Below are 121,896 nucleotides of genomic sequence, written 5' to 3'. Positions count from 1 at the left end.
CCTCTCTGCCCAGAGGTAGACAAAGATCTTCCTGGGAGCAGTGGAAGGCAGGCAGCTATTTTCAGGACCTAGCCTTCTTGTTCCAGCTTCCAGTGTTCAAGCTGCTGAAGATGTTTAAGATGGATTTTTATGTGACCATCAGGTTTCTATGAGGAAAACTGCTCTGAGGATCTGCATTGATGTATTTTAAGAGATTGTACATTCTACACCTACTTCTTATTTCTCTTCATGGTGTTTTCCACAAAAGTATTTTCTTTCTTCCTTGTGTCTGTAAGCAAAGGAAACTATTAATAGAGTTCAATCGCATCTTTAATGTTGGCCAGAAGTGTGTTAGATGGCCAAGTAAACAAAGTAGGAATGAAGAAAGATACTGATGCCCAGTAAAAGGTACCATACAAATTTGCTTTATGAGAACCAAGTCTCTAGGAATGTTTTAGGTGACAAACACTTCTGTTGACTCCACTACTATATTTTACGATGAAAACCTACCCGATTATACCAGATAATTCATGATCTGTAAATGACATCTGTACATTTAATTTCAGGGGCAAAAAAATGCCTTTTGAGAAGGTAGTTTGTTCATGTGAACTCCAGTCATGCCATATAGAAAACTCTAAAACAAAGTTCTCTGCAGATAATTCAAAGAATTTCACCCAGAGTTGTGATACAATATAACTAAGCCAAGGATTCTACCTTAAACAAGTTTTGGCTCTCCAGAAAATGCCTATTCAATTATGTTCCACTTTTAGGATTTTTGTTCGTAATACCCAGGCTAGCTGAGCTTCTCTGGACCTGAATACCTGCCAAATTTGATTCTCCAGCACAGGTTGGCAACTGTCTACATCTCTGATCTAATAGTTTAGCTAGTCACTGCATCTTGCAGTTTCTAGCCTTTTCACTGAACAGAAAAAGTCCATTACAGTTGATACTGGCTTGGAGTAAGGAAACTTTAAGAGTCAACAGTCAAAAAAGTCTTGATTTTTCACACACTGTCCTGCTGTGAAAAAGGTATCCCTTTTCTCATTTTCACCAATATCCTAAGATGCTGAAGGCTCCCTTTGTACACACAGCTGATCACAACTTGTTTTGACAGGTGTCAGATGTTAAATTTTCCAAGGAATCCCGCAGTTGTTGATGAAGCATTCCCAGACGTGAAGGGAGAAAAATCACCAGTAAAAAAATAGCTTGCTTTTAAAATAGATCAATTTATTAATGGAATACAGTTACACTCTGGAATCGCAGCACGTTATCCACGTTAAAACTCTTACTGGAGCTAAATATAAAACAAGGCAACTCGCGGAGGGGAAAAAAAAAAAAGCTATACAGAGCTATTAAGATTAAAATATTACCTCCAGATGGAGAGTCCCTGAACCGAGAACCAGGACGGCGCTAGCGCGTGTTCCCTCTGTGGCTGCGCTCCCCTCGGCCGCCGCCGCCACCAGCAGCAGCGACACCCCGGGCTGAGGGCGCGTTCGGCCAACCGGAGACGGGGACGGTGTCCTAGGTGGGGATCGCCAGAGGACCGCGGCGGAGGCGGCGGAGGAAGGGGCGGCTCAAGGCCAGGTGAGTCGCGGCGCCCTGCCCGTTGCCCCGCGGACCCTCCCGCCCTTCCCCCCCCGCTCCCGTCGCGCCCGGTGCCCAGGGCGCCGCGGGGCCGGGCCGGGCCGCTTCCTGTGCGAGTCACTCCCTCGGCGGGGGGAGGGCAGCGCGCGGGCGGCGGCTGCTCCGCGCGCGGGGCCGTTTGGGCCGCTCCCGGACACCCGCCCCCCCCCCCCTCCGACACACACCCGCGCGCACGAGGAGGCGCGCGCGGCGGAGCGGAGCGTCCCGAGGCCTCGGCGCCCCGCGGGAGGGCCGCCATGTCTACCGGCGAGGTGGAGCGGCTGTCGGCAGACGTCGGCGGGGCCGCGGCGGACGAGGAGGAGGAGGAGGAGTGGCTCTATGGCGGTACGGACCTTCCCCGACCCCCCGCCCCGGCCGGAGGTGGGGTGTGCAGGCCGCGCTCCGCCGGGCCGGGCCAGGCCAGGCCGCGCTGCCTGGCGGCGGCCGGTTAAAAGCTTCTCCCCCCTCGTCCCGCCACCCCCGCGGCCACCGAGTCCCCTCCCTCCCGCCGGCCCGGGCCCGTGCGCGGCCCCCCTCCCCCCCGGGGCCCCGAGCCCCGGCCGGGCCGCGGGAGGCCCGCATGGCGCTGCTGCCCCGCGCCGGGCCTCTCCCCGCAGCCCTCGTCTTTTAGGTGTAAACTTTCTTTACAACTTCAGGGACTTTCTTTACGTTGGAATCGTAGCGAACCTGTAAACTAAACCCTGCGGTCGACCTGTCAGCGTGCAGCACCGCGAGGGGGCGGGGGGCTTCTCGCCTGATTTCATGTTTGAAACGTTGTGAAAGCGTCTCAAGGGTCACCAGATAGGAAAGTGAAGAGCTGCCTGTTAACCTGTATGGCAAGATGTCTGTCACAGTTGGTATTCAGGGGATTTTGTTCTTAACTGCTGTGTTTCTTTTCACTTATGGTAGATGAAAATGAAACAGAGAGACCGGAGGAAGAAAAAACTAGGTGAGTATCTTGACAGCTGGAACTCCTGTAGTGTGGCTGCACAAAAATTGTATTCATTACATTTTTCTTAACCAGCTGCTCTCATATTGCCTGAACACACTCCCCTTGCCCTGAAAATCCCCTTAAGATGGTACTTTTGGCCTACTAGAATGACTTGGCTTTTTTGTGAGGTGGTTTTAGCTGTGAAACTGGGACGCTCTAGTATGAATTTTTTTTTTAAGTTTTATCTGTGTGGGCAGCATTAGCCCTTCACAAAATCCCAACGGGTCTTTTTATTTTGTTTGATTACTGTGCTTAGCAGTCTTAGTAATGGATCAGGCCTTCATTTGTTCTAGATAGCTTAGAAATTAAAAGATAGACTGTGTCCCAAAGATTTTTCCTCTTTTTGGACTTGAAAAAAGAGGAAGACAAGGAAGCAGATTACCGACTAGTTTGGTGTGCAGGTCCCGTAATACAACTGCTTATGGTTTGGGGGTTCTTTTTTATTAATAAGAGAGTATTTGAAAAAAAGTTAAAAAAAGCCTTTGAAGTATTTGGAAGAATCTGCTTGAATTATAAGGAACCACAAGAGAGGAAGCACAGAAATACTTTTCTGAAAATCTAGCTGTCTTTAAAATGGAGCTTGATAGCACAGACTGACTGGAAATGGGAATCAGTGTCTTGTACTGAATGAAAAAAATAATGAAATACTGGTGTTGTTGATTGTCGAGATAAACAAATAGAAGGAAAGGCAATGCTAGAAAACATTTATTATTATTTTCTGTAAGAGCTTCCAATCAACAGAGATTTTTTTTCAGTAAGAATTTTCATACCATTGGTGGATTTCTGGTGTGTAACCTTGCTCAGCTTCTTTTTTTGAACTGATGTTAACTTTTGGCGAGCACAGTGTGATGCTGCAGTAATGTCCTCTACCGTTTGACTACATAGGTAACATTTTGAGGTAGCTACTAGTTGCGTTGATTTGTTTCCCATTAGTTACTGTAGTATAAGAGAGTTGTTTTGTGTCACTTTTTGCATGTCACAACAGTTTTCTATACCTCTGTTGCATTTGTCTTGAATCCTATCTTTTTCAGGACAAAGAATTCTTATGTTTTTATGTGGAAGCTATTCCAAAACAATTGATACCTTGTGTTCAGTTACCCTTTCTTGACCTGACACTTTTTGACAGTATTATTGTTGTTTGGGGGAATTATTTGCAGGACAACCAAGGTGACCTTTAGAAACACTGGTGTTTTACTCCAGTATCTGGTTAGTAGCATCTAGCTTGGTGTTTGGCTGCCTTAGTACATAGTTATGGACTAAAAAGCATAATAAATGGTAGCCCATGCATCTTATGAGTTGTTGTGTTTGGAACTCTGAAAGCATGGTTACAGTTTACCTCTTCCAAGTTTAGGTCTCTGGTGTCTCAGTTCTGACTTTCTCCATACATAATAATCTTGAGTTTTTATTCTGGTTCTGTAGCAAGTCTGTGTTTTTGCTGGGTTCCAACGTGAAATGGTCAATCTTGAATTCTGGGCTGTGTTGGGTTTTAGCGCAACACTCCTCAGTGGGTATTTTGCCAACAGAAGAAGGGATCAAAATAATTTTAGTCAATAAAAATTGGCGGTTGCTCACTCCATTTCAGGAATATCTTTTAAGTGAAATAATATTGTTTCTAAATGGCTCCCTGCTTCCTTTGCCACTCCTGGTGCAACATCCTAGTAGTTAATGGTACTGTGGAAGTTACAATACTGCTGTACAAGAAACAGTGGTAGATATGAGCTCAGTGAGAGCATTGAATCCATTTGCATGAATTCAGTAGTGCTGATCACTTTCGATGGACCAGTTTTAAAATGTTTACAGTTCTAACATATAATTGAATTAATTATTGAATTGTAGCTATTCCATGAGGTGGAAGAAAATTTCACAATGTTGATATGGGAATTTCGATGCAGTGCAACATTACCTATGGGTATTTAAATGTTTTTTCCATTATGTCTTTGAAAATTGTCAGTCTGCAGGAAAAGAAAAGCTGCCATTCTGCCTTCAGATATTATGAAATAATTCACTTTTGAAATTAAAGAGGACGCAGATGTAGTGTTTTGCTACTTGCAAGTATTCTACAATCATGCTGTTAGTATGATTTGTGATAGCTACTGTTCTGCTAATTTAAACTTACATTCTTCTAGAATTTTTTAATAAATTAAATTTTTTAAAATTAATGTAGACTATGTAGCAAAGCTTTTTTTTTTGTCATTAGCCAATATATGTGAAAGAATATGTGCATGAATACCTAGTTTCATCTTTTCCTATTTGTTTTTGTTTAAGTGTTCCACCCCCACCTGGAAATGAAGAGGAGGCTGCAGAAAATGGCGTTGTGAAAACGGTGGTTTTAAATGTGTTTTTGCAATACTGCTTTAATGTGTTTTGATTTATGGGGTACTTTTAATTTGGCTAGGATTTATAATTAAATGAATTTATTGCATGACTTTTTTTTTTTAACTGAGAGGTGTTTGAGGCTATAAGTGGAAACTGTAGAAATTGCTAAATTAGGAAATTCAATTTCCAGCTGCAATCCACTTTTTAAATCTAACTTACAGAAAATAAATGAATGGTACTTCCATTTTTTTGGAGGGATGTTTTGTTTGATGCATTTGTAATGGCTCTCTACTGTCTGGGGTGCATGGTGTGTGGGAGAGTGGTGAACTTGTACTTTTCAGCAGTGGGGCATTGAAAAATTGTTTTCTGTCTCCAGCTGTCTTTTACAGAGTATCTATACCAATCTAGATCTCCCTCCCCCTTTATTAGACTCAATTGTTATGTAAATTATATTCATATTGTATAGCGAGGATGAACTGCACTCCAACATCTTATCATCTGTGCAGTGGCTTATTTTTTGTCTAATTTATGTACCAGGCAAGTTAATAGGTGATATATTGGATAATGGCTAGTAAATCAGCTGCACTTGAATAAACGCAGGCTACCTGGGCAGAGTCAACTTGGCTTTGGTATGTTCGGCCTCTTACTGAAGGATCCAACAAATATGTGGATAAGGGTGATCTGTTTCACTTGGTTTTCGCAAAGTTTTTGAAGGAGTTTCTCACCAAGGATTTTGAGAAAACTAAGCAGCTATAGGATGAGTCCCACATGGATAATTGATATGTAAAATATAAAAAAACAGAGGGTGGAAGTAAAGGTTCGGTTTTCACAGTGAAGGAAGGTTACCTCCAGTGGGGATTCTCTGTTGGAATGTTGTGCATGACCTATGCTGTTTACTGTGTTTATAAACTACTTGGAAAAGGAGTATGTTGTGGGATCACAAGTTTTATGATGTTACAGAGTTACTCAAGATAGTAAAAGCAAGTAATATCTGGAAAGAACTGACTGGTTAGTAAATGGTTATTGAACTTCTGTATAGAAAAAGAAGAGTCATGTTCATGGGAGGAGAAACAGGTTTACAAAGAAAATTATGGTCTCTGAGCTGATCATTACCACTTAGGAAGGCTGTACTAAGATGTGTAGAAAGACCCATGAGAATTACAGTTAAGTGCTTGTTTGGAGTCTAAAAAGCAGTTAAACCTTGGGATGTAGCAGAAAATGAACGGAAAACAAAATGGAAGATATCCTTTTACCATAATTCTTGGTTCATTTGCATGCTGAATTCTATGTGCTGTTCTGTTCCCCTCATGCCATAAAGGTTTTAGTTCAACTGAAAAGCTGAGAAGAGCAGCAAAGGTAATTGAGGTAGCTTTCGTACACGGAATGGCTGAGTAGGCTATGACTTAACCTGGAAGACAGGCAAATGTAGGATGTGATGGAGACTAAAAAAATCATGTGTAGAGACTAAATAAGGATTGACTTCTAGCAATTCAAACCATATGAGACTGTTAAATGAAAGTCGTAGGAACCAGGATGAAAATAAATAAAAGGTTGGATCTTCATGCAGTAGACACTGCTATGGAACTCCTTGCCAAAGAGAGGGTTGAGGCCAGGAGTTTATGTAAGTCCAGAGGAGGTCTGGGCAAGTACTTGAATGAAAGATCCATTGGGGGTTGCTAGACAGACAAACCATGGCTGGCTTAGGAAATGAATGCCCTCAGCTGATAGTAATTAGCAGCTGAAGGAGTGTTAGGGAGGAGCATAATATCTATGTGCCCTGTTTTTGTCTCCCCTGTGGTCTCTGGGAAGGGAAAACCAAAACAAAACCCCGGACAAACACGAAACACTGGACTAGATGAACTCAGTATTGACTGGCATGACTTCTGTTTACCAGCAAGCTTGAATGCTGTGGGGCACAACAGCATGGAGTGTACTTTTCTGTCTGTCTTTTCACCCTGTTCACGGAAAGATCTCAAGTATTTTATATAGTTTACTGATGCTTAGAACTGAACAGATTTCTCTAAAGGGCAGTGTTCATCTACTACTGGAAAAATGTTTGAGTTGCACTCTAGATATGTAATTGAGAATGGCAAGAAGCTAGTCTTGCATACCTTAAAGTTCTTTCATGAGTGACAAGAGTAGAACTGGTGTGTATGAGCTAGGTAGAATAGAGGAAAGAATATTATATCAGTGAAAAACATTTTATACTTACTTAGGAAATATTTCAGAAGCAGAGACTTAGTATTAAAGACACTTCCCTATTTTGATCCAGATGTTTAAGATCCTTGTAGCATTTCAGCAGATGAGCCTCCTAAATTTACTCTTAATGCTAGTCAGTTCTGAAGTCTAGGAAAATGAAAATTTTCTTCTTTCAAAGATTTCTAGAATGGATAGTTTTGTCTGGATTATTAATTCACTGTAAAGGTAGATGACTGCTTTTTGTCTAAGCAATGACTTTTTCTTTTGTAGAAGGTGGCAGAGGCCGAGGATGACAGTGATAGTGATAGTGATGATGATGAAGATGATGTTCAAGTCACCATAGGGGATATTAAAACAGGAGCTTCACAGTATGGGTAAGTTATTTGCAAACAGTAACTGAGGATAGCTTCAGGATTAAACTTAATTATTCATTCAGAGTCTTTAATACTTGTCAAATTGTATGCATGGTTGGTCTTAATTTAGGTTCTTTCCAGCTCTTTAACAACATTTTTAACGATACAGTGACTTGAAAACAAATGTGAAAGGAAATTGATGACATTTCTTAAAGAAAAGCTGTTGTATGAGTTAAATTTTGGGTTTGGAGTTTAAAAATGAATTGCATTAAGTTTGTAAAGTTATTGTTTTATGGAATGGCTATGTTACATAGCATTTTTATGATTTTTATTGTGAGGGTAACATTTTGTTGCAAATGGTAGAGGGGTGAGCACAGAGAACATTACAAATATTTGTCCTTGTTCATGTTGTTAGTAGATATAGTTCTAATTGGACCCCTATAGTTTCAATTCCTATCAGTGTTCTCAAATAAAAATTTAATGTACTTCTGGATGGAGCTGCCAGTCTCTGGAGGTAATTTCTCAAGATCGTGGTTTAGATGTTTTTACCATTCCAGAAATTTGTTGCCGCTATTACTTCCCCATATCCCTTCTTCTCTTGATAAAGGGCTTGTTTTTCACTGAACAATATTGAAGAGTTAGTTTTTCTTTACATAGAAGTTTTCAGAGGGAAGTGATTTGCTTGTTTGTCTTGGCAATCCTGGTTTTACGCTTATTAAAACTGGAGTTACTAGGACATCATTCCTTAATAGAATTATGACAGGTCTGCAGGTAGGTATGACTCATGTATTATTATGTCCTTAACTTCACAATGCAGGTGATCTATTCACTTCTGAAACATAGTAGTTTAAAGTTTTCAGTATTTTATATCCTAAACTAACTGTGCAAATAAGTGGAATGAAAAAAATAGCAATTCTTTCAGTTCTTTATCTGTTTGCTTTCAATAACTTTCAATATGGTTGTGGTGATGTCAGTAACCTCAAATATCATGAAACTAAAGCAAAACTATGTTCGTATTCTCAGTGGATTTGCTGGTGCTCTCTCCATGAATACAGAAAATAATGAGCAGGTGATCCTAAATCTAATTAGGATTAAATCATTTTTCATATAGTAGTCAAATAGTGTTTTAGGAAAGCATAAGATTTGTTCTACAAAGTCACGTGCAAATACAGCGCGGCAGATCAGAAGAATAAATGTTTTGTGTCGATTTTGTACTGTTGTAGCACTTGAATGAAATTAAAACTACATGGAGGTGGTACTGTGAACTATGCACTGTCTTCTAATTGTATGCTAATCTTGTTATGTTTATGGGTTGATACCACTTGTGAGGATAAGTTACCTCACATGCTAAAGGTAGTGAAAGCTAGCTCTTAATGTTCCAAATGAACAAAACTGTAATTCCTGAGGTAGTTAAATCAGTTCAATAACTAGATTTCTGAGTGTATTTTTATGAAGAAAGCTCTCAAATATTTTAGGAAGTGAAATAGTACATACTTTTCTGTTGGTCATAAGGATAGGTGATTGCTAGAAGTACATTGAAACAGGCAGCCTTTCAGTCACTTAAGAGAGAAGCCAGTGTTTTCCACTTCTCTGCAAGTTAAATGGAATAATTATGAAAAGAGAAAAGGATCTGTCTAAGCCCTTTCTTTATTTTTTTTAATTTTGTTTTTACTCTAATCCCCAAAGTCTCACCTGTTTCCCTAAATGAACTGCGTTTTTCCTTTCTCTCTTCTTCTGGTTCTGTCCATTCGTGTTTCTATCAAGGTCTTTGTCCTTGCAACTCAGGAAGAGTGACTGGGACTTGCTTCACAACTGTTTATTAGTTGGAGAACTTGCTACTGAGCATAGAAAGGTACACTCTCTTCCTCCTAGGCTGATCTCTTTTACTTTTACAGTGTTACCAGCTTGGAAAGCTAGAGATTCAGGACAGTGACTGAGCCTTGGTCCAGTTTGTTTCTGGATCTAGCTAACTCTTGTTTTGTGTTTTCTTCTGTTTTAGTTTTCTTTATCTAATACAGTTTTGTTGATTCCTTTAAGCTATGGAGCAGCACCTGTGAATCTCAACATTAAGACAGGAGGACGAGCTTATGCATCTTCTGGTAAGAAAAGTTGCACAGTAATATTAGTAAAAATGCAAAAAAAGTTTGGTTGTTTTGGATGAAGGAAAGAATTTTCACTTCCAAAACCTCTTGATAAATTTAAATCTGGCATTTTATTTCTATTTCTAGTGTTTTCCAACTGTTAAAACTCTTTTGGTAGTGACAAAGGCTGTAACTTTCTAACTTTTCTTCACAGGTACAAAAGTTAAAGGGGTGGATCTAGAGGCACCAGGGAGTGTTAATGGTGTGCCACTTCTGGAAGTAGATTTAGATTCTTTTGAAGATAAACCTTGGAGAAAGCCAGGTAATGCTCTGGTTTACATTAACTGATATGTAGGTATTTAGTAGGTTCTTTTAATAATGATTCTTGTTTACTGCATGTATATGCTATCTACCCTATAGCTCTATGATACTATATGATGTAACTTTGAAAGTTACATGCTGCCTTTGTGCTATGCCTGTGATGTTTCTTAGTATGCATCCCACGCATATGTCAGTAAAAAGAGACTATAGGACATGCCATTTACTTTCTTTTTTAGTATACATTCATGTCCTGAACTTCCTTTGGAAATCTATATTTCTTTGGAGATTACTGCCATTAGTCTGTGCCATAGGGCAGAAGATAAAGCAGAATGAAAAATAGCTCTAGCAGGTTTGAGCATGAAGAATGGTGAAACGTAGCTGCTTGTGCTTCTTTGTGTTCACACATAATCATCCATAAGCTTTGAAGAAGAAGCTGGTACCACATGGTTCTGTAAGTCTCCTGTGTGTATTGTCTAGTTGGCTCAAGTGATTTGGCCAGACTTGTCTAACACTGGCCTGGACGAGCACGCCCTCTGCCAGGTTAAAAGATTGCCAGGCCCTAAGAGTGGTGGTAAATGGAGTTAAATCCAGCTGGAGGCCGGTTACAAGTGGTGTTACTCGGGGCTTGGTGCTGAGTCCAGTCCTGTCCAATGTCTTTATCAATGACCTGGATGAGGGGATCAAGTGGATGACACTAAACTGGGAGAAAGCGTCGATCTGTTGCGGGTAGGGAGGCTCTCCAGAGGGATCTGAACAGGTTGGATTGATGGGCTGAGGCCAATAAGATGAGGTTTCACAAGGCCAAATGCAGAGTCCTGCACTTGGGACACAAAAGCCTGTGCAGTGTTGCTACAGGCTTGGCAAAGAACTTCGCTTGAAAGCTGCCTGGCAGAGAAGGACCTGGGGGTGCTAGTTGACAGCTGACTGAACGTGAGTCAGCAGTGTGCCCAGGTGGCCAAGAAGGCCAGCAGCATCTTGGGTTGCATCAGAGACAATGTGACCAGCAGGACCAGGGAAGTGATTCTTCCCCTGAACTCTGCACTGGTGAGACTGCACCTTGAATACTGTGTTCAGTTTTGGGCCCCTCACTACAAGAAAGATATTGAAGTCCTGGAGTGTGTCCAGAGAAGAGCAACATAACTGGTGCAGGGGCTGGAGAACAAGTCTTACGAGGAGTGGCTGAGGGAGCTGGGGTTGTTTAGCCTGGAGAAGAGGAGGCTGAGGGGAGACCTTTTTTGCTCTCTACAACTACCTAAAGGGAGGTTGTAGAGAAGTGGGTGTTGGTCTCTTCTCCTAAGCAGTAGGTGATAGGACAAAGGGAATGGTGTCAGGCTGCATCAGAGGAAGTTTAGATTGGACAGGAGGAAAAATTTCTTCACGGGAAGGGTTATCAAGCTCTGGAATGGGCTGCCCAGGGCAGTGGGTGTATCACCATCCCTGGAGGTGTTTAAAAGGTGGGTAGATGAGGTGCTTAGGGACATGGTTTAGTGTTTGATAGGAATGGTTGGACTCGATGATCCGGTGGGTCTCTTCCAACCTGGTTATTCTATGATTCTATGTTTTAATAGTAGACAGATCTAAAGGGTCTTTTCCAACCTAATGATTCTATGATTCTATACCAGCATTAGAATCACAGAATCATAGAATGGTTAGGATTGGAAGGGACCTCAAAGATCATCTAGTTCCAACCCCCCTGCCATGAGCAGGGCCATTCCCACTAGATCAGGTTAGCTGGGTTTTCTTAGTGGCAGTACATCTTGCTGCTGTGTATAGTTTTTTTTCTAGGGTTTATATGTTTCTTTGCCAGTGCAAATAGTGTCTACAAAATGGAAAAAAGACACCTTTGATAATATACTGATGTTTGAACTGTTTGCTATTTGAAATATATTCTGTGCATTTGAGTTATCTGTGATCTGTTGATACCAACAATGCTGATGCCAGCAAAGTGCTGATGCTGACTCCAAAGAGAGTCTTAGAGAGTCTTAGAAAGCAAGCATCCTTTATCAGGCCTGTGCAACATGAGGGAGTGAGCTCCATCAATCATGTGCAACAAGACAAAAGCTGGTTACAGAATATTTATGTGCATATGTATACATTTTCCAAGAAATCTTATGCGTATTCTATTACTTTCTGAAGTCTAATTTTAATGTTACTGTAAACTTTGCAACAGTCAAAACCTTGCTAATTTGGAGGTGGCTCCAGCTTTCTGTCTGACCTTGTGTTTGAGATAGGGAAACACTGCAAACAGAGGTGATTACAGAAGAGGAGACATCTGTTCTGCATGTATGGTACTTCACACAAGATGTTATCATCTCCAAAGCATGAACAGTGTCTGGAAAAAACACTGCTTGAAAGAAAACATGCTATCAGAGGGACATTCTGTTTAACTTTCAAAAAATACAATTACTTAAATGAAACTTAACTCTAATTTAGCTTAAATCAGAAACATTCCACTTTTTCTAGTAGTAACTACCTCTTGTATCACTGTCTCTTACAATAAAAATACTTCATGGTGTTAAATTAAACTTCGTGTCAAAATAAAACGAAGAGTCAAATACAGAACAAGCAAAATGGAGTTGTTCTTCACTGAATATGCAGCAAACATAGGTCTTAGTTTTATCCCATTTTAAAGATAAAGGGATTATAATATCCTGTGATATTCTCTGAAGTATCTACTCTTGATCCCTGAGACAGGATGTTAGATGACATACTCCTTCTGACTAAATGTTATTGTTCTTCTAGTCTTAGCCATGTGTTTACTGACATAAGACTGTACTGTACATTTATGTAGTATGTTTTTAGATCAATACCTAGTATGTTTTGATGTTACGAACAGAAGTGTATGTATGTTTGCTGAAGAAAAGATGAACTTTGTAATATCCTAAAATCCTACACTTTTCTGTTTAAAGGGGCTGATCTTTCTGATTATTTCAACTATGGGTTCAATGAAGATACCTGGAAAGCTTACTGTGAAAAACAAAAGAGAATACGAATGGGTCTTGAAATTTTACCAGTTACCTCAACCACAAATAAAATTATGGTAATTAGTACAACTTTTGTGGTGTTCTATATGCTTTTTTTCCCTGTAAAGATGCTTGTTGTATGTCATAAGTTTGTTCTGCCCTGTTCAGTGTGTGTGTGCGTATGTTAGAGTTTACACCTGAGTTCACACCCCGAGCCTAGAGCATTCCTGTGTTGCTTCACTGGCAGTTTGTGTGGATAGTGTGACAGACTAGCTACAACTAGATCACATCTTCACCATAATTGAGATTGTGGCCCATCACTTAAGAGTTGTATGGTATCTTAATGGGCAATGTGTTATTTAACTTAGGCTGAAGACAATGCTATGGAAGTAAGACCAAGTGCAGAGATTCTCGATGGCAGATACCATCTTTTTAAGGTGAATTTTAGTAAACATTTGTTGGTTGCTCTCATTTTTGTTGAATATTTCTTCCCATGCCACCGCAGACTGACAGAAGAACAACTGAGATGGACATAGCCATTGTCTCAGAGTCTCATCTTACATCAGTGACTTTCTGCGTATGTTACAAAATACCAATTCAAAAGCGTTGCTTTGTTCATCACACTTGTGAGCTAGTGGCTTGATGAACTAACATATTTCCCAGTGAAACTAATTTTTCTTTGTGATAGTTTATTTTTAGTTGTAGTGCATTTGTTTGTGCAAGTGAAAGAATTTCTGCAGATGTACTGGGGAAGCTTTTGTAGATTATGGCATGTTTATTTTTTCTGTGACCTTGTAGCTCTTTTGTAACACTTACCCTTGGCAACTCTGAGATGTGAAAATCAATCATCCATATTTGACAGGAATGGTTGGACTTTTGATAGGAATGGTTGGACTCGATGATCCGGTGGGTCTCTTCCAACCTGGTGATTCTATGATTCTATGATATTTTTCTGTTGTCCTTTTGGAACTGAATGGCAATAGATCAAGCTATATATAATATTCTTCTGCTTGGAAATGCTGGTTTTCAGAAAGCAGAAAAATCTATATGACAGGATTTATCTTAAGGGTTGAACATTTTTTCCACTTCTTGTTTTCATACTTACTCTTTAGCAGTAGGACTAGATGACCTTTAAGGGTCCCTTCCATTCCAAGCTGTTCTATGATTCTATGGTTACTCTTGTTTGATACTGAAGCCAAAATTAAAATACAAAGGTTGTTTTGTTTATTTTCAATAGGCAGTCTTTTTTTTGTTTGTTTTGAACTGTCATTAAAGTATCCTGGAACTGTTTATTGCTTTCTTTTGTATACTTATGTGACAGAAGTGTCAACTGCAGACAGGTATTTTTGGTTCCCCTCAGATGTTACTTGAGGGTGATGAGTCACTATGACTTTATGTTAGCATGAACAGATCAGAAGCTCTCCGGGGCTTTTTGTCTTCCTCATTTGTCATTATAATAGTGTCATGCAATGATTATGGGGGTCAGTGGGGGTTATGATCTTCCGTTGTAGCTAATTACTACAGTCAAACTACTCTGACCTGTTACCTGGAAGGAAGAAAGCTAAATATTCCAAAATAAAGCTTCCCTTATTTCTCAATATTGACTCTCTGGGGGTCCAAAGACAGACAATAAGGGACAGTATAATATAATTGCATTTTAAGAGTCTGAAGTAAGACAGAGTTTGTAATGTCCTTCACGAGAAGTGTACATAAAATTGTTACTTTTTTTTGTTCATTTTTTTCCACTCTTCTGAAATGGTCTCATATAATTTACTTAGATTAATCTTGCAACTGGCAAGACTCTTGTCTCCTACATTTTCCAGTTACTCATCAGTTAATAGAAGTCTTACAGATTTTTTCATCTAAATACTTAAACCAAGCCACCTCTTTTTAGTATTTTTTATACATATTTGTGGATACTAAAGTTAATGCAACTTTTAAGGAATCTTAACTATTTACATGCATTTTTGTGGAGTAGGGAAAGAGGCACATGTGTGTAGAAGTTGGATTCTACAAAAGCTTAGTAGTTCACTTGCCTACAGGAAGCTGTGACATCAGAGCCTGTATGAAGTTATACCATGAGTGAACTAGCTGGATTCCCATACAGTAAACTAGCATGTATTGCAAGTTAAATAAATGGAAAATACTTTATGGTTTTAGGAATTCTTTTTTTGTATTTTTAAAAGACAGTTTGCTGTCAATTTTAATTTTGAGCTTTAAGCTTAATGATTAATGCCTTTTTGGCTAATTACCTCTGTAGAGCGATGTAGCTATGTGGCTGATACAGTGAGAATGTCTTTAAAAACTGAGTCAGTACGGGTTTGTCTTTAACGCTAACACATGCAGGTTTTTCTTTCATATATAATGTGCTGCTGCATTGAAACAATGCTTGAAGTACTTGCACAAAACGTCTGGTGTAGCTTTAATAATGTCTCTGGAATTTTGCAGTACTTTAGAATTGAAGTATTTAATTTGAACTAAAGAAAAATCTGTTAAAGTTGATATAAGCCAAAGTATGAGGTGACTTCCTGATATGACTCAGAAATTAAGTAGTTAGTAGATCTCATCATCAGTAAGGTAGATGGAGAGCAGACTGTTTCTTGTGTCATGGTTTGTTATTGGGTAGCAGCCTTGTTAGATATGCCTGTTAAGATTGTAAAGGCCATTTTTTAAAATAATAATTTTACTTTTTAAAATTAAGATGTTATTTTATGCATACAGAAAATAAGAAAATCAGTTTTGTCTGTTGTTCATATTCAAATCAAATGCTTGGGAAATAAATAGTAAAACTCTAATCTGTAAATTTTTTCTCTGGCATATTGCTTCTTGTATAAATGTTAAATAGTACTTAAGTAATATCCTTATAAAATATGGAAATTTATTAGCTATGCAAAGGTGACAGTTCTTTTTAAAGCTTAATTAAAGTTGGACTTACTTTCTTTTTGTTTTGGCTATGTGCTGTGGTGGGCCTTACTACACTTCTGAGGTTAAACTAATAATAAAACATTATTTTGAAGGTACAGCAGGGCAGAACTGGAAATTTGGAGAAAGAGTTGGCAGTACAGTCGACCAAAGCTGATTTCACATCTCCTCCTGCCTTATTCAAATCAGGAATCCCAACAAACAGGTTGGTCAGATAGTTGTAACTCAAGACCAAAAAACTTTTTATACTGTTTCCTCTATGTATTTGAAGTTCATGATTTTTGTAGGAAGAAAGCAGAATGTATTTCTCTAGAGGGTAGAAATTAGGGGGAAAGTGATCCTAATCACTTTTAGCCTTCAGTCACTGTTATACGTGAATGCTGTACTACATTCTTGGCTTTTCAGGAAGGAGAAAGTAGGAGGAAAGGGAGAAAAAAGCAGCAGTACCAAATAACCAGGCAGCTATACAAATCCAGGTGTTGATGGGTGACACCATGTTTTTTAATGTGTAGAATAGATTGGCCAATGAAATGCCTAGCTAGTGTATTTAGTTCTGTAGGTGTGGGTATTAGCTAACACACATTTTCCTTTAAACAAAACTGAATTAGACAGCTATGAATTAAACAACTGGAGGATTCCTGGAACCCAGTCTCTTTCCTGCAAGGTAGTTTTACCTTCTCCATATTTTAATATTTCACTATCGTTTCTCTGAAATGAGAGAAATTGTTTCTTTACTAGTGTTTCTTCTCCTCCTTCTCCCTGCTCCAGGCTTTAATAAGTTCTGTCTTTTCTATTCTAAGCTACTTTAGTTTGATACCTGGTACTTCGCTTACGATGAATCCACTCTTCAGCATTGCTTTAGTGAGCAAGTGATCTTGTACAGTGCTTTTGGTTTTGCATAAATTGAAAGCCATTGTCTTATCAATGATTGCAAGGAAGTAGAGCACATTGTACACTTTTATCGAGAGTTAAGGATTAGCATCTATGACTTGTCTTTAGTGCTATGTCTTAAGTACCTTGAGTAATTCGGAGGCTGCCATGGTCATTTATTGCATCCTTTTAGAGTCAGTTGAAGATCCAAATGTATTTCTCTTGGGTTGGAAAAAAAATGTTCTGCTTGGTACTTCCGCCTATATTTTTCTTTCACTCCTGGAATCTTGAATATTCCCTCTGGTAGGTTACTTCTTTACTGAGCTATCAGATTATATTGCTCTGGTTTAAATAGATTTTAGTTTGAGGGCTTTTTTTCCATTTTCATTTGTCTAAGTAGCAGTAAAAGTCTTCCAGGCTTTGTACCAACCCCGTAACGATTTTGGTTTTCACTTTTCTTTTTTGAATAGCTTCTTATGTGTGGTGTTTTTTGTAAAACATTTCTCAAGACTGCATGACTGTTCACTGGGGTAAGGATTCCAAATCTGTATCTAGTACAGATTTTGTTACAGAATTTCAGTTCTTCGTGTGTCTCATTAGTTGACAGAAAATCTCCAAAATACTTTAGAAAGTAGTTAGTGACTAGGATATTAAAAAGTGGTTCATCTTAAAATTGTAGGAAAAACATATTGCGTAAATTCTGTGTTTCTGTGAAATTCGCATTTATTTTGAGAAACCTGTGTATCTTTAGGGATGGGAACCAGTAAATTAATTTGGCCTGTTGTATAGATAAAGAGAAGACAAAATGGTACATTTCTAGTTGTATCACTTGTGCATTCTGATTAGAATGGGTAGTTTTATATACATTTAGTATGACTGCTGTAATTGTAAGTAGTCACAATGGTAAAGCTCACTTCTTTCCATATTTAATATACATTTGCTTTAAAACAATTCTTACGTGAAGAAGAAGGTATTTCTTCCTAGAGTTCAGAAGAAGTCTGAGATTAGCTCGGTGAATATGTCTTGTCTGTGTGGATTATAGACTATTACTTGAATGACTGTTTCAGAATGCAGCTATTTTCTGCCTAACTAGGCAGTGTGTCATGGGATTGAACTTTATTTTTCTTTAATTAAAGAGCTTGGTTTAGGTAGGCAGATTCTTTTTTCAGCAGTGCAGCTCTTTGATAATTTAAAATAATTATCTGTATGTCATGAGCATTTGCAGGAACTTTGTTATAAAATTACTGGAAACATTTCTCTTGTAGCAGTAAAACCTCTCAGCTTCTAGCAGTAGTTGGTATATTTGGTGAAAGGAAGGGAAGACTGATGTGACTGAGTATAGCAGCATTGGTGTAGGGATCAGTAAGGAGCTGGGCATAAGGAAAACAGGAAATCCAAGAGCAGAAGAGAGAGACACGCAATGCTAATTTAGCATTTTAATTCTCCATTTATTAGTGAGGACTGCAACATCACTTTGTGGATGATTTTACACATAGGTATCACAGCATATGTTCCTCTTTAATGGGAAGTCTGAGAACAGGTAGTGTGGTTTTGCTTTTGTGCATTTGCTTGTAAACAAACATTAAAATGATTTTGTTCCTATTGTTTGTACCTTTTTAGTTTGAATACAACGGATGTTCACATATGATTACAGTTGAAATTCTCAAAAAAAGCCATTCTCTGGGGTTCAGAAAGAATATTACTTATTACCAACAAGAAGGCTGTAGTTTGAAAAATAGAAACAGAATTATTGCTCACCAGCAAATGGAAGTTACTACTTCACTAGAATTGGATACTGGCATTTAAATCAAAGGAAAGTTCAGTGCTTGTTCATACAATATGGCTGCGTGAGAAATTTTACTTGAATTTATAAGCAATGGCTGTCTTAGTCATAGCTGTGCTATTAGTTGCTTAGAAGTTACACCAGAAATTCTCGTCTTGATTCTTTGATATTTAGGGCTATTGAATATCAAAAAGTGTTCTGCAAGCCTGACGGAGGAGTTCAAACATAGAAACAGTTTTGTAAATGCACATCATATACAAACGATATGGTATAAACCAGAATGTTTATTCTCCAGAGGTAGTTAATTGAAGATTTATTGCGTACATATTCACAATTAAGGTAGAAAACCTGAAGGAACCTCTTTTGAGTGTAGTGCTTTCTAGAACATATAGGGGATTTAACATGTTGTGAAGTACTTCTAGCCAGCCAGGTTATAGAGGTATCTTGCTGGTTTTTAGACTGGTACTTTTCCTTATTTTTAAAGGACTGTGCGATAGTATCTCATTAGTAGCAGAGGAATAAGCTTTACAAGCTGGATGCAGAAATGGTATTTTCTCATTCCAGTAAAATCTTGACTAGCTCTTTATCTCAGAACTTTGTCCTGTCAGAAGTTCATGGGTTTTTTTTAACCTCCCTTTATGTTTTTTGGGTTATTACTAAGGAGTAATAAATCCATTTTAAATGGATTTTGCCTTCAGAGAAATTAGCCTGTCAGTTGGATGGGCTGTTTTTCAGCTTTGTCTGTGTTTGGGTCTTTCCGTAAACAGAATTTTTGTAGAAAATGGACTTGTGATATGTCATTGCTATGTAAAAATACAAGTTTCTCTTGTTCTGTGAACTAGACAAAAAAGACTAAACAATGACACTTAGATGTTATCTTGAAAACATGTATATTTCATATGTCAGTGATGGCTTTATTAAGTCTGTCCACTTCTTAATTATATCCATCAGTGAGCTCAGAAAAGTTGAGGCTTTCATCAAGAGGAGAATCACAGAATCATAGAATGGTTTGGGTTGGAAGGGACCTTAAAGATCATCTCATTCCATTTTGAGCTTCTCATTAACCATCATCCCCAAGTCGTTCTCTGCAGGGCTGCTCTCAATCACATTGTCCCCCCTCGTGTTATTGAAACTGCGGATTGCCTCAACCTGCAGAATGTAGGACTGTGCATTTGGCCTTGTTGAACCTCAAGAAATTCACATAAGCCAATTTCTCTAGCTTGCCCAGGTCCCTGTTAAAGCATAAAACAGATAGGAAGACAAGAAGGAACACAAGAACATATACAGTACAGTTTTTAAACTATGGTATCATTCTGTAATTTTTTTAGTCAGCTATGTCTAGTGAATAAATGTGACATCCAGTAGTTAGACCATTTCTGAATTACGAGAAGTCTGGTTTTTTTCAAAATGCAATTAATTACTTGTGTTGGTGATAAGAGGTGGTATCTGAAACTGTGTACTTGGAAAATAATTGTGTTTGTCTTTTATTTTCTTGTGTTCTCTTCCCCCTTTCTCTTTGCTGTGTAGAACCTAAATAAGCTCAACTTGCCAAAAGAGATTGAGGTATCTTTCTGAATTAAATCTCCATGGAGGGTGGTACTCATCATGCAAATAGCTCGTAAATAATCATTCTCTAATGAGAGTGAAATCGCTCACTGAGTTGCTGAAATGTTCCTTTCAAGCTACACTTTGTATGAACTCTGCTGTGGGTTCATATGCATCCCACACGTGTGGATTGCCTTTTTATGTTTGGGTGTGTCTGTTGGGAATGCATCTGTATCCCAGGTGCCCAGATGGTGTGAGGGACAAATCTAAGCTCACTCTTTTCTTTGCAGGCAGCGCTGAGACAGAAACCTAGTAACGCCTGCTTAACATCTTACCACTAAGCTAGATAATGGCTGCAGAATCTTTGCAATTTCCCCATGTGCCAGCTTGCTGTGACTTAAGATCCAAGACTTTAGATTTGCCACTTTTACAAACTGCTGAACTGTTAAATACTGGAAAATTAGACATCTCTCTTACCTTTGTGAAGATTACCCTTATGACAGTGGTGTCATCTGCTGCTCCATTTGCAAGTGAACGTATGCCATCTCGTTCAGTCTCAGACTCTTCTGATGGAATACTTCATGAAATTATTATTGCAGTCTTGGGAATAAATAATTTTTCAATTTTAAGGTATGATGGCACATTCCTGAACTCTTTCATCGTTACAAAAATTACATCTCTTAGCAGCTGTTGGGCAAGAACAATAGATGTACCGCTATAAAATATTAATTAAAAAAATTACAAAGCACCAACTCCGTAAGAATGAGTAAGGCATAGGCATAGTCTTCAGACTCTAGAAAAATTAAATGAAAGCCCTATTTATTTCAGTAAAACTTATGTCTAGCAACCAATTGATAATCTAGATTTGCTTCCTTTGATAATGCAGTGTTGTATTTGGGTTGCTTCCCAAGCAAAAATTGGTATTATTGTGGTATGATCAATGCATATACCACTTTGATGTCCAGTACTCATGCATGTACATAGCACATGTTTTCAACACTGATTTCAAGGCTTGCTGGCAGTGTGCAAACAGTGCAGGAGAAGAGTCTTGATTTGAAGTACATCACTTCCAAGTGGAAGCCCTGCAAAATTGGAGCGAGACAAGCAGGGGATCACCCGAGGAAGGATTTATTTCTGTAGAAGAGTCATCTATCACAAACAAGGTCTAAATGGTAAAATGTGTTTTCTAGGGTACGAGGTTTCATAATTAGAGAAGATACCAGTGACAGAGGGGAACCAGTATCTTAGAACTATGAAGCCAAATGAGTTGTCAGATAATTTTAGAGGCTGAGGCAAAGTTTTGTTGTTTTAAAAAATATATTTGTCCTTTCATTTCTTTCATTGCTAGCGAAACACACATGGTTTACCAGTTGTTTTATGATACCCATGTATCCTCATTAGGTACTGAAAGCAAAATAATAATAATTAAGAAAAAGTGTGGCAGTACTGGAATATGTTTCTGCAAGATCACTGGGGAGGGTTAGGAAAGCAGTTCTTGATTATTTCAAGACTTAGGCTGAAATAATCTGACTTTTAGAATGGAATGTTAGAAGATCAGAGAATGTCTTAAACTTGTGTTATCCTTGGAGAGGCTGCTATATAATATATACCATTTCAGTTTGCAGATGTGTTTTTAGAGACTCCTGTACCATTGGGCTTTTTTTTCTTCCAAGTTGCTGTGCTTAATGAACTTGCTTTAAAATCCAGGAAGAAGCTCTAAACCCAGATATTGAAAAGCTCAAAGGAAGGGCATTTGGATCATCCTCAGTATGCAGTCTGCCAAGGAACTTTTAGATTATGTCTGGGAGATCTAACTGATCATACTATGGTGTCTGCTGTATCTTTTTCGGCTCCATTGGAATCCAGGTATTTGAGCAGTTGGGGTTAGAGCCATCAGTCTGGCAGAACTTGGAGCCTCTATTCCAACTTCCAGCTCTTCTTACTGTTATTTGTATTAATGTTGTTAGCAGTTCACTAGTTAGAAAAACATTCAGGAGCTTCTCTTCTAAAACTAGAAGTTTTGGTATTTTTTTTCTTTCTTTCTTTGAATTTCTTTTCTGAAATTTCCTGAAGGTTTTTCCCGGTCTTTCTTTGATTTTGTTATGTATCTTGCTATTGATACCTATTGCCAGTTTTCTTTCCTATGGCTTCTATTACAGGTGTGACACAGGTATAACTTATTTTCCCTCAACCGTTAGCAACGTAGTTTTATACCCCATTTTCTAATGGAGTTGACCTAAATGAATGATGATTTTTAATCTTTCTTAGAAGTCAACCATGGGCTGCAGGGCAGGTAGGTTTTGTTCTGTCTGCATAAGAATAGTAAAGTTATAAATTCTCTATAATCTGGGTTTCATTTGTTCTGGGGCTGCAAGCTGGGAAGTTCACTAAACTTTAGATTCTTCCTGTCCTCAAAATAGTGGTTTCCCATTGTCATGGATACTAGATTTTAGTAATGACATTCAGATCCTTGTCATATAATTTTCTAGTCTGGCGCCTGGAATCCTTCTTTACTTCCAGTATGTTCCCCTGTGGTTGACTTATTGAGGATTTTCAGAGCTTGATTATGCTTTAAATTTTAGTGTTTCTATCCAATGGAGTACAATCACATCTTTGCTCTCAGTGTATCCTTTTTATTCTGCTTTGCCAAGTTTAAAAATATAAAGTTGCAATTGACAGCTACATGGCCACAATTTCAGATGCTCTTTGGGTCTTAAAGATACCTCTTGTAACTGTATAAGTACACACATGGGAATTAGGAGTTTTATGGTAGGAGCAACTTCTAATAGGCATAAGCTTAATGGATTGGAAACTTTGGTGTGTTACATTTGCACATTATCTCCAGTATGGACTGGAATAACTTGCTAGGCATTGTGAACTGAAATCACTGGAAACCACTGAAAGTTGAAATGCAGCGTTAAGGCTTTTTCTAAATAAAATGCACCTTTTCGAAAAAATTTAAGAGAGATAGCTAAGTCTTACTGAGTTTTTCTGTAGCTTTATCACTTTGTGAAAGTATGGAAAGGACAAGAAAATAATTGATCTGGGCCAGAAATTGGGCGCAAGGTCTTTGAACTCTTTTGGTGAGGATGCAGGTGGCATCCTGTGTGAAGGCTTTTTGACATGTTTGTCAGCATCCCTAAGAAAGTGAGATTGCAGCCTTGCTGTATTTGGCTCTTAATGTGCCCATAGAAAAATCTCACCTTTTTCCTACTTCAGATTAGTATTAATTTCTTTTAGAATGTGGCACCAAGACATGGATTCTCTGAAATAATTAGAAATAAGGGGCCCACGTGAAGCTTATCTTTACTTTACAAGAGCACTCTGTTTTCCTGTAAGTACGTGTGAAGGCAGTCTATCCTGAGAGTGAAACACGAGGTTAGAAAGAAATACGCATATTGCCCAGTATTAAAGCTGTTCTGAAAGTGGGCTAAATAATTTCCTGAATAGGTGAAGAAAGGTCTGACACAGCTAGCTTATTCTAATTAATTTGAGTCACGAATTGTGAGGTTTTAATCATTGCAAAAAAATCATCATGAACCTTGTTAAGCAGATACAGAGGATGGGTGAGGGAGAGTTGAAATAAAATCATAGGATCACATGGTTGGAAAAGACTTCTGAGATCGAGTCCAACCGTATCTGTCCACTACTAAACCATACCCCTGAGCACTTCATCTACCCGTCTTTTAAATAACTCCAGGGATGGTGACTTAACCACCTCCCTGGGCAGCCTGTTCCAGTGCCTGATAACCCCTCCTGTGAAGAAATTTTTCCTGATACCTAATCTTAACCTCCCTTGGTGCAACTTCAGGCCATTTCCTCTTGTCCTATTGCCTGTCACTTGGGAGAAGAGACCAACATCCACCTTTCTACAACCTTCTTTCAGGTAGTTGTAGACAGCTCCTTCACTAGCTTTGTTGCCCTTCTCTGGACATGCTCCAGGACCTCAATTTCCTTCTTGTAGTGAGGGGCCCAGAACTGGACACAGTATTAGAGGTGTGTACAGGGGTACAGTCACATCCCTGGTCCTGCTAGCCACATTGTTTCTGATACAGGCCAAAATGCCATTTGCCTTTTTGGCCACCTGAGCACATTGCTGGCTCATGTTCATCCAGCTGTCAACCAACACCCAGGTCCTTTTATGCCAGGCAGCTTTCTGGCTACTCTTCCCCAAGCCTATATGAGGTGGTTGTGTCCCAAGTGCAGGACTCAGCAGTTGGCTTTGTTGAATCTCATACTGTTGGTCTCAGCCCATCGATCCAGCATGTCCAGATCCCTCTGTAGAGCCTCTCTACCGCTGAGCAGGTCAACACTTCTTCCCAGCTTAGTGTTATCTGCAAACTTACTAAGGGTACTTTCAATCTTCTCATCTGGATCATCAATAAAGATATTGAACAGAACTGGACCCAACACTGATACCTGGGGAACATCATCTGTGACCAGCCTCCAGCTGGATTTAACTCCATTCACCACCACTCTTTGGTCCTTGCCATCCAGCCAGTTTTTTACCCAGCAGAGGGTATGCCTGTCCAGACCAGTGGCAGCCAGTTTCTCAAACAGAACACTGAGAAAATTATGTCAAAGGCTTTACTGAAGTCCAGGTATCCTATATCCACAGCCATTCCCTTGTCCACTAAGTGGGAAACCTTTTCATAAAATGGGATCAGGTTTGTTTGGCAGGACCTACCTTTGATAAACCCATGTTGACTGGGCCTAATCACCTGATTGCCTTGCGTGCTGTGATAGTACTCAAGATGACCTACTCCATGATCTTTCCTGACACCAGGGTCAGACTGGCAGACAGGCCAGTCCTTTCCCTGGATCTTCCCTCCCACCCTTCTTGTAGATGGGTGTAACATTTGCCTCAATCAAATGGAACTTCCCCAGTTATCCAGGACTGATTGTAGGTGATGGGAAGGGTTTTGGTGAGCACCTCTGCTGGCTCCCTTTGTACCCTCAGGTGGATCCCATCCAGTCCCATAGACTTGTGAATGTCTAACTGGCCCAGCAGGTCTCTTAACCATTTCCTCTTGGATAATTGAAGCTTTGTTCTGCTCTCTCTCCCTGTCTTCTTGTCTTCTGGCTCAGGAGGCTGAGTATCCATAAAACATCTGACCTTACTATTAAAGAGTGAGACAAATGGCACTGACTAATAATTGTCCCTGTAGTGACTCTGAGAAATATGATTATAGGTAGGAACAATATATTTTCTACTTCCTATCTGACTTGCATCTCGGAATTTTAAAATACATTTGAAGAAAAAATTTAAATTGAGGGAGAAGTTTAGATGTGTGTGGTTATTAGTGCTGTATTTTTTTCAGCAGACCGAGGCTAACATCCACCTTGTTTGCAGAAATACAGCAGCTTGCTGTTACACAACTTAATAAGTGAAAAACTTGAGGAGAAAAAAGATTTATTAATGGAACTTTGGGGTAATGTTATTTAAGATTAATTACTTTTTTATTATTAAGAATCACAATTACTTATTTTTTGTTTCTGTTCTTTTATGCCAGTTTAAGCTCAAAGACCAGTTCTCAATCTTTTTTCCAATCCCTATCTGTTTAAAGGAGGCAGCAGTTTTTCTCCGGAGTTATAAGGAAAATATACTCTGTTATTCAAGTGTGAAAATTTGAAAAAATAGCCTTCAGACACTGAAGAGAGATCTCTCTAGCATAACAAACATTTTGTTTAGGGTTGCAGTTTCATTTATGGAATGAATAATAGATTTCATAATTCACATTGACCCTTTATCCAGGACTTAATGAGGACAAGTAAATAGAAATAGAAAATTTTTTATCTCACTGCTGATATTGCTCCTATATTTGCTTATGCCTTTAATTGTGGGCAATAATACTGAAGTCAGTTTGACAGGGACTTGGAAATCTGCCTTCATGCCAAACTCATGGAGGAAAGGAGAGAAGAGCTGTCCAAACTGCTGGCTAGGACATTAGCCACCTTATCCAAAGATGATTATGAAGTTTTCCTCTGATAGTTCTTTGGTATGGAGACCTCAACAGCTTGCTTCTGTAGCCTGAAGGAAGAAGAATAAGGATTTGTATACAGAATTAAAAGGAAAGATGATTAATTCATAGTATTATAGAATTCATAGTATTATAGAATGATACAGATTTGTTGTATGCATCTTTAATGTATTTATATTTAACAAAATATTTTTCACAATGGTTAACAGACATGTCTCTAAGGAAGCCTCTGTAGCCCTTTCTAGCAGAATCAACTGCTGTACTTCTGTCTTAATAGTACAGGTGATTCAAAGTCAATTTAGCTTTATTACTGAAAATTGTTAATCTATATAGAATTGTAAATATATGAGGAAAATGTTGGCAGGGGTTGTGGGGTGGTGTGGAAAAAAAAAAACCCAGTTGTCTGTGTTCGTAGTGATAGGCTGTAATTTGTCTGTTACCCATTGAGAAAGAGACTCTGGAATTATTATTGCTACTTCCCAAAATGTCAGTTCCATTTCATCAGCAAAAATTAAAAAATGCAGTTGTAGTTGTTGTTAGCAGTGGGGAACAAAATGGGAGAAGTCACTATCATAGTATATGTAACGGTGATGCACTTAGAGCTCAATAGTATCTGTGGTTCTGTTTAAGTCATTCAAAGAAGGATATATTAAAAATAGGAGGAGTCCTCAAAAAGGTAAAAATAAATAATGAAAGTTACAGAGTCATTTCTGTGTAAGAGGAGATATGGGCTAGTTCAAGTTGGGAAAGAGACAACTGAAAAGAGATATAAGAGAGGTACCAAGAGTGCTATGCTGCCAGAGAACAGGGAATTCATGTATTTTTTTTTTAACGAAAGCACTGTAGGCACCAAATGCAGTTCCTAGACAGAAAGTAGGTGAAACGATCTCATCACTGGAGACAAAATGTACAAGAATGTTCAGAAGAGATATGCAAATTCGAGTTAGTCAAGGGTTATTTAACACAATGGCAAAGTTACTTGAGAGGTCCTAAATTTTTAACTTGGGAGAAACTGGGAAAGAAAAAAAAATACATGTATATGTCGCTTTTCTTGTCAACTTTCTCTAAAAATCCGTTACTAACTACTTTGAAGGTAGGTGTGCTTAATTTACATTATGTTCTTGTTACCTGTTTGGGTTGTAAGGGAGACTGAGATGAGTCTTGTGCTGCTGTATTGCCCTTTTTTTTAATTGAGGTGAACACAGCGTTTACCTATGTAAATGTTTTAGAGTAGTTTGAGAGAAATGGCTTGCATTTGGAAAACTGAGGAACAGAGGTATGAACGTCTGGTCTAAGATTCCTTTGAGTTTAACGCAAGGTTTAATTTAAGAGGCAATGCTTACTAGTTTCATATGCTTTCTGTTTGATATTAAAACTGTGTAGTTGGAAACAAGAGGGATGGTGGCTGATTTTATTCAGTATCTATAGTGTGCGTGGTAGGGTTGACTTGCATTTATTTCTACCTTCTAACTTACCTTTATTTGATCTTCCGTGGAGTCCTCCAGTACTGTTTCTTGCGGTTTAGAATTTTTTCTAGTTATTAGTTATAACTATTTTCCTTTAGATTGTTGTAGAAGATGTTTAATATACTTCCTTCTTACGGGGATTTTTTTGTGATCTCACTGTAATATTGCTTTTTGTTTTTCCATTTATCAGCATCAGAAGTGTAGATTTATTATCTTGTAGCAGATGGAAGGAGAATGGGGAGACAGTCATCTTTCATCTCACAGGAGTCTTTACCATTGTATTGTTTAGTTTTACACACATATTTCAGCAAATCTGTCACATTAAATGCTATTCAGAAACAATCTGTTATGTTTTATACAGGAGAAGGAACTTGAGGTTTTTGGAATGAGAGAAGTCCGTAAGACTGCATTCTCTTATTTTTCTGGTTTGTTTTCTTTTCTTTTCTTTTTCTAGTTTTGCTTGTTGATTCTGGTTTGTCTTCTGTTGCAGGCGCTTAACTGGCACAATAGATGTAATTGGACAGACCATCACTATCAGCAGGGTGGAAGGACGACGGCGTGCTAATGAAAACAGCAACATACAGGTTTTATACTGCAGATTTACACACTATCTTTGACTAATAGACATTTTTCCTTTCCCTGTCAGTTGTCATTAAAACACTTCAATCTGTGTGAATTGAGTAATACAGAAGAAGCTTTAAGTTCAGGAAGAAAGTTAGGGCAGTTAATTGAAGTATATTAAGATGAAATATTAGATATATTTTAAAAGGTACATGTTTTGGTATGCTTACTGAAAGGAAATAAGCAATATTGCAGACTTGCCATCCAGCAGACAGCACTGGCTCTACTTGATCTGCATGGGATAGCACTTTGTTTACTAAGTGACAAAGATAAATATTTAGACTGCCTATCCAGTTCTCCCCTATTCCTGCCGGACACTAATGCTGAAAGTGAAAGCCTCTTCAAATGCAGTTTGAGAAGCGCAGTCTTCTAAAATAATTTGTGACAGAATAAGTAGTTGACAGTGTTCTTTTTTAATTATTATTTTATTGTGTTATTTTACCATAAATTATGAGATCAGTCTTCATGATTTTAATCTTTATGAGCTCGGATTATCTTAAGAAAGTGACTAAATACACTTTTTCTCTCCTGACTTACCTGTGGAGAAGAATCAAGGTGGCTTGGTGCTCTAGCTGCATCACCATGCTGACTTACTAATTATTTTTATATCATCATTATTAGGAAGATAATAGTGGACTGTAATGCTTATATGAAAAACACCGCCATATGTTTTTCAGCTGATTTTCTGGCAGTGTTTAAGTAATTAGATGTCTTGGGATTTTTTGTGGTTTTCATATTGATATTTGCAATATTTTCCTCTACATGTAAATCTGAGAATTTGGAGAGGAGCGTGTTCATATGGCTTATATTCCTTCTCAGATGTTATGTTTATTGTTCCCTCTTGGCTACTCTTAGACCCTCAGAGATATTTAGCAAGTATGGGACACTGAACTATACATAGGGATGCAGACAGAGCTTAAGCTGTCTGACTGTGACTCTTTAGGTGCATAAGTAATACTTTCCTGTTGTAACTGGAGAGTGAGGAAACATATCTTCTACCCTTTGACATAGCAATTGTAACTGTAGTTTGATATTTTACAGGTTCTTTCAGAACGATCTAATCCTGAAGTAGACAATTTTACCAAGCCACCTCCATTTTTCCCTCCAGGAGCTCCACCTACCCACCTTCCACCACCTCCTTTCCTCCCACCCCCTCCAACTGTCAGTACTGCTCCACCTCTAATTCCCCCACCAGGTAAATATCCTGAACTACATAGGATGTGAAATCCAAGAGATGCATTACCATCAAATGCTTGGTGATAATTAATTAAAGGCAGTGCATTCCATGCATGTTTGGCTGTGTGCATAAAATTTCAGAATTTTGTGTTATACTTCTTTTCATAAACATATCAGCAAGACAGAAACTTTTGCCTTTACTTTCTCAGTAAGAGTAGTCCCAAGTAGTAGATAATTATGTAAAGACTAAATGTTGGATCTTGTGTCCTTGAAAATGTGTGACGTGAGAAGCTATTTTCTATGATTCAAGTACTGTTAATGCTGTTGAAAGGTGCACTTTAACAAATCATTGTACAAACTTTGGGACTAAAACCATGGTATACCATGAGTTTATGTTAAAAGGTGGATTCTCTGATGTCTAAGGTCAAAGCAGCAATGGAAACTGTAATTCCCCTTTCACCTCACAGTGTGTATGAATTCCCAAAGGTCTGGTAAGAATTGCATTTGTGCCATATCCTTTCTTTCAGCCAGAGGTCTTATTAACACCCGATGTTTTTATCCAGCATCCTGTGCCTGTGAATCTCAGAGAAATCAAAGTACTTTGAGAGCTCTTCTCATTGTTAATTCTGGTTTGAAATCTACTGATATTTACTGACTATTCACTGAGACCTGATACTTACGGAAATTTACTGGGGGAAGCATCATGGGCATTTGCACAAATAGTTACTCAAATGTTGTCGTTTAAGGAATTAAGTTCATAAGGATTTAGTAAGGTCAGTGAGAAATGAAAATAGATGGAGAAACTTCAAGGAGTGTTGGAGTAGGAAAGTAAAGGACTTCTATAAAAAAGGGATTGATTTAAGATAGAGCCCATTTCCTTATTTTTTCCTTTGGTTCGTTACATTCTTTTGCTTGACTTCTTCTGAAATCTAGCTGAGCAGTTTCTTTGTTATTCTGCTATTCCATAGTGAATCTTTCAAAAGTTCCTCTATTAATACTCGTACATATAAGCAAAGGCATAACATTATTTCTGTGTAACGGCTTTGTGTAGGGCTTTATAGGGTTTAAATCCTCATAGAAGAGGATGCTTTCTTCAATTGCTGCTGATTGTCATCCAGAGGGACGTGGGCAAGCTGGAGAAGTGGGCTTGTGGTGAACCTAATGATGTTGTAGCAAGGCCAAGTGCAAGGTCCTACACCTAGGTTGGGGCAATCTGCAGTTTCAATAAAGCCTGGGGGACGATTTGATTGAGAGCAGCGCTGCAAAGAAGGACTTGGGGGTTCTGGTTGATGAGAAGCTTGACATGAGCTGTCAATGCATGCTTGCAATCCAGAAAACCAACCGTGTCCTGAGCTGCATCAAAAGAAGCATGGCCAATGGCTTGAGGGAGGTGATTGTCCACCTCTACTTTGGTCTCGTGAGACCCCCCCGCCCCCGGAGTATTGTGTCCAGTTCTGGAATCCCCAACATAAGGAGGATATGGAGCTGTTGGAACAGGTCTAGAGGAGGGCAGTGAAGATGATGCGAGGGCTGGAGCACCTCTGCTATGAATACAGGCTGGGAGAGTTGGGGTTGTTCAGCCTGGAGAAGAGAAGGCTCTGGGGAGACCTTTTAGTGGCCTTCCAGTACCTGAAGGCAGCCTACAAGAAAGCCGGGGAGGGACTTTTTACAAGGGCATGTAGCGATGGGACAAGGGGGAATGGCTTTAAATGGGGGAAGATTTAGATTAGACATTAGGAAGAAATTCTTCATGATGAGTGTGATGAGACGCTGGAACAGGTTGTCCAGGGAAGTTGTGGATGCCTCCTCCCTGGAAGTGTTCAGGGCCAGGTTGGGTGGGGCCTTAAGCAGCCTGGTCTAGTAGGAAGTGTCCCTAGCCATGGCAGGGGAGTTGTAACTGCTTGATCTTTAAGGACCATTCCAACCATTCTATGATTCTGTGATTATTTTAAAACTATATAAATTCCCACTGTCTTGCAAGCTCTCGTTTTCTACAGTGATTGCCATACACAAAATGGTGCATCCTAGAAAACGGAAGTGGGAAGACATTTAAAGATTAAATAATTCTGGATTTTTGTGTATAAATTTAAAAATATGATGAGAATATGCTACTGTTCTGGCAATTTTGTGGTGTTTCCTTACTGCAGGGCAGGACAGAAAGGAGAGGAATGTGACACTTAATGCTCACTGTGATTTTAAGCTTTATTAAAACCTTTCCGATAAAATATCATAGATAATGCATTACTGGTTTTAGAAAGTAATTATTTTAATTGTAATTGTGGTACAGAAAAAGCGGTCTAAGTTGTTTATTATTAAAAGCATGAAAGGAACCCACCTCAACCCCCAAATGTGCTTGGTGCAGGGATGTCACATAGGTGTACTGGCCTGTTCTTATGAAACCCATTACCTGTTGAGCTTTTAAAGGTGAAAGAGACCCATATGTGTTACAGATCTAGCAAGCAGTTTGGCTTTAGTCTTGTGGTTTACAGACAGGTTTATGGCATACACTTGTTCAGAAGGTCTCCTTCAACATCCTTCCATGCTTCAAGTAGATTAGAAAATAACTATTGAGAGCTGTGGATTTGGTTTCTTCAGGCCTAAGTTTTAATTGTGCTGTTTCCAGTTCTTTATTTTCAAAGCTGTTCCTAAAATAAAATCTGCCATCCCTTCTAGGTTGAGTGAAGAAGGAGAAATAAAACCTGCTCTTACCCAGTATTAAACCAGGACTACTTGCCAGAAAATTTAAGTATTCCAAATATAAAACATCCTCCAAAAGCCCCTTTGAAAAAGGATCTTACTTTGAAGTTAGATTTGTTGTTCTGAATTAATTCAGTCTTTTGATTCAAATCTTTCTTTAGGAACAATTCAAAGGGCCAAATGCAGAAAATTCTCAAATACTTCTAGGAGATCGTTGGCTGTAGCAAAAAATGTGAGGTTTTTTGTATGCTTGGTTTATTGCTCTGTTGGAGTAATTTAAATTCAAAGAACATGGATGCTTCAGCTTAACAGGCTTTAAAAGTTGGGTTTTGTGTTCTGGTATAAGAAGGTAGTTAAAATATGACATGTTTTGTGATATTAAAAAAAATTATTCTGAAGTATTGAACTTCTGTTGCATAACTTGGGGAAGCTGAACTGCCTAGATCTCCACTAGGGCTTAGCAAGTTGACTGTACATCTGCTCAGCCCCAGCAATCTAAGTGCGTACTTCTTATCTTGTGATAAAGGAGAGGGAATTTGTTTCGCCTGTGGGCAAAAGAACTTTTTAAACTAAGCTGAGTTATATTACACTGCTGGGGCTATTATACAGTTCAGCTAATTTGCAATGTCTTAAGCTGTGGCAGTATTATCATGTTTGATTCCTTACTCCACAAGCAGACCACATGTGGCATTGCTTTCCTTCAGTAAAACCTACATGGTCTTCTCTAAATCCAGCCTTGTGTTAGTAGGATGGCAAACAATATCCTGGAAGCAATTTTGAGCCCATTAGATAAAGTGCTGAACAAATGCCATTTGATTGCTTTTGACATACAAGTGTGAATATTTAGGTTTAGGCCAGGTGGATCTTTGTGGCAGTACAACGTGTTGTAGAAACATGATATGATCTACACTAAGTCACCTTCTTGCACTGGTACTCAAGTTTAGTCCCTACATTGCAAGAAATGACTCTGTATTTCAGAGTCTTGTTACTTTCTCCAAAGAAGTAATCGACTGATGGTGCTTCAGGTATATTTTCCTACACTTTGTTAGTAGAAGGCATTGGAGTGAAGAGTTAAGAGATTCTTAATTTTCCATTAATGGAAGTTTATGATTTTTTTTGTTTCTTGTTTTGTGTCATGTATGTTAGTGACTAAGGGGAAAAATCATTTTTAATGCTTTTTGGTGGAATTTGCTAACTTGGAATGTAAAAGCATGTTTCTTCCATGATGGTACCAACAAATAAATTAGCTTCTGTCTTAAAATGATACAGTCACTAATCATGACTTTTTACATGTTCTTAAAGGTTTTTGAGGAAAAGATGTCTGTGTATGCTTCTTAGTATAATACCCTGCATTAACCAGTTCATGTATTCAGTTTGTCTTAATTTTGTTTGAATGTCTCTCAAGTGAAATTTTTCACTTGGCTTGTAATATCTTCTGATGAGATCTTTATTTGTATTTCTGCGGAAGATAAAATTCTGAGGAATCTATTAATTTTTTAATCAGAATTTCTTCCTCTTCGTAAAGAGTATTAGCTGATGGCTTTTCTGGCAATCCAATGAATAGTGCCGAGAGCCGTGTTCAGTGCTAACAATATACTCGTTTTTGTGCACCAATTGAGTTTTGTTTCAATCTAGAGCTAATAAATTAAGCAATTTGACAGAGCTTATGATATTTTTCTAGCTTACTTTCTAACATTGCTGGAGTAGTTTTGTTTCAGAGGTATTTTTTATATGTTTATATATATTCTACACTCTAGGCCCATGAAGATTCTGTTAAGATGGACAATAGCTAAGAAAGATGAATAGAAAATACTTCAGCTGTGCAACACTTCGAGTTCTCAGTCTTCCTTTTCTATCAGAAATTTTTAGTCGGAGTGTTTGATCTTTTAATCGCTGCACTGTCAGACTTGTTATGATGTGATTTCTAGTGTTGTTGATAGTGATTGTGCACATTGGAAAGTTTGTGTGCTGGTGAAGAGAAAATGGCTCATGCTTTAGAAATTTGGCTTTTGGGGTTTAGTGTACACTGATTCACATTTTGGCTGAGAGATTAGATTTTAAACCTTCAGGATTAGACAGCAACCTTAATTTTATTTCACAGTTTGTTTAATGCTATAGGATTAATGCTGGTAAGAATTCATGTCAGTGAAGTCATAACTGAGAGAGCTTTATGCCTGGTAAACTAGTTACTTTCTGACAATGTTAATTTAGCCCCGTTTGTTATTTTCATTTTTGTGTATTCAATCAAGGTAAAGCTATTTTTTTGCAAAGTATGAGACAATGTCCTTTAAATTGTATGAATTGTTTTTACCTTGTAATCATTACTTTCACAATAATACAAAATATGTTTATGTGTTGGGGAAGTATATTTTATTAGGGTAGCTAATTTAGTTGGGAACAGCTTTTTCTCAGTTTTTAGCGAGATTGATAACGGCTAGGCTAGGTCTGAAAATCAGAACAATTAGAACAGTTCTGGAATGTGATTGTATTGAAGAATGCTCCTTTCTCAGATATTTATAAGAAAATACAGTACTGAAGAATATTTTTCCCTCCAAGTAGCAATTGAATGGTGAACTGCAATGTGAAATAGCATTGACTGAAGAGTCTGTAATGCTTGCTAGTATATTTTATCCATGTGGACCTAGTATTTCCTATACTAAGCTATTTAAGGTCAGAGGCCAATTGCATTTCCTTTCATCCAGTCATGAAATAAAAGCAAATCTATTCTAGGGGATGTTACTGCCCTTCTGGATAATAGATATTTCAGGGTTGTGGATTTAATTCTGATCTTGAGACTCAGGCTCATTCTTCACTATTTTCGTCTATCATTAAATAAGATCCTGAAGACAAGGAATTTAAATAAAATACCAGGTTTCACAAGTCTTGCATAAAATCCTAACAATTGGTATTAATGAATGATCTTGATCTGAGGATACACAAAATAAGTTATTGTTGTTCTTGATCACTTATGTGGTGATAACGCAATCTGACTGTAGATCTGTAGGTAATAAACATAAGCTTATTACTATAACTAATCTGTTGTTTGTTGCTTTTTTAGGTATACCAATAACAGTGCCACCACCAGGTAAACTTGCTTAGATTTTTTTTCCACATTTGATTAAGAAATGAAAACTTTTGTGCAACTATCAACTTCCTATTAGCTATAGAGGTAAAAGTTCGTAAATATAAAACTATATATATAGATGTAGTCTCAGTTATTATGTTGGCAGGCAGAAAAGAAAATGTATGAAAATGCTGTTCATCAGTGGACCTAATCAGCCTGTTTCTTAAATGTGTGCTTCCTCGTATTCTTGCCATTCTTTTATTTCAGCTAGGCAGAAAACAGTTGTGATTTTGTTTATTAAGTATTGTTAGATACTCAGGAATTTTCCTATGCTTTGAAATTATTGTATTCTTAAGAATGATAGAGTATTTGATCTGAAGCACTGATGATGATCTCAGTCTTAGAAAATTAAACCCATTTACACAGTGAGAAACAATTTTTTGTATTTGCCATTGTATGTGTAGTCTGGTTCTTTTATGTGTTTATGGTCTTTTTTTAGAATTTCCTTTTTCCCCTCTCACTTAATGTATTATTACAGGCTTTCCACCACCACCTGGCGGTCCTCCACCTTCCCTCATACCCACCATAGAAAGGTGACTATCTGTTTGAAATCAATATATCAGTATTCTATAACTGAAGTAAATTAGAAAGGACTCTTTCACAACTCACTGTTTTATGGATTTTATCTGGGAGTGAGGAGACAGTTTCAGATTTTTACAGTATTTTTACAGAACTGTTACAAGTCTCACCTGTCTGACACTAAATAGTCTTTTGAGTAGGTTACTTGACCACTTATTAGTTTAGTTACGACACTATATCAATGCCAAGACTTAAGAACAAACCAGGCAATGCTTGTTAAAGTATTCTTTAGTAGCTTGGAGGCTTATTTAAGTGAACCCTGTAGTTATCAGCTACTGTATCTTTTTCTGTAAACACAAGTAAACAATTTGGCCACAGGTTCAACCCCTCAAAATCTGGAAATGCCAGAGTTCCATGGAATATAAGCTTGTATTTCTACTTTATTTGTTACAAGTGTTCAGCTTTCATAGGCTTATTTTTTAATACCTCTTTATATACGTGTATATGCATACACACATATATATACAAAAGGAAGGAAAAAGTTGGACAGCCCAGTTCTTGAAAAGTATATTTTGCTAGAGGCCAAAATGAGATCATATATAAAATTCACTTAAGAAGATGGAGAATGGGTTGAGAGTAGCCCTGAGGAGAAGGACTTAAAGGTGTTGATGGATGAAAAACTCAACATGAGCTAGCAGTGTATGCTTGCAGCTCAGAAACCAACCCTATCTCGGTCTGCATCAAAAGACACGTGGCCAGCAGGCTGAGGGAGGTGATTCTCACCCTCTACTCTGCTCTCATGAGACCCCACTTGGACCACCATGCTCAGTTCTGGAGTCCTCAGCGCAGGAAATACGTGAATCTGTTTGAGCAAGTCCAGAGGAGGGCCATGAAGGTGATACGAGGGCTGGAGCGCTTCACATATGAGAAAAGGTAGAGAGAGTTGGGCTTGTTTAGCCTGGAGAAGAGAAGGCTCTGGAGACACCTTATAGCAGCCTCCCAGTGCTTAAAGGGAATGTACAGGAAGGCTGGGGAGGGGCACTTTATCAGGCACTGCAGTGACAGGATGAGAGGTAATAGGTTTAAGCTTAAGGAGGGGAGATTAGATATTAGGAAGAAAATTTTTAATGGGTGAGTAGTGAGGCACTGGAACAAGTTGCCCAGAGAAGTAATCGGTGTCCCATCCCTGGAGGTGTTCAAGGCAAGGTTAGATGAGGCTCTGAGCCTCACTCTAATACAGTGGAAGGTGTCCCTGCCTGTAGCAGATGGATTGGAAGTGGATGATGTTTAAGGTCCCTTCCAACCCAGACCATTCTATGATGGTGTAAGCCTCTTGCCAATCTTTTGGATTTCACTGAAGGGAAGTGCACGCATCTGTTTGTTTGAAATTGAAAATTCTATTAACATATATGCTACAGGATAGTAATGGTAAATCTCTGAGAAAAACCTCATCTGATTTAATTCAGAAAAAAAACTTAACTGGATGCATTTAATATGCATGGAAGTAAATTTATTACTAACAGTAATGTATTACTAACAGTTGCTATGAGTGACTGCTGCTTCTGACTGTTAAGCAGTGGTCGTTGCATTTACTTGTAGTGAATATATAATTTCTGAAATACGATGTGAAAAAAATCAAGGTTATTGGGGAAACTAGGAAACAAATCTCCTACTTTTAAATGTTAAGATGTTGTGTTGGCCTTTCATTTTCATTTGGTTTGTTTTGTTTGTAGACTAAGCTAACCTAAACCTTATTTCTTAGTGTTAAAGTGCCTTCAAAAGCAGAGATGATAGTTAGCTGAAATACTGCAAAGATAGTTTATTCAGGTTATGTAGGAAGTGCTGAAAATCATGAAATAATTTTGTATGTATGAATTATGTCCTGTGCACATATAATCCTTTTTAGCCTTTCTGTTTTATACCTACTTGAGTTGGCCGCCACTGAAAGAAGTCAACCTACAAAATGTGTAGCTAATTTAACAGTTTTTTTATAGAACTACACATTTGAAGTCCACCTGTTCTTAGATATGCTCATATATCTACTTTATAACAGAAGGAATGAGAACGGCTTCATTCATGCGGTTTTCAAGCAATTAGAGAGTAAGTTCAGTAGCTGCGCAGAAACGTTTTAGGATTTTACAGAAGAAGAGAGAATGCTATTTTCAATTCCTGTAGTAAAGCATGAAAAATACATAGTTGTGTTAATGGACAACTTTCTTAATTAGTAAAGCTTAAAATGGAGGACTTATCCATTTACAACACTTCAGTGTAATCTGTATGCTGGTAAGACTTCAGGGGAATAATACTAAAAATGTGTATTTATTGATGGAGGTAGCTTTTGGTAGAACTTGATTTTTACATATATTTTCTTTTTAATAGTGGACATTCTTCTGGCTATGATGGTCGTTCCGTTCGTGCATTTTCGTATGGCAGTGGTGAGTTTGCTGGCTTTGAAAATTTTGACTAGTGCTGTATCAAATTGTTTAATATACTTTTCAGGATTTTAGCTAAGAGTCTATATGGATTCTTTTAGTAATTGGTTATGAAAGCTCGTTGCCTGCCATTGTAAATAGATACATGCTTTTGTAAATTCAGCAACTATTGGTAAATGCTATTGTTTTGCTTATGTATTTGTATGTTGGATATCTTTCCATGCTGCTTTTGCAGAACTGTGATTTAAAAAAGTAGTAGATTGTAATACGGACCACAAGTCATGGGGAATTTTCCAAGAACTGGTAGGGTTTCGAAGCAGGAGAACAAGTACTGTTGAGATGTCAACACAATTTTAACCTTCAGAACCTATAACTGAGAAATCCTGAATGATCTACCTCTCCTTTGAAAAACCATCTTAAGATACTGGAATCTTCAGCTATCCTGTTGCAGAAGTCAGTCTTTCTTTTTTTTGTTACTGTTACAGAAAAAATCTGAAACTGAAAAACATAATTTTCTGGTTTTATAGTAAGAATGAACCAAAACGGAAGTGTGATTATGTGCAATTCATTGGACATCCACAGAACCTACAGTGAGTTTAGAAATGTTACCTAGGGCAGCTCTGCTTCTTAAGCCAAAAGAGGGATAGCAATACTAAGATGTCAGCTTCTTCCTGACCTAACCCTGGAAAGATGGAAGAAACATGGAATCATAGAATGGTTTGAGTTGGAAAGGTCCTTAAATATTATCTGTAATAGTCCAGCCCCCACCTTCCACTAGATCAGGTTGCTCAAAGCCCTGTCCAACCTGACCTTGAATACTTCCAGTGATGGGGCATCCCAGCTTTCCTGGGCAACCTGTTCCAGTGTCTCACCACCTTTATTGTAAAGAGTTTCATATGTCCAATCTAAACCTAACCATTTCAGGTTAAAACCATTGCCCTTGTCCTGTCACTGCAGGCCCTGGTAAAAAGTGTCTCTATCTTTCTTATAAGCTCCTGTTAGGTATTGAAAGGCCACAGTAAGTTCTCTCCAGAGCCTTCTCTTCTCTAGACTGAACAACCTTGGAGATGTGTTTCAGCGCTTTGATAAGTTTTTGTGGCCCTTCTCTGGCCCTGCTCTACCAGGTCTGTGTCTGTCTTGTGCTGGAGCCTGAGAGCTGGATGCAGTACTCCAGGTGGAGTCTCAGAAAAGAAGAGTAGAAGGGATGAATTCCTTCCCTTGACCTGCTGGCCATGCATTTTGCCAGTCATTGTCCCCTGCCTTCATTGCATCTACCACCCAGCCCCACAGCCTAGTGCATTTTCTTCCAGCTGACTTTTTCTGTATCTTTGTTCCTTTGGACCCTAGCTGCTGGGGCAGAGAAATTGCAGGGAAAGTTCTGTACAGTTCTGGGGATAAATAATATTCAAGACAGATCAAACATTCAAGGTGGTGTATCTCCCAAATGTTCATTAGTCTTTAGACAGGATATACAAAATGATGGTTTTGTATGGCTTGTAATTTCTTGAAGTTGGAGCAGCAACAAGTGGTACTTCGTTGACATTGAAAGGATCCTCATCAGTTATCAAGTGTTTGCTTTCATGCGTGGAAGGTTTATGTTTTCAAGAATTCTTGTTGTGGGCAAACAGCTGCTTTATGCTAACTGCTTTTTTAGCACTGATTGAACTGTGTTGCTGAGGTTTTAGCAAAAAGGTAAAGCTGAGGCAGACAACTAAGCTACCTAAATGACTATTTTGCTGAATCTTTAACATCTAAAGCCATGCGAAGTATCATAAGGAAAGCAGTCCTAAAGTCATTAGTATGTATATTGCATCTAATATGTAGTCTTTAATTTATAATGTTTTTCACTTTGAAATCTCTTGTTAGAATTTTCTCTTCTGTCAGAAATTGTCAGGGACACAAGAATATTTCCAGGTTTTATGTTGACCTTCAGAGGTCACAGCATGCCTTTATTGTTGTGGTACCATTATTCAGATGACAACTGTCATCGTGATAACATTGAATTCTTCAGCTGGGTTAAAAAATAATATTTGCCTTTTTGTGGTTATGGAGACCAAGGAGCACAGTCTGCCCCCATTTTGCCAATGTAGCTGGCATCATTGTATGGCAAAAGCTTTCATATTTCTCTGTCAGCTGTGCCTGTCATACGGATTTTTGGATCTTTAGGGCCTCAGTGGCATTTATTGCTCCTGTTCATCTTTCACTAGAAGATATTTTCCTGGCCAGCATCATGCTGTCATAGTCCCTGTGTCACAATATGATTGCTGGCCAGTATTTGACCAGTGCTTTCCATGCATCAGAACTTAGGCAAGTTGAGGCACAGTAGGGTACAGATAATCATTTTAATTAAGAACTGCTAAGTATATTTAATAGTTGCTTTGATGATAGCACTGAATCTCCAACCTGTTGTTGTTCTTTGTCAAAGTTGTAGGAGAAATGAGCATATGGAACACATTGCAAAAAATACCAATCTTTATTAAGGCACTAGCCTTTCTTCTTCCTATTCAAATTGCTAATCTCATGTCTTGGTGTCTTTTCCCTCGTGGTCAGGCATGTTTCCCACTGCAAGTCCATTGGGATGGTTGGATATTTAAATAATAATTCTGGTAGCCTCAAGAATATATATATTTTTTTGAGCTCTTCCACTGCATCAATGCAGTTTCTTCAGTTTGCTTTTACATCGGTGCTACCTTTGCCATCAGATCTTTGAGTTTCATTGAGCTGTCAGTATATGGTACTGCTTTTTCCTCAAGCATTTATCTGTTCTGTGCTCTAAATGTTCTTTATAGCTCATGAACTTACAAGAAATCTAGCATTACAGAAGCAATTTGAGAGTCAGTATTTTTGAGGCACAAAGATGTATTAGTAGTTTGGCTTATACTGTAACACCATGCAGCTTTAAATTTTTAAACCTTCTCCAAAACAGGGCTTAAGTGTCCAAAATGATTGACTGTTCAAAGCTCCCTCTCTTCCAGTTTTAAAAAGAAATCAGAATTAAACTTTAGAAGTGTCTTCTTTTTATAGAAATTATTGGAATAATCCAGGTAGAAATAGTAAAAGTGACAACTACTTCATTCTGAGTAGTAGATGCAGAACACCAATTCAGAAAGTAAGATTCTTGTGTGTTGTGAGTAATTACTGGTGACAGTCTAGGTACAAAAACGTGGAGAGTGTCAAATAACTGGTTTATCTCCAGTTATTGGAGTGGAAATGACATAATTCTGTCTGAGAATTACCGCAGATGTGTAGGAGTAACCAAGACTTATCATAAAAGTTTACACTAACATTAATAATTGTTTTGTAGTAGATGCTTAAAGTTAAGTTTACGCTTCGGATCAGAACGTTCTGGCAGACAGTGTATTCAAATCTCGTAGACCATACGTATGTTGTTGACATACTGGCAAGTCAAGGAAATTAGCAGTCTTCAAAGTGCAGCTGTTTTTTTGCTATTTCTGGCTGCTCTCCTTAGAATAATTTCAGGTTTTGGCAGTATAATGAACAACATACTATTGTATTAGGGTATTTTTTTTCTGTTAACTCCTCATTTTCTCTGTAGCCCAGAAATGAAACAGTGTCAAGCATTTTGTTAGAGGCAAAACCTCATATAAATGCTTTTTTAAGGAATTGTAATGCTTTTCATTGCAAATATATTTTAACAATGAAGTGTTTTTTCCTCCTCCAAAGCTTGCTGAAAGGTCTTTTGTATTCCTCCTTTGGTCGCTTGGCAAACTGCTATCTTAAGCTTCTGCCAAAGCTTTCTGGGGCCAGCATACCCCTGACATTGTAGGCAAGGCAATCTGAACATTGCTGTCAGGAGAAGCCACTGGTTTTATAACTCAACAGTGTTAAATACAGCATCAGTAATGCGCTTTACATTGTTCAGTGGATATTTATATTAATTATACTATTAATGTCTCTTTGTGACACCATGTAGTCAAGTGAATATTGTTCTCATATTATAGATAATGAAGTGGAACTCAAAACAAAGGCTTTATCGAAGGCTATGTTATCATTGGCTAGCAAAGCAGATAAGCAGAAAGTGAGAAGTCCTCTGTACTGTAAGTCCGCTAGAGAGTGCTGTTTCCAGTTAAATACTGCAGTCTCTGTGTGTCGCTAACAGGAGGCTTTCACTGGGCATCTGGAGAGGGAGGGCAGGAGAGAACAATTGAAGTATTAAAAGTATCAGTTATTTATTACATTGGAGTTGGCAGAAAGCAATGGAGAGCTATGTCCCTTCTCTCTTCCCATTGCTGGTTACCTAAAAAGCTTTGAGACAGTGTTATGACTTCCTTCTTAACTTCCTAAGCTTATCGTCTTTCAGATTAATTTTCTGCAACTGTTATATTTTAGTGGTAATAGTGGTTGTGCTGAGTATTCATTAGAAATGTTATCTTGCAAAGCGTAAGTGGGAGTGTTACTTCTTCTCAATATGAATTTATGGAAGGTCTTTCTAAACTTGCTGTTACATTCTGTAATCAGAAAAGTATGACAAAGCACAGTACAGAATATAGATTAGTTAATGAGAACATTTTAACTAACATGTTAAGTGCAATGATTTTAAAGGCTGAAAGAAAATACTAAAATCTTTTTGCTTGTTTTCTTTAACTGTACTTTCAGAGCTACTTGAGTTTCAAAGGCAGTTTTGTTTTCTGCTTGTTTTTGTTCTGTTGCTCCCTTGAAACAAAGCCATTTGACCACATAAACTCAGATTCTTTCAGCAAATCTTTGCACGATGTTCCGTTTTTTCAGAAGGGTTTAGACAATCTTTGTGATGTACATCTTCATAACAAGTATTTAAAGGAGTGCTGGGTCTGCTGTTAGCCTCATGGAGAAAAATCCAGAATTTGCTCAGAATTAAAAGGAGAAAATTAGAAAATGTCGTTGGAGAAGGCTGATAATCGTCTGTGTTTCCATGCATAAGTAGTTTTACAGTTTTCATATAGTATCTGATTTTGTTCTTTCTAATACTCGCGTCTTTTTCTTTAGTCACGTTTCCGCACCTTGCAGGTTCTGCTCCTTCATGGTCTAATCTTATGGACACCAGCAAACAGTGGGATTACTATGCACGAAGAGAGAAGGACAGGGAACGTGAGAGGGAACGATCCCGCGATCGGGATCGGGATCGTGAACGGGACCGGGACCGAGACAGAGACAGAGATCGAGAACGTACCAGAGACAGGGAAAGGGACCGAGATCACAGTCCAACTCCAAGTGTGTTCAACAGGTTAGTGAAGTGTCTTAAGCATGCTGTAACTCTGTTCAAAACCCTACGTCCCTAATGTACTTCAACATTAAAATTTAGTGTTCAGCTGTATATTCCACAGAACTAGTAGGTGGGGCTTTCTCACCTTCCCCTTTTCTCTTGGAAACTATGATTAAACTTCTAAATGTAAAACAGAAGTGTGAAAACAACAGTGTATGTCCAGACAGGTCATAGTGCTGTAGTAAGTTGTGACGTAAGTCCTTAAGTTGTGACTTAAGCCCTCTGTGTGTGTGAGATATCCAGCTCTCTTTGACATCAGTAGTTCTAAAAATATCTACATAACTACTAAATGAATTTTAATTGCCATTTCAGTGCTAAGAGCAATGTGGTGTGACCTTTGACCTTAATTAATGGTGTTATTAGCTATTAAAATGGTTAGTTTGATCATTAGCACTGGCTGGATAATAATCTGTCCTGTCTTTATTAAAACTATTATTTCAAGGTCAAGAACTTTCTTCATTTTCAGTTGGATGGTGAGAATAATGGCAGATAGCTTTTTGCGGCTTTTAGCTCTCTAATTGCTTTAAAAAAAAAAAACAGAAAAAAGTTGCAACTGTTCTGTGTTCACGTGTACAAGTACAAAGGATTTAATGTTGAACTCACTATGACTCTGTAGCGCAGAGGTCTGCTGGCTTGCCAGATTTATCTAAATTTACTTTCCTCATTATTTGCTAAGCATTTTGTGGTAAACATCTTGACACTTTTCTCAGTGGTTTTTGTTACACTTCAGTTTTTTGCAGAATATAAGCGTTAGCTGTTAAGCATGTTGTTTTTACCAGTGGTTTTTACACTGTGGGGAGTGGGAGCACCTGGAGTCAACATTACTTCAGTTGGGAGGTGACATTTGTCATGAATTTGTCACATGATTGTTTGCTGAAGACCCAAACTGGGTGCAAGATAGGAGATTTTCCATGTATGCAGATGTGGTGACATCCTCTCCCATGTGCATGTACTGTGTTACAGGGTCGGTTTCTGAGGACTCAAGTCCAATCTAAACATCTGTTTCTCAGACAGCTTGATTGAAGGCCAGAAAGAAGCCTGGTCATTCAAGGGTGCTTGAAATGAACCTTAATAGCTTCCAGGCCTAGAGAAATCTCTGTGCTGCTGCCAGTGATCTGTAAAGGAGGGGGAAGAGCAGGCCTCAACTTTTTTATGTGACTAAATTATCCACCATCTGTAGCAAAGCTGTTGCCACATGGCTGTGTAAGAAAACAGGAGGCCCTTAACTAGTGCAAGTTGGTTTGGGAGTCACAGAGAAGGTGGGAGTGGCTTAAGACAGAACATGCAGATGTCATTTTTTTTAAGAAGGTTTATTTTAAATTCCATGCACTTATGAAAATAAAATGAAACAAGCTAGGATGAAGATAATGTGAACTATTTTAGCAGCTGCACAGATGGATTACTTCTATTTAGATTCCCTTTGTTTAAACTTAAGTGACACTGTGGTGAAATTTGGAATGAGCATAATCTTTAGCTTCTTACTGCTCAGAAATGATTGCTTTCTGTGTTTCGATGGTTCATTTACAGATAAAAAAACCCTGTATTTGTGTTACAGTATTTTTTAAAATAGTAAAAAAATGGGAATTATTTTTATTCTGTTAGTGTAACCAAATTGTGAGTTTATATTGAACCTTCAGCTGTCTTTGTTTTATATTTTACCTTCACCCTGCTGTCCTCAGATGAAATTATGCACACATAATACAAAGAATCTCCCTCTGCCCCCTTGAGAAGATGTTATCCTTTTTGGAAAAACTATGTTTTCTTTTCTGTTTTGATAGTTTCAAGTCAATTAGTTACCACAAAAAAATGTAAACTTTCAAATTTAATTGATACCTTACCATCCTGTGTTTCTTCCTTAGCAATTTGGGATGGGAGGGAGGCAAAACACAACAACTATGTTTCTAGGGTCCTGGAACCCAATAATCCCATGCAGCAGAGCAGAAAAGAGTCTGTCTGGCTAGAAAGCATCTACAGGAAAGGACTTGGTGTCCTGGTGGACAACAAATTGACTTGGCACTCAGTGTGCAATACTCATGTGCAATAAAGATCAAGATGCCTTGAGCTGCATTAGAGTATAGCCTGTAGGTGGATAATGCTACTGTTCCCCTCTTACTTGGCACTTGATAACATGATAACATGTGCGAAGTACTGTGTCAGTTTTGAGACCCTTGGTATGAAAAAGAACACATTGATGGTCTAGAGAGTCCACTGGAGTGCTGACAAGGTGATTAGCAGGGGACAGTGTTGATTTATCTTGAAAGTAGAAGGATGAAGATGATTCCTCAAGGTGGTTTTCAACTACTTAATGAGTGGTTATAGAGAAGATAGATCCAGGCCCTTTCTTCATGGTACACAGAGAAAGGACTAGAGGTAATAGTTAAGAGTCACAGGAAGGAAAGTTCCAGGTAGGTGGCAGACAAGGAGGAGGGAACGCAAAAAGATTGATCAAGGAGTAAGACAGGTTGTCCAGAGAGGTCATGGACTCTCTAGCCTTGAAGATACTCAAAACTTGACTGAATAAGGTCCTGAGAAACCTGACCAGACTTCTGAGTTAGACCTTACCTTGTGGAGGAGGTTAGCCTGAGTGCGGTCCGAGAAATCCCTTCCAGCCTAAATCCTTCTATGGTTCTTGAAGTATTTTTGAATACATGGTAAAGTTTTGAATATAGATATTAGGTGTTGGGCGTCTGTACCAAAGTGGGCTTTCCTGATTTGTGAAGTTAATAGCTTGTAGTCTATTTTGAAAAAGTAACCAGAGGTGTAGAGAATGAAGATTTTGTGGATTGAACTGTTTTGGTGCTTTTTTCCCCAGGGGGCCACAGGTAATATAAGTCCTCTTCCACAAGTCAAAGGTTATAGTGCTTTCAAGGTAGTTCCTGGAAGGCTTTGATAACATATGCCAGATAAAAAATGGGGAGGAGATCACTGGTATAACATTGGGTACATGGCATTTATTCCTATTCCTGAAAGCTCCCAAAATATTGGGATTGGCAAACTGATTTTTTTGCTTTACTTACAGTAAGGTTGTTTATTTGCAGACATGCTTACAAGCTGTCATGATTCCTTAATAGTTTGCCAAAATAACATTTAAAAAGGAGTATTGATAATTCTTTTAACCTTTTCTAGGGTGTTTTAAAATAGTTGTGTAACAATGCAAATGCAGAATGCAGAATATGGGTTAACGTTAAAGGATTGAATCTCAACTTTGAAACCAAGCCCTAAGTCATAGAATCATAGAGTAGTTTGATTTGGAAGAAGCTGTTAAAGGTCTCCTAGTTCAACCTCCCTGCAATGTGCAGAGACATCTTCAACTTGACCAGCTTCCTCAGAGACCTGTGCAACCTCATGTAGAATGTTTCTAGGGGATGGGGCAGCCACCACCTAACTGGGCTATCTGTTCCAGTGTTTTCACCACTCTTATCATAAAAACCTTCTTCTTTATATCTAGTGTGAATCTATCCTCGTTTTATTTAAAACCATTACCCCTTGTCCTTGCAACAGGCCCTGCTAAACAGTCTGTCCCTGTGTATTTTATAAGCCTGCTTTAAGGTACTGGAAGGCTGCTGTAAGGTCTCCACAGAGCCTTCTCAAAGCTGAGCAACCCCAACTCTCTCAGCCTGTCTTCTAAGGAGAGGTGTTCCATCCCTCTGATCATCTCTGTGGCCCTCGTCTGGACTCATTCCAACAGGTCTGTGTCTGTCTTGTGCTGAGGGCTCCAGAGCTGGACACAGTATTCTCAGGTGGGGTCTCACTGGTGTGATGCAGAGGAGCAGAATCACCTCCCTTGACCTGCTGTCCTTACTTCCTTTCATGCAGCCCAGGATATGGTTGGCTTTATGGGCTGTAAGCTCACATTGTTGGCTCATGTCCAGCTTTTCATCCACCAGTACCTTCAAGTCCTTCTCGGTAGAGCTGCTCTCAATCCCTTCATCCCTCAGCAACTGAGGGTTGCCTTGACGTAGGTGCAGGACCTTGCACTTGGTCTTGTTGAACCTTATGGGGTTCACATGGGCCTATTTCTTGAGCTTGTCTAGGTCCCTCTGGGTGGCACCCCATCCTTCTTGAGAGCATGCCGTCCTTCGGATGTATCAACCGCACCACTCAACTTGGTATTGTCTGCAAACTTGGTGTTGTCTGCACTCAATCCCACTGTCTGTGTCATTGATGAAGATATTAAACAGTCCTGGTCCCAGTACGGACCCCTGAAGGATACCACATGTTACTAGTCATCATTGGGACACTGAGCAACTTTGCTTCCCCACTCCCTGTTTTGTGGTCCATCCGCTTGAGAGGTGTGGGAAGAGAGATTGCCAGTTGTGTTCATCAGGAGAGGTTTGCTTTCTTTGACCTTCGTCTTCTGGCTGATATGACATACCTGTAGAAGCCCATAGTAGCATTCTTTGCATCCCTTGCCAAGTTCAGCTCCAGCTGCTCCTTGGCCTTCCCGACCCCATCCCTACACAACCAGGCGGTGTCCTTATACTCTTCCCAGGATACCTGTCCTTACTTCCACTGCCTGTGCATTTCGATCTTGTCTTTTTGTTTGACCAACAGGTCTTGACTTTGCCATGCTGGTCTCTTGCCTCCCTTTCCTAATTTCTCACCTGGGGATGGAGAGCTGTTGTGCTCTATGGAAAGCATCCACAAAGGTCCACCAGCTCTGTTCAACTCCCTTGTCCCTGAGGGCAGTTTCCAGTCTACAAGTAGCCATCTAATTTCTTATGGCAAGATCATTAGAAGACAGCATTAAAAATCCAAATTTTAACTTTTTAATTAGATACTGATCATCAAAACGTTAGTTCTGGGAAGTGATGTTGGAAGTAAGCTATATTTGAATTCGTTCTGTCTCTTTCAAAGCCTGCAGAAATGTAAGGCTCCTAAAATTGTCATGACTGGTAGTATTTTAAAGGTGTTTTAGTACAGGAATCCCACGTCTAACAACAATTTTCACTTGTTCAAATCAGACTTTAGCTTTGATTATAACATTTGGTAGATTACATAACCTGATTTTAATTTCATTTTTAACATTATCTTATGTTCTAAAACTGAGCTTTACAACTAGATTTCACCAGACACATGCTGTCTTTATGGTGCTGCCTCATTACACACCAATCTAAGACACACTTCAAATGTAGATCAAGTGAAGACTGTCATTCTGAAGTGGAAAACTAATTGTTGTATAAGCTAGGCTAGTCTTCTCCTCAACATGACTTGTCCTAGAAACTAGCAGTTGATATCGATCCTTGTCTTTCTGTGACAGTTGGTAGGAAAACCCTTTCCCTGAAGCCTTGAGTTAGTTTCTCATGAGAAGAAATGCTCAGTAGATTAAGATTTTTCTGTCGTTTATCTTGAGAGTGTGTAAGAATATTTTTTTTCATATATATTCTTAGCGTTACTGTCCTGAATATATCTTCTTTTTTAATCAGTGATGAAGAACGATACAGATACAGAGACTATGCAGAAAGAAGCTATGATCGCCACAGAACAAGTAGAGAGAAAGAAGACCGACACAGAGACAGGAGACACAGAGAGAAAGAAGAGACTAGACACAAGTCATCTCGAAGGTTTGATTTTTTTTTTAATAGGACACGGAAGAATTGACCAGTTTGAAAAGATAAAGTAAACTTCTTTCAAAAGAACACCAAACAAACTGGAGTTTTACAGAAAGACTGTAAACACTTAGATGTACTACTTGGAAGAAGTCTGCCATATAAACTGTGGACAGACAAAAAGCAATGTTGGCCCCGAGTAACTTCATATTGAGTGATGTATGCAAGAGTCTTAGTGAGCAGAAATTATGAATTTGGGCATAGAATGGTAAAAATAGTAGATCAAAAATATGTGGAGTGACGCTCACATTCAGCAGCTTTAACATAAGAACTCAACAGTGATTCTTAATAAGTAAAATAACCTTGACGGTTGCTGGATAGAAATTGTTCAACTTGATATCTTTTAAGTTAGAAATAAAGCTCAACTCCAGGGAACAGAGTCAGTAAGAATTTTAAACCATTAAGGGATGACAGTAGGGACATGACATCATTAATAGCATTACTATTAGAATATGGGTTAAAAATGTGAAAAATCATTTGTTTCCCAACAAAAAGTACAGGATGGGTGGATATATGTATCATTCCATGAAAAATTCAGTTTGGTGCTGACATCCAAGTACTGTATGGGTCGAAACAGAAGCAGGTGCCAGTTTTCAAATACAAATGCAAAGGCTGGGTTTAGGTACTCTGGTAATTTAATGGCACTTGAAGTGTCATGCAGTTGTTTTGAGGTATTTCTTTTTCTTCTCTGTTCATTTAGTAACAGCAGACGTCGTCATGACAGTGAAGAAGGGGACAGCCATAGAAGGCACAAACACAAAAAATCCAAAAGAAGCAAAGAAGGAAAAGAAGCCAGTGGTGAACCTGCTCCTGAACAGGAAAACACTGAAGCTGCCCCTGTGGAATAGGCTTGTGTGATTTTTGCCTACTTGCATATACATTAATGCCAGAAATAGATTCCTATAAATCCTGTTATTTTTCTGAGTATTAAAATAATTTGTTCTTAATCTTGTTCTGTTAGTTTGAAATCAAAGGTTACTTTGTTTTTCTTGAAAATAAAAGAAAGATTTTTTCATGGTAAGATTCCTGGATTTACTTTGTATTTTAAGAAACAGTGAGAAAACATCTTAACAGCTAAAGGCTTCTGCTCTTAAAGTAATACGTAGGCCTTTAATTCTTTGTATTCAATTGTCTCCTTTCTTCGTGAGCCAGTGGGAAGGCCATTCTTTCACTGACTTTAGAAACTGTGTGCTTTCACTTTTTTATATACCAGCATCTGGAACCGTGTAGGTTTAGTCTAGATTTTTAGAGCGGGTATTGGAAAAGGTCATCCTTTACTAGAGGCAGAAATTTCAGACTCTTCAAGAACTGTGTATGGAGGCGAAACAAAAAAAATTAGGGAAATTGGGAAAGGTGCTTAGGCTGGTGGATCGCTGAGCATAGTGATCATATACTTGGCAATTATGACTGGTTTGTTTGGGTGCATAAGGATGAATTAAGCTGGGTAATCATCCCTGCCACTTTGCAGTGGTTTAAGAGAAAGTTCACTTTAGTCATCTTCTAGGGAAAAAGCTGTCCTTAAAACTTTATCATGTTAACAAACATATCCTCTTCAAATTGCTAGCTCGGGAGGGGGAAAATAAGGTTTTGAAACATGGGTAGGTTGGAGAGAAAGGCAAAGCACTATTTTAAGAAAAATTACAAGGCCATCATTACTTCCAGATTTACTCCAACCAGAAGAGTATCAAGTGCGACTGTCCTGGCAGTGCTGCAAAAACGATACTGCCCTATCAGGGCGCTGCTTAGGAGACTTATTTGGTGGTATTACCTATGTGCTTCCTTAATTGTTCTATATAAAAATCCTAGAATTAATAGTACTAATCAAAACATACCAGGGAAACTAAGTTATTTGGGTTTGGATGAAAATAATGTCTGCACAAGTACACAGTTACAGGTATTTTTAATTATTTTAGAAATTTAATTCACAGTTTTACAGACTAACAAACAGTACTTGAAAGTCTTGAAAATACCAGCTTCATGCTGACAATGAAAAGGTACACATAATCAAAGTGCCATTACTGTGTTGGATAAAAACTTTCACCTGATTTTTGCAACTAGAAAAATTGCAAGAAATTTTTCCATAAGTCAGTCAAGGATTTCTTTTTGTAAATCAAAATAAAGTGGGTGAGCAGGAGCAGCTGCTCCTTAAATTTCATATTATTACAATGCATTAAATATATATATATAAAAACAACAAAAAAAAACCATTAAGAACACAGGGACGGAAAGACTTAAGTCTGTAGCTTAAATCCCTCTGAAGTGATTTTTCTGATGCGTGTCTGCTTTGCCTGAATTTCACTTCTCTTGACATGCAGGTTGAAATTTCACAAACCTTTTCTTTATAACCACATACTTAACCTCCCCAAAACACTAAGACTGACGTTCCCTTTTTTGTCTGTGTTAAATTACTCTTCATACTCTGCATGATGACTTGTTTTATAAAAGAGTGCCAGGCCAGGACACAATTGTGAGAGTAATTTTTCCTTTCAGTTCTTTGAGCATCCTTGCCAAGCTGGCATGCATCATTCCTGATGTGTTCCTGCCATTGACAGCAAGGAGGATGTCACCACATCTGAAAAACCAAATACAAGAGAACAATTAAACAAGGTGAATTATTATCTTTAATGTTTGCAAGAAGTAGAAATGAGCATTACTGTTTCTTCTCTGGCTAACTGCTGTTCATGAATAAGGAAATAAAGCAGGTGAAAATACTGCACTTCTTTTTTTGTCCTTATGACTTTCTAATTAAACCTATTTGAAAGAAAATAGCTTATAGCTCTTTCAGACAAGAATGATCCATGTTCTGAACAAACTGTGACTTCTTGATTGACATAAGGTTGCTCCATAATTGTGCACTTACTGTCTTAAACTGTATTGGTTTTTGAAGGCAAGGTTGCTGGTTGGGTTTTTCTGAGCCGGTGATGTGGGAAAGCTGCTCTGTGCTGCCATGCTTTGTACCAACCCAGAGTGCAAACTGCCTTCTCTTTACTTATTCATATACTAGTGATGGCTAAACATCTGAAAGCATTCTACTATGAAGGCAAATCTATTGAAGTTCAGGACACTTGCATCCTATTTCCAGATATGCTAGAGGTAGTTCTGTATCAATGAGTCCTTTTTTCCCCCCTCTACATTATCTCCATGAAAACTAACACCTTTTTTTTAAAAAAAACAACAAACACCACAAATGAGCTAGATGAAAGACTTAATCATATGCTACTTTTCATTAGTTAGTGACCATTACCTAATTCTGCCATCGTTATACGCTGGTGTTCCACCAACAATGGATTTGATAAAGAATGGTTTGTTCCCAGAATGTTCTTCATAACCTCCTACGATGCTGAAGCCAAGACTTCCAGCTGTATTTCTTCGTAATACAATTTCTTTGTAGCTGTACAAATACCTGAAACAAACCAGTCTAATTAAAGGTCTTAATATTCTTTATACTCTTAATATTCTTTATATTCTTAATATTCTTTATATTCTGATGAATCTACCTCTTCATACACCCGCAGAATGTTTTGAAAATGCAAAATAGTGCTGAAGTCCCAGTGTATTAGACACCTAGACCTGCCTTCTGTTTTTGTGGTGCTGCTTTCCACAACCTGAAAGCAAAATCACTAGGTAATCTTTGGGTTAAAATATTAAATAATTTGTTTCACAGGGTATTAATTTATGCAAATGATCCAGTTGCAGCTGAAAGTGACAGAGAAAAACACTTGACTGAGACTGGATTTAATATTTGTAACTGTCATTCCAGAAACTGTATTTCACTTACCTTGTACAGTCCAGCAACTTGTTTTATCTTCCAGAAAAGAGCCTGTATGTGATTTAACTGTGCCAAAAGTGGCCAGGCATTTATTAGTGTGATGCATGTCAAGGCTAAATAATTTCAAGGCCAAAATTACAAGAATCACAGAGGTAACACAAAGAAGAGTATAAGTCGAAGAAGGGCTTTTTTCCTGAGCTTTTGTCAAGTTATGTGGTAAGTCACAGCATGGGAGACAAAAAAAGCCTGTCCATGTCAGTCAGCACTCTGGAGTACTGAGACTGGTGTCAAGAAGATAGCTTGTCCTCACTATAACGATTAACACAAGATTTTATGGTAAGAGAGCTGAAATCTGCTTCACCCTCCATGTTTCATGTTACTGAAGTTATGCTGAGTCAAAGCTCAGCTGAAAGAATAGGGGATGGTGAGAGTGGTAAGGTAATTAGAATCTTACACTTGCCTGTTGCTCTATCTACGTTACTTTCAATACCTGCTTTGTTTCTTTTTCTTTTCTTATTTTTAACCAAGCAGGAAAAAAAACCCAAATTAATTGCATTAGTTGCATAGCACTAGAAGTAAGTTTCTAGTTCTTAATCCACTTGCCATTAGTGGTGTACCTAGGAATGATTGAAGAGCCTGAAAATCCTTTTGCTATTCCAAATCTGAAATTATAGGCTGGTCTACATCAAGCAACTATTACAAGCTTTATTCAGAGACACTTTCATTGTCTAAGAAAGAGCTGACGCTCCTGTAGAAGTAAAAATATCTTAAGGACCAATGCATCTAGTTTTTTAAAAAAATTATTTGTCAAATAATGCCTTTGCTGTGTGTCACTGCAGGATTTTATAGTAATACTATATTGGTCCCCCAGGACCCACAAATATTCACCTGCTGCCAGGATGGTAGGTATATAATATTTGCTCAAAGATTCACTGGCTGCTAATGTAAGAAACAGGTGACATTTGCTTCTTTCCTCAGCAGCCCGGCATTATTTCTTTACCATCTGTGGACTTCTTTAATGTGCAAAATCACTTAAACCCTCTATGTCTGATGGTACTTACCAAGGTCATGACCAAGCAATGCCAGGATTTGGTTGTTAGTGCTATTACCTAGTGTTGATTTTAGGGGACAGGGGTCTCTGCTGCCTGGTGCTATACCTGCTGCTTTAAGGAGGACATAGCTGAAACTGAAAGCTGGTCAGGTAAATCCTAATGCCATAGAAAAGAAATAGCTGAGCAGCTAAAGACAAGAATAAAATGCAGTGAAGGCAAACAAGGCTTACATGCATTCTGTACATACAGTCTGTAAGGTTATCAGTTACATGGTCTCTGTCAGTCCAGAAAGCATAAATACATATTTGCTGTTGAAGTGTATGCTAAATTTAAGTTAAGTAGACATGGTATACTAGCGTTAGGATTGCTCTCTCTCTCAGAGCAGAGAACATGGGAAGCAAGAAGCAGTAGGGACAAATACTCTGCCCTGACTCCAACCCCCTGCATTGCCTGTCACCTCACGGAAGTGACGGGGTGTAACCTGCTGACACAAAAGGACCATGGAGACCAGAAGGGTGGGAGGAGAGGTGCTGGAGTGAAGCTGAGTATGAAAAAAGGGGAGGAAAGAAGTTAATGCAAAGTTTTTACATCTGTCATCTTTGCTTCCTGAAACCTAAATTGATACTTGTATGTTTTAAGTTAAATTCCTCAAGCCAAGTCTACTTTGTCCACAGGAGTAATTAGCGAGTGATTTCCCTGTCTTTAATCCATGAGTTTTTTCATTCTCATTCTTCCTATTTTCTCTTGACTTGCTGGGTGTGTTGAGTGAGGAGCTGTGTGGGTGCTTGGTGCAAGCCAGGTCCAACCCATCACAGTGGCCATAGCTAGAGGCTGACTCTTGACAGAGAAGGCATGTTGGGGTGGTGTTTATGCCTTTAAAATAATCACAGAATCACCAGGTTGGAAAAGACCCCCAGGATCATCAAGTCCAACCATTCCTATCAGTCACCAAACCATGCCCCTCAGCACCTCATCCACCCATCTTTTAAACACCTCCAGAGATGGGGACTCAACCACCTCCCTGGGCAGCCTGTTCCAGTGTCCAGTGACCCCTTCCGTGAAACATTTTTTTCTGATGTCCAGAAAATTTTTTTCTGATTATCCAGGAGATAATGTTTCCTTATCTCCGTCCTATGGGACACAGGGTATAAACATAGCAGCGGAACATCCATCAGGGATGCATTAGTGCTGTCAGAAATGAGACAAGGATACTGGGAGGCAGAGTGCACAAAGCTCAGCTCTGTGTAACATGGGTACTGCTTGCTCCCAGCAGTTTACGATGTAAGCAGAGATGCCTGTTCTGCCTGAGCAAAGAGCAGCTCAAACGGAGTTAAATTCATTTGGGTCTGTTTATGGCTGTATAGTAATAAAGACAATCTAGATATTGCCACAGAGAGAAAATGAAATAAGTACTTGCGTCATCTGAAGATGCTTAATGTGTTTGAGTAGATTACTTCTCTGTGGTAAGAAAAGCCTCAGCCTGTGTATTTTGACCCAGTTACACCGCCATAGCCCACTAAACTGCAACCGGTCCAAGGAGAACTGTCTGCCTTGGAAGAGAGCAGCTCACAGTCTTCTGCTTCTATTTGTAAATACTCCAAAAGCTGAGGACAAGGGGCAATTTATGTGTGAACTTGCCTCAGATTCAAGATTTGAAGATAAACAGTGTCTAGACACAGGGTGCTATCATACAAAATAATACAACTGACCATCAGTTGCTGATGCATGAGGAATTTGAAATGCCTGGTTTCAAGTAGTTAAATGTACAATTCCCTGCTGCTTTTCATGAAGAGATGAAGAGTGAGTTGCCTTACGCTCTGGAAATGAAAACCAGCCTGAGTTCAGGAGGACTTGAGCGATAACAGCAGACAAGACAGTGTCCACACACAAGTGGCAGTGGAACATGGTAATACTTGAAAATTGCTCCCACCAGAGCCCTGCAGCTTGGATGGAATTAATGAGGGGCAGTTTCTGCCCTAATTCCATGTTTTACATTCAGTTCTACCTCTGGTTTGCAGGATGACTTTGGCCACCTCCTGTCTTTCTCATCTCACTTTGCAGATGAAGAAAAGCACTCGTATGAAGTACTAATGTTTGTAAATGTTATGACAGGATGATCTATGAAGTATTTGTAAGTGCTAAATGAGGAAAGGAAATGTGAGGAGAGCAAAGAAAGTAGAGCACACAAAAAACAAGCAAAAGTAGAAGAAACATCACGGGGCTGGGGAAATGCTTTCCGCCAGCTGCTCCACATTATTTTCTTGGTGTAGGCTTCACAATATTTCCCTCAAAACCAATAAAGGCGACCTGTCTTCCTCAACAACAAACAATTAAATTAGCTACTCTGAAATCAGTCTTCAGGCAGGAATGCTTAAGGCCCTGCATCACCGCTTCCTCCCCACTCCCAGCTTGCAGCCCGTCTGCTCACAGGCAGGCCAAGTTTTGACAGATGTCAAATGCACATGTGTGTCTATTTTCTAACCGCCACATCTTGGATTGTACTACAGAAAGAACAGAGGAGTTGTTTATGTATTATCAAGCCATATAAAAGTGACCAAAGCCAATTCTAAGATCTCTCAAGAAAAGGGCCAAAATTTAAGAGAGAGCTGCAAACATTGAACTACGGAAGACAGCTTTTCCAAGGCATTGAGCTTTGGTGTGAGGAGGCAGGTAACCTGTCTGATTTCTGCTGCTACTGACTTGATCAATAAAAATGGTATAATTCCCTGACTCGATCAATAAAAATGGTATAATTCCCTGACTCTCAATATTCGTGCCTCTTGTCTATGCCCATGACTGTAACAGGCATGCAGTCTTTGGGAAAGGGGCAAGTTCTGTGCTAGTATGGAGAACGAGGCATGCACAGGACACCAGCCTCAAAGGTGAGAAAGGTACTTTTAATTGTGTGAGTATTGTTAATGTAAGTCTGTTTCCTACTTCATCAGTCATGGACAGAGGTTTGTACATATTCTCCAGTGTTTAGCACAACTCAGCGTGTTTTATAGGACCATCCTTCATGGGATTTTCATCAGAACTCCATGTTTTTGGAACACAGACGGAAAGGCTCTCCTCTTCCCTTCGTTCTCTGCGCCCAAGCATCCCACTCTTAAGTCACGCTGTCACTCTGCACTCCCTGCCTTGTTTGCTGTGAACAGATACTCACGCTGCACTACCGTGCCTTGTCTAGAGCCACATCTTTCCCTTCTTGACAGAATTTTAAGAGTCCACTATCCAGACTGTTCCTGGCCTATCAGTGTTACTGCCTTTTCTATTTGTTCTTTTTCTTAGGCAGGTGTTCCCATCCTGCCCATCTTCCCAAATACCTTCCATGATCCTGTATACTTGTGATTTTGACATCTCTACATTTCTATCGGCTAAACCAAACCTTCTTAGACTTGTGCATCTTGGAGCAGTGTGTCTGGTAAATGATATGGCTTTACTAATGGCATCACAGTTTTAAGGTAGGTGAATCTTCACCATCTGGCCCATAGTGGCACATCAGACACCTTTACCAAGATGAACCTGTCAGATGTATTTGGACAGAGAATAATTTTCTCTAACAGCAGGGAAGACTTTGTGAGACTACTGGCAATAATGTGTGATTTAGTGGGATGTGATCCTTGCCAAAAGCAAACTGAAAGCCAGATAGAGAAAGGTTAAATGCTCAGACTGGAGGGAAATTAGTTAATATGATACTAGTTCTGGTGAGAGAACTTGCTGAAGGACTTCCAGATGTCTGGTGTGGGCCCTAGAGAATCTGTACAAGAGTAAGAGGGTAAGTGCGCTCAGGCTGGGGAAGACTGAAGAGTCTGATAGTACCCAATGAGTGAACCCAAACCTGAGCCTCTTGCCCTTACTCAACACATCAGCTTCTAATAAGGATAAAGTACAACTTTGTTACTGTCACATCTAATCAGAGTTTGTCCCTATCTTATGCTGATGCTCAGAGCAGTATACCAGCTCAGCATACCCAATCCCCCTACTTTTCTTTGGCAGCAAAGTGCTATGCTGTGCTCTGGGCACAGGGCTGCAGCTGGGGATAGAGCTACAATGAAATTCCTGTCAGCCTCGCTGATACAAGGGCTGATTTTTTTCAGTCCAAAGGGGTGGGAATGGCTTCACACATGCAGCTTTTCAGAGCCAGGGCATGTAGAGTAGGCTTAGAGACTGCTTTTAAAATGGGGAAAACACCTTTTCTTCCCAAACTGCAAAGTGGAACTGACTGACGTGAACCCCGGGAGCAAGCCCGCAGAACCGTGGAGCTTTGTCCTTCATCTCCATCACCTTGCTGAGGGCAAGGGGACTTGAGGCAGCTGCAGGTAGGAGATGATGACCAGGCAGCTCAGGTTTTCTATAAAGCCCAGCAAAGCCAGAGTTGGGTCAGGCACGGTTCAATTGTTTGAGCTTATCTCGCAACGGATAGTAATTGAAGACCCGTATCTGCAGACTACAGGATCTGTGAGGTCTCTAGTCTCTGCAGGGAGCATTACTCATGCTCTAGTGCCTTCAAAAATGCTGCTCGTCAAACTCAGGGGTGCAGAAGCAGTGAGTAGGAGTAAGGACCTCCTTGGGCCTGCCTGTCTGCAGTGAGACTGGGTGAGAAAGTTTTACCATTGCCTGGAGCAGTAAGATATGGACCATCCATATCTTTTCTTTTTACTGCTTTTCTTTCACGGGAATAAGGACACAGTCCTCTCCACTGGAGGAGGAAACTTTCGTCTGTGCGTGACAGACACACAGCCTGCCTTCTGCTCTTGCAGTGCTTTAGCATATGTCACACAGTTGTTAGCCCAATACCAAGCCTCAAACACATCTGGCACTCACAGCAGACCTTGCTACAAGGTGAAGGAGCTCAAAACAGCTCAAGCCAGAAGGAGGGAAAGCATCTAACCTGCTATGTGAGACCGGAAACTCTGCCTGGAGCAAAAGCCCACCCTGTTCTGCAGACCACCTTTTCATGCCCTCCTGTAAAAAAGGAAACACTCTGAACTGCTGCCAGGGTTAGGAATATGGTCAAAAATAACTTGTCAGCTAAATTATTAATTCCTTAAAATTGAATAATAGTTTCAATTGTGCGATGCTAGCTTTGCATATTCGCCTATCCGTAACATGTCCTCATTTAATACTTTACAAAATGTCGCTGAAGCTGTAGGTATGTGCCCTGCATACTGGGTTTGTTTGGGAGAACTTAATGATATGTGATGTGGCTTTTATTATCCTTACTGAAATGACAACACAGCTGCTTCCTGTGTATGACAAACGTACTTGTTTCAGTCAGGGGTGGGGTTAAAAGAGGTGATTCGGAATACTGGCCAACAGCACACACTTTGCAACATCTGGGCAAAGTCAAACAATTCAGCTGGATTTGGCTAAGGAGAAGGCTGCGCAGCTTGAGAGCTGCAGGAGGGGCAGCTCTGCCTTCTGCAGGGTGATCGAGCCTAGACACCAGTTCAACAAGCTCCTGTATCTCTGCAAGCTTTGCCTTTCACTCCCTAAGTGCCAGATATGTTTTCAAGGCTGGAACTATTCAGGACCCTTTCCTCCCTAGCTACACGTCTATTTTTCCATGGACTCATACCCCTTTACAGAAGAAAGGTATTTAGAGCCAAGTCTGCGACAGAGCCTGGATTTAATTAAGATGTCAGTGCAATGAATCAAGCTAAAAAAAAAAAAAAAGAATTGCCAGAAAATATGAATCTTTCCTCCCATTCCCCTTCAGAGGATGCAATCTGCGGACTTACCGTGGCAGCCCCAGCCACATAATCCAGGAAGGTGACCACTCGCTGCTCTCAGAGGTGACTTGCGTGGCCTCAGGAGGCAGCAGGCGGCCCCATTCCTCCTGGGCTTCACACGCTCTCATCTCCAGGGCTTTGAGCACCACGGACGAGTTGGTGTTTTTCAGCAGGGCGACGGCCTCGCTCCGGCTGACCCCCGTCAGGTCAATCCCATTCACGTTCAGGAGGATGTCACCTGGGACCAATAAAACGGGTGATAAAATACCCTGCGAGTGCTTCCAGGATTCCCTCCCCACCCCCACAAACAAGCCAGTCAAAGTCAAGGCCAAGTACTTGCCGCCTGATGAGGCTGTTTGTTAATCCTATCGTATAACATGGATGTGAAGCATATGCTAGTAAACACGCCACAGGGATGAGGGGAGGGGTTGTATCCCCACACACAGGATCATTGTCAGGCTGGATGGAGACTTTAGTCCTGGTTTCTGGTCATGTCATGTCCTGCCCCCAGAGCCAGATGGCACAGCCAGCATCCTGCCGTACCAAAAATCTTTGTTATGGGCATCTCATGTTAATCCAGGTCTCTGAATCCCACTTACAGAGAACAACTTTCGTGCTCAGCCTGAGCTTGAAACCTGAAATCTAAAAGCCTGAAGGTGGTTTTCTCCCAGCACTCTATAAATTGAGGAGAGCAACTCTAACTGGCTCTTTATGAAGTTACCTTTGCAGAACAATGCATTATTATTATAACGTTAAAGCCTGTTCGAATGGCTGTAAGCCAAAATATGAATAAAGCATAGAGAAGTATGCTTTATTTATAATGTACGCACAGCAGCTTCAGAGAAAAATGTAAAGATGACCTCAATTACTACAGGGAGAACAATGAAGACATCATTAATGTCATGCAAGCAGCCGTGGTGCCAAATGCTCGGCCACCCTCGGTGGCAGGCACTGAAGTCAGGGCTTCCCTAGGTGCCCTCTGCGCTTTGCTTGCACACTCCTCCAGGCAAAGGCTGTATTCTCCAGCAGTCCAGACAGCACACCACGAGCATTAACCTCTTCTTATGGTCTACTCCAATGGGACAGAAAACAGCCTAAGGGCTGCTCTTAACTGGAGAAGCTTATTGCACTGTTATAACATCACGAATTAATTTGTTTCTAATTTTATCGAATTAACCACGCTAAATTTTCCATGCTGCCTTATGATGAGTATTTTTTGGAAAATGTATCCCACTGAGAGGCAGTCATTTCCCAGCAAAGGGAAAGGGGAAACCTGGTGGTTCGCTCCTGTTTTCACGTTCCTACATGTTCTTCTGATGAGCAGCCGTAGCTCCTGCTAAGCAGAGGTTGCCATGCAAACCAACGCTGGGTGCTGCGACCCAGGCTTGTGGGGCTGGGCTGGCAGCAGCTGTTCTGCCACACTACTGTGAGCCTTCACTTCCCTCAAACTCAGGATTTCCCTCCAGCTTCTGGGTCGTGACTGGTCTGAAACTGAATGAAGGGCTAAGGGATGGGGAGCTGTATGGTAAGTGAATGCAGGGTACCAAGGCTTTTGGAGCTGTGACATCCTGAAAACTGTTTCACCATTTCCTACCTATTCCTGAAAAAAAACACTGATAAAATACACTCCTTATCTTACTGTAAAGACTTATTCATGCACAAGGAGAGACACTATTAATTTTATCATTCTTACATTGAGAGCCAATGTTTCCAGACACAATATTGAGCCACAAGGCACTAATCTTGTTTCATATATGATGGGGATTTTGCTTCTTTATTTCTTTCAAAGCCATGAATGATATGACAAACAAGCACAAACATTTACATTAAAAACCCGTGAAGGTTGTACAACGAAGATTTCAGTAGCTGGGAGATGGTGGTGCAACATCATTTTCCTGTGAAAAAGTATTCTTTCTTTTCCTACACCCCACTTCACAGCGATGATTACTGCTGCATATTACACCTTTTCTGGCAGCTGACTTGAGTGCCTCTAATCTTACTCATCCCAAAATCTCTCGGGTGGCTAAAGAAGTCAGGGTGTGATGTTTTTCACTACCCTTCTGTTTTTCAGAGGAAGCCTTTGACTTAAAGCAGCCTTTCAAAACCCCCTCTTCTTACCTGTTTTTATCCTGCTGTCTCTGCTGATAACTCCTCCGGGTTCAACGCTTATCACATAGATAGGCAAATCCCATTCCCGGTTAGATGCTCCGCCTGCTACAGTCATTCCCAGCGATTCTGTGTGATCTTTCCGGACAGCCACCACCTTCTCATGACAGGTGACAGCGTGAAGGGTGCTCTGTGATGGAGAAAAGAGCAACAACAAACACAGTGGGCACAGGGACCTCCCTGACAGCCTAGGAGTTTTCTGCTGAAATGAATATTTCTCAAGGGAATACAAAAGCACCTCACAGCCGTCTTGCCATGCCCAGCCAGATGGCAGGCCTGACTCTTTTCAGGTCTTTAGCATCTGTGGAATCAGAGCTACCTCAAGATAATCTGTGCTTTAGTAGTTAAAGTCAAGCACTGCTTCTGCCAATATCAGAAGTGTTTTAAAGTTGAGACTAATGCAACAAATCTTTGAAATGTAAATAAGGAATCTGATTAATTTTTTTTTAAAAGGTGTTCTTGGTCTTAATATCACTAGTTGTCCTCATATTTTTGACTGTCAGTTCACAGTTCTTATCTTGCTGATTACAATCTGAACATCATCTGTGTAGCTAATGAGAAATGGTCCCCCGCTAGGTTAAAGGAATAAAACTTTCTGGAAGAGATGAGAAGGTAGACACTTTCTTTTACTCTTCCAGATTTCTGTATAAGTTACTGATGAGAATACATTTAAATGATATATGCTTCTATTCAGGAAAAGAGAAAGATATGTATAGAGTGAAAAGCCAGCACTTTCCAAAGTAATTTTCCTAGTGCTTGTGTTTAAAAGGTCACTTTGGGACAGCCACCTCTACTGTCTGATGTCAATGATCCCCCTATTTTCCTTCCCGAACAGGGCAAGTTACCTATACACCACTGTTCATGCAATAACTAGTGTATAAGTGAGAGTGAGACAGCTCACAGGTGGCCTCAGGACGGAGAGGCAATACAATCTCCTACAAAACGTGTGAACTGCATGTCATGTTTACAACACATCCAGCACTTACAGAAGAGTTTGAGGGACAATATTCTTCTCCAGAAAACCTGAGTTTAAATGTTAATTGCTTTGATCTCCATAAACTGTGCTCTTGGCATCAATTCGTGAGGATCCCAGAGACCCTTTTGCCGGAACAGCATGATCCATTCCAGGTTCGTATGTAGAAATAATATCATGCTGCTAAATACATTTCAAATGTATATTCAGTCCCCCCTTACACACTTTCCTGTTCACAAGCATGGCCTCACATTTATAATATGCAAAAATAACCTATAAATCTAATTTAAAGCCACATTAATTTCTTCCAAGAAATCTGATATCCCACAAAAACATTCTACCTCAACTCCTGGGTCAGCTGCTCCTGCAGTGACAAAGATGGATGAAGAAAGACAGCAGCGATAAGTTTTTATGGAAGTAGGGCAGGTTATATCTTTTATTTTTTTATTAAAGATCTGTTTGGTGGAGTTAACTCCACATCAGTCTTTTGGTGATGCAACTTCGATCACAAAATCCAGAACATTTTAGTAGCTTAGCACAGGATCTCTAGACGCTTCAGCAGAAAGACAGATATTGCCACAGAGCTCCAGGAGCAAAAAGGCAAAGAGCTCAGCGGAAAAGGTCTTCTCTTAGTCACTGGGACACAAAATAAAGTGATATGATTGTTTGGACATATCACAACTGATCCATGCAGAGCACAGGGACAGTGCCAGAGTAATTTGGCTTATGGCTTGCAAATAAACCTAACAATTTATTGAAGTTTTACTTTTGCTTTTAAAAAAAATATAGATGTTCTTGTTCAGATAATTTTAACTCTTCACCAAGGTATAAATGTTTTAAATTTAGTAGTTCTATCTTCACGCAAACTAAACTTAATGTTTCATCCATGTCTGTAAAAAAATGTTTTTAGGGTTTTTTTGGAAAGAAATGTTTTTTCATTAGGAAAAGCCTAGTTCCTGAAGCACGTGGGATAGGGGCACTACTAATTTTCACAGAAATGCACTCTGAAATCTTGTAGCAAAATATGAAATTGGAATTAGACTTGCAGCTCCAAGTGTCCAGAGCAATCCTGTTACTTATGCCATGTCCATCATGTCTCAGACACCAAAAACATTGGCTGATGAACTAGCTAATGCTCTTCTTTGGGGAAATCAGTCCAGAGAGAAGCATATTTCAAAGCAGTGCTTGATAACAACTTGTACTGTTACAGTTCAATGAAGAATCATAAAAGTACAGGTACTTATATGCTCAGTCATATAAAACCAGTTTTCCTTTACTCTTCCATATTTCATTTTTAACATGGTTGCAGATAGAAAGGGATTGTGGCAACTCAACTTAGACAAAGGCAGTGATGAAAGGAAACTAAAGCCTTTCTTAGTAAACACACATAGAGCTTTCTTGGAGGTACAACTGATAACCGAGTAAAACAGTTAAAACGCAATGTTTATCAGTGACTGCATTGTCTTCTAAACAATTCTCCTTCTCTGTCATTTTGAAGTGAACTCAGAGCTCAGGAGAAGAAAAACAAAACCCTTCATCTCCTTTTTTAAATTTTTTATTTTATGTGTTTTTACTGTAAAATAAATATTTATAGCAGATTAGCACAACACCAAAGCCATGACACAGGTCTTGAGGGAAGAGGACATAGTTGTGCCTTTGCTAACCTGCTTGTATGGTCAGATAATGTTGCCTGCCTGAGCAACAGGGCAACAGATTTGGTTTAAGTATTATGCAATTTGTCAGAAAGGAGTACACAGTTCCAATTAAAAACAAGTGCTATTTAATTAATGTCAAAGCTCCCACTGACTTCAAAGAAATCAAATCTGGCCCACTTAGGCATTACAGCCCAGCTTAACAACCTCAGCTGCACAAGAAAGTGTTTCTGACGTATCTTTCCTGGACATTAGGAAAAAATTCTTCACAGAAAGGGTCATTGGGAACTGGAACAGGCTGCCCAGGGAGGTGGTTGAGTCCCCTTCCCTGGAGGTGTTTAAGGCACGGGTGGACGAGGTGCTAAGGGGAATGGTTTAGTGTTTGATAGGAATGGTTGGACTCGATGATCCAGTGGGTCTCTTCCAACCTGGTTATTCTGTGATTCTATGATTCTGAATCCAGGCAGCAACCAGAAGAGTTTGAGCTGTGCCTCCCCTGTCTCCATACACAGGAAAACAGTTTGGTGAGAGCCTGTGCAGAACCAATCTCCCAGCACGCCATACACACAGCTTCGCTGCCACCAGAGAAGGATGTGGTCACTACAGACAACCCTCTTTCTCCCACACTGTGTTGGCAGCATGGCTGATTGGCATTGGCATTGGCCTGAAAGAAGGACGCCTCCTCCCTCTTGTCAAATGGAAGTCATGAGGGCAACAGCTTGGCCAAAAGTAGTTCCTGAGCTGTTGTATGAGCAAGATGACTGCTGAAAGCTAGAGTTTATTCTTGGCGCTGAATACAGCCAAGGTTTGAGAACAATTTCAGCCCACATTTACAGACATGCTCTACAGCAAGAGCTAATTGCCGCAAAGAAAACATTCCTGATCTGCCAATACCACCTCTTCAAGTAAGACCAGTACAGGAAAAAAAACACTTTAAAATTAATCAGAATTCTAGCAATTTAGTAATCTCTTTATCAGCCATCATAAGAAAGATATTCAATTGATGGCAGCAGGTAGCAGACTCATCAAACCATACACGCATGGGAAACTCCCTTCACAGCAAAGTGAAGGCCAGTGAACATTGCTTTGTTTTTAAGCAGGAGAATGCACTGCATTAGGACTCTGTTCAGGCCCTAGGCTTGCAAGCATTACTCCTGCACTAACGTCTGTTTAAAAACAAATAACATTTTAAGTCTGCCAAAGCCTGGAATTTAGCTATTTTTAATTGCAAATGTTCAGTTAAACCTTCAGCAGAAAAAGCATGAAAATTCAAACTAACACACTCATACCCTATAAAAGCAAGAGACTCTCTTGTAATGATTGTATCAGATCAGAAGCCTACAATGCCTGAAGATCATCATGTCCATCAGCTGTACTGATCTATTGCCAAAGCATTTTCTCTGGTACAAGCCCTTCACTGCATGCACACAAAGATAAATGGGGCTAGGAACAGCTCATAATTTTCATTTTTGCATGTGATCTTTCCTGGAAAGTGCCAAAACAGTGGTATTGGGCAGAAGCCCACAGCCGCATGCTCATATATGCGCTTATGTAGCACCCATCTCTTTTGGCAAACTGGAAATCCCCCTAAAAGCATTGGCCTATCCAACAGACGATGATTCATTAATCTTTAAAGAATAGTTGCAAGGTCAACATTGGCCCTTCAACCTCATGTCTACCCAAAATAATATGTACTTTACCAAGGACTCCTATATAAAACCTCTCCATACAGGCAGAGAAAGCGGGGATCTAGGGCAGTGTATGGGAGACAAGTCATGCCTTCAAATAATCCCATGTGGTGTCAATTAAACAGATCAACATGGTAGAGTTAGCAGGTGCTCAGAGCTTCACTGGAAATCATACAGTAGCAACACAAACTAATTGCTGTCCTACACATATCTCCCTAAGGAAATCATTACTTCATTAGGAAGTAATGCCTTGCAGATGCATGATTAGTTGGGCACTATTTACTACAGGGTAGTAGCCACCAAGCATTGACTCTGCATCTTTGTTTAACTCCTGCTGAACTAGTCTCACCTAACACGAGCTGTGATTGAGACTTCAGGAAAAAGGAAAATTAAAAATACACTAGTGTATATTTTTTACACATAAAAACACTGAATAAACATAGTTTAAAGATTAAAAAAAAAGAAAAATTGCAAATAATGGATATCTTTAAATATTTGTAAAATGCAGAGCTAGACTTATCTCCTGGCTGACAGCTGTGCACACGATCTGACAGCTGAATCAGTCCAAAGGTCCCTTTAAGGACACATCTGTCTGTCCCAGAGGCAGGACGGATTTAAACCAGCCCTGTCCATCCATATTCCTGATGCACTCCTGGCATGAGTGGCCAGGGGACCAGCTCACAGGTTTTGCATAAGTGATAGCACTCAAAGTGATTACTGTATTATAAGTTAACTAGACGTGTGACTTCAAATTTGGTGAAATAAACAAATTCAGCTGCTGTAAGGACATATCTTGTTCTATTTACAATGCAAAGAATAACGTTCAGTAAACTTGGGATGTGTATTTTCAAAGCTCTTTCTGCATTGATTTCTGCTTTAAAACCTCATGCATTTGACCATGAGTCTCTATGCCTTAGGCAGAGAGCACATTGCGAGCCTTAATGCACTAAACACATGAGGTAACCAGGTACATAGGAGGGGTTGGAGGGACAGTTTTGCAACCAGAGCCATATCTGGGGAGATGGTTGCTCTGTGCCACTTGCCCCTGGGTAATATCTGGCTGTGCTGCACATTGCCAGCCCTCACAGCCCCCACCCTGTGCAAGTGCCAGATGCTGCCAGAGCAACATGTTTTGGGTACAAAGTTCCACAAAAAGACAGCAGGCTCTCAGCAGCCCTGGAGATTGCGGTCACTGTCTATTGCTGAACTGCCAGCCATCAGAGCATGGATATCTTGAGAAATGAGCAACAGACTGAGAAGTAGCATAATTTTTAAGCAGCTTATGGCAAGCTCACAGGGCAGCATATGAAAGATTTTTGCCTGAAGACTGTGAAGTGCATTGCCCTGTGCTGGCTTGCACCACTGACGAGGTCCATGCCCATGGCCAGGATGGTGTGCGCAAATCAGCCTCCTGCCCTATCACTGCTCTTCACTTTCTCCTTCCCTTCCCACCCCAGATGGAGTCAGGCCTGAAGCAGCGTATAAATAACGAGAGCACAGCTTTTACATTTCCCCTGCAAAATAAGACATGCTACTTCTCACATTAGAAGGCAGAGATAACATGCTGAGACACTAAAATGCTATGTGCCCTCCCAGTCCCCTGCCCCAGAGAAGGCAGAGAAATCACGTGAGCGGTTGTGCCCTCACCTTGCTGGGGTTTTTTCTGTCGGTGGGACAAGGCTGTGGGATGCTGCTGCCGTAACTCCAGCCCGCCTCCTGCAAGATGTCGGGGGTCTGCTGCCTAGTCTGTCGTGACACGACAAAGTGAACTTGCTTCTCGCTGGCCTGTTGGGAGGAGGTACAGCATGAACGCCATCGCCCCAGCACAATACACCCCCACAGTTCAGCCCCAGGGGATTCACGAAAAGCGGGTCCTGTTAAAATGTGGTTTGGATTTCCTGCTAATGTGGTTACAATGACATAAAGCAGTGACTTCAGTTCAGGTCAATAAAGTCCATAAAAATTTACTGCCAGCTACTTAATACTTCACATCAAAATTTGTTCTTAACTCTGAAAAACTCTTCCTATCTGCCTCAAATTTGGCTGGAAGCAGCAATTCACGCAGTGATTGCTGATCAGCTCTCACACCCACCTGCGGACACCACTGCAGAACAGAAACGTGCCTGCAACAGCAAAACAGACAACCAGAGCTGCTGTTGCCAGACCAGAACTCTGAAAAAGACACAATTAACTCTGGGATGTGCTCAAGACTTGGCTGTTAACAATGGGGAATAAATGTTATAACTGAGTCCCACCTTCATGCAACAAGCATGACAAATGTAAGGCAGCTTAACAACATGAACGTGCTACAATTTTGAGAAGTAAAATCCTACTGCACCAGAGCGCAGATAAAGAGGGGGTGCATCAGCAAGCACACATTGTAATGGAGTTTTGAATGGGGAAATTGGCCCAATCTCTCACTCTAGAAACAGGAACCACAAAAAACATTAATCCAAAATAAGCTCAAAATCCTTCTTGGCCTTTTTGCACAACGCAGTCATAATACTTAGGTGTCTGAGAGATGTTGCAAAGGTTCCACTGAGTTATGTTTGACATTGTTCTTAAAGTATTCTATGTGTGCCTGATATTAATGTTATCAATTCTGTGTAATGGTGAATTTTTTCTGTCTTTCTGGATCAGTACTGTTTCCCTGGAAGCAAATGGCTTCCTTCTTTCCTCAGTGAGGGAATCCATTCAAGACAACAGTGATACAAGGACAGAGCTGAGAGGGAGTGGGGTTTAGCTGGGTAAATCATAGATATCTCCTGCAAGTGCAAACCAACACGCTGAACTAAAGTGCAGAAATAGCCTCAATGCTATAAAAGCATAGTCACAAAGTTAAAAAAGTCCTCCTCACCAGGCTAAAGATCCTGATGTTGTGGCAGGCAGGAGAGTCTCTTAAAGATGGGTCTCCAGAGGCACTCGTGCCTGCTTGCTCGCAGGTCATTACTGAGGAACTGCACAGTATCTAATGTGGAGCACCCTGCAAGCATGTCTGGAGGTCTGATCCCCCTGGAGCTGCAGTAGTCATGCTTGTTGTCACGGCAGCCCCAGGGGCATCAGACTTCCAGGCTTGCTTGCTGCCATGCTGATGTGCCCTGCTCACTGCAAAGAAGCTCCGAGGAAAGCTGGTATTGAACAAACAGCTGGAAACCAAACCCAGTTGTGGTATTGAAATCAGATCTCCAGCAGGCAATTAACAGAAGCCAAAGGATGCCCCTGGGATTTTTGGTTTTGTAGATAGGTTTGTCTTCCTGGAGCTGGATTCAACAATAGTAGCTGAGAGTTAAAAAATGCTTTTGAAAAATGTCGCTATAGTTAAAGAAAAGAAAGCTACCTCTCCTAAACTTCAAACTTGAAATCTGCACATTCAGGCGCTGCTATTTGCAAAGAAGGTGATATCTCAGTAAAAAATGTGCACTTCTTTGTTACTTTCCCAGTATCTTGGGGGATGCTAGTTTTTTTCACTAGCAGCTCAAATCTCCATAGCTTAATAATGTGTAATTTTGTATATACACACATATTTCAAAATAATTTTCTAGGTATTTGTACTTGGTCTGCTTTTATGGAATCCTAATTCCTGGACTCTGGATTCAACTAGTACCCCAAAGCAGAATGCTGTATCTTGGAACAAAAGAAACCACCCTGGTCCCTAGTTTGTAATATGATTGAGATGGAACAGAACAATGCAAGACTAAACCTCCTAAGGGCATATGGCCCCACAAAAATCCAGTTTTCTGTAAAACAAACAACTTTAACTTATGCAACTTCTGTTTAAAACACATCTGCTGCCACATGGTTAGTCTCAAAGTTGGTTATTTAGAGAAAGGTTGTAAATGTGATTAATTCTTGTAGGACAACTAGCAAAAATCTCTGTTGCAATGTCACATATGTCTCCAGGTCAGTCAAGTTGAGGAATTTCTCAGAAGTCCAGAGTGTTTTAAAAAGTTATCAAAACAACAAGTCCAGATTTTGTATTTACGTACTTCCATATAAAAGCCCATTAACCTTTCTGCTGATCAGAATATTAATTACTGCTTTAATCTGACCCCTCCCCCTTATGACTTGTTTTTCCCACAATTCCTCCTCTATTTTGTATACTGAAGCAAAGATTAAAGAAATGGGATTGTCTTTGAGCCTGAATGCAAGTAATAGCTGAAACAATCTACTGGAAATAAAAGCCAATCAAACAGGGAGACAGAATCACAATGGCAACTGCATCTTCTGATCTCAGCAGAAGTTGCCCCATCCCTTGCAGGGATGATGGAGCAGGCACATGCTTTGCATCATCCAGCCTGCAGTGGCCACACAACCTGCTTTCTGCCAGCAGCAGTTGTCATGTCAGAGAGGGGGTCATGCACCCATCACAACTGCTCCAAACCACGGTGGGGGGAAGATGGAGAAAGTAGGGTAAACATCTGGGGGAAGTAAAGTCTGGCTCAACCATGCAGCTTGGCTTGATGTTCCCACACAAGTGCTCACTACTCTGTTACCTTGTTCCTTTTCTTGTCACTCCCATGGAAAACAGATGTGGAATGTCACGTTATTTAGATTAACAGTGCCACATCTGACACAAGGCTGTGACTAAAGCTGACATGACAAATAGGAAGCAGCAAACTCCCAAGTGTTACGATGTGTGCACGTTCCTAATTAGCACCTACACGTTTAGTTCGTTTCAGTTCTTGTGACTGAGCTTATAAACAGCCAGACACCTAATCTACTGATTAACAACTACTCCATGTATGCTAATGTATAATTGCTAAAGACTTAAAGAATCAGATTTGTCCCAATTATTCATTATTTAGAAGTCAAAACTAATCAGATTCCACAGAAATCTGATGTTCTCCCAGTTGTGCTTGGACCAACAAGTCACCACCACCTTTTATGATATTAGTGAATGTCATTTTTGCTTTCAAAGAAATCAATAGCGTATTTGAAGTTTCCATCACTGCTAATTTGAAGACCTTAATATACTATGAATGACACATGTTGAGGTCTCAACAGGCAGAATACTGTTGAGAAATCAGAAGACACAGTAAAACATTCCTTCGTGTAAGAAGCAAATGCAAAACACTTGTGGCTTTAGTATAATGGGTTTTCTCTGGCTTAACATGGAAACAGGAAAGGCAAATGATAATTGATGGAAAAACATAACCAAAAAGACATAGGTTCCGGCAATTTTGCTTTAGACAAATGTGATTCGTAGAGCTCACATCAATGCAATGTGATCTGCACTGTTTGGAAACCTGAGTCCCCTTTGATGGGCATGTTGTTTAAATTCACAGAGACTGCTATGCATTGCAAACATTATTATAACATCCACTCTTTGGAACCCAGTAAGAGCATTAGTTGCATTTTTAAACACTCGTGTGTGAATGGTCTAATTAGTAATTTTTTCCATTCAATCTCTATGCTGCATGTGGTTTTTGCTTATGAAGAGCCATTGCCTTGTTTTGTAGCCATAAAGGATTGTTCCAAGAATACCAATTTTGTAGAAAAGTTTTCATTCCAGGCTTGTTCCCCTCAGAGAATTTAAACCCCACCCCCGCTGCCTTCTGCTCCCAGTTAGTGAGCTACATAAAGTAATCCAGAAAGATGCTGGACCAGAATTTCAACAACTGGCATTATGCAAGGGGATGCCATTTTCTTTATCTATGCTATAACCTTCTCAGTAAAAGTTGGCTACAGCCAACTGTGAACCTCTGCTAAAGGAGGAATCCTTTCCACGAGATACTCATGTTAAGCTGATTATACCGGTTGGAAAGGTGAAGCATCCACGCTGATTTGACCTCTTGTTAAAGCACAAGAAATTCTTCAATATGTGAGCACTTTACATCCCTCCAAATAAAATGTAAACTTGAACAAGTATAATGACTGCTATAAATATGAGATAAAACCAACAAAAGATTCTTGGCTTTACTTTTTATGTTGAAGCTGTCTAGAAATGTAGGTTGTAAATAAAGAAAATAAATGAAAATTGTTCTAGTGGGGAAGTTAGGCAAAAGCTGACTGATTTTGTAGCTGAGAAAGGCACAGGTTTTTTTTCTGACAGTTTTGTGGTAAGACTGTTTAATGCATGGCAGAGGTAACCCTTTAGTTGTCCACACAAGCATAAACAGAGATTTATAACAACTACAGCTACAGATCCAATTTTTTAAAAAACATCTGGATTTCCATATATTGGATTTAGGTAAGAAATGTCTGTGGAGTACATTGACTTGCAGAACACACCCATGGGAAATCACTGATTCTGGGAGGATGATATTAATCCTGAAACATGCTGTCCATTGCCTTAGGCTGCTCTGGTTTGCTTCAGGGCTGCATCATGGGGCCCCGTGACTCCTTCTGAGATGGAGGAGCTGGACCCAGTGCTTCCAGGGTGGAGGCTGGCCTGCATTTTGGCAGATGGCATCACTTTTTGGTGATGCACACAGCATATGGATGTTTACATTGATCTGTATGTTACAAAGCCTGATGGTAGCAGGCGTCACTGAAAGTCCATGCCCATATTTACCCATCTATCCACAGTGAAATCAAGTTGCTTTTAGAAGTGTAAATTCCCACGTGAGCTTGACATGGCTCCTACTCTCTCCAAAAACACACACATTAAGTTTGGGCCCTGCTTTGCAATGGATGGTAAAAATACACTGCTTGGGTTTTGTAAGGTTCAGAAACTCTGGTCAAAGTGGTGGTGACAAACCTGTATCAGCTGGGCTGCACTCTCTGGGCTGCCGTATCGATGGTCATGCCCATTGATGGCCAACACCCGGTCGTTCTCCTGAAGCTGTCCATCGCGGGCAGCCACACCTCCTTGCAGCAGGTTGAAAATAAAAACCCCTGGTTCATCAGCCTTGCGGACCAGCTTTATTCCCAGCTGCTCATCTGGACTGCTTTTGTTTAGCACAACATGGAAACTGTTGTCCCTGTTGCAGAAAGCATCAAGGGCAAGTCCGCTGTTTCTACATCGGTACCTCTGCTCTCGGAGCACCGTCAGTCGGAGCACGTGGCAGGGTTGTTTCAGGATTGACAGAGCGTAGTTGTGAGGCACATTTTTGATGTCCATGCCATTTACCTGGAAGAGAGAAGCATAAATCAGTAGCAGAAAGACCGTCTGATCTTAATTGGCACTGGAAAGGGCAGATCTGTTTACACAGATGTCTTCATATGAAGTGACGTGTGCTATTTCAAACCGTGTCACGCAGGAGGCCAAGTTTGCAGTGCAGAACTGTCTTCCCCCCGAGGAAAGGACACACTGTACCGACAATTTCTGCCTCTTTTTTCCCCTTTTCTCCCTGATAGTATGCAGACATATATGTTGTTTTCCAGCTTTATTATAACTCTTCCTCAAGCTCCAATATCCTTTCGACTATCTTATTCCACTAGCTTTTGACTTCAGATCACCTTGCCAGCCTTTCCTTTCACTCCCACCACTTTCCTGCTGTTTCTCTTCTTCATTATCTCCCAGCTGTCCTGCGTTCAGTAAAAATAAATGTTCCCCACTAATGAATGTCTAATTAAAATGAAGAAAAAAGCCTCGAGTAAAAGTTCAGATGTTCTGGATACCTACTAGCAATTATGCTGATATACCGCACCAGAGAATCAGGCTTTTTATGTTTCTCAGTGTTTTTCAGGTAAAATTTAGCACAGATGGCAGTAAAAATGCAGAGCTGCCACTTCTTTAATTTGGATGGGGAAAAGAAGGAGAAAATAAAGAGAATTCTGTCATGTTTATGTGTGTAATAGTGAGTGGTATTGCTCTTTATCATTGCTAATGAAAATCAGTTGCAAGGTTGTAATTCATCACTGGCTGGAAAGCCTAAATAAGACAAGTTATTTCCATGTAGCTTTACATTGCAGAAGTTGAACCATTTAAACATTAAGAAACATCTCTACACTGCAACAGAAATATTCCCCAGCATGGACAAAACCATTCAAGCAGCATTAGATTTTGAAGACTGTTTGTGTGAGCACAGTGGGGCTGTCCCCACTGTGGATTGACAGGGGGACTGTACCCTTGGAGACACAGCTCAGCTAGCTTTAAATTGCCAGCTTGAGTACTATGAATGGTATGAGCTACATCAGCATGGGGCCAAAATCATTGCGAATCCTCAGTAAATCCCCAAGAAGTCAGCTGCAGCAAGCTAAGCCAGGCCCATCCATGCTGCAATTACAGCTTCCCATCACAGTTTGGCTCTGCCCTGCAGGAATGGTTTTGGCTCAGTAGTGCCATTAACTCTGTTGCTCTGTACTGGCATCAGGACAAAAATCTTCCCTGAAACACATGACCGGGTAACACTCATCCAGCTGCCACATGGAAATGCGAGCCAGAAGCATGTTTAAACATTGCCAGAGCGAAGTATCCCAGCTCTGTGATCCTGTGAAAGCCAGTGGTCCCTCAAACGTGAAGCAGAAGGCATGTCACAACTCTGGCATGCCTCAATCATCCTTAGCTACCACAGAGATCAGCACAAGCTAAGAAAACACCATGGCTTTATGTGTGGTGCTCTGAACTTCAAAGGACAGTATCCTTTCCGAGTATTCACACGGAGTACTTCGTAGAAACTATTAAGGCTGGGAGAACTACTCACAAACCCTACAAGCCAGGCATGCCAGAGCAGGCAGCAAGATGCACATCCAGAATCCCACACGGAAATGACCATGGGATGTACATGTCCGGACATGGAAGACATACCTGCCTTGCAGTCTACTCCATTTCCAGCTCCTATAGTCTTATCCCAACTAGTGCCACACTGACTAGCCTGGGTACCATCACCACTATTTTCCATGGCAGCATGGCCCACAGTGAACAAAGTAGTCTGTTCAAACGTTTACCTCTGATTTGGAACACCTATGCTGAACTCTCTGCTGTCTCCAGCCACACTTTCATCAATATTTGAGCTAGCTGATTTAAGTTGATTTGGGTAACTGGCATACGCTGCAGCTGTACTTTTGGTGTGTGCTGTAAATATACTTGTGGATTCCAACTGCACGCCATCAAAACATCAAAGCAAGAAAAGGAACTAGCATTTTCTATTATTGCTCTTTCCGTCTAAGGACTGAAGCATTAGTATAACTTAGCATTCTTGCAGAGCTCCAAGTTGCTGGGGCTCCAAGTTGCTGGGGCAGTTAAGAGTGCAGTTACCATTCAAAATCCACTGTCAAAGCCATTGTTCACTAGACACGTGACCATTAACCATCTGGCCTAATTCTAGTTCATCCGTTACTTGTTTCTACAGAAACAGGAGCAGAAGTAGCAGCCAACAGCTAATGCTGCTGGTGGAGAAACACTCCCAAAACAGAGCAGGCAGCGTCTCACACTGTACAGAACTGAACACCTCTCACACAGCAGCTAGATGCAGAAAGAACTTAACCCTAACCTCTATCATTTATCCTGGTGTAAGTGGGATTTAAGGCAATGGAAACCTCACTAACTGAAATTTAAGCCCACAGTTCAGTAGAAACAAGACAAAAAGCCCAACTTCTGCTTCCCGAAAATAAAGTGCATTACATTGCATTTTGAATCTACCATGTCTGTAGATGACAGAAATCAGAGAGAGTTGGTAATGAACAGGAAAAATAAACAAAGCTGTAAGCCTCAAAAAAACATTGAAAGGAATGAAAACATCACAGCATGCAGAGGAACTGATCATCTTTCCAGGTACATTATTCTACCCACACAAACAAGCAAGATTGCAAATCCCATCTCATGATCAAATGTCCTATTCTTTGTTAAGATATTTGTATCTTGTACCTCAAAGGTACTGTACCTTTAGTATCATGTCTCCAGGCAGCAATCTTCCATCTCTGGCAATTACCCCATCTCGATAGATATGCTGTATGATAATGTGAACCAAAGGAGTCTCACTGCCTCCCACAATCCTAATAGACAGATTTTCATGAGGATCGGTACGGTTGATCTTAATGCAGGTAATTTCTCCATCTGGAATCAGGTGATACAACCTAGGAAAACCTGGAAATATACATTGTAAGGTATTTATTTGACATCACAGCTTTGCTTGGTTAAAAATAAACCGTGCAACTTCAAGTACTTGACTATCCAGACTAGGTTTTATGCATGAATATGATTTATACTAAGTGTATAATATGTATGTTTGCTGAGTGGACTTGAAGGGATCTTTTTTTAACTTATACATTCAAACTTCCTTTTTTTCCCCTACAAAATACAGCCCTAAATATTTGATGTAATCCAGACAGATGAAATGTAGTTAAGAAAAAAAACCCCTAACAGTTACACGCACTAATATTTTAAGGGAAAACCTCACATTTTTAATCACCAGCAACCCCAGGCCACAGTTCCCTTGCTGGCCCTAGACGAGACAGGCATGGACACCCTAACAAATATGCGTCTCTGTTGCGGTGGGCTGCAAACCCTGTCTCACTGGTAGCTTTATAAGGTGGCCTGAGCAGTAACTACCCCATTTCCCTACATTTTTGGTGCCGCAGCAGAGGACTAGGTGCTTGGCTTGTGACATCCGAGAAACACTCTTTTACCTTCAGCTAAAAGAAAGGCAAGATTTCTCAGGCAACCTAAAGCAAACAATTTGCCTGCCAGAGACCTCTCCTTCCAGCAATGCTTGAACTCCAGGAAGTAGGAATAACTGGCTCTTACTGTGACGTGTCTGTATTAAAACCACCATAAGCTCAAGATGCCTGGAGGGAAAGACCTCTGCTAGCCCTGGCAATCTAGGTGTGGGGAAGAGGGACTGATGGTGGGCAGGGGTCTTTTTTCTGTTTATAACTCTGGATAAGAATAACCTCTTCCAAACCCTACTTTTCAACCAGCATGACTGCTTTCACAGCACGTCACTAATACTTTCCTTCTAGGTCAACCCAAAATGTTAATCCACATTCAACAGTGAGCAAAGTTGAAGTAAAGCACAAGTGAGTTTTCTAGCACAGGTGTATCAGGCTTCAGTCATTTTGAATCCCCCCCACCCCCCCACCCCCCGGTAAAAGAAAATCTTTGAATTATTTGTGTGGGGGCTTAATCCAGCACTTATATTAAAAACATGTAAGTCAGAAAAATAAGTGCTAATATTTTTTCAATAACCTATTTGAGAAATGAAAGTACATTGACTTGTACTCAATAGCGGTAAAGTGTTAAATAAAAATTAACAGGGTAGTAACTGAGATAGAATAAATATTTTTCTTCTACAGAATTAGCAGGCAACAAACCAGTCATGCACCAAAATCTTTTGGGAGAGAGCAAGGGGAAAGAAAGAATAGGGAAAAAAAATAAGAAACACCATGTTGCATCCCTTACCACTTCTTTGATCTTCAGGGCGGGAAGCTCTCTTCCTCCACATCTGTCAAAAGCACCTACCGGTAGCACAGACTTCGACTTTGTGACTTTACACAGAGTTGACAAGCAATACAAGTCTATCTAGATGACTATATAGCCTTCACCAATCTCATATCCAAGTACTCATTTAGTTTATAGCCTTGTAGTAGCAGGTTCAGCACGAATACAAAACTACTTCAGTTTTGCACAAAATTTTAACCTCTCAGAAATGGAAGATGCTTTATTTTCCCCATACTTCCCTGTTTTCTGAACATTATTTGCCCAGCTTGTAACTTGTTTGCTTCTCTCTAGCCTGAAGGATGCATTCAGTCCATCTAAATCCAGATCTCCAAGCATAATTTGGTGAACTACTTGCTACAGCTCCCTTTATGTTGCACAGGCACCCAAAGGGAGTGATACTGCACGGCTAAATCACCCTTGGAGGTGTTCACTCCACTGCTATGTGAGAAGAAAGAGGCAATTAACTCTGGCATCTCAGTGATGTGCTTAAACTCAGGCAATACAAGTGCTCCTCAAAAATGACCAAAGCCAGAATAAGAATGCATATTTTACACTCCCAGTGTGGCTGTAAGTGCATTTATATGTAAAAATGGAAATGATAATCTTGATCCCCAGATCTTCTCTACATGGAAACAGCATGAATAAACATCTCTGTATATTTTGCAGACTACCAAAGGAGTCTTATAGTGGAAATACTTCCCATTGCATGATGATTCACTTCATGTCCCAACAAACTGTGCTTTTTGACTCAAGCACTCACTCTCCTGAATCACGTTCTGAAAACTTTTCTAAAGTGATTACCGAGTTACATTTCTTGACAATGGAGAACTGTGGACTGAAAAAGTTATTGACACTCTCATATTATTTCAGTCTGTAATTATCCCAGAGCAAAATCACAACAACCTGACAGTGAACAAGTCTACATTTATATAGGACTTACATATATATGTTTATATAAGGTATAAACTTAGATAAGTTTCTTTGCCTCTTGAACAATTACTTAACTTGTTCATTAGGTCACTTGGGTGACTTCCAGTATTACTTGATGTAGATTGTTTTAGAAGAATTTTTCATACATAATTCCTTCCAAAGTGTGTGGTACACAACAGAACAAATCTTTCCAAGATATTTTTCTTGCCAGTCTGAAAGTCTCTAAGTTTTCTGTTTTCATAGTTGGCAGGATGTACTGCCTCACCCCCGTCTTCATTTGGTTTTTGTTCTTTATAGAATATAATTAATAAATGGCACCATTTTCTCTTCAAATGGGCCAGACAACCAAAATAATTCCATTACTCTGTAATTTCTGCTGTCTTCACTGAAGATTTCCCTTCTGTTTTCATTCCAAACATATACATGTCTGCGTTATCAACAACCTAGACTGTCATAAATGAAAGGCCAAGGCCTATTTTGAAAAATTAACAGTAAGTTTGACAAACTAAATGTATAAAATACACAAGTACATACTTTTTGAATAAGAAACAATCACTTTTTCACCAAACCATTGCATGCTTTGTGTGCAGTTTGATCAAAACCTATCACCTATTTTAAGATGATGCCATATCTGGAAAGCTCTGTCTTCAACTTGAATTTTTCTATGTACACACCATACCCAGAAGAGGCGGACCCTGTTCCAGCACCTGATTGTGTACAGTGAATGAGGCCTCACCAGCACAAATTAAGGGACCCCCAACTGAGTTGAGGGCTTGTACCAGTCACATATACACAGCCTGCTGTGTAGCTGGGGCACCAGTTTGCACAGATCCCATTTTCCAGCCTTTACACTCTTAAATAGAGTTCTCAGTTTTCTTTGACCAGGTTTTCCAGAGCAGGAAAACACAGGAGTATTGCATACCTTTCTTTACCAATTTATATTTCCAGTCCTTAAATATCGAAGAGCTGCTGAATCTAGAAAGAAGTAATCTTTCTGTCTTGTCTTTGGTGATTCTTGCAGGTTTTCCCACAAAGGGTTGTGTTTTTGTCACCGTGGGTTGTATGGAGCATTCTGAATCTGTCAATATAATAAGATGTCATCTGCATTCAGAAAGATTGCGTCCTTTTTCCTCAAGTAATATTTACCTTATATTAGTGTGCGATTTTATTGATATTTTCACACATCCCATTACAGTAACAAATAACATAGGAGAGACTAGTTTTATACAATAAAATCTGCTTGTCTAGTGTGATGTAGGACACTGAGCACTCACTAGTATAGTGGCCATGAGGCAGTAATACAAAATTTTATGTATGTTTAATAGTTTATCCCCGTAGTTTATAGTACTTAATGGTAAGTGTTCTTTCAGTGCTCAGGTTTCAGCTAACATCTGTGTGCACCATGCTCCTTCTGACATCAGGATAACTTCTGCCTTCACTCCCACACTATCCAGTGTGACAAAGCACTCTGTTTGCTATGATTCTTGCATCAAGAACCAAAGATCACTATAAACAAAACTTGCACTGTAAGCTCTTATTTACATCAGAAGGTCTGACTGATCATAGAATCACTAGGTTGGAAAGGACTCACTGAATCATCGAGTCCAACCATTCCTATCAATCACTAAACCATGCAACCATGATGTGAGGTGCTAGCTCACCCATACAAACAAGGCTATCTGCAGGGACACACATTCATTTTTCCCAGCACCCTGTCATCAAAATTTAAATGAAGATTGTGTAACTTATTCTTGGAAAACTCTTGTGCGTGTGAATGTCACATGCAATTGCACTAGAATGGAACTTTGTTCTTCAGCTCTTCCTTCCCAGTTGACTTCCATTTAGTATTCCTTTCTCCCAGCTGCTTGCCATCATTTTGACTGAATGCCTTCCATGATTTCTGGTCTGATGCAGGGACAGGTAGATGGCAATGCCAGATCTAATGTCTCTTCTTGCTTCTGGATATCCCTCTCACCAAAAAGTACTACAATGAAACTGTTGTAGAGTTGAATGTGTCTCAAAAGAGCCATGGCTATCTCATCTGTGGAGGCAAAGTTTACCAGTCTGCAGTGGAGAAAATGCAATGGATCCAATCTCTTTCTTCTGGAAATTGCCTGTCTCATTGTCTAGTGATTTGAACCAGTTCTGTAAGATTTCCAACAGCTGTTTTGGGAAACTGGAACTGAAACTTAATCAAATCTGGGGAAAACGGGAACAGTGTGGGATTCCTGTGTGGCACAGCCTTCCTGATACAAAGTTGGGCTGTGCTGTCTTGTCCTGGGGCTGGATAAGCCATTTTTTTTTCTGCACACTGAGAGCCTTAATGCCATTAAATGATTTATACCTGGTGCCACCTGTGTTGCACTTACCTTTTTCTTCAAGTACCTTTCCCAAATATTGAACTAGTTCTATCTATTTATCTATCATATATATATATATAAAAATACAACAGAATCCAGACTGAACAGGAGTGAGATCATAGAATCATAGAATAACCAGGTTGGAAAAGACCCACCGGATCACAACAGGAAAGTCTGTTCTGTGGTCCTGCTGGTGCCTCACCATGAGACTGAGAAGAATGAGTTTGACTATGAATAACATTTGACATCCCCAAGCAATCGTAAATTTGATTTATTTTACAATGGCTTAACTGCAAAATGAAACTGATAAACATTTTTGAAAACCAGCAGCACAACTCTCTTATACTATAAAACTGTACAGAGGTGTTTGCAATCGAGTTCTCAAATTCTTTCCTCCTAAAGAGCTAGCTGGTTTACAAGTTGTATTTGTAGATCAGTTTAAGTCAAAAGTGTATGTATATATATACATATATACACACACACGTACATGGTCTTGGAAGTGAATTCAAAGAGTGATGCCAAAAAATGAGAACAGTGATACAAACAAGCATAGTGAAGCTGAAGCAGTCTTTGCTCAGAGATATTTTATCACTTAAGTAGATTGTCAAGGTCGTTTACACTAGTAGATCCAGTCAGAAGATATCACATCTTAAATGCATCAGTGCCAGAAGGAGGTCCCTGTCATCTTCCCTCATGTCTCAGAATGAAACCATCTCTTTTAAATTTTCCTAATTTCTGCTTCAGACCTCGGAAGCTAGTTGTAATTTTATCTGCTATTAATGAGATTCCTCTCAGGTAGGTATCACAAGCTTGAGTGCTGCATTACAGATAAATACTTCTTTGCACAGATTATTTACAAATGACAAAATTATTAAAAATTATTAAATCTTAGCACCTCCTTCTCCCAAACATTTTCTCATCAGTGTTTGCACTTTCCATTCACTTCCAACATTTTCTTTGATATGGACAATAAACAGTTCTCTGCTGAAAAAACTTTAACAGAGGAACAAAGAAAGCCTGAATCATTTAAAACCAAATAGGCAGATATGACGCTGTTTAAACAAATTAAACCACAACTGGCAAATAGAAATCACAAAGTCATCCTTGCAATGCAGGACTGCCACCAGCTGCAGGGATAAGATAGCATTAGACTGTATTTCTTTACCGTAATTATAGCAGAAATACATTTGCCATTATATATTTTTCAGTGTCCTTGGGTAGTGAAGGAGTTTTCCCAAACCAGTAGTACATTTAGCTTTAAGTTAAGCAGAATCACGGTTACTTGAATAAATTTTCTCCCACATCAGGAATGAATACTTTGCCTTGCATCCTCATAGCCATATTGCAAATGAGCATTGGCTCAACAGACATATCAGCTTCAGATTCAAAGCAACTACATACTCTGCAGTGGGCAATATAGTTAATTTGCTATCAGTGCTGCTGACGCTGAGGGCCAATACACAGGTAGGCAGTATGGTTTTTGTTCTCAGAGCTCCTCTGACCAAAATACAGGCAAAAGACAGATTAAACTGAGACATCTGAACTAAGATAAGGGAATTCAGAAAACTGAGGACAGATGGATTATAATACACTGAGCTTTACCAGATGATCTGACAGCTCCTTTATCAACAAGAGCTTATCAGCAAGAAAAGGTTATTTTGCATTTTGCCTGCTGTGAGGCTGGCACAGTCTCAGCTTTATTTTGCTCAGGCACTCACTAAGCCTGGTGAGAAAAGAGTTGCCAGAGAGGTGGTGAGTTACCATCCGATGTCCTGGAACAATGAGGCGTGGCTGAGGTGCACTTTCAGGTGTTCCCAGGCATGGACCTGTGAAACTTTGGGCAAGGCAGCAGTAGGAATTGGTGCTCTCACCATGGGTATGGGGATTTCTGAGGCCAGGAGCCACCACCCACAGGAGCACCTCTGTTCCCAGGAAAGCAGGGTGGCAATGGGGAGAGAGACATGTGGGTCTGCATTTTTTCTGAGTGGATTTAAACTGGATCTTTAGGGAGCAACAGGGCAGAGGACACTGCAGCTATCCCTAAGGATTGACCAGCCAAACTGCAGACTGCTCTGAACAGCTGAGGATTTTAAAAAAATAAATAAAGGAAGAAAAAACACGGAACTGGAGAATAAAACAAGCCTCCAGCTGGCAGGGTGATAACTGCTACAGGAAGTTTATTCATTTGCTCCTCGAAAAAGAAGAAACAGAAAGACCCTTTGAGATACCAATACACAAAGCACCTGTTGCAAAGGATTGAACAGAAGTCCTTGCAAAGGATTGAGCAGAAATCCTTGCTAAAGTTGTATTCGTAACACTGCAAGTTACTGGCTTGCATTTTTTTAAAGACCAGATTCCTCAATGTGGAATTAAAATGCATTGTTTGCCTATGTAATTAATACAGTAACTTAGGTACCCAGCTTCTTTGATCTCACATGTAAGAGTAACTGCTCATTAAGTAGTCACATGTCCACCTGGTTTTTCCAGTGCAGTGGAATATATTTGCAAGTTTACAGGCATACTTAGTTCAGAGGAATGAAACCACAAGTAGGGTCAAGGAAGGAATTATAAACTTGACACTGCCATTATACATCCCTTTATATGTCCCTTAAACAGGAGGCAACAGTGCTTTCCATTATGCTGAAAATGTAAAGGTCAGTGTCATCTTCACACCTCCTCCTGTTACCATCTAGACTGCGCAGGGTTACTGGACAGGTACTGTTGGCACCCAGATCATGCTCACACACTCTGGATGTGAAAACAAGTGTGGACTTGGAAAAATTACTAATGCAAACTATAAGCTTAGGTAAAAGGTGGCCATAAAAATGTCTATGCCCCATCTTAAAGATGTGTCTTTTGAAAAGTTGGAACTTGAGACATGCAGAATTTCACTCCTGCTGAAAAAGGGCAAGCTTTTGCTTACAATGGATTGAACAGTTGCCAGGGAATGAGAAACACATCTACCTGCTCAAAGAGGGCTGTAGACAAATTAGCTGAAAAATTTTACTCAGGGGAAAAAATAAAATATTTGAGACAGCAGTTATTTATTACATTTCCAGGCCAAGGCATCATGTTATTTTTATGGGAAAGTATCACAATTTTGAATTATCAGGTTTCATTTTTAACTACATCAGCAAGTATGAGGACTAGGAGAGTAAGTACCAAGAACACAGCAATGTAGGGAAACTCTCCTGAAAGAATAAATAAGGAAATAAAGTAAAAGAATTATTGAATGCTGTTCTGCAGTTCACCACTTCAAGAATAACCATGTAAAATCATGTCTAAATACATAATTTGGCAAACTTTTGTTCTTATTTTGTATGGGTTTCAATGGTAGCTTGAATTACAGAGCAAAGAGAAGCTGAGTATTTTGTCTTCTTAAAGCCCTTAGTCTGAAGAGAAGTGATGTGCTCAGGCACCAAAGGAATAATAAGCTCAGGGAAGACCTTGATTAAGATGATGATTCCCACTCTAACATCACTTCCTCTTGATGCATGAATGCTAATGGTGGCTTTGCAATTACGGCCCAAAGCAATTGGTAACATTTGCTTACTGCTTTGAGAATGCCAAATGTTAAGTGTTACTGCCTGCCAGACCACTCATCTTTGACATATGTCAGACAAACTTGCCTCTTCCCCCTGTTTAAAAGCAGAGCATTCTTACCTCATCACCTGCCTGGCTGAGGTGATACAAGTCTGTCGCCAAAGATCCCACAGAAGTGTCAGAATAATTACAGTACTTTGCACTTTCATACTATCCTTCCACTGGGAATTTGGGGTGCTTCAATAACATTAGACAAAACTCATGAATTTCCTGTAATGTATGATCACTGTAATCTGTTTCTTTAGGGGAACAGACACATGGCAGTGAAGCCTCTTCAACAAAATGATAAAGCGAATCAGCGACAGCTCTGCTGATAAATCCCAGATGCCCAGATCCCGTAGTTTATGTGCTACACACAGGGCTGAGTGTAGCATGCAGGCTGTTACCAGACTAACCCTACCCGAGGTCCCACATCCACCAGCATTATTCTTGCCTGCCAGTCACTGACAACTTTTTTTCAAGGGGAAAATAAGGAAAGATTGACTTTTCTGTTGTTTTAATCACACACAGCCCACCACATGAAAAGTATATCAGTCATGGGCATCCACTTTCCACATGAATAGGGTTCCCTAGCCCATTTTAAGTGGTAACACAAGGAGAACAAAGCATTACCTTCCTCTCCAGAAGCAGAGTTTCCAGCAGTCTCCCTTTCCTGGTCAGCCTGGTTGGAAACAGCGCTGCCACTTTTTGTCCTTCGAAGAACACTGAATGCCTTGTTTATTTTTTTAAAAGATCTGCTTCTTATAGTGGATCGTTCAAAGTGTCGTGCTGTAAGAACAGGAAAAAAACAAATCAATATAGTTCAGCAGTTCTGGGCTAGTACCACATAATTTCTGCAGCCATCAGCATGTGACAGGGCAGAACAGGAATGGCAGAGCTGTCTTCGCTTCACTTGTACACCTGACTTCAGCTGATACTCTAAGACTGCATCTACCTAATCCTGGGTACAATTATCCTACCTTTGTCTCACATCCTGGAATTGCCACCTTCCCTGTCTCTTTTGCCAGACACACATAAATCTCCTGCGAGTGTGACAGCCAAAGGGAAATTAATTCTCAGACAAGACAGAATCAGCCATAATCCAGTGAAAAATGCATATAAAGGAAGAAGCACTGCCCTTCTCAAGCTATTTAACTGTCACTAAAAAAGAAAAAATCTAAACTGGAAGTTTTTTCAGTTGTAAAAACTCTTCTTGAAAAAAACCCACCCCACTACCACCTCAAAACCCTGCAACACTTCCAAAGCTGCCAACAAGAGCCAACAGTTTCATGTCAAAAATTTAAGCATTATCAGGTGGGAAGGACCAATTAAGTAGTATCTTCTATCTTGAGCAGGGCAATAAAAAAAGAAATCATAGTAGTTTCAAAACACATCACACTCTTTTCCATCCTGCTGAAGATGTCTTTGTGGCTGTCACCGTTCTGTCTCTTCGAGCTCTGCATGCTAGCCAAACATTGTAATGTAATAATTACAGCATTCCCTCAAAACAGACCGTGGCCTCTAAACTCAAGAAAACTGGTGGGATTTAATTTCATTCTAGTGTTCTCTTTTTTCCCCCTTCCTTTTCTTGCCTCTCTACCCCCATGCATACAACAGGACAGCACTGCTCATTTTTTAGTCTTTCTTCAGCCCTTTATTTGTTCTCCCAAAATTCAGCTGGTGCAACACAAGGTGATACATTCATTTTGGCTTGAGAGTTCTGAAATACAAACTTTGAATTCACTGTTAACAGTTCTGAGTGTACCTTTGGCCAGAACACATTTTTCAAATACAACATTCATCAGAGCCAGGTGCAGTGTCATAGGGTGAAGGATCAATACAAAGTTTCCTGGTGCAACATGTCCCTGACTGTGGTTATTTCACCAGAACCAGCTCCTCTAAGCTTCACCTCCCTCGAAAGTTGGCAAACATCCCCTAGGCTCCCAGGACACTTCTTAAGGTTTGTTTTCCTGCACGTACTTGGCAACTGTCAAACACAGTTCCCAACAGGCTCTTGGGTAGGTGCCCGTGGCATGGCCTACGGGGTTACCTGGGCCACCAAGTTTTGGTGAAGCCATTACACAGCTACACCATCTCTCCAGCATGTCACACTTGCCATTTGCTCTTCCAACCGTGCTGAACTACCTAACTATTCTTTCTTAAGACCCGCAGTTTGCACGTGTGCAGCTAGGTCAGCTTCATGCTGCTCCCAGGCAAGTAAATTTGGTTTTCACCTCAAATCTATTTGGTGTGTGATTTGACAAGCCATATATAAAAATCAAGGCTTTTACTCTCCTTTTATTCTCTTTTAAAACCTTCAACAACACATGCCTTGCAGAAAACAAGTGCTGAAAGACGTTATCAAGCTCTGAAACCACCACTTTTATTTCTTACTTCTGTTTCGGTTGCTGCGATATGGGTCTCCTGGGCTGCTGGCTGACTGGCTGTCCTCTGAGGTGGGGCTGAAGGCTGGGTTCACCAGCCCCGGCTCGTCTGTCATTAAGGCAATGGTGGCAGCTGCTGAGAGCTCGGAGCCCAGGGCGGCTACTGCTAAGCTGGAGCCATGGTCTGGAGAGCAGTCTTGGGAACGTCTCTTCCGTTCCTTGGTAAGGCCATAGTGGGATGCTCCTTTACATCTAAGGAGAAGGGAGGAAAAGGGAGTTATTATAACAAGTTGTATTTAAATGTTGCATACTTGCAGAAATTATCTGGTGCTGAGGAATAGCTCAGGGTACAAACTGTGGTGACCACGGTAGCCAGTGAAAAAACAGCGCTTAACAAGAGGGGAAAATGCCAGTCCTGTCACATTAGACAGAATAAAAAGAAGAACCACTGCCTTCCAAATTAGCTGATTTACCCCCTTACATGGAAAGATTACTGCTGGTCAAGAAAAAAAATACTATCTTGCCTGTAGTCTCATGTGCGTAAATAGTTACTGCACATACAAAAAGACAGGAATAGTATGTGCTTAATTAAACCAGAGGCTACAGTCTATAATTTTCCCCTTGCTTCTGCTCAATTAAAGAGAGCAGGATGAGTCCTGATAGCCTCTCCACATCTGCTGGTGCAATAAAAAGCACCTTACCCAGCCCTGTGACCTGAAAAGCCTTTGAATTCACCAAGGCAGTCACACCAAGAGTACGGTGCTGTGTTCCTTCATGCAGGAGTCACAATCTCCCCTTCAGGAAGAGGCCAATGAAGTCAATGAAGGGAGGGCTGCAGATGGGAATTGAACTTCTGGAAATTGTAAGAATCCAGTCCCCACACGGGGTCTGTGTAGACCATTTATTACTTAAACTGCACTTAATGAATTATTTTCAAATCGAGCCACAGAGATGAAGTTTCCAGCTCTGCTAGTCCAGCTCAGTTAAGACATTAAAAAACAGAGAGGTTGCCACCTTGATGGAAAGGTGCAAGAGATGGTGGTTGGTCCCAAGTAGGAAGTGCTGGGCTTGCACTGAGTGACTGAGTGCAAGTCCTCAGACCAAGATCCTTTGCCCAGCCCCAGACTTCACCAGTTTGGGGAGCCCAAGGCTAGTTCTAAAATAATTCCAGAGGAAAATCCAAATCCTAAATCCTGATTCGACCTCTGCAGTGACAAAACACTGGTTCTGGTGGAGATATGCACGTTCACAGAAGAGCTCAAGGTACAGCATTGTACACTGGTTCTGGTGGAGATATGCATGTTCACAGAAGAGCTCAAGGTACAGCATTGTAAGAGGCAAATTACAAGCCTGCTCAGAAGCAACTTACTTGTGGTCCCAGCTCTCTGCTCTAGATTCATCCTAGATAGCAAAGACAGGACCACATATGGCATTTCTTTTCTAAGATTTGTTAAAGAAAGTCACTTGAATGAAATTAAAGGTCACTGTGCTCTTCATGAGTCAGTATTTAATTAAAGCTGTAAAATAACTGAAGACACAGAGTGGCACAAGGACACAGCACCTGTGACTTTTCTCCAGCACCACTTCAGCCCAGTGACCACTCACTAGAACATCATTCGTTGCATTAAAAAAAAAAGAAATCTGCCTTTTAATCATAATCTAATGAACTTGGCCTACTTTCAGTTACTCTTTCCTCATAGCAAAGGCTAACTGATGACTTTCATAAAATGCCCTGTAGGACAAACTCACAGAAATAGCTGCAGGAACCCTTAGGGAGAGAAAGCTCTTCGTAATATATGGCATGCACAAAAGGCAATGCATAATATATACAGTACACAACACTAGTGGGTTAAGTGTCAGAAAAAGAAGTAGTACACTGAAGAGAGGCCTTGGAAGAGAAGTGATTTATGGAAGCAGTTCCTGGGGCAGCAAGATGAGATGACAACGATTCATAGATCTTTTTATTTCAGCTTCAGAGTAGCAGTTTAATTTTTCTTGTGATATTGGCTTTTTATGAGAGATAATTAATATTTTTTTTAGCACTAAATTATGATTTACCATAATTTACTTCACACCAATTCTGACAAGTTTCATCTTTATGAGGGAAAAGATAACCAAACCCAAACTATATCATAATTAATGAAGCTGTGAAAGGAGCCTTTCTATTTGATTTAAGGTTTGAATGGGAGTGGCAGTGGCAGAAGTTATTTCTAATATCTTTCACAAGCAAAAGGAGGTGTTTCAAAAGAAAACACTCTTGTGGAAGAGGTTGATCAACTATTTCAAAAAGCAAACAAAAAGCTATTTGGGGCACCTGTTCCAAGATGAGACTGCAACAATTATCAAATAAAACAGAAAGGAAGAGCTCTCCTGCCTCCACTGCAGCAGACATTTTCCCATTTCTTCCCATAAAAGAGGTCTGACTTCCTAATTAGCCAGAGCTGCTGGAAGCTGGATGCTCTCCTCTTTTATTTCTTGGGGAGCAGAACCACAAGGGCCTCCTCCTCTTGCAGGCTACCTGAACTTCTCTGACAGTGTTTTGGGGAACCAGGGCCCCAACATGCTTGACCTCTCCCACTTGCAGTGTGGACACATTTACTAATCCAGTGTATGAATGCTCACCCACACAGTTAAAATTAGTCTAAAAGCCACCATAAGAAAACATACAGAAGGAAATGGCTTTGGGGTCATTTGTTTGTTATTCTCAAAAGATAATCTCTGCTTTACAGAAATCCTGCAAAGATTCAGAATATGATGAGAGATATTTCTACTTTACATTTTATTTTATTTTCTTCTGATTTCACTATGCCAGTAAAGTTTTGGTAGTTGATACTAGGGAACCTACCTTGTGAATGGGTTCTCAAAAGAAGCTATCTTTTATTTTTAGTGTGTTGCATGAAGATCAGAAGAGGCTTTGCCCAGTTTCCCAGCTACATGCCTGTCTGCACTTCAATACCTAAGCCTTCATTTTTTGTGGAAATCCTCACTTGCTGCTCCTGTCTGCACTTCAATACCTAAGCCTTCATTTTTTGTGGAAATCCTCACTTGCTGCTCCTGGCTGCACTGCAGACACTCAGTTAACAGCATCAATCCAAAAGCAATGAACAGAAGACAGTTACTTTGAATGCAGAAAGGGCTGACACAGTTTAAGACGTGGCTTATTGGAGAAGACAAGCTGTCATGACACAAAGCACAAGGCATATCTTTCTAACTCTGCCAGAAATAGTTAAAAGAGAACCAAAGCTCTTCATGTATGAGCGCTGAAGCTCTTTCTTAAATAACTGTGGCAGGCATAAATGAACACAAATCAAGCCGTCTTTCTTCAGATTAACACAGTGTCCTTGAAGAAGAAAAAAAGTCCCAAGCCTTCAAACTTGTAATAAAATCTGCAACAGCATCTCTTCACTTTCATTGTTTTCCTTGCGCTGACACTGCTGTGATAACAGAAAACAGAAGAGATGACTGTCTAAGTGGAATCATATTTATAGTGTCTCGGCTACATTTTTCCATATGGTTTGATTTGGCTCCCAGAAAAGAAAGATCCATAAAACAGCTAGATGCCAGTACTAATTATCTCTCTCACTGTGATTATCAGCTGCCTGATTTAGTGCTGGAAGAGCAAGATACCTGATTAACATAGGTCAGTTAGAAAATGCTGTCTGGTGGCCAAGGTGAACTACAGATTTATGTTCCTTCTCAGCTGTGCTGGACGGTGAGTACATCCGTGCAGCCACGTGATACTGAAACAATTTGAAGGCCAAAACTGGGGGCGACAAACAGACATGAATAATGTCTGTTGCACAGTTCATGCTATTAAAGTAGTGACACTAGGTACATACAGGAAATTCAGAAAATGTTTTTTCCTGTTTGCATGGTCTCTATTACAAAGCAGAAATCTGCTTTAACTACTGGCTGTATGAACTAACCACTCAGTGGGACGGCAGTGGTGGCAGCAGGAACTTCACCTAATATAATTCCAGCTGGCATCCACACTGGCAGCTGCAGGACAAGCCTTGCCCCACACCCTGCTCCACACACGAGGAAGGCTCTGCAGTCCCAAGTGCTGGAGCCAGGAGATACATGGCTGCTTTAACTTCATTCTACTGTTCATAAAAACAAGCTTCAGTCAAACTCATAGCCAACAGAAACATTTCCATGTTATTTGCAAAGTGGTTTGAAAACAGAGATGTATTCTCCTTGCACCATCCCTAATTTGCACAGCCTGGAGAGGAGGACCTAAAAGTGAGGTTGACCTCAAGGATTTCCATCACTCAGGGAGACACAAGGGCAAAACATAAAGGCAAAACATAAATAAGGACAACTACACATATTTTTCACCTTGCTTTTAGTGATATGAATGAAAAAAAACCCACAGACAAAAATAATATATAATGTATTACATTTATATATATATTTACATATATAAAATATAGAATATATTCAAAATGCATTTGCTCCTTTAAAAACGTCCTGCTTTCTGTCTGTGTCACTTCATAGGCTACCACTCTTTATCCCTGTCTCACACTCATCTTCTTGGGCAAGAAACAGGAGAAAAAAGTCAATCTAGAGATTGGTTGTGCTTGTGAACCAGGTCTGGCACAACTAAACAGAGCAAAAGCACTCTCTGCCCAGCAAAACCTTGATCAGGTTAGACAAGCATGTTCCAACTGTGCCTTTATTGCAAGCAGTTCCACCCCTGTGTAATTTGGACTTGACACAAGTTAGGAGTACCAACAGTGTGTATCACACCCTGACTCCATCACACAAACTCTCCCAGCTGCTCTGGTACCCCCAAACTGATCTGTTGGAAAGGACGGTAGAGAAACTGAAGGTGACCAACAAGGAGTGTTTTGGACAACATAGTGCTGTTAACCTCACTTGTGACATCTAGTAAGAAGCTCCTGTCTGGGAAAGAAGGGAGATTTTGAAGCAGAGAAGTTTACTTTTGGCAATTCCAGTCCCACAGGAACCATTTGCATCATGTGCGCATTAGCAATAACTGTAGCCCAAACATAATCCAAGCACTAACCATATGGATTTCAGGCCAAATGCCTAAACTCTGAAGCTTTTGGAAACTCACCATAAGTGAGTGAACTGACTTGGTCAGTTCTCAGGCAGAGATCACACCAGCTCTTCTAATCTAACTTTTTCCAACCTTGCACCAGGAACTGGGGAAAAATACGAAAGAAAGGCCATGTACTTAAACTCCAACCAAATTCCGCATTACGGATCTAAGCTAAAAGGCAGCAAATGCACAATCTCCCTTCCAGAACAACCATACAGTGCATAAGAGGCCAGAGACATCAACATCTTCAGCTGTGAAGGTGACTAATACCTTGCTGCTCCTTACACTCAGTGATGTTGTATCATCCTTGCTCAGAAATCTGTCTTCTGTGTATCCTAGTCTTACATGTAACATCTCTACTTCTTTGCTATATATGAAAATTAATCCTGGAACTGAGTGCTTAACAGCAATGATGTTTTCTCGGTAATTCTGAGTTCTTGCAAGGATTAACCATGCACGAATGCCGTGTATGAAAAAGCTGCATAAATAAGTACCCCTTTATTTTTTTTTTTAAATACATTTGCCTTTTCTGCTTTTTATAAAGAACTGTGTAATATCAAGAGCATTTCTCAGGCTACTGTAATCACCAGCTATGGCTAGTAAGATTTTGCACACATTAAACTTCCCTCATGGTACATAAAGAAGGGAATAAGCTGTCTAAAAATCTAGGTTTCAGTTCCTGGGTTACAATTTGCAACCAATATTTCCTGAAAGTAAGGCTGAAAAAAAATGTGTCTAGACATGCAACTTGAGACAGGCTATTCTCTGCACCTACACTTGAATTTCATAATGCCAGCAAAATTTCTAGAAGTTCATCTCTGCTGTTCTGTGTACACTGTACCCTGGCATTGATGCACTTGATGGTGCATCCTCTCCTCAATGGTTTCCCCTGCCACAGTGTCAGGGTGTAGCCATTGTGTTTGGGAGAAAAAAAATGCTCTGTTTTCAGCTAATTTAAGTAGGAAATCATCCCAGTTACTATTACTCTGTCACTTCGATAACCTTATCTACAAAAACATTTTAGAGATAGCTTCCTGAGACCTGAGGCATCAAGGGCTGCCTGGGAGGGAGGTGTGGGCCAGCAGCTTGATCCCTGCTACGCCCGGAGGGTTGAGGATGAGAGATTCCATCCTACACCTCCATAAACACCACTCTTCTCTGTGTCAGCATGGAGATAACTATGATAGAAGTTCAGATGAGGCAAATGCCTTCTCTGTCTAGCTGTCAGAGAGATTTTCTCATGTTATTTGCTCTCTATTGCCAACCAGAGAGCTTTGCTAAAGGATAAATATGGAGCAGATTTAGTGGTTCTGTAATTCCGCGTTACTACTCTATAAATATTTATAAAGGTCCTCATAACATTTATTTCTTTAAGCTGAAGATATTTAGCTTAAATACTTTCCCACAAGATAGGAAAATCTTCTCAAATATATTTTTTTAGCTTAATTTCTGCATATCCCTGTTATGGCTTCCTAATGGTTTTTTTTGTTTTAATGAAGCCATCGTAATTCAACAAACTCTGGAACAACTTTATTAGTAAACTTAAGATGTGCTGTGTCCAGCCTGTAAAGATCTGACCTCAGGGAAGGTGTGTAATTTTTAAAATGTTCTTGTACTATGATGCTGTCGAACAAAACATATTTGTGTATTACATAAGGAATTCGTGCAGGAGTATCTGTATACTTACAACTCCACATCAGCTATCTGTATGGATTTGATTGCAGCACTTACAGTTCCCATAGATAAAACAAAAAAAGGTTTTCTAAACATATGAAGAATATATATATATTGAGCATTCTCTATAATTACTAAGTTAGTCATCAGCTACAGTGACTTACTCCCATTTCTGTGACTTGGTTGCTGAGGAGTAAGCACGGCTAGTGATTTTGGTACAGGCCTTTGAAAGTATTTTGCATCAGTGAAGAATGGAAATGCAGTTTAAAGTTCAGTCCCCACAGTTCCCAAAACTATCGACAGACAGCTGGTGCCAGACACAAATTGAACAAGCATTCAATGGAAACCAAATCCCATTTTAAATTTGACTACTCATACTGAGGGAAGGGAGGAATCTCCAGATTTCCTGCTAGTTTTCAGGAGAGCTGAAATAACTTGGAACACATTCTACTTCTTAAATAAATTATAGAGTTTAAACTTCATGGATGTGCTACCAAAGTATCGTGTAACGTGTGGTCATGTTTAAGCTTTTTTTCCCCTTGTCTTTAAAAAGCAAAAAGTTGTACTGCAACCACCATCATCAGCTCCTATTATGAAATCTTTTTAAAGGCCCATTACCCTTTATCATGGGAACAGAGAATTGGAAGAAATAGGTAAACAATACTAGTTGCCTGCAATTGTGGGCAAAAGTCATGAGTGAGATTATTGTGCAATAATCCCAGTTGTCGGGGCTGTGTACAAATTGTTGGTCCAGACCATGTTCTCTCCCTCCCCTGACACTTCTTCCAGGCCATTACTCCATCATTGATGATTTTGAAACTACAATGGTACTGATTTCTTTTCAAAGTTCAAGCATTGTTTCACATTCTAGTCTTAAACCATTGCAGCTGTTTTACACCTAGGGGAACACAGCTGTAAATTGCCAGAGACAGCTGAGCTGGACAAGTCGGCATCTGGGCTGGAAATGCCAACTTCTTGTATGGACTAGCACAGCTTCTATATTGCACCTAATATAACTACTACTTCAGAGTAACTAATATTCACAAACGTCTTTGTGGTTTCACTTTCTGTTGCTCCTCCCTGACAGGTGCCCAAGCCACCAGTGCTTTGAAAATACGCAAGGGCATCAGCAGCCTGTTCCCAATGCTCACAAAAGGCATGGCCTCGGGTGGCTGCTACAGCTTCTACCTTCTCAATACTGCCTTTAAATGTAATGGCTGTAGAACACAAGCAGACAAGCAACAAAACTGAGCAATTAACCATTTGAAAGACTGAAAGCTTGCAGTCAGCCTAATCATTATTTACTCCTAGATTACTATAAACAAACGTTTTTCATCACAGGAAAGCTAGTGATCAGAAGTACAGAACCACAGTGATCTTGTGTGATGCAAAACAACAGCAGTATTTATTTATTCAATTAAATACTGAAGCTATCGAAGAGTACACTAATAATATTAAACATATCTCATGCAATCCACTCACACCATCTGACAGAAACAAAGAAAACAGAGGAGCACTACGGTCCCTAGCACCTGGTAGGTGCTCAGGTACCGCTGCAGCAAGGAACCTATGATTACCTGGGTAGCTGAGTCAGAGCAAAATAAGAAGGAAAAAGTACTGAAATTTTTGAGCTGGTGAGAGCCTGCAAACTTTGCTGACGGCTTTTAGTTCTTTTAGCATTCAACAGATTATAATACATCATTTAAACCCACTAATCCTGTTCAAGTGCTACATCAAAGTCTTAAAGTGCCAAAACCTCTTCTTGACTACAGCAAAGCTGGAGCTCGACTGAGGCTTCATTAGATGCTTTGATCACCTTCCAGAATTGCATTGTTTGCTACACAACACACTTAAAAGCTTCAGCCTTCTCCACTCTTGAAAAAGAGTGAAACTGGAACATTGCTTTAAAAGCAAGTGAGAAAACATAAATTAGAAAGACCCCCAAGAGGTTTTTTCATGGAAAACTCGACTACTTATCAATACTCATATATTTTATCTACAATCAGTGTACATCGGGGAGCAATAGCATATTTGGAAAGTAACATAACACTTGCCACCAACAGCTGTCAGATTCATACCTGTTTTTCAGGTCCATTTAAGACACTCAAAGAGCAGCATTGGTATTCTGCAGGCAATCTTGGCCACTGATTTTGCCTTATATCAATAAAATAATATTTTTACAGAAGGAATTGAGATCATATGCAAGAAGACGGCAGCAGGATCAACAAATACATTCCTCATACAGACCCTTAAATGAAAAATGAGCCTAAGGAAAAATCACGTATATACAAAGGCTCAAAAAACTATAATGTAACTAAAATCAAGTTATCTGTGGCAAAAATAACAAGTGCAAGGACAAAGGAATTCTTAAAACATCGCAATGCTATACCTCATAATGCCACACAATCCAATAAACTGCAGTTTACTGTAGCCAGTAAATAATGAATGCTGTCTATATTCTCTTATTGACATAACATGCCATGGACAGCCACTCACAGCTCTAGCTCTGGCGGCACTTGCCTCTGACCTCAGCGATCAAAAAGTTATGTAAGATACCTTTTAGGTCAGCATGGGTATCTAAATTACATTCCTAAGACATCAAGCTCTAAACATATACTTGCTTCCTCGTGGGGAAGGTCAGAAAAAGGAGGTCTCATCAAACCTTCCGAGAAACTGAAAAACCACAGAGGTCCCTGTCAGATGCCCATCTAACTATTGAGCAAACATCTCTGCCACCATAACTAAGTAGTGTCTTAAGATGTCAGAAATGTTTCCTATTTTAAAAAGTAGTTATGCTGTTTTATCAAATCCAGTGTCTGATATTCAACAAGAACCACAAATCAGTCCTAAAAAGTATACTGCATGTGACTCAAATCACTCTCCACAAACCATGAAACAACACAAGTTCCTTGGTGCAGGTGGGGAAGGAAACATACAACATTCCTGGTGTATCACAAAGCTCAGTTTCCAGCATTTTGGCCTACATGAGTATTAACACTGTCATAACTAGTACATAAGTGACACTATTGACTAAATATCTCATTGCACTAGCGCTTTTTTTTTTTTGTGAAGATAACATAGCCAACAGCATATTTTCCTAGAGAAACACCATTTCAACTTCTACTTCTCCTGTCCCTGCAGCCATCCTCTTTGTGCCTATGAATCATAGAATCAGAATCGTTAGATTGGAAAAGACATTTGAGATCATCAGCTCCAACCGTACCTGTCTACTACTAAATCATGTCCCCAAGCACCTCATCTACCTGCCTTTTAAACACTTGCAGGGATGATAACACACCTACCACCCTGGGCAGCTTCATAACCTTTTCAGTGAAGAAATTTTTCCTAATGTCCAATCTAAACTTCCCTTGATGCAGCTTGATGCCATTCCCTCTTGTCCTATCACCTATCGCATGGGAGAAGAGACCAACACCCGCTTCTCTACAACCTCCTTTCAAGTAGTTGCAACAAGCAATAACATCTCCCCTCAGCCTCCTCTTCTCCAGACTAAATAACCCCAGCTCCCTCAGCCGCTCCTTGTAAGACTTGTTCTCCAGCCCATTCACCAGCTTCATTGCTCTTCTCTGGACTTGCTCCAGGACCTCGATGTCTTTCTTGTAGTGAGAGACCCAAAACTGAACACAGTATTCAAGAAGCGGTCTCACCAGTGCGGAGTACAGAGGGAGAATCACTTCCCTGGTCCTGCTGGTCACACCATTTCTGATACCAGCCAAGATGCTGCTGGCCTTCTCGGCCACCTAGGCACATTGCTGACTCATGTTCAGTCAGCTGTCCACCAGCATCCCCATGTCTTTCTCTGCCAGGCAGCTTTCAAGCCATTCTTCGCCAAGCCTATAGTGCTGCACAGGGTTTTTGTGTTCCAGGTGCAGGACTCTGCACTTGGCCTTGTTAAACCTCATCCATATGGCTGGAAGAGGATATTATGAGCCAATTTTCAGAACAAAACTCCCCAAACTCATGGGACATGCAAAAATCTTCACTGCTTGTGGTTTATGGGTTCCACCCAGTTGAATATTAAATACTTCAGTGAGATATTTCACTCTCCCATTAAAATAAACACACATTCTAAAAGCATTTAAAGGCTCCAGAAAGTCCATGTCCAAGTATGGCTGGAATGTTGTTTACAGTCTTATGAAAGGTCACATGGTAGGAAATGCTCAGTTATGCTATAAAAAAATTGTGAAAACCACCTTTTTTCAGTCACTATTTTTTACCAGAAGTATCAGAAATACTTTTAACTTGAATTCCTTTAGTCAAATCTGAAAACAGCCCAATCTTCTCACCCTTCTCCTCACATAACTACCTGCAGGATGCATGGGAAGCATCCAGAAATGCAGTGGTATGGTTTCTCTGCTGTTCTACATGGACCACACTCCTTACTCATTTGGCAAGGTAGGCTGACAGAGCTCATACCCTCACATGTCAGCTTTCAGGAGTGCTCTAACCACTAAAACTGGAGTAAGGATGATCTCTGCTGCTCCTGTTGAAGCTTATTCAGAGAGGTGGATTGAGCAAGAGGGAGCCTGATGCTATCAAATGAAAAGCTGGTGCCTGGGGAGGAAGAACAAGTCCTGCTTCAAAGGCTGCTGTGGTTTTTCAGTTAAAGTTGGGAGAACTTCATAAGAATCATAGAATCACCAGGTTGGAAAAGACCTCTTGGGTCGTCAAGTCCAACCATTCCTATCAAACACTAAACCATGTCCCTCAGCACCTCATCCACCCATCTTTTAAATACCTCCAGGGATGGTGACTCAACCACCTCCCTGGGCAGCCTGTTCTAATGTCCAATGACCCTTCCTGTGAAAAATTTTTTTCTGATATCCAGCCTGAACCTCCCCTGGTGCAGCTTGAGGCCATTGCCCCTTGTCCTCTCCCCTGTCACCTGGGAGAAGAGGCCAACACCCTCCTTCTCCACAACCTCCTTTCAGGTAGTTGTAAAGAGCAATAACGTCTCCCCTCAGCCTCCTCTTCTCAAGGTTACACAACCCCAGCTCCCTCAGCTGCTCCTCGTAAGACTTGCCACTTCACCAGCTTTGTTGCTTTTCTCTGGACTTGCTCCGGAGCCTCAATATCCTTCTTGTAGCAAGGATTTGATGGGAACGGTTGGACTCGATGATCCAGTGGGTCTCTTCCAACCTGGTTATTCTGTGATTCAGTGATTCTGTGATCCCAGAACTGAACACAGTATTTGAGGTCTCACCAGTGCCGAGTACAGAGGGAGAATAACCTCCCTGGACCTGCTGGTCACGCCGTTTCTGATACAAACCAAGATGCCATTGGCCTTCTTGGCCACCTGGGCACACTGCTGGCTCATGTTCAATCGCTGTCAACCAACACCCCCAGGTCCTTCTCCTCTAGACAGCCTTCTAGCCAGTCTTCTAGCCTGTATCACCACACAGGGTTGTTGTGCCCGAAGTGCAGGACCCAGCATTTGGCTTTGTTGAACCTCATGCCATTTAACTGATTTAACTGATGAAACAAGGGATAAAATGCAAAAGCTATGGTGGAAGCAGGAATCCAACCCTGGAATTCCTTAACTACAGAAGATGCCTTCAGAAGTGAGTGCTGATTACCAACAAAACAAAATGGACTTTCCTGACAAAGGCAAGGATCATAAAATCACAGAACAGCCTAGGCTGGAAGGAACTTCAGAAGATCATTTGATCCACATTTTCATGGGAAAGGGAGCTTAGACGAGATTATCTAGCACTCCAGACGCATCTTGAAAACCTCCAGTAACAGGAGATCTACCATGTCTCTGGGGAGGCTGTTCTAGTGAATGACTGTTCTTACTACAAGGGAAAAAACACTTTTGCATCATATCTTACTGTATGCCCCAGTTCCTCAGGCTGCTACTTATTCACATTCTGTAGCCTGCAGATACTATATATTTCTTCAGGTTTTCGGAGTCACTTCTACTCTCAGATTTCACGCTATTTTTGCATACTATAAATAACAAACATATTTTTCACTCTTTCTTTAATTATTCAATTAATTTAAGTTCAAGATAAGAGGCAGTCATATCATAGCATTCCATTACAAAACATTTAGTTATTTACTCTTCCTACTAAAATACAGGAAATAAATAGAGAAAAATCCCAGATTTTTCTGTAAGAAAATACTCTTTCATTCCCCTTTTTATTTCACTGCAGCCATGGGAATACCAATATTCAAGCTCTTAACAACTATCTCCACTTTTGAAATTAAAAAATAAATGCTATGGATGCAGCTGGACACCTAGAACACCATGGAAAAACCTGGGCAGCAGGTTTGGTGAACTGAACCTAGAGCATGAGGTGCAATTATATCCCTGCAGGTAGTTCTAGATGGTGCCTTTGGCCTTGCTGTTCTAGGAGAGGACACATCCTGCTTGACCTTGCTGCTCCCACAAAATGGGTGGAGGCTGCTATGTGAGAGGCTGCCTCGAAATGTATCCAAACAGTAAATTCTGTGTGACAGGTTGTGGCATCTGGGTGACTCAACCAGCCTCTGTGCCTGAGGCTGTTCCAGTCCAGGCTGTGATTTTGTTAACGTCATGGTTTAAGTAGACTTAGGTCTCATTAGCAGTGACGATGGACCACCTGAAGGAAAACCAAGGTGGCACACGAAACTATGCCAGTTCATTATTGGCTCCAAAAGGGGGATAATTACACAGTCTTCTCCAAACTGAGATGACTGTGATCCTTCAGAAGGGAGCTGGTAATCTAATCTCCAGCAGCATGCTCAGGTCACGCCTCATCACATGTTAATGTTCACAGCAAATGCACTACTTACATCATGACTAGAGGTCACCTAAGCCATCACCAACAGACAGGATCTCCAACTGGACATTTACACTGGTGTCCAGCACACAGCAGCACGTTAGGGGCATTGGACAGGTTGGTAGGCCAGATTCAGACAGACATAAACCAAATCCTACTTGCTTCTCGTAAATATTACTGTAACAGCCTGTTAACACAGATGGTTCATTGAGTCAAACTGACCGGCTTTATAACACAGAACAATCTTACAGCTACAATGAGAAAATTTGCTCTGGTTCCAAAATATCTGCCCCAGCCTAACACGAACATTGAGGATATAAAAAAAAAAAGTTGAGTAGACAGACTAAACAAAACTGGTAGTGCATTTAAATATTTATATTAGCAATTGAGACAGGGGTCTCTGTTATAGTATTTTCAGCAGTGCCTTGGACCAGTGCTTAATGGTTTACCTATCTTCAGCTGGTTGTACCTTCTGAGGAAACTGCTCCTGAAGAAAGTTCACATCCTGAAAGGGCAAAGCCAGACAGGTGCTCAGCAATATGTTATTTATAAGGGCGCAATATGGAGAGAAAAGAAGGAGAGAAAAAGGGAAAAGAAAGACCTAAAAATTTAGTGACTGTAAACATAACAACAGCCTTATGGCAAATTATTTTCTTATTTCTTTAAAAGCTAATTGAACGTGCTACAGTAGCATGCAGGAGGGTTTGCTGAGTACTTAGATGCTGACATTAAGGAGACTTTCCAAAACTGATCACATGTTCTTCTGCAAAGGCTAACCCCATCAGCCTCCAGAGGCAGAGCTGCACACTAAGGGATTGTCTGCAAGAGAGAAGTACATGATTACTGTAGTGGTTCTGGAATGATACATCAGCCACACTATGTATATTATATGTGTACAAACACACACGTGAGAATAGCTTCCCTGGAGAAATTCCTGTTCCAAAGTAAGAGCATTCATCAGAGAAGCTACTGTTGAGGAAGAACAGTACTGTCACTCCACACTGACCTTTATTGTAGATTATCTTCCCTATGTGCTCCAATAATCTTTGTGAGGATAATTTCTGCCCTTTCTTCCCTGTCCTTTCTTCTAGACACCAAATGGAAACAGTGGGAACTCTCAGTGCCAATTTTAGGAGTAAGTTTCCTGATGCTACTGCACCCTGTAGCTCCAGGTTCTGCATCCCAAACTCCTTTTTTCACACTAGCAGTAGCCATGTGTAATCAAGGTATCAGTACAATTATGGTTAGTTTTCAAGTCTACAAAGGTACCTGCTCATGTCTTTAGCTCAGAAAGAATCAGGTGTAAAGAAGCACAGACATTTCTGATGATGGACATACGTAAGGAAGGGAAATTAAGCAAGAGACCTTTCTGTTACTGCGGGAACTTCAGGGGTAAAAAGATGCCTCCACTCAGTTGGCAGACTTTTCTGACAGCATCCTTTATAAAAGAATCCAACTGTGGAAAAGGTGATTAATTCGATCAGCTGTGTCTAGTGGTGGTTCAGGATCAGTTAAAGGGTGGCATTGTCCTGTAGTTCAAGTTCAGGAGCTCTGTGAGAGCCAGGGTCTACCCCTCACCATGCCATATCCTGAAAACAAGTTACAGGTTTGCTTTATTTCATAAATAATAAAAAGTCCCTAGGGCTTACTATGTTTTTTGTTCAATGCCTCCCATAACACAGGTCTGGCTCATTTGTGAGTTCTTTACGCTGCCGTAGTACAAAAAGCAGTAAGAATAAAAGCCTTTACTGCATGAACAGCACTTTTATTCCCCTTCATATACCTCAGCATCCCTAGCAAGAAGCAGGGAGGGGAATGAAAATAGCAGACACTCATCTGCCTTCTAAAAGTACAGAATGAGTTGGGACTGTAAACAAAGCTCTGGAGCTGTGTTGAATGTGGCTAAAGATGCAGAATCCTAGATCACCCAAATTTCTGCGCTCAGCCCTGAATCGACAGCTCACCGTTGGCTTGCAAGGGCAAGGACCATTTATCTTCAACATGACTATTTCAAAAGACCTGGAAGGAGTAGTCTTTGCAAAGCCGCCAGAAGGGAGGGGAGCAACTGCTTCCCTGGCACAGGGGACTGTAGGCAGCACAGCTGTTCATTTTGGAAATGTCAGAAAGGGAAAAAAAAAGCTTGCAGAGGGAGTCGTCATTGGCAGACAGCATAATAGGCGATTCCAGAATAATACTTCCCACAGTCAAAATCTTTTCTTGAAAACATTGCTTAGGAAGCCTGGGTCTGACTAACCATGCAGATAGCAAACACAACTAGAAAAACTGACATATAAATTATAAATTCACTTAGGATCCTTGTCCCCTGTCTCTCTGATGAAGGAGACCACAAGCGTGTCTTAGCCCAGATGCTGCAGCAGAGATAGCCCTATGCTGGCCCTCTCCTGCCTGGCCACAGCCACATCCAGGGAATGTTTGCAGGAGGATTTCAGGCCATACCCACAGCTCTACTTCTCCACCTTCATCTGCCCTCTTTGCAAGCTGCCTACTGCAGGGAAGGTCTGTGCAGCAACAGTTGTCCCATCAGAGCCCACAGAAAATACTGTAACACTATCCTTGGGTTCTGCAGGACGTCATGCACCTTGAGGGGCAAAACATGACCTTAAGGTTGTTTTGAAATTGTGTCAGGTATGGCCACATAGATACCCACATTAGCTCTCAGACAGACACAGGCTAGTTTCTGTCCTCCTTGATGCCCAGGGCCTCCCCAAGCAGGAGGGCAGTGACAGAGGGGGAGGGAGGAGTGTCATACAGTGCCAGACCTACCCCATTCTCAGACACTGCCAGAAGGACATGAGGAAAAAAACACGCAGAAGCTTTTTGAATGAAGAAACCAAAGTGTAAGGCCTGAATTTCCCTACAGTCAACAGAAAAAGACCAAACCTGAACCCTCCACTTCCTTGTGCCTTAGACACTGAAGTGAAATAGACGTGTCAAAATGATTCTTCATCATTGTGGTCAACCAGGGGTGTGGTGAAAGGGGACAAGGATTTGCCCCTAGCCTATAGCTGTACCATTCAGCTTCTTCAGTAGTTTATGAGAGAGGCAGCAAGTCCATTCATTCCTAAACCTTTTGAAGCCTTCTGTGGTGAAGTGGCTGATGCTTACAAGGACTAACTCCAAAACTGAAGACAAACAGGGACCTTTCCTGCACCCTTGCCCTTTAGTTGGAGATCTGATCATTTAGCAACATGTTGCTGTTTTATCACCAGCCTTTCTCCTGAAAACATCCTGCTTCAAACTTTTTTGGTCACTGTTAAAGTCATGGTGTTTGTGGCCAGTGCCGGGAGATAAATTTCAACAAAAACAAAAAAAAACAGGAGAAAAGTCACGGTTTTTTTACGATCTGTTGTCATGCAGCTACCATTGTCACAAGGGAAAGGAAAAGTGGAGTCTGAGGTTTTACAAAGCTCCCACACAGGGGTATGTTTTTTTGGAGGGAGGGAGAGGTTGTCACAGAGATTGCAATGTTGGAGTATACAATACCAATTTTACTTGTATTGTTACAACTCATTCACCCCCATGCCTTCAAGGGACGTTCTTTTTTCTTTTTAAAAAATTGCTGTTTATGCTAAAAGGTGTGGTGTGAATCAGTATGGTTAGATGTTCCTTTCCTAAAAATATTTTTTTTGATATCTACTATTCTATGTCTCTGCTATATGTGTGTAAATAATAAAGTTTGCCCACACATATGCAAAGCCTTATTTTCTTCCTAATTAATTCAAATGAAATTCAAGAAAATTATTTGCTGAAGTCAATGGAATAATATCTGTATAGAACTAGTCTAAGTAAGGAAAAAATTAGGCACATTAATATTACTCTTCATTACTTTTTCCAACTTCAATAGCTTCCTCTCTCTGAGTATGGGATTAGCAGACAGAGGAACAATGAGAAACAAGGTCCTTGAACCAAACAAATCAACTACATAAGAGGAATAGAGTGATACAAAGGGAGAACTTGCAACCTGTTTTCTTGGCTTATTTTATTCTCATTTTTTGTAGTGGGTTTTGTAGGACAGTTTGCAACTCTTAACAGTTTCAGTCCAACTGGTAATTTAACTAGGCAGAGGATCAGTAGATAAACTCTGATTAGGTAACAGTCCTACAACTGAGCTACTTCACAACATGGCTTAATCTATGTTTAGTCTGACAGATAAATGTTTAGAGTTCACCAGGACTGCTGAAGTGAAATTAATATAAAGAGAGTCTCACCAAACCTGGTCAATCCATAGAGCTTTCTTTGTATTTATCCTTCAGCTCTGGATGTTTTGCTGAAGTTATGCTCCAAAGCTTAAATTCACAGTTTACTCATACATGAATCCATACATTTAAAATGAGAAGCATAACCTGTACAGACTCGGAGTGCTGCAACAACATAAGGAGACAGAAGACACGTGGATCAGTATGCTCAGCACCGCTGGAATTAACCACGTGTTCCCAACAGATCAAGTCAGCCAATTTATCTCTTCCCCTTTCCTCCTTATTTACCTTGAACAAAAGAAGATATGCAAGGTGTCTGGAAATGAGAGCAGAAAGCAGCCATGGTCTCACCACCACTACGTCAAGGAGAGCGGGGCTCTTACACTCCTGGCAGAAGTGCCCCTCCATGGACCAATAACAGCTGCCAGGCTCAAGACTTTGAAATTACAGATAGATTATCTTCATTCACCTATCATGGTTAAATTCAGGACAAGGGTAATCTGTCCTTACTTGATCTTGACTATGTGCATTTACCCCAGGGGTTACAATTGTGTCTAAGACTGCCCTATTTTTTTAAGCCAGTTCAATTTTTTTCTTCACAGGATTAATACGCTGCTGCCATGCCACGCTGTGTTCAAAGCCATGCTTCTCTGCTAACCTTGATCCCTCAGTACTGTTGTACCAAGCAGGGCAGGCACATGGGAGTGGCAAGAGAAGAGGTGTAAAGAAAAAGGGAATTGAGGAGAAGCAGGGGAAAGAAAGATTTAGGGTAGCTAGGAGCAGCCAAGTGGAAAATGGTTAAAGAAACCAAAACACAGTCTGGTACTGGTGATGACAGAGACTGAACAAGCATTACAAGTCCTGTCAAGACAACCAACAGAAAGATTCCTATTTAAAGAGTTTCAAACCTGCACCTTCTCTCAAAACAAATCTAGGCCAATTCGCACTTGGCAGGTAGCATCAAGAGAGTTTATGTAACGCTGCAAAAAGATAAGCACCTATTTAAGAGCAAACTGTTATTTTTATCCAACATGCAAGCACATCAAGCTCTCCCACTGCAGACATAAAACCTTCATACTGTCAACTGTGAGTTCTCTCGGTGTCATAAATCTCCACAGGGCACAAAATCACTACGGTATTTTTTGCATTAGTTGTCAACCTCTGTTTGCAGGGGATTAGAAAAACAGAGGAGACACAAAGCACAGGAAGATCTGAACAACAATTAGCAGACTTTAACAAAAGGCAAGGAGACTATCACAAATCTGTGAAATGCATTTTCTCTCAAGAAAGAGACTGCAATACTGAGTTAGCAAAAATATTATTCATGTAATCAAACATCTGCTGAAAAAGGGGAGGGCAAAAGAAAGGATGTGGAACACAAGCAAATGCATTTTAGAAATACCTGGTATGGATTACAGCGCACCAGGTAGTTTGGTAACCCTCATCAGAGGGTTACTTGATGTCAGCCTCCCTATATATATTTCTTTTGTTCACCTGGGTCCTGCTACTGTTATTCAAGCCTAGATCACAAAAAAGGGAGATCTGCAGGACTTTGCATTTATTTGCTTTGTCAGCTCAACATATTAAATGCAAGTTTATACGTACACCATATATCTTATTAAATGCTCTGCCCTGTTTTGGTCTTTTCTGATATGATTTATTTTGAACTCAAAGACCATAACTGTAAGTACCTCCAAACCTACAGATGCTTAGACCAGTGGGGAAAGAGCAAAAAAAAACGTGAAATGCAGCAACCATTACTGTCCAACTTCATTACACTCATGCCTTGGAAGGATAAATCAAGAATGTGCTGGAATTCAATCCCCCCTGAGGGAAGAAACTGGAAGCAGAATGTTTGTTAGAAACAACGCACACTCAAGCCACTAAAAATCATCAAGATACACAACATTTAAATGCAATAGAAAAAACTGACATTGAGAACATTTACAGACACAGCACCAAGGAAAGTACAGTTGTACGGCCATACCCTTGACCCAGGACAACACAAAGAAGGTGAAAAGCAGGCATAGAGAACACAACATCTCCCCAACAGTGGAGGTTGTGCTGCATGTGCAGGACTCTGCCAGTCCCATGCCAGGTCTCGGCAGGAGGCACAAGGACAGCATGGCTTATGATTGACACCAATAAGCACCCACAGTAGGATTGTCTCAGCATTTCTAGATTAATTTGCTAATATTAGTAATATAAGTATTTCTACCACACTGTGGGTTGGGGCAAAGCAGCAACAACTGGCACTTCCAACTATGCTTATCTCTACAACAGGTCCCACAATGACAGAAGTCATCACAGCAACACCAAAGGTAAAAAAGAAACACATAAGAAAGAACTGTATTCAGTCTCTTTCCAGCACTGCCATCTTCCTGCTGTAGTCACAAACCAGGTAGTAATGCTCCACGAAGAGATGTGCCAAAGGTTTAAACCAGAACCAGGGGTGAGGCTCCTTTGGGAGTTGACAAGGGCAAGTCACAACCACGTCCTGGGATTCCTGCTCCCACTGCAAAACCTGTTTGGCAAAGGGCTGTGTTGCAACATATGTTCTTCATATAGAGCACTTATTTCTGGCAGTAACTTAACATCCTGGCAGGAGACACTCGTACATATCAAGCGAAATAGCCTTGCTCATCCATATCAACCTATACATCCTCATATAGTAGAAGCAGCACAGCATACTTTCTGCTTCCACTGGTCTTTTGTGGACCATGGGACAGATTTGGTTAATCGTGCCCATCTCCTCTCCATAAAAACCAGCTCCACACGGGATATTTTCTGGCTTTCTGTACTGTTGAATTATAAAATCCATAAGCGTGGATGCTCCTATGAAACCATTCCGCTACTCATTTTACATGGGAAGGGAGGTTAAAAACAGTGGGACATCATCAGTGTTAACTGAACATTAAAAATAACATATAATAGTAATGCTTATCACATATGTGAGTAGAAAAGAAAATACCAGAATTATACTTTCAAAAATAGTACTGTCCTTAATAAAACACAAAACACAATGAGGCCATCAGTCCACTAATCTTATCAGTTCACCACATTCTGCAGGGGAGAGAGAGAAATACAATCCTTACAGCATGTCAGATTCCCCTTGTCCCCTCGTCTTGTACTTAAGATGCTGCTAAACTACTGAAATTCTACATTATAAATACGTTACACACTGTCTAGTGAACAATGGGACTGCAATGCATAGTATATGGAGAGGCATAAGCTTCTCAATATGTGCACATGAAATGACTTTATGACCTAAAACACTTGCTTCTTGCCAAAGTGATTTCAGGATAGCCAAGAAGGGAAAAATAAATCCCAAAGTAATACATTGGTGATCAAATTTTGTAGCTGAACTGTATAACGCTGAAGACTTTTATTAACTTATTTTATATGTTTAGGTAAATAATATGCCATGATTTACCAGAAGAGCAAATAAAAAAATGAGCGTGGCTTCAGCAACTGCAAATTTCTTGTCTTAACCTGCCTTCATGCCATGCATCACAGCAGTTTCATGGAGCAAGACAACTCTACAAGGACAGAGGATTCAATGGTGATCATTTCTTCCTTCCCAGGTACCCCTTACGCTCAGCTCAGTGTCTTGATAAAAAGAAGACAGAATGAATGCCAGAGCAGATACAATCAATGTTATGTGTGATCACTGAAAATCTGATTGCCTGACTGCCCGGCTGAGAACAGCAAGAATTTATCAATAAAGAGTGATGGTGCTGCCAACAGAAAAGAGACAGAAACTTCCTGGAAATATGGCTTTACTCGTCTACTGTTACGGTCAGCCTCTTTTCCTTCATATCAGGAGGACATATAGTACAATATGTGGAAGTTAAGGCTGCTTCACAGCTGGGTTTTTTGCATAAAAGCTGTACAGCATTTGCAGCGTCTGTTGTAATCTCCAGTCATTTCACCAGGTTGCTCCTGAACTTGCTTCAATCTATATTCAGAATCTGTTGTCAATTAATAAATTATGTAAATGGATAAAGCATGTTCTAGGGAGCACCAAAGGGTCCACTGGCTAGATTCCGTCTTTACCAGCTGCAGCTTTGCTGAGACCTAGGGGTGAATTAAGCTTTCTAAGACATTTTTTTAAAAGAGTTCACATTCTTAACTCTAAAACAGAGTTCAGCTCCAAGACAAGAATCCTTTGGTGGCAATGGTGTTTTAGTAATCACATATGACATATCATTGACTAACAGATACCTCCACTAAGGTATCAAGCCAACACAGAGGGATCAGCCTAGGCCCTCATTTTGAAATAGGAAGCTGCAAGCAGCCACATCTACGCTGTCACACAGGCTATGCTACAAGTCCAATGTTGCTTGTGGTGCTACTATGAGATCTCTGCTTTTGTGTCCTGTGTTGCTCAAACCATCATGCACCCAGTCACTATATGGCTCAGGGGCACAGTTTGGACATGCAGTCACATGCCAAGATGCAGAAAATCAGTTCCAGTTCCTGAACAACAGCTCTGCTAATGGAGAAGATCACTACAGGCAGCCAGCTGCTCTGTAGTCTGGGGACCTTGAAGGCAGATTCCAACAAAAGGTCAAGAGTGTTAAAAAAGCCCAAGAAAATCCTCAGATCTACTAGTCTTCTATCCTATAGTGAAACAAGCTGTGTTGTAGCTGAACTCAGAAGCAGTATTCAGAACAGGATTTAAGCTATGACAGGCATAGGAGTTCTGCAAGAACAGTGCTTATCCTCTCGTTGCAGGACAGCCCAGTTCTGCCAGATTTGTCAGAGAAACAGCTCAAGGAAAAATATCCTTGTCATGCTGCCAGTGTCAGCACTAAAATAGGTTAATTATCAAAGAGATGCAGAGGTTGGCCAAATTTGCAGCATACGGTCTGTGTGGCTTAATGTCAGATGAGAAATGAGAGTCTGTTACTTGTGAATAACCACCAACCTCTTGCAACTCCCATCACCTCACTCCTTCCACCTATCCCACTGGCCCTCCAGAGCTCCCCCAGAGTTTTCCTATCTCTGGTGCCCATCTCAAAGTGAGATGCCCATTGCAAACCAGCCTCCTATAGGGAGAATGTGTGCTCTGTCCATGCTCCCGTTACATGGCAAGGTGTGGAAGCACACTTCTTCTAAGTAGCCTACACAAAACCCAGACATAACTGAGACATAACTCATCCACGAAAAGAAATCTTTCTGCCAACCATAATTACTGCATCGCCTTTCCAGATTGCCAGGGTTTCACTTTTTTTGGCTGGCTCAGGTTTTACTGCTGGCAAAAAAATGTATTTGTTGAGATTGACACTGGTGAACACCAGCCTTTTACAGAGGTGTAAGAAGGCTCTAGCCATAAGAAAACATGCCAGCAGAGAAAAAGGACTAATTCTGGTCTCAAGTGTGCATAAGTAACTGTGAATGGAGTAAAGGCAAATTTCATGCATTCACAGAAGTAATAAAGCAGAAACTTTCTCTAAGTATAACTGAAATGCCAACTTTCATTACACATAAAATTCCTAGGCAAAATCAACAAATCCTTAAAGCTCTCAAAGGAGTTATGGTTTTTGGAACTGTCCCAGACAAATTTATTTCTGCCCCTAGAATTACAGCATTGGGGAAAAAGTTGCTAACCAGTAACACTCATGCCATGACAATGCAGTCCACTCGAACCTGAGCTGTGGAATCAGGTGAGATGTGCAGGCAACGAAAGGTACCATCTCTGGAAGAGGGTAGCAGAAAGCAGGGGAGGGACCCAGACCACACTGTCCAGCTAAGGGGAAAACACCATCTATTTGGCAGAGTGTAATTAGTCCTTGGTCAAAGAATGACCTGGCCCATGGTCATGGTCTGTGGAAATGAGTACTTTCTGCTGCACCACTTCTGCTAGCAGCATAGTCTGTGTCATATGCTCCTGAATACAATACCTAATGTAAGTATAAAGTTCATTTTGGGCATCTCAACACCATGAGTTTAGACTACAACTCACACCATGCTTTTAAGAATACTACCGTATACTTGCAAATCACCAACAAGGGCTTCTTCTTGAGTGTTTTTAGGCCGTATTAGTACTAAAATTCCAAGCTTTACTGTGCCTCCCCCTTTGCATGTCATTAGCACAACCGGGCACTTGTGCTAGCAACAGCACCCTACCTACCTTGCTCAAGAGCAGGAGACCCAAAGCGCACAACAACCAAACTCAGCCCTGGATGCAGCATCCTCCCAACATGAATTCTAAGGTTCTCCTGCATCTGCTGGGGATGGTGGTCTCTGAGTCCCAAGGCCTCCCACAGACTCAGCACTGCGCACACAAGCCAGTCAGGAGCCCAGGATGCTGGTGGAATGGGATCAGAAATAAGTCTGGGAGGGGACAGCCTGGTGAAGCAACAGTAGCTGTTGCCAGAAATTTTGGGAGAGATCCCAGAATCCTGAAGGAAAAACAACTCCTGGGAGGATCTGCTGCCCTTGCAGAGACATTAGGAAGAAACAGAAAGGGAGCCTGAGAACGTCTACTGTCTGCTGCTCCCCTGTGCCATAGTACTTGCTCAAACCAATGTAAGATAATATCCAGATCAGAAGCTTTCCCAAAGAGGACACTGGAAACAGGGAAAGTCAGGAACTGAGGGGATTGGTTTTCTGTCTTCCACACAAGACATCAGAGTTTGCTATGTTTCCATCCTGACTCCTTTATGAGACTGTAGCATGGCAGTAAAGTTATTGGGCATTCATGTCTTTCTGCTTCAAGTCACCTTAATTCTGCTTTCCTTGAGAGGCATCCAATTCTAGCGCACTGGAAAAGATCCTTAGTATTTTATCCAAGTGTGCTTTGTCCTGACTATTTAACGTAGATTTTCTAAACATTGCATTTATATTTTCATTCAAGAATCTCTCCAAGCCTTGCTTTCCAACACCTTCAGCTTTAATTAACCTCACAGTCCAACTCTGACAGATTTCCATACACACAGCTTTGCACTGAGTGAGGAGGCCAACATATGGCCTTCACAGTGGACTAACACATGAGCCCATAAGACACCGCAACCTTATCAATTTGTCACAAATACCGCATGCCCTGTGCTCCCCAGCCTCTGCCCAGCTAACTTCACAAGGACAGACTTGAAGCTAGACGCAAGTTTTCCAACCAAGTTGAACAGAATTCACAGAAGTTGACTGCACAGTTAAGCTCAGTGCTGGTAGGGGACTGGGAAGGCACACCTAATATTGTGCTTACTGTAAAAAAGATGTGCCCAAGGAGGCAGCTGGCACTTGGTTCTCCTCTTTTGTAATGGAGTAAACAGAAAACCAAAATTTTACTGCATATTCCATCCCAAAGTTCTGTTTTGAAATTTAAGAGAGTAGTAATTATATAAAAGTTATATGGGGAAACTTGATCTAATTAATTTTGTGGGATGCCTTTGATTGTTTCACATAAAACCCCAGGGGCAAGAAAAAGAGAAGTAATTAATCACATGAGGGAGTAGGTTGTACATTTCACTCTAACAAACAATAGATTTTTTAAAAAATGTCTTGATTCAAATTAGTGAGGTGGATCTAGCTGGTGGATTACCAGCAGTGACTAAGGCTAGGATCTGTTTAATCCTTGGAGGGAAGCAAGGCCTCCCCAGTGCTTGACCTGTGCTGAGCACACGTGATGCCCAGCACCCTCCCGGGCACTTGTGTGGTCAGCATGGCCATGTGTCAAAGGAAGATTAAGTTGGAAACCACCCCACATTTTCCACGTGACTGCGGTCCTCTGAGGGACAAGGTGAGGTTATTCACCACCTAGTTTTGCATCTTACTTCCCCTTATAATTTCATTTCTGAGTGGCTCTTTGATATCAAAGTGAAGAAAATCTTTCTACTGGGAAAGGCACTGCTGCACAAGTCCTGATTTGAAGTGAAAGGGATAATGATGGAGGACTGTGTTGCCTGGTGTGAGTGGTGCCACCAGCAACTCACCCACAGGAGAGCCTCCTGCAGTGGCCACAGGCCACCTCTCCATTCACACATCTTGATTTTAAATCCAGTGAATAACACATCCTTACTCAAAAGGTCATAACATGACTCAAAAAATGCTTGGGCATGTATTTCCTGTCTGAAGATAATTTAATTAAGAAAGTGAACAGATGCCTGTTGAAGCAGCTTTACAGGGAAAGGAGAAATGCGTGGACCCTGGACAGATGTCTCCTCAAGACCCATGCAGACCCTTATAATGCCAAGAGCCATTGGGCTGCTGTGGCTACATCCAACCCCCGCCCAGAGGTAACTCAAGGGATACCTCACAGATTTCGCTTGTCCTTCTGCCAGGTGTTTCAATGGGCTTCCTCTCAGGAGGGAGCACCCTGGCTTACTGTGGGCTGCTCTTCACAGTTTGGCTAAGCCCAAGGACAAGAAGAGCCTCTGTGCTGAGATACCTGCTGAGGCAAGGGAGCGACAGCAGGCAGTGGCCACTGAAGTGGCTCTAGTGCAGGTGACAGCACCAGGAGATATGCATTTGCTTGCTGCAAATACCTAGAGTTATCAGATTGCTAACAGAAAATTAAAAGTAGAAGCACCCAACATGCATCCCATCAAGTGCCACTGCAACACATCCATACATCTCTCATTCCTACCCATGTGGCACTTAGTTGACGTGCAAAGGTCTGACAAAGCCTTTCCCCAACTTAATTTCTCCTCTTCAGCTCTCCTAAAATCTCCTCTTTATTTCTTAGGCAGATTCCAGAGCCTGAATCTCCAGATGGGTTTTGGGCTATACTGTAATCCCTATTCCCCAAGCCGTCTGTTCCACACTTACAAAAAAAATGCCCTCAAACTAAAGCAAACCCCTGCAATGCAACACAAATAACCTAATTTTGTTTGAATGGGGTAGAAGGGAAAAGATGGGCTGCTTGAATGGAAGTGCAAATCCCACTGCCCTTATTCTTCTTGCGCTGGCACCAGTGGTGGTAACTGCATCCCCCATAGTCCTCTTGCCACTCACGACCCTGCTGACCCCATCCTCTTCCTCGGCTGGTATCTCTAGTGGTTGCTAGCCAACAAAATAATGAGTCCTTACTGAGGATAGTATTTATTCTGGCCAGCAACCAAAGAAAGTGTGATAGTCTAGTTTCAAGCCATGGGGCAAGCTGTCAGATATGCTACAGGCAGTGATGGCTTTTCAGTTACGTGGGAAAGGATTTATGAAGCTGCCTCTGTGGGCTTTAGGGCTCAAAAGGGAGTAAATCAGTGACCCCAGGTGCCAGGCTAACCTGAACATCAGGGCTCGTGCCGTCCTACTCACAAAAGTGCATAAAAAACGTACTGCATGCAAGTGTCTGAACAACTGAAGTAGCAACCTGTAGAGGTCATAACATTTGTATAACCTGATTAAACAGGACTGAAAGCAGAACTCTTCTTTCTCTTTCAGCTGCTGCTGTTAGAGAGGACCTTGAATCCATCCTACAGGTTAGTATGTCTGTGTCCTGTGCGAGACACAGTAGCAGTCAGACTCACTGAATACATGCAAAGGAGGAGCAGAAACTCCTGAAAGTAGCTCAAACTGCCTGGTGTCCTTTCGGATTGTCAGCCCCAGCAAAGCCTGCTTTCCACTGCCCTGGCCAGGAATGGAGTTGTATGCAAGTTCCTGAGCACCAGCTCCTGGTGCCAGGTAGCATCAAGGGCTGAGCACTGGGACACACACACATGCATGTCCCATTGCTGATAGCCAAAGATGCACATCTGAACCCAAGCCCACGCCAACTTAGTTATGAATGACTGTTGACATCCAGCAAGACTAAAAGCTCTGTGGGTTAGCAGGCTAAATAAATAAGAGACGAATAGTTACCGTACGTCGTAGCCCTTTACCCTGAGAGAATCAGTGAACTGGAATTCCCCAAGAAAAGCAAGTAGGCTGTATCTGTGCCTGTGCTCTGATTAATCTCATCGCTTTGTTTTCCTGGAAACTAGATGCCCCAGATGCCGTTGTTTCCATTATACGTGTTCATCTGCTCTGTTTTGAGCTGTAGCCCGCTTGGCTTAACTGGGTTTTTTGTTTGTTTGTTTTAAATTAATGTCTTTAATCAAAACGCCAGGAAATTAAAATGAGGACATAGCTACAACCCTCAACACTAGATTTGTTAAATGTTTGAAAACACCTATGGCATACAGAAATCCTGAGCAGTTGCACGCAACGTGACTAAATTATTAATAGTTGCCCTGCATATCGCACAAGAATATCAAAAGGGGACTTTGTGTTTCTGCAAAACACTGCTATTTTTTGTCTGACAGTAAAGGCAAAATCATTCAGAAATTAGTCTTATTGGTACTAATCGCAACTGTTACTAAAACATTCCCACTCTAGGCACAATACAGTCATTTTTCATATTTTGCACAGAACTAGTAATTTCATTCTTTATCTCAAGGAAGATCTTGAAGTTTAAATTTTTTAAAACACAAACAAAACATAATTCATTATAACATACTAGACCAAATATCTCTTTCTATTCTCTAGAAGCCCTATTAACTAGTACAATAACATTCAAACACAAGTTAAGCTAATATCATTTACAGATGACATTATAAAATTTTCAGTTTATGGGTTGGAAAGATCAGCTATGCATTGTTTGAGGTGGAGTTTTTTTTAAGACATGAAGACATATGCATGGAAAGCTATGTTTAAATTCATGCTATACAGAAAATTACATCTTGCTGTGGGCAAAAATACAAATACGGGGAAATTTCTTTCCTGTCTCAAGTGAATTATTTCTGGTGAAAGGCTTCCCAGCATTTTGCTACAGGCATGCAGATTTGCACACAGAACATTATGTGTGTACACACTGAGAGTGCTGTACCGGGGGATAGGTCTGATGCCCTCCTCTACACCCAGCTCTCTGCAAAGCTATTTATGGAAAGTAAAGAAAAACATAGATTAAGAAATGGAAAAAAAACCCCAAAACCAAACCACTAAACCCAGCAGCCACCAAAAACATCAGCACATAAAAGCAAGTTGATAAGGAAAAAGGCAGCTTCACTCGGCATGTCTCAGCTGCCTCCAAAGCAATGGGGACATACTGCTATTATTAGCCCTCTGGATGGGAAGCAGCTAGTTCGCATCATGGTTTGAAGCTGTTGGCAAGATGCTGCTGGATTTTCTTTGCACGTACACATGAGCACAGACACACAGGCAGACAGACAGACACCCCCCAAAATGCTTGTGGTGAGCCCCTTCCCGCCGCTCGGGTGAGACAGACAAACAGAGAGCACGACGTCGGCGCGACCATGTGTACTCACAGCTCAGAGTACAAGAAGTGCAGGTTGCCCACATTGTCTATGTAGTTTGCAGGACTTAGCCAAGGTAGGACCAGTAACAGGAGAGCCTTCATTTTCAGTGCAGGGCTGGCACTGCTGCTAGGATTCCTCCTTCTCACTGTCTCTCTGTGCTGGTGGGACACACAATGTGAAGCTTTTGTGCCAGTCAAGCCCCTTCTAAGCCAGCCTTTCCATTTGAACGCAATGGTAGCACATTATGAATCAAGCTGAAATCCCTTAAACGAAGCTACACTGCAAAAATCATTGACCTGTAAGAGGATTACTCGATCTGACTCTCGGGTGGGTAGATGTGAGGGTTTAGGGACAGCACAGCATGGTTGGCGAGACAGTGACTTATACTGCAGAGGACAGCGATGCTCGGGGAAGAGACCTGCCTCCTGCACGATTCAGAGTGGTTCTTCAGAGGCAGCTGGTACGTTTACATCACTGCCCAGAAGCAGATGGGTTACGAGCTAACTGCATCACGGAAGGGTGTAGCTGTTTGACAGGGGAGGGGAAGAAATGCCCCCTATGGAGTTTTGAAGCAGGCGATATCAGAAGACCACACCTTTTTAAAGTAAAACACCACAAAAGATCACAGCCAACTGCTGCCTATTTGCATCACAGTCTGAATTCCCCAAATCCAGTCAGATGATTTTGTGCAAACGTAAATCATGTAATAATAAAAGGGCATGTCTCTTCTTGGGGTTTTTTTGTTGGGTTTGGTTTGGTTTTTTTTTTAAGGATGCAAGAGCAAACGTTTTGAGGATTTTAATAAAGATGCTTTTAACGGACTAACTACTCCATGACTGCTGTCATTAAAAAAAAAAGTCCCCTCATCAATTACAAAGCATAAAATGGGAAACTCACCTTGTCCTGTCAGTGACCTTATCTCTGGTCGGGGCACGCTTTCATTTTCTCTGAGAACCAGGATTTGTCCAAGCCTCAATCATGCAAGAAATGTAAGGACTGCCTACTGCCCCGGTGACTCTAGCAGAGCCTACTTCAAATGAGAACACAGATCACGTTCAGTTGATATTTCAGATGGGCTCTGAGCTGTTCTCACCGCAGGCACCAGACTGTTTAGGGCTATTATTTATTTATTTATTTTTATTAGCAAAGTCACACGCTTCTCTTCCTTCTATTGATTCACTGGAGTTAAAGAGAACAGCATAATCTTGATCTGCTCTGTGCTTGGTCATGCCAGAGCCAGTGCCTGAAAAGCACAATGCCCTTCTCCACCACCTGCCATGAGTTGGATGTGAGATGGTGAGGAAAGTTTCTGCATTTCTAAGAATTAAATTAGGCAGAGGCATAAGATAACTTTGGTGATAATTAATAAACTAATGCTGCACTGAAAAAAATTAAGGTCCTACACACTCTGCAATCACAAGGTTGCAGAAGCTCCCCTTTAGAGGTCACTCAGAAAGTGACCTAATTCTTCCGTGGATGGGAATGTCCCTGAGGCTGCACTACCCATGCCCTGGAAAGCTAAACCCCACAGCAGCAGAGGTTCACCATGATTTCCTACTCTTCTGCATCTGCCCTTTGGCATTAAGGTAACTCAGCCCCTCAAACCATCCAGAGGAAGGAAAATCCACATTATGAATGGCAAAGAAGCAGCTGCCCAGCCTCGGTAGGCACTGCCGTGTACTACACTACATTAGAGGCTTTAGGTTTTGATGCGAAGGGAGACCACTGCTCTTGTCTCTTCAGCCTGCTGCTCCCTGAGTTTGCAAAGCTGGGACTTGGTGAAGGAAGTCTCAACAGGGCAGGAGCTAAAGTAAGAGGCTGTAGGAACACATTGCAAAGACAATTCTTCCTGTCTCTGGTTGGGGTCAGGCCAAGTGAGCCAGGGGCATAAGATGTTAAAGATCTTGAAGGGAAAATCCAAGCCATGAACATCCAATAATAAGCACTGGAATAAAACTTGCCAGGCTTTTTACAAGACCAAATAATGGTTTACAACATTGCAATTCTGCAAGATATGTATGTGAAGCACATCTTTACTACTACCTTAAGGAGGAGAATGCAAAATACTGTAGTGACTTGCACATGTCCATGTAGTAGAGTCAACACTAGAAATCAGGAACTGTGCTTCTGTGGTTTCTGTGTAAAAAACAATATTCCAATTTGCTTAGTTATAGTGTAGATTATTTTCTTTCTAGTTTTTATGGCCACAGCACCATCATCTCAAAAAGGTGAGGACAAAAGGGGGTCTAAAATCTATTTAAGTGAGCTATATACATAAACAAATGGGTATTTGCACTAGAGGCTCAAGATTTTGTTGTGGGAGTCTGTAGAGAAACCAGCTCAATAACAACAGCTCACAGCAGGCTGTCAGTCCTGCATCACTATTGAAATTAGTATTTGTGTCCTGTCAGAGAAGTACTGGCCAAAGGCAGAAAATTATGAGTGACTTTGCTAGTTTTTCCCCTCAGCAGCGGAAAGTTAACCTTGTAGAGCGCTGCTGGCCTGGCCTGGAGATGACTGCTACTGCCTCTTACATCATGACCCATGAGCCAGCAGCACTCTCAACAGGAAAAGCCAGGTCCAGAACTGGGTGTGCTCACCTGGAAGAAAGGAGCACTCAGCTCCAAAGACCAACACCAAGCTAGAATATTTTCTGCTCTACTTCTCATGTAGGTCATCTGTGATTCAAAAAAGGGCAATTATAAAACCCTTAATGTAGTACTAAAATATTTATGATAGCTCAGCTTTCCAAAACTCAAAGATCTCTTTGGATGACTAAATACACACTTCCATTATGCAGCTAACCATAAGATATCCGCCCTGAAATGCTAGTGATAGCAGGAAGTCCCTTGAATGCATTTGATTCTAAAAAAGTAGTAACACCTCATCACATAAATGGGCTAAATTGAGCTCTAAATTAATGATACTGTAGATGTTCATCGACATTGAAATCAGTAAATCTTTCTTAAAATAGACAGTTAACATAAAATCAGCATTAGCTGAAAATATTCTTTGATCTCCTCAAGAAAAACAGTGAAAACAAGCCAACAACTTACTGGGTTTGGAAATGCTGTTCGAGGTGACTGCGTTGCATGACCTCTGAGCAGTGTTCTGTGAAAGGGCAGCTAACCATTAGCTTGTCCAGGAGGTTATTCACTAATATGCTGGACTTCCTGCATGTCTGGAGAATCACAAGCTTGCGGTCCATGGGGCAGAAGTCTTTTTCCATGAGGAAGTTTGTAAGGCAGGCTGTGCAGAAGGTGTGACCACAGAGTGTGTCTAACGGCTGAAGCAAAGGTTGCAGGCAAATGTGGCAGATTAGATCATCATCTACTTCTTCGGTGTAGCTGTACAAGTGATTTTCTTCCGGTAAATGCGCTTGGCCACAGGTGACACAGAGTGAAGGGGAGCTATCCTCCATTTCTTCTTCTTTCCAGCTCATCAACAGAATGGATGCAATTCAAAATAGGGCAGATGGGAATACTCGACCTGTTTTCTCTTCATGAGAGCTGCAGCAATGCTTGTGTGCCACCAGATCTGGGGGGAAGAAAGCCGAAGGGTTATGGATTGTTTTCTCTCATCGTATTTACAGTATGTATCCGGATATGAAGCAGTTTAGCAGGTATTAGGGAAGGATTGCATCTTTGAGAGGGGAGGGTGAAACAAAGAAGAAGGCAGAAAACCAAGGAGAGTTAATGCCATCAACTTCTTATCTCTCAAATCTGACTCAATTTATACAATTACTCTCATTCTAAAGAAAGCTACCAAAATAGGATGAATGCTACAGAAATTTAATGAAAACCTTAAATTAACATGTAACTGCAGTTTCAGTCAGTTGATTTTGTGTTCATGTTACTTCTGCTGGAAAAGCAGCATCATCTGTAGGCAAACATTACAAGACTGCATATAGAAACACAGGTAAGAATAATGGTTACTGCCCCAGCCACCTGCTCAACACAGCAAGGGAAAGCAGCAACTTCACCTGACTCAAACTAGCGTACAGACACTGTACAAACACCCAGAGGGTCTTAGGGTCTTGAGGATTTAGAGCTTAGCACCCTCTAGACTATCTTCTTCCCACAGCAGCACTGTATCTTTCTGATTTCCAAAACAGTTGAACACAAGATCTCATCTTTTACGTCATGTATGGTGGCTTTACAGATGGCAAGAATGTACTTTGGGGAAAATTCAGATATTGGCTTTCTTGCCCTGGGGTTGCAGGAGCCTGCATCCAAAGTTTGTCTGCTTATCACCTCATGGCACTGCTCTGGGTGCCTGAAGTCAAGCAGTTAAAACCATCTGCACCAGCACAACCAGTTCAAACCTTCATCTTACTTCCCAAAGCATCAAATACCTCCTGTGCTGAAGTGAAGTCCACAACACGGTACTGTATCAGTGAAAACTAGGCCAATTCACTTAATTTGTATTCCAGAAACCCAGTATGTCCCTAACTAGAGGCCAAATTACCTCTGGCCAGAGCACCTGCCTGCTGGTATTTTAAAGATGTGAACTTTGTGGGTGGCAGCAAAACTGAAGAGTAATTTGTAGTTTTTACTTGAAGAACCCCGACTGCTCATTGGAGCACTTATGTCTCATTACATCTATGCTTATTTTGATATACCACTTTGAAAATAAAGACAAAGATATAAAATATGCAGTAGTCTCATTACTACTCTTGCTTGAAAATTTAAATCTTATTTGCTGCTCTGCTATAACACTGTACCCTTGCTTCCAGCTTGACTTAATTTGCTGAGACAATGTGTCAGCCTCAGACATCCATGTTTGAGGACAAATGAGGGGAAGAATAATAAAAAAAAATCTAAGAGAACATTTTCATATAAAGTAAATCCTTCTTTTTATGCAAAGCTCAAAGGCTCTAAACCTGAGAAATTAAACTTTAACATGGCGAGGTTTTGTGACATAAAGGTAAAATGATAGCTTTGCTAACTCTAACCAGATGCTTAAATGTCAAACAGTCACTTTAATGCTGTGCTAGATGTTACTCTTATGTAGCAATTATATTAAGTGGCTGTATAATAATATTTTTTGCTTGCAAGACCAAGATCTGCATAAGCTCTATCCCCTGATTAACAGTAGCTTCATTTACATTAAACTCATTGCCTACTAGAACTCTTGCAAATATTTAAAATTCTCTCTACTGCAACAAAAGCTTCTCTTTAAAAACTATTCATCAGAGCTTTACATACAGCTTCTGGTGAAAAAATGAACATCTTTCTGTGGTGCAGAAAATAACTCTGCCTCCTATCTTAATATGGGAATTAAAATTAGTATTACTTGGTTCTTCAAAGGCGACACAGAGCAAAATGAAACAAGACAAAAGATGATCATGAGTCTGAGGTGAGGACTGTTTGGGCGCTGCAAGTGACTCCTGATAGGCAGCTCTTAAGCAATTCCTTGATGAAGCTGGGTGGCTGCAAGCTAGTGTTTGATCTATTGGTATTCGTGTTTCACGGAGCGAGAGGCGGGGTGTTCAGCTGATCTCCATATCCCTGGCTCATGGAGGGGAGCCTACCCAGAGTCAACAAGGCCTCTTGCAAGCATGGCAACGGGATTTATGGGATTGTGGCTTTAAAAATATCTAAGAACTAATTAGAAATTAATAAAACATGACAAAAATAGCATTGCTTTATGAACTTCATTCTTTCCTACATTTTCAAAATGCCTTGCCTTCACAGCAACCAGAGGAGCAGGTAACATCATGCTGTCTCTCCACACTCCTGAAACATGTCCTTCTACCAGCATGCGCAGGTAGATCCACCACATGGATTCTTTCCCCGTGCACCACTCATGAGAATACAGCCAACTCCAACATTTTGTTGCCTCGTGGATATTTTCAAGTGCAGAAACTCTTGCTTCCTGCTTGCAGGAGACCCAGTGCCTGGCTCCCATCAGCAAACTTGCTGAAAGCTGGAACCGAAGACCTGCTCCAAGGCAGAACCAGCCGCAACAGGAACAGGAACATGGGCATCTGGATGGCTTCCTCCCAGAATCGTGCCCTAATCCTGAAATTACTGCTCCTCCACTCCCACATTCAGAACACATCAGCTCATCTGCTACAAGTTATGTAAAACTGGAAACTGCTACAGCTCCAAAAGGACTACAATTATTTCCATAATGACAACATAGAGGCATTGCTGCCCTGAGACCACGCTTCACTGCAGCAAAAATGATGAGTGAAGCCCCAGAAGAAGCAAAGTCAGACTGTCCTGGGCATATTACAGATACTTTCCATGAACCTAGCATGCTCATAAGGCACTGCTAGTCAAAAGGTACGACTACAGGGAACTGTACACAAATTTTACAATGTTCGCACAAATTACAAATACTTACCACAGTGCAGGGAAAAAGAAACATCCATGTTAATTAGTAACAGGCATTGAATTTTCAGGTGGACTTAATTCAAGTCCTGTGGTCTCTATTATTTAGAAAATTTGGATTAGACAACAACATAAATCTGA

At 40.5% G+C, this 121,896-nt stretch overlaps 2 protein-coding genes across 10 annotated transcripts; one reads left to right on the top strand and one right to left on the bottom strand.

Moving 5' to 3' along the window:
* The first annotated feature begins 1,780 nt into the window (after positions 1 to 1,780).
* Positions 1,781 to 51,036, top strand: FIP1L1 (factor interacting with PAPOLA and CPSF1). Of its 9 annotated transcripts, none has more exons than XM_069856053.1 (18): positions 1,781 to 1,947; positions 2,512 to 2,551; positions 4,859 to 4,916; positions 7,382 to 7,482; positions 9,499 to 9,560; positions 9,757 to 9,864; positions 12,773 to 12,903; positions 13,195 to 13,263; positions 15,844 to 15,953; positions 27,884 to 27,977; positions 29,056 to 29,209; positions 34,946 to 34,972; positions 35,490 to 35,544; positions 37,910 to 37,965; positions 41,925 to 42,020; positions 42,949 to 43,186; positions 48,652 to 48,789; positions 49,535 to 51,036. In XM_069856053.1, exons 1-18 carry the CDS (start codon positions 1,860 to 1,862, stop codon positions 49,680 to 49,682), a joined length of 1,773 nt encoding a protein of 590 aa, XP_069712154.1. In that variant the 5' UTR covers positions 1,781 to 1,859; the 3' UTR covers positions 49,683 to 51,036. The 9 variants fall into 9 exon arrangements, with proteins under 9 accessions (XP_069712154.1, XP_069712155.1, XP_069712153.1 ...); XM_069856054.1 differs by having other exon boundaries at positions 7,379 to 7,482; positions 42,970 to 43,186; XM_069856052.1 differs by having other exon boundaries at positions 7,379 to 7,482.
* A 130-nt stretch (positions 51,037 to 51,166) lies between these two features.
* LNX1 (ligand of numb-protein X 1) lies at positions 51,167 to 118,871 on the bottom strand. The gene is made up of 11 exons (XM_069856078.1): positions 118,474 to 118,871; positions 86,456 to 86,697; positions 84,695 to 84,850; positions 79,042 to 79,197; positions 75,634 to 75,836; positions 72,567 to 72,938; positions 67,514 to 67,651; positions 61,506 to 61,683; positions 59,397 to 59,625; positions 52,079 to 52,237; positions 51,167 to 51,406 (listed from the first exon to the last, which is right to left on the bottom strand). Exons 1-11 carry the CDS (start codon positions 118,857 to 118,859, stop codon positions 51,271 to 51,273), a joined length of 2,355 nt encoding a protein of 784 aa, XP_069712179.1. The 5' UTR covers positions 118,860 to 118,871; the 3' UTR covers positions 51,167 to 51,270.
* Between the last annotated feature and the right edge of the window lie 3,025 nt (positions 118,872 to 121,896).

This window comes from Phaenicophaeus curvirostris, chromosome 4 (genome assembly GCF_032191515.1).
Source record: "Phaenicophaeus curvirostris isolate KB17595 chromosome 4, BPBGC_Pcur_1.0, whole genome shotgun sequence".
Classification (NCBI taxonomy): Eukaryota; Metazoa; Chordata; class Aves; order Cuculiformes; family Cuculidae; genus Phaenicophaeus; species Phaenicophaeus curvirostris.
Note: the sequence above shows the minus strand (reverse complement) of the source record. Positions and strands in the feature narration are given on the sequence as shown.

What these genes read in the sequence shown, in the direction of transcription:
- LNX1 (XM_069856078.1), bottom strand. Translation starts at nt 118,859, where the DNA reads ATGAGCTGGAAAGAAGAAGAAATGGAGGATAGCTCCCCTTCACTCTGT. An exon ending in TCGCAGCAACCGAAACAGAA is followed by an intron (nt 84,851 to 86,455) that starts GTAAGAAATAAA and finishes CTGTTCTTACAG; the next exon opens with CACGACACTTTGAACGATCC. An exon ending in ACAGAAAAAACCCCAGCAAG is followed by an intron (nt 61,684 to 67,513) that starts GTGAGGGCACAA and finishes TCTCCATCACAG; the next exon opens with AGCACCCTTCACGCTGTCAC.
- FIP1L1 (XM_069856052.1), top strand. Translation starts at nt 1,860, where the DNA reads ATGTCTACCGGCGAGGTGGAGCGGCTGTCGGCAGACGTCGGCGGGGCC. An exon ending in ACAGGAGCTTCACAGTATGG is followed by an intron (nt 7,483 to 9,498) that starts GTAAGTTATTTG and finishes GATTCCTTTAAG; the next exon opens with CTATGGAGCAGCACCTGTGA. An exon ending in AATAACAGTGCCACCACCAG is followed by an intron (nt 34,973 to 35,489) that starts GTAAACTTGCTT and finishes GTATTATTACAG; the next exon opens with GCTTTCCACCACCACCTGGC.